Source organism: Mus musculus, chromosome 15 (genome assembly GCF_000001635.26).
Source record: "Mus musculus strain C57BL/6J chromosome 15, GRCm38.p6 C57BL/6J".
NCBI lineage: Eukaryota > Metazoa > Chordata > Mammalia > Rodentia > Muridae > Mus > Mus musculus.
In genome coordinates this window covers 102,717,501-102,861,679 of record NC_000081.6, presented here as the reverse complement: position 1 = coordinate 102,861,679, position 144,179 = coordinate 102,717,501, and the positions used below count along the sequence as shown (strand labels likewise).

Genomic DNA, 144,179 nt, shown 5'->3' with positions numbered 1-144,179 from the left:
TATCGTGATGTAAAAGGTAAACATAAGCCTCATGTATAGTTTCACATGAGTAGATTCAAGCTGGGCATGGTGGGATGTGCCTTTAACCTCAGCACTCAAGAGGCAGAAGCAGGAGGGTCTCTGCAAGCTAGAGGCCAGCCTGGTCTACAGAGATAGTTCCAGTGGGCTACATAGAGAAACCTTGTCTTGAAAAGAAACAAACAAAAACACTGTATAGGTTCAAAAATGTAATTTATGCAATGAAGGAAAAATGTGAAATAATATGCATTTACTTTACCTTTGGACAACAGCAAAAAGTCTCTCTCTCTCTCTCTCTCTCTCTCTCTCTCTCTCTCTCACCAGCTATGTCTATCCTCAATGCTTTCTGACTCTGTATTTCTTATAGCATAAAATATATTTAACTTATTTTGTGTGCATTTATGTGTGTGTATGCATATGGGTGCATATGTGGAGGTCAGAGAACAACCTTTGGGAGTCAGCTCTATTTTTCTACCATTTGAGTCTCAAGGATTGAGCTCAGGCTTTGTGGCAAGCACCTTTATCGTCTGAGCCATCTCACTGGCACTGATGCCTTTTTTTTTTTTTTTTTTTTTTTTTGAGACAGGGTAGACTAGGCTAGCCTCAAGCTTACAGAGCTCTGCCTGCCTCTATCGCCTGAGTATTGGTATTAAAGGCATACACACATTACTCGAGAAGCCATTCTTCTTAGCTATGAAATAATATTTATCATCATCATCAGTGTGTATGTGTGTGTGCATGAAGTGCATGTATGGAAGTCTCTTTCCATTTTTATGCAAGTGCTAGGGTCTAAATTCAGGTTGCCAGTCTTACACATCAAGGGTTTTATGCACTAAGCCATCTGTCTACCTCCTTGGGTTTTGAGAAAAAAGAGATTTAAGGTTTGGAGGGACTTTGGTTATTTCCTGACTAAGTTGCTCCACTAATGTGAAGTAGGAACAAAGACTATTCACAATATGAGCTAATATAAAAGGAATGATGACTACGGGGAGGAGCTATCTGAAGAGATGGGCTGAACTTATTCTATTTTTCTTTTTCTATGTCCCATTCTGAAATGATTGAGCCCTGAGCTTGAAGTCAGACATATGAGAATCTACTCATGCACCATACTATCTCCAAAATAATAAAGACAATGGCAACCGCCTCACCCCTCTAGCTTCAGAGGAGGGGAGGAACCACACAGTTCCCTTTAATTGTCTCAATAATCTCTCCAAGAGTTCTGTGAGGATCCTATTCCTTCTCTTACTACAGTAGAAAAATTCTTTCTTAGAAATCTGTCTTTTATATCTAAATATGACAAAGGAAAGAGCCAGGCACACTATAACATTTCCTCATTTTAGGAAAATTTCCTTCTGCTTCAGAACTTCCAATAAATGTCCAAGGTGGAAATATAATTAAAGGGAGATAAGAAAGAACCTTTCTTTCCTGTAGTCAGAGACTACTCAGGGGCATGCTGGGAAACTCCAGAGGCAGTTCCTAGGTGGCTCTTCCTTCTCAACACTCACTCCAGGGATGCAAACTCATTGGACAGACACCAAGAGTGAAAGAGTCTTCGTTTTTTGACATGAAATTTTATTATACAGAAAATACACCGGGGCCTAGCAAACACAGAAGTGGATGATCACAGTCAGCTATTAGATGGGTCACACGGCCCCTAATGGAGGAGCTAGAGAAAGTACCCAAGGAGCTAAAGGGAACTGCAACCCTATAGGTGGAACAACAATATGAACTAACCAGTACCTGGGAGCTCTTGTCTTTAGCTGCATATGTATCAAAAGATGGCCTAGTCGGCCATCACTACAAAGAGAGGCCCATTGGACTTGCAAACTTTATATGCCCCAGTACAGGGGAATGCCAGGGCCAAAAAGGGGGAGTGGGTGGGTAGGGGATTGGGGGGGTGGGTATGGGGGACCTTTGGGATAGCATTGAAAATGTAAACGAGGAAAATACCTAATTAAAAAAAAAGAAAAAGAAAATACAGAAGGGTACCAAAAACAGGTAGCTAGGCAGATTAATATTTTTAGAAGGTCACTTTACAGCTCCTGACTAGAACCATGTGAGAGGAAGCATCGAGTCCATTAGGACAAATAATTCAATTGCCATTTAAGCAATAGTTCAGAAAAGGCTAAACCAGGCTTATTCAATTGATCTGTTTTTTACTTCAGTGTTTGTGAAGCACTTTAGTCATAGAGTCCTCAAAAATGTCAATTTTCCTCAAAAAAGAAGAGAATAAAACTTCACCGATCCTGGAATTATTTTATTTATGGCTTCGCTTCCGGCTATGAGTGGGTACCCCAGAATAGACATTAAGCTCTTCTACCAATTGAAAATAATTCTCACTGGGACCCATTTTTAAACTTTTCCTTTCAGATCTCGAGTCTCAGCTAAGATAAAAATAACTAACAGAGGGGAGAAACCCCAACTTTGTACTCCAGAAGATCTCTCTACTCTTCACATTATTATCCAGGGGAGAAATGCAGGAACTTAGGATAGGACTGAGAGACAGAGAGAGCATGAGATCAGCGGGTTCAGAATTTCTCTTTGCTATTTACTTGTTAAGGTGGGCTGACTCTCCAAGCAAGAGAAAGCCATTGGAAGCCAGAGGGAGATGGGAGAAACATCTAAGAAAACTGGTATCCATATGAGGAAGTCCCCATGTGATAGGAAGCAAGACAGACAAACACAAAGAATCAGAGCTAGGCAGGATGCAGGTTTGGGTCATTTCTAGATGCCATCAAGGAAGACTTCCTGGAGGTAGAAGAGGACATACTACCTCAGAGTCTGGCATGTTGAAACCCACAGGATTGAGAGCAGAGAAGTGGAACTGTATATGTCAACCATCAGGAACAGACTCAAATAATTATGGACAGAGGGGACAACCTGATAGCTTATCTCAGAATAAAAGGCTTTGTTGGAGGTCCGAACTGATATGGTGGAGGCAAGCAGTTGTCAGGAAGAACTAACAGGACGCCCAGGAGGGTTGAGTTTGTCTTTTCTTGTGTACACAGGACATGCATAACAGAAACCGCTTTCCTACTGACAACCAGAAGGAAGTATAGCAGTCAGCTTTTCCTTAAGTACTCCAGCAGGAAAACTGCTGCCAATGACATTATTGAAGCATCCAGAAACAAGATCTGTGCCAAGAGTGAAATGGGCGCATTTAAGCAGGTACGTGGCTCTTTCTGCTGACATATAAAACCCTGTTCTGAGCTATTAGCCTTTCCATCCTCGGCTGCCTCTGCTCGTCCTGCTTTCTCTCCATGTGGACCCCTGCACATATTCCTCCAATTCCTTTGCCAATTAGGAACATATCAACCTAGTTCAGAAACTTTCCAAGGAGAGTTCTATTAGAATCTGTTCTCAGAACTCATGAAGTCACGGTCTGCCAAACATATTGTTTTAGAGTCTCTTGTCTTATCATATACAAAAATGGAGACTACTCAGGCCTGACTTGGACAGAGCAAAACCATGAGGAAAACCAAGTGTAGACAGAGTGAACAGTTTGGTTCTCTTTTCCTAGTTCATCTATGTATTTTGGATACCTACTATGTAGGGTAGCATGCTGAGCATAGGAATACACAGTTCAGAAAGAAGAGCATAATCTTCACCCCCTCCAAATCTCACAAACTAGTAAAAAATACAAACACAAATAAAAGTACTTCAATAAAAAAGTGTTGTAATCAGAAGTTCAAATAATACAGCACTGAAGTTAGAGGAAGGGCAAAAAAAAAAATTCTCATCAGAGGTCTGGGATGCAGTTTGGGGTAAGATTTCCAACCAGACTAAAGTAATCAAACTTTAATACATTGATATAGAGGATCAGCATCCCAGACAGAAAAAATACCATTGCCAAGGTCTTGAGGCAAAAGAGGATAGCAGTTTAACCTCAAAGTAAAACTCATAAGGTCATAGTCTAGGTTGTATAAAGATTTGTAGGTGTAAATAAAGATCCTGTCAGCATAGAGGGTCCTGGGTATTTGAATTTTATTCTTTTTGTACTGGAGAACTAGATAGTTGAAATAGATGCCTTTTATTTCTTGGAAATTCCCAGATAACTGATTTTAGAAAGTTTGAGGACCTGTAGTCTTGCAGTTGTCCCAAGGAAAATTATATTTCATGTTAAATTGATCATGGAAGCTGCTCTTTTTAGAAAGTCCATCTGTACATCTACAACTTTTATTGCCATGGTTATAAAAATGAGGGATCAAAGAAACTACAAAGTATCTCTTGAGAAGGCAATTAGCAAAGGAGATTTTTAAAAGTCATCCATAGGTAGTAGTGCAAGCTTTATACTCACTCTAAAGGTTCATGGCTGTGCAAAGTCTCTTCAGAGACATTAGGAAAGGTGATGAGACTCAGAGACAAGCACATGAGCTCTGGAAGGATAGAGTTCTGCACGTCAGTTAAGACTTGTCTGGTTGAAGTTTGTGGACCATGAACACCAGGAAGAAATGGACAAGGATAACAGGGAGGACCTAGAAGCCATAGCTGGACTTGGGGAGGAGGAAGGCAGCAGCCTGAATGAATGTGTGGAGACAAGTATGAGCAGGCACATGTGATGAGTGTGGGAGACGGGACCGATGAGCACAAATGGAGAGTCTGCAACAAGAGCTAGCAAGGACTGGTCCATGGATAGTCTGGACCGCAGCAGAAGGCCAGCTCTAACACCAGACCCTCTCTTGCTTCCTCACAAAGAGGCAAGGATTCGTGTCAGCCTCCATTTCCCCCTTATATTTTCATGAGACACGGCTTACATTTCTAGTTGTTCTGGAACCTTGACTCATCCTTCCGTAATGATTATGAGTCTCCTGGAGTATGATGCTGTCTGTCATACGAGGGACAAGGGAGGTAGAGCGAAGGAGGCTATTAGGCCCAAAGTGAAATTATAGTTGAGACTAAACTCTGTTTGTATTCTCTGGGCTCTACTCCTTGTCTTCCTCTTCCTCTGTTGCCCCCTGGACACTCTACAGGGTTGTTGAAACCAGCTTAAGCCAGGGGAGGGAGTGGTCAGCTGTGGAAGTGGCAGCTGTTATAGAATGACTTAAGATGTATAACTCACTTTGGGTGAGCTGCCAGACTCCCTAGGCGAGTGCCCAACAGTTTCTTTTGTGATGCCAGCTAGATTCATCCATACAGGTGACCACAGTGGAAATGTCCTCCAAAGCTATCAACCAACCACTCTGAGCAACCGGTAAAGCTGTGTTGATCCCATGAAGAATGAAGTTTGTTTCTGCTGAGTATAGCAAAACCTTCATACTGCCCAACTGCAATTAGAAGCTGGGGACCAAGGCGTCCCTGAAACCCAGCTGGAGAATCTCTCCCTCCTGTTCTCTCTAATCTCCACATTCCACGGCAGAAGGCAATAACACAAAGGGATGGCCCCACACCCTTCTGTAGGAAAAAGGTACATTTTGGGATGGTTTGGAGGCACCAAAATGGTAAGCAATTTTAGGGTACAATTAAGACCTGGCTGCTCAACCCTACAATAAATTACCATCAAAGGCACTCACACGTCAATAGGGGAAAAACACATGTGCTTGCAAGACGATGTGTGTTTGATGCTCATAAAAAAGATAAAAATATAGGTCATCATCATGTAACGAGCTTGTAGGTGTCAGAACGTGTGCTGCTGGGGGAGGCAGGGGAGGGAAACTGGAGGGGATCAGCAAACCCAGGGCTGGGAGTTAGACTCCTACCCCCAAGCCTGTCCTTCTGCTTGATGGTGATGGATGGGCAGTGAGCGAGGGGCTGCAGAAGGAAGCTTCCTTGTGCTCCATTTCCTAACACATCCCTTTCCCTATTCCCTGCCCCCCACTGGATTTCTTACATATTAATCACCTCTGCCATTTTGAAATCAGCCGGTCCAGCTATTATTCAAGCATTGTTAATGACACCATTGGCCAAGGTATCAATTAGGCAAGTTGGGATAAGAAGGGCAGAAAGTAGAGCTGGCCAGAGAGCAGAATGTGGGTCTGCTCTGGTACAGGCAACCCACAAGGCAGCAAAGGCTCCCAACTCACTCTTACACTGATTCTCCATGAGCACATGGAATTCTCCAGATGTGCCAGAAGGACACAGAGTATGCCTTTCTTCGTATTCTGCATGCTTGCTTCTTCAGCTGGCCCTGAGATGGGCTTCAGCCAGTCACACAAAATCGCTCTAAATGTGCAGGCAAAGGCCACATGACCAGCACAGGGTAGAGTATGCTCCCGCAACTAAAGTAGGACGACCTTCTCAGCCACGTCTGTGCACCCCCATCGTGGTTGGAATTTCTTCTCCCTGCAACAAGCATTCAGGACTTACTTTAGAATCCAGCTCTGTAATTCTCAGCTGAGAACATTTCTTGAAATGAGAGAACTTTTTTTTTTTTTAAATAAGAGTCTTTCTACCACAAGTCAGCCCCTTAGCTCCCACTCCAGTGTGTTGCTTGCTCATCAGGCTAAGAGTTTCCAAATGACCAGAGCTAAGCCATTCTTTAAAAATTAAACATATTGTACATCTATGGGTACCTATGTTATGGTGCATGTGTGTGGTGGTCAGTTCTCTCCTTCTACCATATGGGTTCTGGGGATTTGAACTTGGGGTGTCAGGCTGAGTAGCAGGCACCGTTACTTACTGAGCCATCTCAGGAACCCCAGAGATAACTCTTCTATCACATTATTTCATTTGCTTTGGAGAGCTCGCCACTTCTTGCATATCTGTTCTGTCAAGAAAGGATCCTGTCAGCCTGGCTGTTCAGAATAAAAGGATGCAACAGGCCAAGATTCTGGAGGAAGAAAAGAAGCCAGGATTAGAATCAAAATCAGCATAGGAGGGGTGAAATTCCTTCCCCGTGTATATGGAGGAAGGTTTTGATTCTAGAGTCCATCCCGACTTCTGGAAACTCTCCCCAGCTCTTGGGCTCCTTTCCATCATCCAGACGGTAGCAGGTTCTCTACAGCATTCCTTCCACCTTGAGCCTACCAAAACCTTCAGGTAGAAGGTCAGACTTTCACCCATCTAATGTCAGTGGATTCAGAGAAGAAATATTCAATCCCAGACACCACCACAACCAGAAATCAATGAGAGCATTTGCATTTGGATCCTTGAAGATTCACTACCCAGGAATGAGGGTCCTTGAAGATCCACCATCCAGGAATGAGGGTACTTCCCAGAGCCCATCTCAAGACCTGCTTCAGTTTCCCTCTGCCACATTCTGTCTTGTTTTATCTGCTCTTATGTTCTTCCTGCAACTTTCACCCCAAGCCAACAAAGTCCAGTACTATGGTGACTGATGGAAAAATAAATACATTTTCAAAATGGAACAGCCATTAAAAATGAAGAACAATAACTATAAAATTCCAGTTCCTGAGGAGGGCCCCTGAGGGCAGGAACTGTATCATAAGGATTTAAAATGCTTTATTGAGATGTATTTCACATACTGCATGATTCACCCATTTAAAGTATACACAGAATTCAGTGGTTTCTAGTATATTCACAGACCTGTGTCTGTTAGCAGTCACTTCCCATTTCCCCTCAGCATCACTCATCCTCAGCAGCCACTGAGGTGGTCTTTCATTAGATGTTTCTCTACTCGAAACAATTCATATAAACAGAATCATATGGCACATGGAATTTGCATGTTTTCAGAAGTCCATATTGTGATACGTGTCAACACTTCACTTTTTTTTATTGCCAAATAATATTTTATTTCAATGTCTCTAACCGGCTGACGTAAGTTGCCTCCACTTTCAGCTGTTGTAAATATTCAGACCGAGCTTTTAGGTAGGCTCAGGGCTTCTTTCCTCCTGGGTGGAAAGTAGAACCTCTGGATCATGTGGTAAGCTGAATGGCTGAGGAGCTATGAGACTGATTTTCCAAAGAGCTACATGGCTTAATGTTCACATCAGCAATGTACACTAACCACTCCAAGTCCTCATCAGCATTTGCTATCAGCTCACTTTTGTTATTGTTACCACAACCTCCCTACCAGGTGTGAAATAGTATTCTACTGTGCCATTTGTGTCTGTACATGTCCATGTGTATATATGTTCTTGTGTGTGGACGCATGTGGAGGCCAGAGGTCAATGCCAGGTGTCTTCCTTGGCTATTCTCTATCTTACTTTTAAAACAGGTTAATCTCATTGAGTTTCTTGTCTAGACTGTGTGGCCAGAAAGTCTAAGGGATCCCTCTGTTTCTGCTAATCCAGCTCTGGGGTTATCGTGTGTACCACCACATCTGAGTGTTACATGAATGATGGGGATTTGAACTCAGGTTCTCATGCTTGCATGATAGGTACTTTCCTGGCTGAGCCATCTCCCCAGCCCCTTGTAGTCTTGGTTTACAGACCCTTGAAAGCTAGTGATGAAAATTTTTGTGACTTCATTGCTATTTGAATGTATTGCTTGGGTGTGTGTGGGGGAGTCTATTCTACATTTCCAATTACTAAGTTTTTAATCCTTTGTCATTTTTAATGGGGGCATTTGTCTTCGAACCATTTGAGTTAATTTTTGCATGAAATGTGAAGTAGAACTCTGGCTTAATCCTCTTATATGCATCTATCCAATGATCCAAGGACTACTTCAAAAGACTATTAAATTCCCCATTAGAGTGTCATGACACTTGTGTCAGAAATCGATGAATGGGAAATGTGAGCGCTTACTTTTATACTCTCTATTCTTTCCTTGAGTAAAGATTTTCTGTCCTAATGCCTCTCCCATGATTATTTTTATTACTAAGTTTTAATATCAAGAAATATAAAATTGTTTTTTTATAAGTTGACAAAATTTACCTCCAATACTGACACAGCCTTCCAAGCCAGACCTCTCTACTAAACAAGCTCTGTTAGCTCCTAATGCAACCATAAATTTAACTAGAAAACAACTTGGTTCTAGCTTTTTGAGATTGTTTTGACTATGTGGGATCCTTTAGGTTGTGGTATGAATTCTGAGTTCCAATTGCTGATTTCTGCAAAGATGCCAGAGTAGATATGAAAGGAGTATGTCCGTTCGTTTAGGAAGTACTGTGATGAACATGGGCTTTTAAAATTATTTATTTATTCATTTTTCTTTTAAAAATCTTATGTGTAGTTATTTTGCTTACATGTATGCCATGCATCATGCACATACATGCCCTCAAAGGACAGAAGAAAGCCTCAGATTGCCTGGAATTTGCAATGTTGGGAATTGAACACAGGTCCTCTGTAAGAGGAGCCACTCTTAACTACTGGGTCATCTCTCAAACCTAGCATGGGCTGTCTCACATTTATTTAGGTCTTCTCTAATTGCCTTCAACAGTATTTTATAGTTTTCAGAGCGTGAGTCTTAGATGTCCTCTGTTCTTAATTCATTATTCTTTTTTTTGATGCTAAATTAATCAGTTTTAATTATCATCACTTCATAAAAGAGAAAACAAACAAACTACATGCAGTAACAAACAGGGCCTGGAGAGCTTCCTGAAGAAACACATAGGAATAGAGACAGACAGGGCTCAGGAAGCCATCTGAACACAGGAAGGCAGCATCCTTTAAGAGTGTTCCCTGACCCAGGGGTGCTTCAGGACCTGGGTCAGGCTCAGCCGCTCTGAGGGAGGGTACCTAAGAAGCTTGGAGACCAAGCCCTAGGCTTCTGCAGGCACTGATGAAGAAAACTTGAAGTCCACCTGGCAGATGCATCTGTATGTCTCACTGGAGGAAGTGCTGTCAAAGCGGGGCTTCCCCACCAGCAACTCATAGCAGAACATCACAATGCACTACAGATCAACCATCTTATTGTATGTTTTCCCCTCTACCATTTTCAGGGGCAAGTAATTAATTCATTATTCTTGATGCTAATGCAAGTGCCATTGTCTTTAGTCCATTTTTTCAGATCATTTACTGCAGGTATTATAATTTTCTTTTAAACACTATGGCGCTATATTTCTCCGTTACTATAGCAGCATCTGAGACAGTCAACTACAAAGAGGAGTCGTCTCCCATTTAACTTGCAGCCCTTGATGTCTGTGGCCAATTGGTTTTCATGTTTTGGGTCTGTGTTGAGGAAGCATATCATAGCAGAAATCCTGGGGTGCAGCCAAGCTGCTCACCTCCTTCCTAAGAGGCAAAGCAGAGAAAGAACAAGAGACTGGGCTCCAGCCAACCCTTTTAAGTGCATCCTTCCCTCACTACTTAAAAAACCTCTCACTAGGTTCCACTCCTCTTCCCAACAGGGCCACACTTGGGACCAACACGTGAGCCTTTGGGAAATTTAAGAAAAGTACTTCAGCAAGTGCTAAACATACTTACCTGCAGCAAACCAAAAGTGTGCTCTGGTGGGTTAGATGAGAGTAGACAGTAAAATCTTCTTTCCCAAATGCAGGGAACTTAGAGTCTAGTTGATTGACATACAACATTTTATACTTTTACTCTTTGCAATTTACTTTTAATTATAAATTGAAAAAATAATGGTTGTATTTATAGGTACAAAGTGATGGTCTGATTTATTGACACAGTGTAAAATAAATTAAAAGCCTATTTAGCATATTTATGAACTTGAATACCTGCTTGTTTGTTTATATATATATATATATATATATATATATATATAAATTCATTTATTGTGGTGCTGGGAACTGAACCTAAGGCTTCATATCTGCTAGACAAGTACGCTACCACTGCAGCACATACCTAGCTCCCAAAAATTTTTATGGTATGAATATTTTAATTTATCTTCCTAACATTTTTGAAATGTTGAATACATTATTATTTACTATTTATACCATGCTATGCAATATTTCTTTTAAAAAGAAAACATAAAACCCTATTCCTCTGATTTATTTATATCCTTTATAACTTTACTTATATCTGGACTCTATCTCTCCCAACCATCTCCCCAGTCTCTCTACACCTGGCCTATGATAACCACCATTTTACTTTCTGCATCTTCGAGTTAGATTGTTTTATATTTCACATGTATAAGGTGGAACTATTGTTCCTCAAGTTAATTATCCCCATTGTTTTGAGATAGTTTCATGTGGCTTCGTTTGCCCTTGAACTTGTTATGTAGCTATCAATGACATTGAGCTCCTGATCTTCCTGCCTCCAACTTCTAAGTGTTAGAATAGTAGATATGCACACTCCTCCACTCAGCTAATAATATTATATGAAAGACAGCTGATGAGGTGACTGGGTAGTTAAGAGCACTGGCTATTCTTCCAGAGGACCTGGGTTAGATTCCCAGAACCCACATGGAGGCTCACAACCATCTGTAACTGCAATTCCAGAGGATCCAAAGCTTTCTTCTGGCCTCCACAGGTAGCAGGCAGCACATGGTGCACATATGTATTAAAGCAGCACATGGTACACACACACACATAAACATACACAGACACATAGAGACACATAAAGTTTTTCAGCTTTACGTGTTTCTCAAAGAATTGATTTAGTGCCACCAACAGATGTTAGCAAGCAGATAAGTTCAGAAATATGGAACTCACAAACAATGAGGATCAGCCATAATCAGCATCAAGTACGTTGATCATGTGACAAAACTGGAGATCCTCACACACCATTTATTCATTTATGTGAAAGTAGCGTGAAGTCACTAATATGCTAAAGTAGAAATAAGTGGGAAGGAAGACATGTCCTCCCTTCAGAGATAGTACTACCCGATTAGGAAACAGAATTTATAATTCTGATCATTATGGAGAATAACCATGATAAACACCATCAACAAAAAGCACACTGAGCAGTAGTAAGTAGGGCAGGCACTCTCGTGGCCATTTTTCAGAAGAGAAGGCCGTGGTAAACCAGAGTGTTAGCATCTAGAGGCAGAGAGCAAAGGCTCCTCTGGCCAGGGTCAGGCCTCCAGCTCTCACTAGGAGCTGTTTGATCAGACAGAGGAGGTCTACACCTTCTCCTTCTGCCTTTAAGGGAAAGGAAGCGAAAGCATGATCAAAGGGAGGCAGGTTCTGCTGTTCCCTCATGGGCAGGATGTTTTAGCTTATACCTAGGTTCTTGCCAGGCTCAGGTGCAGAGGCTGCCATGTAGCTCCCAGGCCCTGCCTGCTACCTACTTTTCTTGGCCCCAACACTTTCAGCTTATTTTCTAACATCAAGAGGACCAAGCCTAATGGGCTATCTCTCTACCTTCATTTGGTTTTATAGAGAAGGGCTATCACTCTATAGACCAGATTGGCCTGGAGTTCACTGTGTACAAGGCTGGCCTTGAATGTATGCTGATTCTCCTCTCAGCCTCCCAAATGTTTGATTCTAGGCCAAGTGAGTCTCTTCAGTGCCATCCAATCTGTCTTAAGTTTTACAAACAAACAAACAAACAAACAAAAACAAAAACAAAACAAGCTAAGTGCCATACCTACTCTCTTCTGAAAATTTTAAATACTTTTTAAAAAGTGTCATGGAAAATTGAAAAAGGGCAATTTTACAAAAATAAAGTTAACAAGTAATTTATGAATGGGCTTTAGAAAGAAAACCTTGATTTTATTTCTCTCACACTGAAAGGAGAAACCATATACTTTCTCAATAGGGATGTGGTGGACTGGTATTGGTCCTGAATCTTCCTCTAATTTTACCTTGACAAGTAGTGACATGGCCAAGCCACAGATTGCAAGGGCAGGGCCCAGACCAGATCCCAGACCTTCTGACTCCTATCCAATGCTTTGCCACTACATTCCTGACACTTAATAAATGCTCCATTAGTTTATTCAGCAAACACAACATTATGGTCAGACTGAGAGACTAAAATAGAATCCCAGCTCCCATCTGCATCTCTTGGAGATTCCATCCTCCACCATCCCAGGCCTCAAATAAGATTGGATTCTTCTGCCTTGCATGGTCATATCTTCTGTATTATTCCAACTGCATTTCAAACATATCATGCTTACCTGTTAATATGTGAGTTCCACCATTAGTACTATAAATATCTTGTAGATAATTCCAGCATGGTGCCTGATACATATAGGGGATCAAAACCCTTGAGCATATGAATATCAAGTCCAATACTCCTAGCCTCATGCCATTTTTCTGGAGTGGTACATGACCCTTGGTTCTCCAAGAACCATTGAGCTGGTGAGGATTAAACCAACAACAACCATGAGACTCACAGAACCATTTTGCCTGTCTTCAGGAATGGATTTAGAATAAACAACAACAACTTCTTTTCATCTGTACTTAGTACAATGGGATAACCAAGACCAAGAAATCCACAGAACTCCACTCCACTTCACTTCATTTTGTCCATGAGTAACCCAGGTGGTCCTTTTCCAAGGTTGGGTTGCTTTTGTTTCTCACGTGCCTCATTTTGACTTCACCAAGAGGTACAGCTAGAAGAATTAGATGCGTATTTAAAGCCATGGTGTTATAGAGTAGTTGGGGGGTGGGGGGAGAGGGAGAGGGAGAGAGACTGAAAAGAGGAGTCTTATTTAAACTCATCAATATTCCTGCTCATAAAAAATGTTCATAAATGGGCCTGTAAAGCAGAGAGAGACACACAGTAGTCATATCAGCCCAGATGGTCCACAGGGAAGGCAGACAGAAGTGGATGTTTCCTGGGACTCCCTGTTGTCCATAGTGGAATCTTGGACTCCAGCTCTCACAGGTAATATGGGGAGATATGGCTCTGGCTTACAGGCCCTGACACAGACTCACACGGTGCTTCTGGATAAAGGGACATTGTCAAATTCAGTAAAGACTGGCTTGGAAACAAGTTCTTAGCTGAGCTCTTTTGTGACAAATGCATGCTGGAGTGTGTCTTGTACATAGATAGCAGGTACATGTCTGTTGTCTCTGGATACTACCTCAGCTCATTTTCTTCCCCAGACTCCATGGTCCATCAAGTTGTTGTCAGTAAAGCCTAGAAAGAGTGCACATCTGCATGCCTGATGCCCATGTGAGATCAAGAGCAACACCCATATATTCCTAGCTATTTCTTGAGTATTTTCCACTCTTCTCTCTGAAAGTATGCACACATGAGATGGACTTAAGGGTCCTTGGATCTTCACCACCCACCTGTATCCTGAAAAGTAAACCGGGGTGCACTCAACTGAGTCAATTTGTTGGTCGTCACATCTATGCAGCACCAAAATGGCAAAGGTTCTAGACCTGGACAGAGTGAATGATTCAAGTCCTAATTGCTTACTCCGGCTGTCTGCACAGGTTCTGTTTCTTCCCTCTGAAAAACCTAGTATAAATAATGCCATAATAAACACCTATATATCAGTAGAAAACACATATTTCCTCAGTCAGCATACTTGAAGACATTAGGATATTGGCGAACTTTTCCAAGAAAATGGCTATAATTTTTCAAATATATGCTTCAGATATCTGCATAATAACATCCATGACCCGCAAGGTTAGGGTAGTTATATAAATAAGTTTATACCTCTCTATTTAAATCCACACGTATATTATATAAGCTTAAAATATATAAGCCTATATATGTATTTATGTGATGGAATATATAGGGATTCTTAGGCACATTTATGTTATTTATTAGTTCATTTATTAGATTTTGATTAGACATGTCTCTTTTGGTTTATTACCTGGTTAGAATTTGGCCGCACACAGCACTACCTTCCCTCTTTCTATATTCCTGGCTGCTAGGAGGGCTTATGTCCTGAAGCCTGAAGGTGTTGGAGCAGCTATTTTCTTTAAATGAAAGGAGAGGTCAACCATGGCTTAAATGCACCCATAAACACTGCCCCATCTCCAAGGATATCCCAAGAGCTTTGTGCCAGCAGCTCATACTATTACCTGGTTTATCAGAGCATCTACTGTCCTTCCTAAAGACTCTTATCCATGTAAATAAGGGCAGTCCCACATCACTGCTGCCTCTCTTAGGGGTGAGAAAAAAGGTAGTGATGGGGACAACTATGGGTGACTATAGCTTCCTGGGTTTAAATACAAACTCAGAGTCAGCATAGAAGTGGCAGGAAACCACCCCTAGCCCTATGCTTACATATTTAAAATAACTATACTATGAGCAGAGCACGGAGGCAGCCACACTGGACTTCATGTTCTTGTTTGGTTATCCTTACTAATCACCTGATTCCCCATCTCACCCATGAGATCTGACCTCAGCCATCTCTTCAGTAATTCTCAGACCAGGTTGCATGCTACCATCATTGGCGAAGCTCTTAAAAGAGACTTGTGAAGGGTCCCATGCCACATCAGCTGAACCCAGGCATTTGAGAGGCATCTTCATTGGGCCTAAGTTCCCCAGATGGATTCTGATTCATAGCGGTGATCAAGACCCAACAGTTCACCCTAAGCTAATTCAGAATAATTGTGAAGGAGCTCAGCCTCAGGAATGATAGACAACTGGAGTGATTCTCACCGAAAAAAATAAAGATCCCTTTTACACAGGGGACCAAAGAATTTGAGCTATGGTCAGGGTTGGTGGTGACAGATGTCAGGACCTATTCCCAGACTAGTTATGAGAAAATCCAAGACACACATGCATGTATACACACACACACACACACACACACACACACACACACACACAGGCACACAGGCACACACACACACCATGTGACTGCAAGCAACTTGAAACAAAAAAAATTTAATTGAATTTCGGGGCCTGGGGACGAGCTAAACCTATAATTATTTCTTAGCAAACCTGCTGAGCATAGGGCTTCCCTCCTCTGGGACGAGATGAGACGGGCCATATAATGAACCCTCTTTAATTAAAAAATAAAGTGTTTTAGGATAATCATATTCTCCAAGTTGCATTATTTATTTATTTTTTTTAAAGAAAGGAAGGGTGAATGATGAGAAAAGGTCCATTTTCAAACGCCAGTGTTGGGGGGCCTCAAAGGGCCTCTCTTCTCGTTTAATTTCAAAATTTGAAATTAGATCTGTAAGGGGGAACTGAGTCCCAGCTTTATTCCCAGTACAAAACCAGTTCTTTTAAAAACAATCTTTATACCTACTTCTCTTGAAAGCAACAGGCAGATTTGATGTCGTTAAGCAGAACAGCACGGGGAGCTGCTTGAGGTTCCTGAACAGAATCGCAGCCTCTCTCCGGCCCAGTTTTATGAGATTCTCTAATAAGGAAGTGTGTGGTTTATATTCCCAATTGGCAGCTCTTCCCAGATCCTGAGAAATGCTTGGGATGTTGGGAGACAAATAGAAGTGGAAAAATACTCTTCCATATTGTTGATGCTGGAGGGGACTTGGGAGGGCAGAGGAAAGCATACGGTCTTGTTAGTTGAAAATACCTCTCTTCAGGCAAGAGGACAATTTGAAGATGCCCATGGAGCTGGGAGCCAAGTCCCATATCTACCCTCATACGATAAAAATGAGGACTTCAGTTATATAAGTTTCTTTTTAAGTCTGTTCCTTTCTTTGGATCCTATTCCTTCTTCTATGGCTTCTGTGCCTAAGCCCCACCCCATCCTAAGACTTGGAGTCCTGATGGAGAGGCCTTTGTTTGAGGAAGCAGGAATGGATGCACTGGGAAATCCAAGCAGGCAGTGCATTATTTTCCTCCCAAGCTGTGCTCCTCTACTTCCCTAGAAGAAGGAGTGAAGGTCCAAAGCAGAAAGGCCATGACTGTGTCTGAGTTCATGCTGAAAATTACCTTTGGTGTTGCCTGCATGTCAGGATATGTCTGTGCTCCTGGTACAGGTTAGGGAGATGGCTTGCAGACAGCCCTTTAAGATGCATCTCATTCCCTAAGCTGTGCAAACTCCACAGTTCTAGAAACCCAAAGAACTTCTCCACTTGGAAAACATCTACTTCAAGTTACATTTAGACAAATGAGTGAACACACGAGTGCAGGCATGCATGTGTACACACACACACACACACACACACACACACACACACACACAGTTTGTCTGTACGAGGAATACTCACCCTCTATGGTTGAACCAAAGCTAAAGAGTCTGGAAATGGACCCGTGGGGGAGGGGCCCCACAGTCAACAACACAGTGCCCTACCCAGGTCTCCACCTGCCCAGGGAGAATTTTGGTAATTTTAATAAAACCAAATTAAATTCTAAAGTAAGACCAGTTGGTGATTCAGTAGGGATGGCCCAAGATCATTATGGTACAGCTATAAAATAAAAATTATAGAGATGGACAAGAATAGGAGCAAAGCAAATAAAATCACATAAAGGGAGAGAGAGGGTGTATGACAAGAGATGGAAAACTGTCAAGCGTGCGTGAAGTTGTCCGTTTGCAGGACTCCCCGGACAGAAGAGACTTCCTGCTCACCCTCTTCATCTATGGCTTTGGAGAGCCCAGAGGTCTGAAGAGAGAACTGGTATGCATCCTCGCTTTGCACATTTGTAAGGAAAGTGAGACACTGAAGCACGATTCAGCAAAACTGTTTCTCTACCAGCATGTAGAAGGGGGCTGAGAGACTCACGTCAGAGGAGGTGAAGAAGCAGGCTAGAGGGGGCTTGTGTCCAAGGAGCTTATCTTTAAGTTAGGTGGGCAGGCTTAGCTTCAACACACGAACTCAGCTCCTTCACATGCACGTTTCAGTTAGTCCTCTTGATGCACGGTGGTATGAAACCCATTTTATATTAGGAAACCGAAGCTCAGAGGCTTAAGCAACCTGCCTAGGGTGAAACGCTATTGTCAGGAGCCAAGATTTGAACCCCGATCTTGCTCACTCTGAAGCCCACGTGTATTCTAACACTATTAAAGAGACTAGACACAACAAAGGTATGTCTCAGTGAGATACAGATTGGGAAGGATCTGTATGCCTGTTTGTCCGGCTCAGGGTTCTTTATGCTGACTCCCTACCCTGCTTGCTGGAGCCCCTTCCCTCACCTGAGAACTCCCTGGGAGGTTCTCCTTGGCTAAGGCTGGTTTCTTTCTCCCCTACCACCCCTGCTCTAGAAGAAGACATCAAAGATTGCGCAGGGCCATAAAGAGAGGGAGGATGTTAAGGAGGAGGGAGCCACCCTGTGCTCGTAAACTGGGTGGGTGGGGGGACCCACCCATTTGTCAGGCGACGCTGCATCTCACTTTCCCCAAAAAACTGAGATCTCAGCTCTTGCTTCAGGGTAGGGCGTTTAGGCAACATGCAGGTGGCCAGGGCAGGGGGGCACAGCCAAGAAACCACAGCACCAAGTTACTCTGATATTGAAACGGCCGCTCTCCAGCCTGATCCTGAAATGCTGAGGCATTTAAGTGGGTTCCTTTGAATCCTTTGTCTGAGCTCCAGTTCAGCTCTTAGTCCTGTGGCTTAGGAGCATTTCTTCCTGTCCTCTGCCTTATTATGGATAAGCCATTGGCTGCTTCTTACTTTGTGAAGTGGCTCCCTAAAGGTCACATTGTGGAGGCACACCATACAGAGCAGCCAAATTCTGTGACACAACCAGGTCACACATCTTAAAGAGCAACAGACACACCAAAGAACCAGAGTCCCCAAGTCCCACTACGGCAAGCCACAGTCTCCAAGCTGTTGTTGAGAGCCTAACATAATATCTGTCTTAGATATGAGTGTACTCACTAGCTTGAATGTTCCCTGTGGACAGGAATCAAACCTCATCCTTATAGGATTCAGCAGGTGTAGGGGTGTGTGTGTGTGTGTGTGTGTGTGTGTGTGTGTGTGTGTGCGCGCGCGCATGTGGAAGCCAGAGGACAACACTGGGTGCCTTCCTCAATTGCCCTCCACCTAGTTTATTGAAACAGGGTCTCTGAACCTAGAACTCATTGATTCTGCTAGGCTAGCTGACCAAAAGATCTAGGAATCCACCTGTCTCTGACCTTTTCTACAAGCACTGGGACTGCAGACACAGCCTGGCCTCTTCCTCAGCCTTTCATGTGACTCCTGGGGATCTGAACCCTAGTGAGCAGGCTGGCTATTGACAGCCATCTCCCAGCCCCAGACACGAGTCAACAAAACCTATAGGACCAAGGATGTCCGAATCTCTATGACGAGCATTTGATGAGCATTACCACAGCAAGTGCTGTGTGTGGTAGTTGGGAGGATGTCTGGTTGGCTGTATGTGGGCACCAGAATGGACAGTGTGGGTACCAGGACTCAAGCACGTGCAGTAAAGTCTCAGCTCTCCCTCTTTCCCGTAGTCAGACTGATTATCTCACTATTACATGCTTCAGTTTCCTTATCTTTACATGAAAAAAAAATCAAGAGCTGATATGGCAGTAAAATTAGATAATGAGCAGAAAGCACAGAGTGCCAGCATTTGCTAGTCTTTTTGCCAACACGACACAAACTAGAGTCATCTGAGAAGGAACGTCAGTTGAGACAATGCTCCCGTCAGACTGACTGGTAGGCAAAAATGTTGGGGGCATTTTCTTGATTGATAGACGATTTAGACGGAGCTGGTCCACTTTATGGGCAGATGGTCCTGGGGGTATATCAGAAAGGAAATGGAGCAAGGCAGGAGGGATAAGCCAGTAAGCAGCATTCCTCCATCACCTCTGACTTCTGCTTCAGTTCTTGCTTCCAAGTTCCTGCCTTGAGTTCCTGACCTGACGTCTCTCAATAATGGACTGTGATGTGGATGTGCTAGACAAATAAACTCTTTCCTCCCCAAAGCTGCGTTTGGTTAACTGTGTTTTATCACAGCAGAAGAAAGAAACTGAGATGGTATATGTGGCAGGTAGGCTCTGACCAAGGCACCGAAGAAGCCAGTAAATACTTCTAAGCAGAAAGGTGGTATAACTAGAACTGTGTTTTAGGAAGACAGACCTGGCAAACATGCACAGAATGGCTGCAAGAGAACATTAAAGGAAAGGGGCCCCGGTGAGGAGGTTGTACTACAGATGAAGCAAAAACACAAGAGCAGCCTGAATCAGAGTAGAAGGACACAAGCTTTTCATACTCTTGGAGCTTTGACCTCCTGGAGAGAACCTGAATGGCCAGTATAATTTGAAAAGCTGGATGTGAGAAGAAAAGGCCAAGGGATTCTGTGTTCTTGAGGCTAAAGATTATGAATTTGTGCTCTCAACCCATGAATGGAAATTACACTGGTAGCTTCCAGACCGACATCCAAATCCTACTCCCTCTCTCCCTATGTGTGACTGCTGCATGCCTGAATCACATGTAGCATGTATAAAATAGCTCCTTCTCCTTTCTCTAGAAACAGAATTAAAGGGACAGCCATGTAACAACTCAGGCCCAAGAGAAAATCCATAATAACCAGACTGATCAGATACTGCAACGGTTCTTGCTCCTCTGATGTCTTTGAGGTCTGAGGAGCCCAACATAGACTGACTGGGCTGGGAGGGGAGAACTGGTATCATTGGGGGCTGGAGATCCCTCCTGGAACACCTAGATTGTCAGTCATAAAATGTGCTGTCTGTAGAGGACCACACCTCTTTCCCGAGTTTACTTAGTGTTTCCTTGGCCTCGATCTCCTTTATATGTTTATTTAATGTCATTTCTGTTGGTCAAGAATGTTTTACCCCATACCTGGGAGTAAGGAACAGGCCTGCAAGAGTGAAGCTTGGTTTGTTTCCCCTGAAAACGGAAAGAGCTTTAGTTCCATGGAAGTTCTCCCTGGGCTTCAGTCAAGTGCCAGTTCCGCTGTGGACTAGGTCGATGACCCTGGAGGGAAGCCCTTTACCTCTTCCTCTTCTGTAAAACAAGGGCAAGAATTGTGAGCACACGAGCTTATTGTATGATTACAAAAGAAAAACACCGTAACAACTTTAGGCTGCTATTTAAAAGTTATTGCAATGTTTTGGTATTGAGACAGCTCGTTGGGATCCTGACTCTCAACACCTTTAAAAAAAAAAAAAAAAAACTTATGTACTTAACACTCCCCAAATCCAGCTTAGCTAAGTGAATATTAGAGTCCTCTTATACACAGTGAATATGAAGTAGTACGATTGTCTCTGTTTTCGTGGCTTCACCCTCCCAACCTAGCAGAGGATGCTGGTATAGTAGCTAAATCTATAATCAGAAGGTAAATCCTGCTCCAAGCTGTGAAGATCAGGCCCAGAGGGAAGGCAGCAAGGCACCATCCTTCCCCTAAGCCCTATCTTGAGCAGTTACAGTGGGATTGGCAGATGTAAGCCGAGGATAGAGAGGGAAGGAGTTGGGTGTCCATGAGTCCAAGAACAGCAACTGTGCTGAACTATATGGTTTGGAGTCAGGCTGATGGTTGTCTCACTTAATAAATAATAATAATCCCAATCACCCCCCACCATCAGGAAACAGTCATCAGGGCCCTGCTCCCCTTCTGCCCAGGAGGAAGGTCAGGCCCGGTCCCATTTTGTAGATAGGAAACTGACACATCATGACTGAAGCCAACTGAGCCTAGATACTAGGTCTGAGGAGATGTTCCAGGTGTTTGCAACTGCTATTTCATCCACAAGCACAAGTTCACCCCTATAAAGATCCCTATCCAGCCACAGTGGATGCCTATCTGGATTTGGGCAATGACTACAGTGGGAGGGGTTGGGATAGAGTGTGATCCCTGTCATGAGAGGACACTGGGCAGAATGGGGTAACTCAGCGTCCCTGAGGGGGATGATTCCCAAGGGGCTGGACAAGGTGACCTCTCATGTTTGGAAGCTTCAAGACTCTGTATAGCAATTTAGTCTCTGCATGATTCCTTTGTAACTAAAGATGAAGAACTAAGTAGCAAGCATTTTCTTTTTCTTGCTTTGCCTGGGTCTTGTGAAATCAGGATATACAAAAGAAGGACGGACCCTCTCAAAAGAGGGTCTATAGAAGTTAGGGAGAGGGCCGAGGTATGGAGAACCTTACCCAAGGCAGCCTATTTACCAGCTGCCAGCCCAGACACACCCCCAACAAAATGCCATGGAGAACGAAGTTGTGAGTCATGGCTTGGCAAGTACCAGGATCATGCCTGGGGCTCCCAGATACCACACTGGCTCCTCCAGGTCTCTCCGGCTGGGCCTCCTCCTCCTCCTTCTTTCCCCAGAGGCATTGCTCATCTTATCCTCTCCTCCCTCATCCTCCTACCCCCAAATCATTCTGGGTAGTTGGGGGCAGGGAGGGAAGGACTAGAGTTGAGGTTGAGTTGGAATAAATTCCAGGATCGGGATGAAAGATAGATTAGGGGTAATGCTATTTTGGGATTTGGCTTAGTTGGTGGGCTTCTAGCTAATAGAGACAACATATCTCTCTACTGAGGCACCAGTATTAAAGTTCATAGCATTAACTCTTAGTAAATGTCTTGGTCATAGGCCTGCCTTCCTTGGGTTTAAATGGGAAGAGTTATAAATCTAACACAATAGGAAATATCAACACTTGAACAAAAACAGAATCAAGAATTACCTCCTTGGGATCCGAGCAGAATATTTTTAATTAACTGATTTTCTAAGGGCAGTAGATAGTAAAAAACTGCATGTTCATGCCCTGGGTTTGTGCAGCAGTATTTGACTTCACTTTGGTCTCACAGCAGTTTCTAATATGCCCATAAGATTTTCTTGTACATTTCCCCCTAACCCCATCCTGTTCTTATCAAAGGAATTATTCCTCTACCTCATCAACTTTAGAGAAGGTTGGGCAGCAGCTGAACAACTAAGGCCATGGTGTCTGGGCACCCTAGGCGATGTCTTGGCAAAGAAATACTAAGCAAAGCATGCTGGGAATTCCCAGACTGAGACATCTGTCAACAACAGTCAATCGGATTCCCTCAGGCAAAGGACACAGACACACAGAAAGTCCTGAGCTTTGCTTCTGAGGACAGAGTAAAAATAAACTGAATGACTGCAGGGTAACAGTGAAATGTAGACCAGGAAGCCTGGGGTCTTTCAAGAGAAGGTTGTAGATTGATTGAGGTGATCCTGTTAGGTTGAATTCCTAGAAACCTCTCTCTCTCTCTCTCTCTCTCTCTCTCTCTCTCTCACACACACACACACACACACACACACACACCCTTGTATTTGGAACCCAACCCAGTGAGATGAACCAGTTGCCAGCCCACCCACTACTATGCACTCAAAGTTCCTTCACTTGATAGGGGTCTCCATTTCTCTTTCTTCTTTCTTCACTCCCCTGTCCCATAATCTGGCTCCTTGAGTATTGGAAGTGAGGTCCTTTGCAGAGGTGTTGGGGGCACTTAGCTGCCATCCATCCAACTTCAGCCCTGCCCTTCCCACGAGCAACAGCAAAGACAGTGATTAGCTGCTCTCCCCAAGGCTCTAAGCGAAAGGGTTCTTTTTCTTCCAAACATGTCACATCTGGCACATCTGCTTTCCTAGCACTGATACATCCCAAGGGGTATAATCAACAGCTGGGGCGGGGCTGGGATGCAGGTCTGTACTGACAGAAGCCTGAGCTAGAGAGAGACGCCCAGAGCAAAACAAGCACATCCACTCCTCCCCACTCCCCTGCTACCCAGTGGCTAAGGTGAGCCCTATCACTGCATACCTTTCTGCACTGCAGCCAACAGTGTCCTCACAGCCCAGACCTACTTCAGGGCACAGAAGACAATGCAGCGGTACACTTCACTTTGAGAGACTGTGCTTTTTGACTCTTCAACCTTAAACTCTCCTGGAATCAGAAGGAAACTCAATTCCATTGTTCTTCCCACTGCTCCAAGCTCAGTAGCAACAGTCAGAGAGGCTTGGTAGTGAACTCACAGCTCTTTGCACTCACTCCCCTCTTTCCTGACCTCATCCAGTCCTTGCCTTTCTCATGCTTGATTCCTTGAAGCTGGTGGGAAGTCCCATGTCCCATTGAACCTGATATGTAGAAGTCACTACCTCTATGTGCCCCAAGAGTAGTCTGACAGAACACCAGTCAACACCTTTGGACATCTCTTCCCTTTCTTCCATGGTCCTATGACTTCTTCCTCCAGACAATCTTCAACTGGGCTGAACAGTTTCTTCTCAGCAATTGCTTCCTTCTTCAAGCTCATTCTCCTCTAAGAGACACTCTTCTTTTTTCCACAGCCCTATCCTCTTCCTCTAAACACTCTCCCCACAAGGTCCCTCTTTGGGGAATTTCTGTTGATAAGCCATTCACTGGACTGCCAGTGGCTTCCTTCTGTTCCCTACCACTGCCCAGATCTCTGTCCTTGCCTTGTTACTTCTGTGTTTGTCATTGTCCTGGGTGAATATCATAAAATTCCCATCTTGTAGCCTCCTAGGGGTGAAGACTGTGCCTTCACTCCAGTGCTTTGTAAAATTTAATATCTCCTAAATTCAATCAAATAAGGTGCCTGAATGGGACACAGACATAGGACCTACAACCTACTCTGTACTTCATAAAGATAACCAACACATACACACATGCACTCATGCACACAAGCACCCCAAGTCATCCCAAAGATGACTGAGCTTGTCAGAAATAAATCATGTTTGGCTTTCAAATGCAACTGTAATTACACGGTATCTTAACTATCTGTGCAAACTGTCAGAGAAAATATATTGGCAATTCAGAGAAAGAGGTGGGGGAGGCTGGAGCATCTACTGAACGCCACCCTCACCTTCTCTGAAGTCATCCAGAGATAGGACAACACAGAATGGCAAAGGCGTGCTGGGGCCAGTCCCAAACTTTCTGTGCCTAATGGTTTTTCAGGTGTGATGTGCTGTCACAAGCTCCCAGGGAGGAGGGGACACTGTATGCATCACTAGACTTGTAAGGTTCTGCAAGCAGCAGCAGGAGAGATTTAGACTGAAGACTCCCTGACCAGGTAGAGTCTGGAGACAGGCATCAGAGAGATTAATTCTCACCTCTGCTTTGAAAATTTTAGTCTAAATCTGCCTTCAGATAAAGCTAAACCATTCCAGATCAGTCCAGAAGGACAGGGGGCAGCGCTGTTTCAAATACCCCCATCTCAATTTTATAACATATTAATTTATGCAAGTCCATATGTCTGAAATTAGGATTCTATTATTTCTTCTTAGTTATGGTTAATATTTTAGCTTAACATCCTTTATCAGTATGCTTGGTAATATCCTTCCCAAACCCACATATGGTTCGAGTGTGGAATGCCCCCACAGTCACATGTGTTTGAGCATTTGGACCTGGGATGGTGGTACTGTTTTTGATAGCTTCTGGAATCTTTGGGACATAAGGTCCAGCCTGTGGAATGGTATAGCCTGAGTCTGTGTCTGGCATAGTTCTGCTTCTTCTGATGTGAGGGGTCCTAGAAGCATGTTCTGCCACCGTGCCTTCTCTGCCATGATGAACAGAAAAGTCCTCTGAAGTCATGGGCCAGAGCACATTCTTCCTTCCTTAGGTTGCTTTTGTCAAGTACTTAGTCACAGAGATGCAAAGGTGACCAATGAGCCATGGACCATGGACCTATCCTGCCTCACATATGCAAAAGAGACTGATTCATGAGCCAACCCTTCCTCAGTTGCTCTCCCCTTTCCTGGGTTGGTCACAGTTTCTCACCATTTCAGGCCACCTTACACATAGATCTTTCTCTCTTCTGTGATTTTAGAGAAAATGGCTTAATGGATTTCAGAACGACTTCAAAGATTGTGTTGACCATACTTCCATTTAAAGAAAGAATGGTGCAAACCAGAATGATATGGGAGAGAACAGATGGTGGCAGGGGGAGAGGGTCAAGCCTGAGAGCCAAGGCCTACAGTCTTACCCTGAGAGAGCAAAGGGGTCAGAAAAGGAGAGAGGGAAAAGAAAGAAGCAATGATTTCCTCTGGCTCTTTGAGCCACCCATGTCAGTCTGTATTTCATATTCATCATCTGAGTTACTCATAAACCACAAGTCAAAGAAATATGTTGTCAAAAGCTGAGGGGGAAAATCACACCAGGAATGTAACTAAGTCGGTGGAGTTGGACCCCCCCAGTACCACACAAACAAAATACACTAGTGTAGGTCTATAATCCTAGTACTCAGGGTTAGAGGCTGGAGGATCACGAAAGGTTACCATCCTTAGCTACATATTAAGTTCAAGATCAGGTTGAAATGCATAAGATCCAATCTCAACAAACAAACAAGCAAAGAAAATATCTTGCCAAGAATCATTCATTTATCAAGAAGTAGTTTACAGAGGCTAGAGATGTGGCTCAGGGCTTAAAAACACCCACAGGAGGAGGACTTGAATTCAGTTCCCCACACCTATATCGGGCTCACCTGTGATTCTAGCTCCTCTGGGAGAATCTAACACCTCTGGCTTCCATGGATAATGGAACCCCTGTGCACAAACCTAAATGCAAACATATTCACAAAATAGACATAATTTTAAATATAAAAATTTAAAAGCAGATTTTGTTAGTTTGTGTGTACCTGTGTGTAGGGGACACCAGTGACTTTGTGGACAAGAGAAGATGGAAAGCTGTTTTGGAAATAAGGAGTGTCATGCGTGGCAGCAGAAGGCACAGTCCTTCACTGAAGATACTAGAACAGTCTTTACTCACTCTCTAGGATGCTTTTGGACAGCTTGCTTTTACATTTCCCCAGAGCTTCCTGACCTAGCCTACTAATAAGACAATAACAACAACCTACATTCTCAGAAAAAAAAAACCCGCAAATACACACACACACACACACACACACACACACACACACGTTCCTAATGTAAACAGGACTTCTTAAATATAAATGGTTGCCTCCATTTCTCTACTAACACCTGGACACATACTATTTGCTTCAATACTCCAGATGTCTCTCATGATCCACAAATCAAGCGTATCTGATTCTTTTTACCTTTTCTCACAAGCCCTATTTTATTATGATTTAACGATTCCTGTTGGCGTGTATCTATGTTCAAGAATGGGTGCCACATCACAGTGTGACAATCAGAGGAGAACTTCCTGGGGTTGGTTCTCTCCTTTCATAGATGGGAACCAAGAGTCTATCCACTGAGCCATCTTGTCAACCCATAAGTTCTATTTTAATGATTCTCTTCAAAAAGCAAGTATCACATTCTCTTAGAGTTGAGGTTCAGGAGGCTAACTACCCTCTGAGTGGCCACCCTGCCTATGGGCTGAAGTAGCGTGACAGTCACATGACTGACAAAGATCGAAGAGGCAAGAGAAATGATTTTCCTCTCATCCCTAAGGTTGACACAGTCTGCCAATTTTCCTAGGTGGTTTATTCGTATGTTGCATGAAGCAGAACAGGAGAGGTGACTCTTTCCCAATTTATCAAAGGTAGACCTAACTCTGTGTCAGCTGATATCAAACTCCCAGCTTCCCAGTCACTCATCATTCCTGAGCTCCAAACATGGCTGGGCTGGGATTTTTCTGACCCATCCCCACAGAGTCATGAAATCCAGTTATAAGGCAAACAAGGCCGTGTTTGTCCCATAAAACCACCGTGTGTGAGCTAATTAAATGACATCATAAAACAGGGAGATAAACGCAGGCAGCAGGAAGCCCGCCTAGGGATAGAGATGGGATCAGATGGGTGACTGAAACAAAGGCATACTGGGAAAATTGGGAGCGAACGTTCATTCCAAATCCAATATACTCCAGAAGTTTCCGGCTGAAAACAAGAGAGGGGTGAGGGGAAAGGAAGGTCTGGAGATGGAGAAGAGCTGCACCAGACCCAGGACAAGCAAATGGGAATCTTCCCACTCCTAGCGCATCCACTCGCGAAGCTTCAGGTAGAACAGCTAAGCGCATCAGGGTTAGGGTTAGGGATGAGCACAGCCTTATACAGGAATACGCATGACAAGTCCCACACGATCATCTTCTAACCCACCCCACTACTGAGTTAGACTTCTGAAAACTAACCTAGGGGAAATTTCTCTACCTTAAGCCACGCCTGTGCTCCGGTGACCTCTGTGCACCCTGAGAAGGGTGCACACTCATTGCTTCCCCTACATGGAACCCATTAAGGATGTCACAAGGTGACGGATACTTGGAGACACCGATCGCATTATAATCCGGTTACACAATCCAGAGCTCTGCCAGTCCAGTGGAAGGAGAAGGCATAGCTGCCCAAACAATAGAAACTCACAGAATTCCCAGCTTTAGCTGAAATTTTGGTTTCATTTGTAAATTCCATTGAGCAAGAGATATGGGTCTCTGGGGCGCCTTCTACCTGGGCCTTCTTCCCTTCCTGGGAAATCCACATTAGGCATGTCTTCTCTCTGCTGCATTCACACTCACACCATACCCAGAGAAGTTTGACTTCTCCTTCCTATACCCCATTCCAAAGGTCTTGATTGATATTATGAAAAGGTGGGGCTGAGGAGGAGGCCAGGGTTAGTAAGACAAATTTAAGCAACCTGTCATTCGTTCACTGAGACATTGACTCACTCCTTCCGTCAGTCAGTCACTCATTCATTCAGCAGACAGTTACTAAGGGTCTGCAATGTGTAAAGTGCAGTCTAGGAACTGGAGACATGAATGTGAGCCAGCCTGGCCCTGACCTTGAGGAGTGCACAGCTCCTTGGGCAAGGCAATCAAACCAAGGACCATGGTATCCTAAACTGCCACCAGCCTCAACTTTCTCCGTTTTCCAGTGAGTTCTCTTTTCTGCTGAATGTGCAGGGAGCTGGAGCCCTGAATTGCTGGCAATAGAGGAGCTGGTCTCCCTGGACACCCAGGATCCTTGCCTGGCTCCACCCTGACTCCATGGGCAGTTCTGGACAAGTCATGGACTCAGTTTCTCTACCTGGGAAGCGGAGGAGGCACCCACTGACTAGCTCTCAACTTCACAGAGCAGCTTGGTGATTAATAGGTTAATGTCCGTGGGAGGCTTTGAGCTCTTGGGATGAAAGACACCCTAAAGCCCTGACTCTATTGGAAACTCTGCCCAACCAACAAGATACCCCGAAACCAGAAAGGGGCCTTTGATCATTTATTAAGGGTTGCCTTTGGAAGAATGAAGGAGAGGGATTGAATTAAAACAGCAGCAGGAGTTAAGGTGGCGGGGGTGGGGTGGGGGTGAAAAAAAAAAGACTTTCTGGCTCCTGGGTGGAGCCTCTTTCCTGGACTTGTTTTCCGATCCTTTACCTATCTATACAGAGGGGTTTTCTGGACCATTCCAGAAGCTTCTTTTGGATGCCTTACAGTCAACTCTATATTACAAAGCCACCAGCCAATGCATAAGTACACAGTTAAGCACCGTGGGAGCAAAATGAACGGAATACATAACAGCAAAAATTTTAATGTTTAACAAACTTAAGTGTGCTTTACAAGTTAGATCATTTATCCCCCCCACCCAAAAAAAAATCTATCAGGCATTTATTATGAAGAGAAAGTATAAATATTAAGATTAAAGTTTGGATTTACAGACTCGGGCTTAAATTCAAGCGCTACTGCTGCTATATTTCAGTTACAGAATATCGAGGAAGTAGTTTAAATTTAAATACCCCGAGCCTCAGTGTGATCATCTGAAAATGACAACAATAATAATTCTAACACCGTAGAACATTACAGAGATTAAATTAGAAAATGTCGACACTACCAAGAGTTGGTAAAGATGCTCAACAGGGGTGCTCACATGTCCTGGCCAGAGTGAGTGGTACAAACTACTTTGGCAGACATTGTGAAAGGCAAGTCCTGAATAAACTTGATTTTTGTTTTACATACTCTATAATGTGGAGTATCCACCACTATGTTCCTATCCTGCAAAGCACAGGCACATGATGCTAAGATGTATGCTTCAAGTATCCAGTCAGCATGTCTTCCAACTGATAAAAACCGGGAAGCAGGCAAGTGCCTTCTCCCGTAGGAAGTCCCACGATTTGCGGCAGTGAAATACACCCTGCCGTGAAAACAAGCAGATCCCAGCTGCATGCGTGTGTAGATGAATCTCATAACAAGACCTTGAGTAAGACATGGAAGACACAAGAGAACAGTTTGAATGAATTCATATAAAATTCACAAGACAGGCAAGACGGCATTGTGCATGGTACTAACCATGAGGAGAAGCCAGGCAAGCAGTCACGAAGGACAGGATACTGACCTCAGGGGAAAGGAAAGGATTGCGATCAGAAGAGAGATTCAGGCTGCTTTACAGGTATTTTCATTTATTGACTTTCATCATCCTGGCACTTATGTTCCCATCTGTCACATTATTTGTTAACGGTGCGCGCATATTCTTTGTGTGCTCGTCTGGATACGTGTCACACCACAGCCTAAAACATGTGAAGGATTTAATTAGGTATCTTAGTACCCACTAAATTCTCAATAAATTGTTAGCTAGAATAGTCATTATTTACCTAAGTTATCTATACCATCCCTTCCCTCTACGAACCATACTACACATGTGAGCACGTACTTAATGATATTTTTTGGGGGGGAGGGGTTGGCCATTTGTTTGTTTGTTTGTTTGTTTGAAAGATAGGGTGTCTCATATATCTCAGGCTGGCCTTGAACTCATATGTCACTATGTAGCCAAGGGTAGTCTTGAACTCCTGATCTTCCTGTCTCCACCTCCCAACTGCTGATTAAAGATGTGTGCCACCGCACCTTGGTTTTATTCATGACTGGGGATGGAACCCGGGGTTTTATGCATTGTAGGCAAGCTTTTTTATTTTATTTTTTTAACTGAGCCACATCTCCAGCCTGTGTTTAATAGTTATAATAAATATTTGCAGATCGCCTATTATGGGCTGCACACTGTACAGGAGCTCTATCAAAGGAGCTCATTGGATGACCTAAACATACTCGGGATCACTCCAGCTTCTCTTCAGATTCAAGAAGCCATCAAATCTTCCGAGCTGTTACTTCCTCAACAGTGACAGAATTGCACACACAGGGATTTGTGTCCTGCAGGAACTACCAACCACATGGCTGACCTGGTCCACAGCTTGATACAATTCACTCAGCTACACATCCACACCATGCAACACCATATCACACCTGCCACACCTTCAATTAGGGCAGAGAAAAGGGGACCGATGAAGAACCACCCACACCCACGTCTGTACCACCCCTGCTCACCCTACCCCAACCCACCATCTCAGCTTAAGGGCACAAAATACATTATGACCCTGGGCCTTCGTTTACATGTAACAAACAGAGGTCAATTTATTTCTAAATCACATTTTTTACAGCTCTATTGAACTATTTGCCACATTATTTATACGTTAATGGGCCAGGCCCCTCTGGGAAGCTCCCCGTCTAATAAATAACGTACCAAATCATTAAGCAAGGTGATAAAATCAAAGCCATTTAAAAATACATCAACCTGCGTTCCCTTCCAGTGAAATAAGCTCCAGGGGACCAAGGAGGGAAGGGGGAAAAACATCTTCTATTACCGAGTTTGATCAGGTGTGAGGTTTTCTTTTTTTCCAGGGCTTGAGATAAAAATCAGAGCCGGGAGATCGACGTAACCTGTCTGCTTAGCCATATCCTCATCAGCTGGGCTAAAGGACATAGATAAACAGTTACAGCAGGGATGGTTGGGAGTAAGCTTCAGGCTAGAGGAAGCAGGAGCACCTGACTCTCCTGCACACCTGCCACTTAGGGCTATCTAGGACAAGCACAGAAGCCAAACTGGGCAAATCAAATTATGTCCCATGGCCGGGAGTTGAAACGTTAATCGTCTGAAGGCTTCCTCTTGCTACCTGCATTGTCCCCGAGATCTCAGTATTTATAATTAATCTGAGTCACAGGGAAGAATGATAATGATGATTACTCTGGTTCCCCCCCCACACACATTTCCCACCCCTCACTCAAAGGCTTGACAAATACGTCCTTGCCATCAACCTACTCAGAAAACCTATGCAAAGCCAGCACAGCAGAGGGAGAGAATGTGGGCTGGGAGACTCACCCCAGAAATCCCTAAGGAACCCCTTCCAAGTGATTCAGAGTGTCCTATTCAAGGAGGCCTCTGTGGGTAGATACTAGCTCTAAATGTTGTAAGAAATGATCTGGATAGGTCATCCCTTGGTGACAAAGGCAAGACTCAATCCCCATGGCTCTGACCCTGACTTAAACCTATGCAGCAATACAACTGAAGGGCAGAGCAAGCGTGCGAGCCGAGGGCATGCAGTGTACGGAACCACCTGCTGGATGAGGAGTTGCATTAAAAGATGCAAACATAGCAAGCATTACATTTAGTCCTGATCAGAGCCTTGAGAGGTAATTTATGAATCTGGAGAAACTAAACAATCCAAAAGAGTCTCAGGTCATAGAATACACAAAGAGAAGATCTCCACTGGAACCAGGGCTTGTAGACAAAACAGTTTTAAATCACAATATGAAGGAGGGGCGGCGACATTTCAGATGCATTCAGAAGACTTACAAATGGACAAAGAAAGAACGAGAGAAAAGCAGAATTGCCAGGTAAAATACAAAATATTCATGGGGAAATATTGAATGAGGCATACACTGAAAATATTTGTTGTTATCTAATTGAGTTTCACTGGTTGCCTGTATTTTTGTTGGCCAAATCAGCCAAACTCTAAAGCACACAACTCTTACATCTTTGTTTTGTTTTTTTAACAAATTAATTTTTCTTCATTAATGCATTTATTTATTAATGTTACATCCTCCCTCCTCCCCTCCCACCTTCACAAGCCCCTCCCCTTCTCAGAAACACACCTCAGTGACAAAGATGGACATTACCTCAGAGTAAAGGGCTGGAAAAGGGTTTTCCAAGCAAACAGACCCAAGAAGCAAGCTGGAGTAGCCATTCTAACATCCATTAAATAGACTTTCAACAACAACAACAACAACAAAAAATCGAAAGAGATGGGGAAAGACACTTCATTTTCATCAAAGGAAAAATCCGCCATGATGACCTCTCAATTCTGAACATCTATGCCCCAAATGCAAGGGCATCCACATCTGTAAAAGAAGCATTACTAAAACTCAAATCACACATCTAACCCTACATGTTAATAGTAGAAGACTTTAACACCCAACTCTCACCAATGGACAGGTCATTGAGGCAGAAACTAAACAGAGAAATAATAAAACTAACTGGTTATGAATCAAATGGACCTTACAGATATCTACAGAGCATTTCTCCCAAACACAAAGCAACATACCTTCTTTTCAGCACCTCACAGAACCTTCTCCAAAACTGACCATATAGTTGGTCACAAAACAAGCCTCAACAGATACAACAAAACTGAAATAACCTCTGCATCTTATCAGATCACCATGGATTAAAGCTGGACTTCCACAACAACAGAAACAACAGAAAGCCTACACACTCAGGGAAACTGAACAACTCTGTACTCGATGACCACTGGGTCAAAGAAGAAATAAAGAAATTAAAGACTTTCTAGAATTCAATGAAAATGAAGGCACAACATACCCAAATCTATGGAACAAAATGAAAGCAGTGCTAAGAGGAAAGTTCATAGCTCTAAGTGCCTTTATAAAGAAATAGGAGTGATCTCATACTAGCATCTTAACAAGCACACCTAAAAGCTCTAAAACAAAAAGAAGCAAGCACATTCAAGAGGAGTAGATGGCAGGAAATAATCAAATTCAGCTGAAATCAATAAATTAGAAATTGATTTTTTGAGAAAATCAGCAAGAGAGACAAACCCTTAGCCAAACTAAAAGACACAGAGAGAGTGTGTCCAAATCAATAAAATCAGAAATAAAAAGGGGGACATAACAGACACCGAGGAAATCCTTCTTTGGATTAGATCTTACTTCAAAACCTGTATTTGATAAACTGAAAAATCTAAACAAAGTGGTGGATTTCCTTGATAGACCGCTTACCAAAGTTAAACAAGATCAAGTAAGCAATTCAAATAGACCTACAACCCCCAAGGAAATAGAAGCAGTTATTAAAAGTCTCCCAACCAAAAGAAGTCTAGGGCCAGGTGGTTTTAGTGCAGAATTCTACCAGACATTCAAAGAAAAACGAATGCCAATACTCCTCAAACTATTCCAAAGAATAGAAATAGAAACAGAAGGAACATTGACAAACTCATTCTATGAGGCTATAACTCATGACCTGAATAAAGATATAGATAGGCCGGGGGGCGGGGGGGCAGAGCGGGAGGGGAGGGGAGGGAACAGGTCTCCAGGAAGATGAAAAATAAATAAATTCATTTCATTGGTGCAGATAGTTCAATACTGGGGAGTAAAAAAACAAAAAACAAACAAACAAAAAAGCAAAAACAAAAACAGGCACTCTCAGCTGTAAGGAGGGTCCTAAAGAATAGAAAGCTTAGACTTGGTGCAGTGGAACAGAAGCACTTTTAAACAAAACAAAACAAACAAACAAAAAAACTAGTTTTTTGAAACCAGAGAGTTTAGTTCACAGCACATGATGCCCACGTTCTCCTGCCCGGGATGCACAGTGCACGGTGCCCACTTCTACCGACTGCCACCCTTGTGCTACCATCTCCTCCCACCCTTCAATTTGTCCCACCCACAACTCTACAAAGTGCTCTTGTCCTCTTTCCTAACTTTACTCGTTAGCATTTAACATCACTTTGCAACCTGCTCCATGTGTAGTTTAATAAATGAACAAAACTTCATTTCCTATCCTCTCAGATGACTTTTCAATCTTCTTCAATCTTTTGTTTTCTCTCATTTTTCCCTGTAAGGTAAGTAAGTGGTCCTAGGTTTACACCTTTGGCCTTCTCTCTGGGTGCTTTCCTCCTTTTAATTTTCTGAGACAGTCTTAGTACATTCCACACTAGCCTAGAACTCTTGATCTTTCTGTCTCAGCCTCTCAAGTGTGGGAACTGCAGGCATGTACCACCAAATCTGGCCTATTCAATTTCCTGCTTTTGAATGTAATACGTATTAATCATCATTGCCTGATGCTCATGTTCCATCCTAACCATCTCCATGTACTATCCCCATTCCAGTTCATCCTCCTGAGAGCTTATTCCCTGGCTGGTCCCATTACTTTCAGGACAAAGTCTATAGTCACATAATTATTGCAAAGTTTGGCTCAGATCAGGGTCTGGCAGACCTTCTCCACCAAAGACCAGATAGTGAATATTCCAGATTTACAAGCTGCACATGTTCACAGTTGGGCACTGCTGTCTGCTGTCCTTCAATATATTTAAAAAATGTTAAAACCATTCTTAGCTTAAGGTTTATTTAAAAAAAAAAAGCTTGAACTATAATTGGTCAACTCTTGGGGTCATGCCTCTTCATCGCCCTTTCCTTTCTTGAACAAGTTAAAATTTTGCATTTACCCTATACTTACAGGGTTTAAAGAAATTCCTTCATGTACATCATTTAAATTGTCCTCCCTTCTTCGAGCTGCCAACTTTTTCTGCACTTTTTTCATGGACCATATCCCCTAACTTACTACTCTACTGAGTTAGTGGGTTTTATTCCTTTCATATGTCAATATCCTTATTGGTTTGCATGAGTTACTATATCAAAATAACATAAACTAGATAGAAATGTATTCTTTTCCAATTCTGGAGAATAGAGAAGTCCAAGGTCAAGGTCCCTTCCAAACCCCACCAGGGACATCTACTGTGTGAACTTCCCCAGAAACTGCTGCATAACTAAAGTCTTAAGCATTCCTCAGCCTCAAAATTCATCACCTAGATCTTTGCCTCTCTCTTAACATGACCGTCTCCTTGTCTTCAAGACAGTGATCATTTCTTATTCTGCAGCAAATAGCCTAATGTGTTATTTATAATGGATATTTTTTTAAAAAATGTGAGTTGAACTGGTTGTGGTGGCACGCACTTGTGGGAACTGACAAAAGTTCAAAGCTAATGAGAGCTAGCTGCATAGTGAGTGTCAGGTTTGCCAGGGCTACCAAGCAAGAAAGAGACGATTGTTGGATAAATGAAAAATCCTTTTTCCTCCCTCTAAATTTACTAGAATAAGAAAGGAAAAGCCCCTAGATTATATACTCAAGCAGTTAGTCCTGGCTAAGTGCTTGTTTTGGGGGGCTGTGTAGACAGCCATGAGGACAGGAAGAAATGGAGAAGTGCAAAAAATCTCCTTAATAACTCATCGCATCCCAGACACCCACACACCGTCACCACCTACCCTTGCTCCACCGCCCCAAGAGATGACCTGCCTAAGGTTTCCCAAGAGAAAGCCCAAGCTGTTGGAGAGCTATAATTTCCTCTGAGGCTGTAACTGCTTTGCCCAGCTATAAGAAGCCTAGACCTGGTTGAAATTGAATCAGGGCTCGCAAGTGAGAAAGAACATCAGAGACTCCACCTCCTATCTAAAATGACTGTGTCAAATCTCAGTTATCTGGGTTAAGAACGATGTCTCATCAATATACTTTGCTAAGAAAGCAGTGAGACTGGAAGGCATTGAATGTCTTCTCCGTTACTCCTGCAGTCACTCTGAGATCAGAAGTTGGGATAAAATGACTGGATCTTAGAATTCTTGCTAATAAACGTATTAGTTGACTCTTGTCATGAAACTTTCCTCTCCTGTGCTGTTCTGTGTGCTGTTACTTGCTCAACCTTTGGAAGGTGCTGACAAAAAGAATCCCAGACATCTGTGCTTGGGAATTCCAGAACCACGTTAATCGATAGTCTATGGCAGAAGCCCTGGGGCTGAGCACTTTCACCTAAATACCTAGGTCTGATTTAACTTCTGACATCTTCAGGGGAATAGGGGTAGAGGAGCCTCCTCTAGCAGCCATCATCCAGTTGATGTGACACCTGTAAGTAAGCAGGACCCATGACCAGTAAGTCTAGAACTGCTTTCTCTTCATTTGGGCTCAGATCTTCACACAGGTCAGAACATCTAACCGATTGGAAGTCCCCTTCATCTTCTAAAAGATGACTGACGGTTAACAAAACTATTTTAAACAGATTCAGGAAATGATTCTTACAGCTTATGACAAAGGAAGTCCGAAAGAGGTTGCTGGAAAGAGGTGAGAAGCATGATATGGTGCCTGCAGCATTGTGAGCAGACAGACAGACAGACAGACAGACAGACAGACAGACAGCAGCTGTGAACTTACTGCAAACGCTGAATTGAAGCCTGGGTATGAAGATCAGTGGTAGCATGCTTGTCCAGCAAGAGCAAGTGCCTGGGTTTTAGTCCCAGTAAACACACACACACACACACACACACACACACACACACACAGTAGAGTGCTGGAGACCACATAGAGTAGCAATGTGCATTTTAACAAAACTCGAGGTGACTTATGTGCTCATGGAGCTTTCAGAAGCACTGGTAGGAAGATTAAGGCTGTGTTTAACAGTTGTGTGACCTTGGACAAGGTCTTTGGCTACTTTATAGCTTAGTTTCCTCACCTGTAAAGTGAGGGTGGCAGTGGAATCTCTTCATAGATCTTAGTCACCATATGTGAAGCTCTGAGAATGGGTATGAAGTAGGTGTGCAGTGCGTGGGAGCCATGGTTATTGTTGTGTTGGCTGCACTACTCTATGGTAAAATGGCTGAGCTCACATGGTAAGAGAAGAAAGGAATAGAGATACCCACATGCTTGTGCCCATAATTGACAGAGAAAAGATTCTTGATAGCTAGGTGATAGCTCTTTTGATTGTTAATGAAATCTTCAGCTGTGGGAGCACCAGCCAAGGTGGAACTCCAGGGCTAGTGATGGGCATTTACATGGTGAATTTATTAATGCATACTATTGCCTGGCACTAGAAATATAAATGTGACCAAGGCAGACAGTATCCCCACCAATGCTATAGCAGGGATGGGGTGTCTAGACCATAAATAAGTAAAGGCCTCTTGGTATATTATCATGTTGACAACCCAGTTATGGAACCTTGCAGATTTTGTTTGACTCCATGGAGTTTATTAAGCTGAGGGTTGTTCTGACTCTCCTTCCTTAACGTTTCCCAACCAGTGGGTCAGGGCAGCTGCAGTTGGCTGAGCCTACTGTGGGGCAGATGGTAGCCATCTTTGGAACTAAACCTTCACTTTCCTTTAGGGTAGGGAGATCTAGTAGGTCAGCTGGCTATTCATCCTATCTTCCTGGAATTGACTTTCTGAAGTGCCAATCTTATTTGACCTCTGGTAAAATTCCCTTTTGGTTCACAAGGCCATTCATATTCTAGCCCCAAACGACTTAGCAATCTCACTACAAATTACTACCCACTTTCACTATGTACCTGGAGTCCAATTACACAAATGGCTGAAAACCGGATCTCTCTTCAGAACTGTTACATTCCCTACCCAACTTCTGGCTCTTTTTTTTAAAAAATGTAGTATTTTCATTATTATACTTTAGAAATTATGAAATTTTGGATTGTATTCTCACTGTTAAGGTGTAAGAGAGAATGTCAGCACCATATGAAACATTTTATACTTTTTTGTTATGTTATGTTATGTTATGTTATGTTATGTTATGTTATGTTATGTGAGACAGGGTTTCTCTGTGTGGTCCCAGCTATCCTGGATCTCTCTCTCTGTAGAATAGGCAGGCCCCAGACAGAGATCTGCCTGCTTCTGCCTACAGAGTGATGGATGAGGTTTTAGGCATGTGTGCCACCAAACCTGGTTTTTGTATCTTTAAACATTGTTTTTAATCCTTGTTTCATTGAACTCTGATCAGAGAAAATTAGTTACAATGTTTCTCCACCCCGTTGCTATCTTCTCTGTTACCTAGTGTTTGATCAGATGCTGGAGAGGAAAATTCGTCCCAGCACTCGGGAGGCAGAGGCAGGTAGATTTCTGAGTTTGAGGCCAGCCTGGTCTACAAAGTGAGTTCCAGGACAGCCAGAGCTATACAGAGAAACCCTGTCTCGAAAAACCAAAAAAAAAAAAAAAAAAAAAAAAAAAAAAAGGACTAGGACAGCCTACTGGGGAGGTTTTTAGGCTATGCACTGACAGTGTATGCTGAAGCTCACTCCCTATGTACAACTGTCTCTGTCTACCTGCTAAGCTCTGTTTCTTATTGTCTATGTGTGGAGGTTAGAGGAATCTTGAAAATGTCAGTATTCTTCAACCATGTGGGTCCCAGGAGCCAACCTCAGGTTGCCAGTCTTGGAGACAAATACTTTCATGTGCTGAGCCATCTTGTCATCTCACTAGCCAACATTTTTTTTTTTGGTCTGATAAAAAAGTAATATAGTAGTAGTAGTCGTAGTAGTAGTAGCAATATAACAACAACAATAACAACATAGTAATAACCATTCATATTCAAACCAGATATTTTGCTTTTCCCTCTCTGGGGATTGAACAGAGTCCTATACTTTCTGGCTCTGTATCATCAGCCATCTTTTTGCTCTCTAATTTTGAGATAAAGTCTCCCTAAGTGGCTCAGGCTGTCCTTGAACTTGCTACCCTCCTGCCTCAGCCTCCACAGGGGCTAAGATTCCATTGTCACCAGGCTTGGCTGATCTAAGCACTCTACATTTACTGATTCATCAGTCCCTGACAGCCCTACAGCATAGCACTGCTGTGAGGATTAAATGAATTAACATGTAGTTCCTCAAGCAGTGTCTGCTAGTAATACAAACTGCTTTCAATGTTTTTTAGTACTAATGTTAACAACAGCAAAACAGCTTTTCCATGGATCAACATATTGGATCAATAATACAATCCCTCTCCATGGAATGTCTGTCTCCCCTTCTCTGTGTGGCATATTCCTGTGTGGTCTCCCCCAAAGACCAACTCTGTAAGTTTCCATGCTTGGAATAAGTCACCTCTGCTATGCATGTTGTCATAACTCTCAGGCCCACTAAGTTCCATACTTCCTCTAAGGCATGGAAAACAGTGCTTGAATGCTTATCAATCCTGCCAGGCCGCAAGCCTTTCCAGGTCAAGAGCCTATCTGGTTTATTTTATCTCACTAAAGTTGGCTCTACCATATGAAACACAGTAGGTTCTAAATAAATGTTTTCTGAATGAATAATTGAAGGTTTGGCTGAATGATGAGCAATCTTCAGGAGAGACCTTAAAACAAAAAGTTCCAGGGGCCAACAAGTTTAGATTGTCAAATAATCCAGTTATCTTCTATCCTGAATCTCCTACCCCTAGGCAGCTGCAGGGGCTTCCCATCTGCACTGAGCCTAGACTACACCTCCTGCCCCAATCCTACTCCCCAATCCCCCCTCTCCTTATAGACACACCACTCACTTCTGGCGGCGACAGAAATAAAGAGGATTACATCATTTGTTACAACAAAATGCTTATTATAGTAATAAGTATAATTAGCATTAGACAATTACAATAATAACACATTTCCTTGATGCAAAGGTACTTTTTTAAAAACAGGTTTATTTAATGTACCCCTACCCCCTTAAGGAAAAATAAAAAACAGCTCTTTGGGGGAAGAGCAGAGGCCTCTCTCATTCTGCTGAGATGCTATCTTAACGAAGGAACATTATTCTCCAAGCCCATAAAATAGAAGATTCCCTTCAAGCAAGATCTCTCTTGCACTCCCTCTGGTTTCCCTGGGGAAAAGAAAACCTTGTCTCTATCTTTCGAGGGATTGGGAGACCTATGTGAAGGATAGAAAAGAGCAGCCCAGGGAGAGGCAAAAGAAAAGAGAATCTTCTCAAATGCCTGGACTCAAAATCAGTAGGACTTTGTCCTACCCTTGTTTCCTGGGTGGGAGAGGGCAGGAAGGGAAAAGTAGAGGTATTTGAGGTGTTTTCTTAGTTCTCTTAGGAGAAAAAGAAAAAGATGGAACAGAGGCCTGGGAGCAAGTTGTATTTCAATATGATGAACAAGATCATGGCATGCATGGATTTTATCTACTCCAATGTAACCACACTAGGCAGGTGTACATAAATTAAATATGGCTAGTTATCTCCTGCTTTGTTCAAGAGGTACTTGGGAGCAGCTGACAATGATATGCAGTATAAAGTTTAAAGTATTTAAGTAATCAGGAAACTGGGATATACATATATTTTTTAAAATCCTGTTGCTGATAAAACACAGATGCGGATACACTCCACAGATAGACAGATTATACAGACACATGTTCAACTCATAGTAAGCTCCCAGTAAACACTTGTTGATCTAATGAAACAATCCCACCCACCCACCCCAAAGACAAGGAAATGGGAACATAAGTAGCTCAGAGAGATACAGCCTGTGATACAGGTGTGTAAATATATACAAACATCTGTGTAAAAACTATACAGGTGAGAATAAGCCTGGCCTCCACATATAAAGCAAAAACGTTATCTACACACATACATAGTATATGCACCATTTTAAACAACACACAAAATGCAACTTTATGTAATGCTCTATAGGTACATAATCACATTGCAAACACAGATTACATATAAGGCCTGGCCATGTGACCTCTGTGTGTGCAAGTGCACACTCTTCATACACTAAGCAGGTGCATGTACACACACACACACACACACACACACACACACACACACACACGGAACATATAAATCAAACCAGAAAAGCTATAAAGATAAGAGTCTATGCTCATCACTCTTATCTTCCCTAAGTGACAGTGCCCAGAGGCTCATACTGAATCCAAGACTCTACCCCACCACACCTGCTGCAAGAAGAGGCAAACGGTTTAAGCCACCCACTAAGGAATCTACCCCTCTTCCAAGGGGACCAGCAGATGTGAGCATCTTGTCTAAACACCCTGGGGCTGACTCAGAGTGAAATGTGTACTGACCCCCTATCCCAAGAGCTCCAGACAGAGCATACTAGAGTGCCAGAATCTGGCCCATCCCATCACTTTCCCAAGATATCTTTCATTCTCTGCCATTCATTTTCTGCCAAGCAGGAGTCCCTGAAAACCCAAGACATCCCCTCCCAGCCAGGCCTGTTATCGGAGACCACGTTCTTGTCTCCTGTCTTCCAAGGAGGCTTCCTAGCTTCAACTTTTTACCCTTAACTATGTCGGAAACACTGACATTTTATTTCTGTGTCTTTCCCTTCCTGAAAAGTGTGTGTACCCAGGTTCTTCAGCCACATGCCAGCAAAATGTTTTGTTCTACTATTTGTGTGTCTTTTATGGGGTACCCAGACATCGATTTTAGATTTTATTTCTGGTGCTTAGGATCCCGGGTCTACCTGTGGACATAACCAGAAGAGGCTTAAAGGATTGTTTACTCCACATCATTTCATTTCCCAGAGACGGGGAGGTAGAGTGACTTTCTTAACCACAAAAATGAGAAGCAGAGAGGATAAAGCTCCAGGTCTTCTAATTCCCGATATTCATTCCACGTCAGCATTCCCTACCTTGAATTTTAGGGAACACTAATGTAACACTATTTGCTTGTGTCAAGACAGGGTCTTTCTGTGAGCATCTCATCTGGGTGGCCTGGAACGTGCTCTGGAGACCAGGCTGGATGTCACTGAGATCCCAGTATCAGTGCCGCCTGAGTACTGAGATTAAAGGCACGTACCACCGTGCCCAGCTGCGTAAGAGGAACTAATGAGTGTTGCAGGGCCTGATAATTTGAACAATATTACACGCTGTGCTCCCTTCTCAAGATTCAAATGTTTATTAACGCGTTGAAGCCTCTGAGATGCCCCACGAGGTAAGACTGCAATTTCGAGTAGACTGTTGTTTCCTTCACAAGCCTGGTCGCGCAATACATTTTCAGTGAGCTCCTGTGCACATCCCATGAAACGTGGGTGCTTCGAGGATGACGTCATCCACCTCCTCCAACCTGGGGAGATACTGGAGGGAAGGGAAGGGAATAAGCTGAGCTCCAAGAGGAGCATGAGCTGCTTTCCCCCGTGTAGAAGATGTGAGACAAGGCTAGGTAAAAGCAGCGTGGGGTATCCCAAGAGGTAAGTTTCATAAAAGAGCTGGTTAGGGCTCAGGAAGAAAGTCCTTTCTGGGTACTAAGGGAGAAAAGGGGCACTATTATAATAAGGGTCCTAGGAAATTGAGGCTTCAATCTGTTTGGCTGAAGGAGGCATCAGCATTCTGCCTGGCAAGAGCCAGCAAGCCTAGTCAGGAGAGGGGAAGGCCTCACATACAGTAGGCTTTCAATCAGAACTTGTTGAATGAATGAATCAGTGAAGCAAGCTGATTTGCCTCAAGCAACACACAGAGCCCGAGCCAAGCAATGGGAAGTCACTGCTGGGCTCTGTCCCTCTTCCCGCCCCTCCCCTAAAGCAGGGCCAGTACTCCTTGGGAAGGAGTGCAAATATATGAACAGAACCCCATAAATTTTGGCTCTTTTTATTTCCATAGGGTCTAAGGGATTTTCCTGGCAAACCCCAGACACGAAACAGGGTAAGGTTGGTGGAGGGGATGAGTCAAGCTGAGTTGTTTGTTTGTTCTCCAGGGCAGGGACATGCAAGAGTCAATAAACACACTGGAGCCTCTGTGACTGCTGCTTGGAGCAAGAGATCAGCTTGTTTGTTCTAGGGAATTTGAACTTGGGTCAAAATGGCTCTCAGGGCCTCCCATCCCTGAGGTAGAGACCTCTAGGCAGCAGCCGGGTCATCTACTGGGCAGCCAGGTGCTCTGCCTAACAATACAGTCTACACATGAAGCTCCTGCCACCAAGCCATTTTAAAATTCATACATGCCAATCTGCCACCTACTGCTCGTGTGATGTCTTTTTGTTTAACAGGTCACAACATTAGCAACAGCACCAGGTAAAGGCTATGGTTGGTCCCTAGGCTTACAGAATCCCAGCTCTGGAATAACCATAAGAAGTAATTTCAAGTTTCTGCCGCATCTGTGCAAGGTAACCATTCCCATTCACTGTAAGTCACACTGTCCTGTTTTCTTTCCTTTTTCAGATTTTGAGATGGGAACTCACATAGCTCAGGCTAGTCTCAAACTTGCTCTGAAGTAGAGAATGGCCTTGAAGTCCTGACCTTTCTTCCTTCCCTTCTGTGTGTTGGGGTTACAGACATGTGCCACAGCACCTGACTTGATTTTTCTTCTTTTTTTTTCCCCCAATACACAGGCAACTTTAACTTTCTCAGACTATGCAACCCCAGACCCATCTCTAATCAGGTAACATGAGATCAGATCCTGAGTGAAGTTTTCCCCCTTAAGAATTTCATAATCAGGAGCTGAAGAGTTGGCTCAGCAGTTAAGAGCACTGACTGCTCTTCCAGAGGTCCTGAGTTCAATTTCAAGCAACCACATGGTGGCTCACAACCATCTGTAATGGGATCTGAAGCCCTCTTCTGGTATGTCTGAAAAGAACAATAGTGTACTCATACATAAAATAAGTAAATATATCTTTAAAAATGTATAAAAAGAATCCCATAATCAGGGACTAGAGAGATGGTTCAATGGTTAAGAACATTTGCTGCTCTTGCAAAGAGTCAAGGTTTGGTTCCTAGCACTCACATGACACCTCAAAACCATCTGTACCTCTAGTCCCAGGACACCTGACAACATCTTCTAGCATCTGTAAGCTCCAGGTATATACATGGTACACATGCATACATGCGATCAAAATACTCATAAAAATAAACAAATCTTACAATAAAGAAGCCAATCTGGATAAATTAATAAAATATAAAAACCTACAAAAATGACTTTAGGAGCCTGAAGAAATGGCTCAATAAGTGAAATGCTTGCTGTGTAGGCTCAGGGACCTCAGTTTGGATCCCCAGCTCCCATGTAAAAAGTCAAGTACAGAATTATACATCGGTCATCCCAGCACTGGGGAGGTAGAGACAGATTCCCAGGACTTGCTGGCCAGCCAGTATAGCCAGAAGTGAGCTAGAGGTTAAAAAACCTTGTCTCAAAAAATAAGGTAGAGAGACACCCAATGTGAACTTCTAGCCTCCACACACTTGCTTGTACATATGTGTTCACACCTGCACATGCACACATACATGAGCATTTATATACATACATATATGTGCACACACAAATAGCTTCCGGTTGGTTATTAAGCATAAGCAGCTGGTATAGCCATGGCTGGCCTGTGTAATGCAGAGACAAGAAGCACCCAAACAGAAGGTGCTCTGGGAAGGCCTCCTAGAATAGGGTTTCTAGAGCTGATTGGAAGGAAAGAAAGAGACTGAATCATGAAGAAAGAGAAGAAGCTCTGCAGCCAGGGGAGGAGAAAGCCTGAGGAAAGTACTGAGGGGAGGAACACATACCTAAATGAGGGGCCTGAAGAGAGGCATGGACCACAGAGAAAAACAGGAAGGAAATAATAGAAGGAAATTAATGGAGAAGCTTTGCAAGCAAGACTAGGGTTTGCATCTCGGAGTAAAGGCACACCCTCTAATCCTTGAACTCAGGAGCCAGAGGCAGGAGGATCTCTGTGAATTCAAAGCCAGAGTTCTTCGTTTCAAGTTCCAGGCCACATGGTAAGACCCTGTCTCAAAAACAAAACAAAACAAATTAAAAAAAAAAAAAAAACAACAGACAAGTTTGCTAACCACACATGGTAGTGTGGTGTGCTATCAAGTCCTGAAACATGTATGAACACTTAAAGCATAGCAAGGTAAGGGCTGAGATTGAGTCATGGGGAAGCTGACATCCCTACAAGAACATGTTGAACTTTTAGGCTACTTAGTATGTGGAAGGAAAGAAGGGGTAAGCTCATGAATTGAAGCAAATGATGCTATTCCAGTCCTGAGCCTGCCATTTTCTCTCACATCTGTAAAATAATGGCACTATCTGCCTTGCCGTTCAAAACTCTGCGATGCCAAGAGGCAAGAGACACTAAGGACCATTGTGGTGGATCCTCCACAAATCCATTCAATATTTCCCCTTATACAAGACAAGTCTAAGTTCCCGTTATCCCCGTGGCTGAATTACAGCTTGAACATATTTACTACGTCAAAGATTAATCCTCTAAACCCAGCAAGCTCACCAGTTGAGCTGCAAGGAAATATCTCTATAAAAAGAATAGACTCTATAAATTATTGGTCACTTACCTAAGGTTGTTACTAAATTATTTTAAAAGGATATATATATTCTGCTCCCACACTCTCACTTCTGTCTTTCTCAGACTAATTGCTTCCTGAACTAGGACGGGTGTCCAGACAGAGACCTAGGAAGTTTGATATATTCCGGATCCTTCAACTGCTAAGATTCCAGATGATAAATAAACTGCACAGTGGAATTTGAAGTAACCTATTCAGACACTTGAAAGGAATAAGAGGAAAGTCATGGGATTACTCCTTCTTCCCTTTCACATTCTAAACAGTGCAACAGTTTCCCCCGCCCCTGCCCCCACTCCCCACACCTCCCTTGCTTCCACCTCAGCCCTTATCCTGGTTTAAGTGTTCATTTATCTGTCTATCACTCCAGAGTGAAACATCTTTGACAGCAGGGATTGAATTTTATCCCTCTCTAAGTCTGAGCTGGCATAGTGATTGACACATAATTGCACTTAGTAAATGATTGCTCCTTGTGGAACTGTGTCGATGAAGACATTGTAATCAAAGTGGGAAGGTCATTCTAAAGTCTTGGATTGGCTTTAACAATGCTTCTCCACTCTGATGGCTCTTCTCAGCTACACTAGATGCCCACCCTTCACTCCAATACTCTCTACATCCTTATCAGAGCTTTCTAGCTCTCCTGTGATGTCTGGTTTACTTGCCTATCTTCTCCCCAACTTGTGTCAAAAAGGTAGAAACCTTGTTGCCTTTTACAACCTTTGTCCTGAGTTGTAACTATCATAATTTATTGCATGAATCAGTGCAACACAGTAACTCATCCTTTCTGTATTATGACCAAAGAAAGAAAACTCTCAAGAGAATATCAAAGGTCAATTTCTGCAATGTATGAACTATAAACACAACATAATTTACTGATCCAAAAAAAAAAAGAGGTTGACAGAGGCAAACATATGGTGTTTTAACTCTCCAATGATTCGTCTGAAAAGTCGGAGAAGGAGGAGGAGGAAGAGGAGGAGGAGGGAGAGGAGGAGGAGGAGGAGGAAGAGGAGGAGGAGGAGGAGGAGGAGGAGGAGGAGGAGGAGGAGGAGGAGGAGGAGAAAAGAGCCCTAGACAAGGTAGGTTCTGGGGCACTTGGATTGAGAAATGAGCAGAGGTGTGGCTCATTCCCATTTTGGCACATTTTCTTCTTACTGGCTCATGAGAATTGTTTAGATATAATAAGGAAAGCACAGATTGAAAGGATGAGTAAAAACCACAGCTGCAAACAACCTGAAGTATAATTTGGAAGAGTGCTCAGCATTACAAAGGAAGGAGGAACCAAAAATATCTGGCAAGACTATAGAGACAGTGCAACAATATCTTGGACCTGATTTGTAAGGGATTCCTCTAACAGCTAGGAGTTTACTGTAGGGGATCACTGGGAGAAAGTAATAGGAATATTAGCCAGTTATTCAACTGAAAGACTAAGACAACAAACGCTCAATATCCATAGTTGGATCTGTTCTCCTAAAGTGGTCCATATCTCAGACACACCCATCTCTACACCAAGACCATGTCCTCTGTCTACAAATGGGCCCTCCTGCTTAGATCCAGGAAGCCTCCTACAATTAATGATTCCTTGGTGACTGTCCTCCACTCTTAGGCATTGAGAGACCAGCCAGACTGTGTGCTGAATTTTAATCCCTGACTTTCTGCCATTTACTGTCTGCTTTTGAAACATACAGTCTATATCAGCTCAGTAGAAGGGCTCACAGAATAGAAGCCATCTTGTCTTTACTTGTGAATCTTGCTGGCAGAAGGTATTCATAGTAGGAACACAGAGAGTGCCTGCAGACAGCCATCAGCTGGCTCCATTGCCCGCATCGCAGAACCTGCCATGGCCTCTTCTCACACTGGAGTTATGGCTCTCCCTGTAAAAAGTCATTGTAATTATGAAAAATGTGGAGGGCTCTTTCCACCGTTTAGGCAAAGCCTCTGGCTGTCCGGATGAGCTGAGATTTAAGATCTTGTTCTCCATAAAGATGGCGAGATAGCTAAAGAGATAGATGTGTTAACGCCTAATTGGCCATTGTTGAGTCATCAAATCTGTTTTAGAGAGCAGGATTGGACAGTCCTGACAGTAAGGGACACAGCCCAGGGAGCTGGGGGTAGTAAGGGACTATGGTAATCAGTTCCCTCTCCTATACTGGCTCCCTCTGGAACTTTCACTCCTCCGGTGAACAGAATTTCCAAGAATGGCAGATCTGAACCTTTCTCAGGAGCCTCATTCAACTGAAGACAATGCCAAGTCTCTGTAGTTCAAGGTTGTTTCTGCTCCATAACTCCAGCAGCCTTAGACAGGCCAGCCACCTCGTGTTCTTTGGCTTGCAACACTTTAAAACCACTGAGCAGCATTCTCACATTACTTTTTCCCTTTAAAATATTTATTTTGTTTCATGTGTAGATGGGAGACGTGTGCACATAAATGCCCCTGAAGGACAGAGGAGGAGGAGGAGGGAGTCAGATCCTCTGGAACTGGAGTTTCAGGTAGTTGTGAGCCACCTGATGTGGGAGCTAGGAATTGAACTCAGATCTGCTATAAGAGCAGTACCCACTCTTAACCACCGAGCCATCTTTCTAGTCTCTTGGTTCTCCGTGTCTGGCCTTTCTTTTCTCTGTTCCAATCACAACTTTCTTCTTCTTTTTCCGTGTGTGTGTGTGTGTGTGTGTGTGTGTGTGTGTGTATGCATGTGTGTATGTGTATTTATAAATGCATGAGCTCCCATGTGTGTGTGTGTGTGTATGCATGTGTGTATGTGTATTTATAAATGCATGAGCTCACGTGTGTGTGTGTGCGCGCGCGCGCGCGTGCTCGCGTGTGCATGCGCCCACACGCACGCAGGTCAGAGGCTGATGTCAAGAGTTGTCTTCCTCCATCTCTTTCAGCTTTATATACTGAGGAAGTCTCTCACAGTGAACCCAGAACTCACCAATTTGTCTACTCCAGCTAGCCACCTTGTCCTAGAGATCCCCTGCCTCTGCCTCCCAAGAGCTGGGATTACAGGCAAGCCATCATACCTGTCCAAAATTTACGTGGGTCCTAAGGATTTAATTTGGGTTCTCAAACTTGCACAGCAAGCGCTTTGCCCACCTAGACATCTCTCTAGACCCTCAACCTTCTTATTTATACCCCCTTTTCAAAGCCATATGACTTGTAAGAATACCTCTCTAGGTATCTCATAATGGTCATAAACATCATATAAGTCAACATGATAAACTAGGTAATCTGGGTAATAATTAATCGTAGGCAGAGAACACTACAGAGATATTAGCCTACCCCAAAGCCCTGCAGATGGGGGAGATAACTGACCCAGTGGTATGAATGTGAATAAAGAATACAGTGCTACCCTCTCTTGTGGCTTTGAAAGCTGGAGAAAGAGGACAATAGGTATGGATGTTAAATCCAGAGTGTGTGGATCTGCTAGCATCTCTCCTCAGATTTTTCAAGAAACTAAAACAACTGCCCTGAAGAACAAGACAACTGCCTTCTCAAGAGAAATCTGTGAATTGCCTTCCTTCTTAGAAAAATGATTGGGTCTGTGGAAATGATACGGGACTGACCCCTGACTTCTAGAGCAGTTGTGGGAGGCCAAGATGGAACTCTGATCCTTTCTGATCCTGCCAACCCAAAGTCTGAGTAAGGAGCAGAAAGTCCACATTACTACCTCTCAGTAGAGCACTGCCATTGCCTGTTATTGGGAACTGAAGCCTGTGATGTAAATCCTACCGCTAAGGCAGCAAAGCAGAATGTGGTTGTGCCCACGGACTCAAAAACATGGGTTCCCGAAGTCAACTCCAGCCACTCTTCCACCTTTGTATGCTCCACCATAGCTACCCAAGACTGAGGTAAGAATACTTCATTTAAAACCCTTCTTGGCAACGGGCACACACTCAGGAGACAGAGGTAGATTGATTTCTGTGAGTTCAAGGTCAGCCTGGTCTACCTAGCAAATTTCAAGCCAGCCAGAGGTATGTAGTAAGTCCCTGTCTCAAAAATAAAACAAGCAAACAAACCAAAAAAACCCCTCTTCATCTAAAGCTGCTATGGGGTGACATGTATTATCATAACTCTTCCACAGACTTAGCTTACCCCTGAGTAACTTTGGTAGAACCCTTCCTCTTCTTCCCGTGACTCTTACATCCCTTCAGGTTTCTGTCATTCCATAACCTTTGGGATCAGTTGACCCTGCTGCATGAGCACTCTTGAATACACCTAACCTCTGCAGAGCTACCTGGGGAGGCAGGATGGCAGATGTTAAAAGGAATTTTACTGATACAACATCAGAATTCAAGGCAGACAAAGCAAGGCAACTGATCATCCCTGCAAGAGCCAGGAGCTCCCTTGGGGTACAGAGGGTGCTAGATGCCCTGATCATTTAGAGTAATTGCTGTCGCCACTACCCTGATGGTAATAACCCCAGAACCACTGACAGCCCTTTTCATCTGAAAGATCTCAAAGCACTCAGCCGCCAAGTGCTTATTAAGCCCTCTTGGATGAGGTTGGCTCAACGAGTGTAGGCCCTTCCTACAGACGGTCAAGGTCAGAGGGTGACTCAGAGATCCCAAGGAGCCAAATGTTGCAGGGGTGGGGGGCATAAGCTTCCTACACGTGGGAAAATGAGCCTCCTTGGCCCAGGACTGGGTCTGGACTCTGAGGGAGTGGAAAGGAGGCAAACCCCTCCCTGTACTGTCTACAAGCAGGGTCATGTAGAATTAATCCAACATGAAGCTCATTTCCCCCAAATACCAGACAGGACTGTTTACAGCCCAAGAACTGGCAGAAGACATGGGGAACTGGGCATGGGCAGTGTGATTTTGGAAGGCAGGAGCAGACATAAGGAAAACATCTCCTCTTAAAGGGGGTGAGCGATGGCTGAGGGAACACCACTTGATTCAAGCCTGGGCCTGAGGAAGGTGGTTCTAGGATAGGCAAGACATAGGAACAACACTGTAGAGAGAGCAGTTCTCGGGCAGCAAAACCACTTTCTTTGTAGAGGTGTACTGCAGAGGAAGCTCTGCTCTTCATACAGTGGGTAGACCAGAGGATGACTTCTATTCACCACCTCTCCATACTCTCACACCCTAGCTTAGAGGCTCCCCAGTTCTCCAATGAGAACTAAGTGAACCCCTGTAAGAAAGCAGCCTGTTCCAGCCAGTTCCAGCCAGTTCCACATGGCCATGAATCCACAATCATTGTTTTTTGTTTGTGTTTGTTTGTTTGTTTGTTTTGTATTTTCAAGACAGGGTTTCTCTGTATAGCCCTGGCTGTCTGGAACTCACTTTGTAGACCAGGCTGGCCTCGAACTCAGAAATCCGCCTGCCTCTGCCTCCCAAGTGCTGGGATTAAAGGTGTGCGCCACCATGCCCGGCTCCACAATCATTGTTGAACAACTCTCTCTGATATAAACATGAAACCTGCCTGTAGGAAGAGAACAAAACCCATAGACCATTTGGATGGAGAACCATACAGGTCTCAGAGAAACTCAGCCTCTGCTTGCCTCTTCATTACTACCACTCTGACAAACAAAGGCTGAAGTCTGCCTGCTGGCATGTGCACCTTTCAACAGAGATGAACCTACATCAGAAGACATACTTTGGGGTGCTGAGTCTGGGTGGTGACTTGAACAAATATAAGGGGACACAGTGGCACACCTGTTCTAATTTTTTTTTTTTTTTTGAGAACTCGAAGCCAAATCAATGCTGTGGCATCTGCTACATTTCAATCCCAATTGCCTGCAAGAAAACTGTGTTTGATGTTTTAACCTGAACTCACTGAACATAGAAGAAGGCGGGAGAGTCATTCTGTAGGCTAACCTGTGTATTAGAAGGAAGTCTACATGAGTATCCAATTTGGAGAACTGCTGTCAGGAAACCATTTTGCAAAGAAAGAGTTAGGTGATAGCTTTCCACTAGCTTCTGGAACCCAAAGCCCAGGAAACCAAGTCTCAGACCTAGGATCCATCGTTCCAAAGCTCCAAAGGCAAAAGGTACAGTAGAAGTTAACTCTGACACTTTTGTTGTGTTCATCAAGATCGTCACTGTGTCTCTGCAAAGGACCTATTGTTTACTCCCCACCCTGCCCGGCACCCAGTGTCAATAGTTCTAGACAGAAAATCGGAAGAGACCCATTTGCCTAGAAATGGGGGTACACCACCCCCAACCTCCAAAAGAGGAGGAGGCAGGGGAAAGACTCTCATTAGCAAGATGCAGGTGGTGTTACCAGGGTGTTATTTATTATTTGTTGGCTGCCAAGGCTTTCCTGAGCCTGAGCCTGCAAAGGCAGAGCCATTGCCTCAGGGGCTGCAAAGTCTGAGACAGACAAACAACACACAACTCAACCTTGAAATCCACCTCACTGGGAGCTGGGGGCAACCTCAGGGACAGGACTCACATCCTTTCTACTGAGTCCTGTAATCCCTGAAAGTCTTAAGGAAGGCACAAATGTTTCAGTGATGACCTAGATTAAACGGAGTAGGCTCTGTCAAGGAACGAGGGGCTCCAAAGAAAGAGCCCCAGCACAGGTTGGGGCAAGAGGTCTCAGAATGGTGTGCGAGGTAGGCGAAAATGAGATCAGGGTTACAGGCTGGGACAGCAGGCAGAGGAGGCGGGTTTGGGGGAGAGGCGTTGCTGAATGGATGGGGGAGGCCAAGAGATGTCATCAGCTGTTGCGTGGGGGAGCACTGATGCCAGAACACAAGTTGTGGCAAGAAATGAACTGCCAGTGGTACCAAATGATTGAATGGGCATTTAACCAGAGACAAGAGGGGCTGGTCATCAGCAAAGCCCTATGTGGAGATGCTACTGCTCCAAGATAGTTGGCTCATCCTACATGAAACAAACGCAAAGGCTCACATATGGCCTGGCAGGGTTCACCAAGACAACACTGGCTGGGTATCCATCAGTGCATCATGTCTTCTGTGACCTCTGTGCCTGAGACAGTCATCTGAGGTTCTTGGAGTTCCAGCTCCTGGGACACCTTTGCCATAGTCCAACTTCTGGGCCTGGCTTCCTTCTCTGTGCCAACCCCACTAACTCAAGAGCACACTTGAAGCAGAAAAGATAAGAGCTCATCACCAACCAAAGAAAAGTGCTTCATTGCATTTGTTTCTTTAGAAGTCATTGTGTGTGTGTGTGTGTGTGTGTGTGTGTGTGTGTTTGCATGTGTGCTTGTATAAGTTTATGTGTGCTACATACCTATAGGTGCCTGTTAAGTCCAGAGAGCATTGGATCCCTTAGAACTGGAATTATAGGAGGCTGTAAGCCATGCAATGTAGGTTCTGGAAACCAACCCAGGTTCTCTGGAAGGGCAGTAAATGCTTTTAACCACTGAGCCATCCTTCTCACCCTCTGTGTTTGTGCTTGTATGCTTTAAGAAAGGCAGACAGGCAAGGGAGAAGAAAGAAGGCACTCCAGGCTAGTCAAGCATAGTCCACCTGGGAACTGATGAGCTGGGAGATGCCTGAATCACACTTGGCCCTTGCACATGGCACTGATCAGCCTAAAACAAGGTCTGAGAGGATGGCAGAATGTCCCCTTCACTAAAGGAGTCATCCACATGCCAGTTGTCTTAAATTCATCCCTTTGTTGGATGCTACCTGGGTACCTCCACCAAGGTACCTCCACTAGTCACCTGTCTCTTTTCCTCTTATTTGGAAAAGGGAGAAGTACCATTCTCCTTAATTTAGAAATTCAGAAAGTGAACATAAAAGTCTGGGTCAGGTCACCAGTGACTCCAGTCTCGAAGCTCAGAACTCCCAGGCACCCTCCCTGCTTTCCTCCTAAGGCCATCAAACTGGACCAAATAAGGACGTCGAAGGAGAAACCACTGAAGAGATTCTAATCTCTCTTTCAGAAGCATACGTCCATGCCCAGTACCTTTGGAGGGCTCTCCTCGATGAATCAGTCTTATACCAAAATACTTCGACTGCTCCAGCTTATGATGTATCCCCAAGAAGAGAAGCCATACTTTGGGCGCTTGCTTTCAGTTCAGTCTATCTTCAACAGAGTGGACTGAAGTGACACTTTACAGAGATTCTGTCTAAAATGGCTCCAGTACAGTTAGATCAAAAAAATCTCTCACATAGGGATGGTTACAGGATAACTACTGACTGGGGATCCAACTTATTTCAGGATATTTCCAAACAGGGTTGCAGATAGTCCCACCCCCAGCACCCTCAACCTAAATGGGATAAGAGATGGGCATGACTACAATGCAGAATAAATGCCTGTCCCCTCACACTTCCCAGATTGCTAATTCCTAAGTTCTCCGTGAACATGGGGCCTGAAAACAACATACACCGTGCATACTTGTCACATAAATTTTCTAAAAATCTATTTGGCTCTGAAATGGATCACACAAAGCCTTATGCAACGCTTCCCTGCCGCGTTCACGCATCTAAACATCTGATCGAATCTTCTTAGCATGTGCTTGCTTGGAGTTATGTAGGGGAAGTAAGAATGAGGCTACACATTCCCAGCAAAGATATCACTACATGGAAAATAAATCAATGACTGCATTCAAATATCCCATTTATTATCAAACTCTCAGTTACTCTGCACAGAGAAACTCAGAATTGCCATCCATCCACCAGGGGGCCAGGCAGCTGCAGTATTTTCCTATAGCAAACACAGGGCAGAGAGAAGCGAATGAGGCACTATTTCCTACCACCACAGGCTTTCAGGGCACAGGAGGGTCTGTTCTCATAATGTTAATGGCAGAATAAATTCTATCCTTCAATTGGTTTTCAATTTGACTAATTTATTGAAGGAGGAGGCAATCAGGCTGGGCATCGTAGAAGAGCTCCTAATAGGAAGGAATGTGTGCCTAATGATCTCTAAGCCACTTGGCTTTAATAAAAGCATCGGATCCCTTCTCTTTTTCAAGCCAGACGTGCTGAGGCGGTGGGATGGGCGAGATGACTCTTTGCTTCCTCAGAGCCTTGAATCTTCTTGCCTGGGGGAAGCCAGATCCAATATCCAGCAGGCAAGAGCTGCAGTGTTATTTTACAAACAAGCCCTCCCTATATCAACGCCACTTACTGTACTGGAAGCCGGTATTAAGTGAGCCGCTAGTGTAGTGCATCAAGGGCTTATTGAATATTGATTCCCATTTACGTGACAGCAAAATGGCCTAAGAAATCTTCTCTGGATGCCTCAGCCCTTTGATAAAGAGGGTGTTAGTTTTGTTTTATGAAGCCGGGATCCAGGCCAGTCACATCTTATAACTCCACTTACTCTTATTTAATAAAAACAAGGGGTGGTATGGGCGAAGAGGGGGGAGGACGTAGTTACCACATTGTTTTTCAAGAGGATTTGACCTGTTAGCAAGGGATAGGAATGAAAGTTAGACCCCGGGAAGGGTTTTGATCAAGCCACGAGCCAGGAAATAGAGAAGTCCCAAATGAACAAACCCCAGAGGCACATATGGGTGCCTCACCCAAGAAAAAAAGTTTCCTACCTAGTTGAGATAGGGAGGGGATTTAGAAGCCCAGAAAATATCATCAGAGAACAATGGCACACACTGCTTCTGGCAAGAGAACAATCTCTCTTCAGAGAAGCAGAGATCCTACTACCCTTTCCCATAATTCCAGGTTAGGGAGCCAATCACAGCCCTTAATCTACAGCATACAATTCCTCCAATTCTCCAAAATTTCCTAAAAACTAATTACACTGGTTGTCCTATGCCAGTCCCCTCTCATCTTCCTAGCAGAGAAAAAAAATCCCTGAAGTTAAACCTTAGTTCTCTTCATCCATATCTTCAGAATAAAGTGGAGTTGGAGTGAATTCTGTCCTAACCCCCTGTCTGTCCTCTACATTTAAAGTTAGACACCTGTCTCCTCAGAGTGAAGGGCAAGAACCTGCCTGCCCCACCCCCAGAAGGTCATGGCCTCTGTCCTTAACAGCTTTAACACAAAATCTGTTTTCTTGCAGCCTTACTAGGTGTGGTGCAGAGGCAGGGGGATGGCAAGATTGGAGACACGGAAGACAGGAGGGTGAACTGGGGAGTGACCACAATCGGTCAGCCTGCCAACAGCCCCTGACCCCGTTTTAATATCCCAGAGGTTGGGAAGCGAGAGCAGAAATCACAGGCTCCAGAAAAAACAATCTTTGAAAGAAAATTGCCTGTCTCAGCCAGAGATATATGAAAGCGCGGTTACAGTCGGGGGTTGGGGGGGTGACTGTAAAACTACACCTGGTTATTGCACTGGCTGGCTGACACCATGATGCCTTTGCACTCCAAACAGTTTTGCTTGAGATGAAAAATTCTGTGGACTCTAGTAACCAAGATGGTGTGGATGAGGTGAGAGGAGAGGGCCGACGACGGGCTACCTAGTACGGGGGCAGAGGTGTGTCTCCAACAGTTGGTTGGCAGTGGGATAAATGGGCAATCAAGATGGCTGGGGATGGGGACTTGGGACTCATGACAGCGGGGCCAAAAGAAGGCAGGAGTTCCTATGCCAAGTTCCATCGATGAACTCTCCATCCCTGCCCTCTGCCAGGCTTGTCTGACTTTCCCTCGTGTCGTTCTCAATGACCTCACATCTTTCCTTACTTCTCCTCCACCCCTTGTCTATCACAGTATCTTTCATTTCCTCTCCGCTTCTGCCTCGCGTCCCCTGTTGTCCTTCTGTCACTGTATTTATGATTCTGTCACCGTGGTATCCGTCCTCCTGTCCTCCCACTTACCTTACAGTTAAACTTGTATGTCTGTCTGTCCATTTGGACATCAATCTTTGCTCTCTGATTCCATGTACTCTAACGAAAAGTGGATGGGAAGTGGAGAGAGGGAATTCAAAGTAAAACTGTTAACTGCCTTTTATGAAGGAAGCACTTGCTATGTGCCAAGCCCTCGCTTACACATCCTCCTAGTTAATTCTTACAACTAGGTTTGAGAGGTAGGGCTTTATTATCCCCATTTTACAGATGGGAAAAGAACATCAAAGAGTCTAAGTAATGTAATACTAAGTGGGACTCAAACCGAGGCCTGCCTGACTTCAAATACCTCACGCTGAACAATTAGTAGACAAGAAAAACCAGACGGAAATGTGGTAAAAGGGCAAGTTGATGGGAAAGACCTTGGAGGAGATCCTGGAAGCAGGACTAGGCCAGTCACTGGCGGCAGCTAGAAGCCAATCACTAACCTGCCTGCTTCGGACCTGAGCAACTGACCACCAGGTCTGTCTGGGCAGTGCAGAACAATCTCCTGACAGGAACACTATGTGTGATGGAAGAGCAGGGGATGGGGAGAGAGTTCAGCCAGGAACATATTTGCTGCAAGTACTAGGGTCTGAGTCCAATCCCAGAATCCATTTTAAAAAACAAAATCTAGGTATGGATATGTAATTACAGGGGCTGGGTAGGCAGAGACAGATTCTGGAAGCACATTAGCCAGCAGCCTAACCTACTTGTTGAGCTCCAGGCCAATGAGAGACCCTAGCTTAAAAAAAAAATAATAATGAGGCTCTTGTTCCTCTCTTTCGCTTCCTTTCTTGCTCCCACTCTGTCCCCTCGCCCCTTCCCCATTCCCTTCCCCCCTCTCTCCACATGCTCATGGCCGGGGCCTCTATTCCTCTACTTCTCTACTCTTTCTCTCTGCCTTTTTCTGCCTCTACTGCCCTCTTCACTCTCCTCCCCATGAATAAACTCTATTCTATACTAAAAAAAAAAAAGTGAAAATAAATGAATGAATATATATATATATATATATATATATATATATATATATATATATATGAACCAGGCCAATGAGAGACCCTAGCTCAAAAATAAAATAAAAATGAATGGCACCTAAACAATGAGACCTGAGGTTTCTTCTGACTTTTACAAACACACACACACAACACACACACACACACACACACACGAAAGAAGCCTACCAGCCCCAAAGGTGAGCTCCCTTTAGAGCCTCACCTGGGGATTGTCTTTTTCTAAACCTCCCCAAGCCAAACTTTTCCATCTGAGCCTCCAAATCCTTAGCAAAAATGCTGGCTCCTTGAAGCTTAGGATGGCTCCAGCACTTATGGCTGAAGACACCTGTGCACTTGTGAAGTGTAAGGAAAGCCCACTGGAAAGCCATATTGGATCACAAAATTCTTGTGCCAAAAGATTGATCTTTTGACTTATTCTCCAGTCAATTTTTCCTTCACTTTAAAGCCCGGAATACCCAATGCCCCCCTCCCATCTAGCTCATTCTCCCCTTTGCTATTTATAAAAGGCTCACATCTTCCTCCCCACCCTACCCCCTTGCTAGTATTCAGTTTGGTGGAAACACTCTAGCTGTCCAATTCTTGAAGAAGGGACAGTGTCCCTGAGCTCCCATGAGTGCCTGGCGTGTGCCGTGGAGCGTGAGATGGGATCTCTGTTATCTCAGCGTCGTTACAAATGGAATAATTGGTCATAAAAATTATGCAGCCTGTTGGAAAAGAAATAACACACGTGCTCATTATAGATTCCTGAGATAGCTTCTCCTCACTAAAATTTTATGTTTTTCCCATTTACCAGCTATCACCAATATACACCCCCAATCTCCAAGTTCCCCAAATCGGGACAACCTTAGAAAAGAAGCCTAATAAACAATACGGGCTTAAAGTCACAACCTTACCACAAATTTTGCTCAACCAAAGCAACCCAATGTGACCTAAAAGTGAGTTCAGAAAAATGCATATTCTTTCTCTCACCAAGGAACTGCAAATGAGTTAACTTATCATACTCTCTGAACCAGAAGGGTATGATTCCTTCACATTCCCCCCTCCTCAGCCTCTACTGCACTTCCATGAAGTGGACACAGAGGAGGGGGCCACCTCTCCTGGCTTGCAAGGAGCCCTCCACCAGGTGAGAAGAGTGGACATGTTGAGGGCACAGAGACACTGAGTGTTCTAGCAGTAGTTTAGGGTCAGCATTGGTATGACCTACGGGAGCAAGACATCTGACTACAGATGATGTAAGCAATCTCATGCCAGCCCTAGATAAGACACCCAGGACCAGATCACAGCATGCGGCAGACTTCAAAGGATTGCTCCTAAGGGTGATAACCTTGGACATGACAAGGGACACTCGTGGGATCTTTTGCTCAGACTGTGGTATCTCGGGTCTCTGCTCTAGAGACCACTGTTATTAGAACAAGAAACACATCGCCTCACCAATAGAGCCTCCACGCAGAGACCCAAGGACCAAGAAAAACAAAGCATGACTCTAGGCAAAGAGACATTTTGTGTACATTATTTTCCCACACAACAGTCCACAGCCCTCTCAAGGTTGTCCTAAAACACCTTGTTCTTCAGTTACTGCATAGCCCCTAAAAACAAAACCTACACAAGTAGATCTTGGATCCTGGCATCCTCTTTTGAAGATGAGAGAGGAGGGCCAGGCAAAAGCCCAAGAATTCAAACTCGCAGCACTAGCTAACCTTTGCCTCCATGGGACACAGCTCTCTAATACCTGAGACTAGAGGAAGATGCTCCCACTCCTGTGGATCCCCAGAAAGAGAAAGAACAAAAAAAAAAAAAAAAAACAGGAAGGCTGGCTCCGAGCCAAGCAGACTCAGACTGGCTCCAGTTTTTCCCAGCTGTGGACTCAACTTCTTGGAGTGAGACTGGATGATTGCTATGCGAAGAACAGGTTTGACTCCCACACCCTGTCTCCGCTCTCCATGCCCCTCCTCGATCCCTTTCAGTGGAGTGAGGAAGAAGGAGAGAATTACACTGGCTCCTCAGCCTTTCCCAGCTACAGTCAGCCCTCCTACAAAGGATGAGTCAGCACCAGCCATGGAGACAGAAACCAACCGCTGAGAGCCCGGCTGGGTTTTGAGACAAGCACCACTGACTGACTAGACATGGTCAGCCAACTTCCAAGTGAATTTTAGGGACCTGAATCTCCGTTCTGCCTCAGTAAGAAGCAGACAGTTGGGGACCTTCTCCTTATGTGAGCCTCCTGCCTTGCTCATGAGAATGGAGGCTCCTGGGCCTTCTCAGCTTCTCTCTAGGCCTTTCTAGGCCATTCTCTCAGAACCCCAGGAAGTCCAAGCATACAAAATACTGTTCTTTCCCTCCTCAACAATATCCATGCCATCTGAATCTAGGCTACAGGTGTTGATTTTTTTTTTTTTTTTTACTTATAAACACCTGCAAAATAAATTACTTATCACTCTCTTGTGGCCGTGTTTCTTAGGCTTCAACATGCACACTATAATCTGGAGGTCTTGTTAAAATGAGAATTACTGTTCAGTAAGTCAGGGGTGGAGCCTGGGACTCTGCACTTCTGACAAACTCCTCAGTGATGTTAATGTTGCCAGGACATGGACCACAGTTTGAGCACTGAGGATCTAGAAAAAGAGAGCACTGAACTGGGGACTCTTCTTGGCTGAGAAGGAAATAAGATAAATAAGAACAGCCTGACAAGCAATCCAGCTGAATATGTGTGTATGCGGGGAGACAACAAGGTCATCACATAGCAGTTGGGGCATTTGAGGATGCCGATAAGAGGGTCTCTTAAAGCAGGACAAATTAGGAATGGGATATGAAAATGAGGACCAACCGAACCAAGAGGAAAGTGGGGTGGACCATACCTAAGGATCAGATGGGAAAAGATGACTTACATGAGGGCCAGGCCCCAGAACTGCCTCTCAGAGAGGAACTCCAAACCAAGAAGTGACAGGAGCCCATCAGAACAAGTCTACAGAGGCCAAGTGGAGAGGATTCTCAGGATTTATCAGAACTACATAATGTGGTCAGATGATGCTAAGGAGCTGAGTGAGTTAGAGGAAGGGTGCCAAGGACGGCAGCAAGGGGGAGCCAGGAGGTAGTGTAGTAAGTACGGACTTTGATCTTGGGAAGATGAGACCATTCAAGAGACCGCTGTGAGTGTGCTTGATGCACTTCTAAACACTGGTTAAGATGGCACGTTTCACACTGTGTCTGTCTTACCACAAAAATGCTACAGCGAAGGCAGGAGCCCTAGGAAGACGGCACCACCATATAAAAGGATGAAAATCCAAGCCCATTTTAATGCTGAGGACATGGTTTTTAAAGATGATCCTCCTGAGGCAAAAACAAACCCCGGAGCCTCCTCTTAATCCCTGCTGATGCTGCTCAGCCTCTTAAGGATGGGGGGACATTACAAATGGGTTTCTGTTGTGCCTCTGAGCTCCACCAGTTCATACTGAGTCATTAGCCCAGCTCTGCAAGTATCAGGCATGAGTCTCCTCGCTCAACAGCCTGTACATGAAAGAACTGGCCACCGACAGAGAAAGCCAAGCTCTTAAAACGCCAGGCTCCAAGTTCTTGGGAACATGGCTTCCATAAGGATATCGGGGAGATGCAGGGTTGAGCTGAAATAGTCAAAAATAAAATAAACTATGCACCTAGCCAACACAGGGAATGAATGGGGAGAAAATTGAGAAGATGCATGATTGGGCAAGAAAAGGGGGTGAAAACAATGGAAAACCTGGGGCTGGAACTATAACTTGGTTGGTAGAGTACTTGCCTAGCATGCACAAAGCCCTGGGTTCAATCACTAACACCATATCAAACCATGATGACACATACCTGTAACCTCAGCCCTGCCTCAAAAAAAAAAAAAAATCTATAGCAGTATAATGCATAAAAGTTTCTACCAAGCCCCAACTGTGACAAAATAGGCTTGCTTTAAAGGATGAGCCTCAAACTAGATGCTTGGGGGGGGGGGGAAGCCCTGACAATATTTCAAGGCACTCAGAAAGAATTCGGGAAAGAAACTACTTCAGGCAGCCAGGAGGCAGGGATAGGAGAGAGGACACTCCCGGACAGTCAACCAGCATCCTGACACCCGTTGTGTGGATACATCCAATGGAAAAACAGGAGTGTCTGAGACCCTTCTGCAGCCCAGCCATCAGGGTTAGCTCAGCCATGATCCCAAACAGCTGGGAGGAGGCTAGCCTTTCATCATTGGATCCGGGAATGTTCCTGGTCCTTGGGCAGCATCTGCCCCTACTCTCTGCCTCCACCCTCTGTAGCTAATGGAGTGAATCCAGCCAGCTGCTCTCAAGTTGTTAGTAGGAACAGGGCTTGATGACATTTTCTGACTCAGGGAGCCTTGTTAGACTTAATTTCAATTGGAAATCCATCATGCAGGATCAAGCACCACTACCGCTCTCCCATGTAATCCCCAGACTCCTCCCGGATCATCACGGCAATGTCTGACTCCAAGGACGATGCTCTGAAATAGAGGACGTTCTCCTATGGCTTGTATTCTCATACCTAGGTGGGTAAATGATTCGTTCTCTGTTCTCATTCTACTACCACAGTGAAGGCCACTTATCTGTGCCAAGAAGAATGTGTTAAAGGGATGTGGGTCCATGGGCTATGGCAACCAACAAATCATTTTACATGTATAATAGGTGAGGCGAGACTGAGGTTGAGGCAATTCAGAATTGTCTAAAATTGCCTTTTGAATTTTTTTGTTTGTAGAAGGAAATTAATCTCTTCATTTCTCTTTTAAAATGTTTCACACTTTCTATATATGTAAATATCTTCATACATGTGTATATATGCACACATATATACATGGTTGAATGTATGCAGGTGGCACACTTGTGGCTTGAAGTGCATATGAAGGTCAGAGGACAACTTATAGGAGTCAGTTCTCTCTTCCACCATGTGGGTACAGGGACTGGACTAGGGTCATCAGGCTAGGCTGCAAGCAGTTTTACACACAGAGATATCGTGTCACCTCTGTCCATCATTTCTACAGTGAAAAGTGGAGAAGGGAATCTTATCTAACATTCACAACGTTTTTATATGTCTATTTTACCAACGCTTTCAACTACTTTTCACAAGCAACCGAGAAAATGAGGGAAATGGCCATTAAAGTGAGGCTTATTGAGGGAGGGAGGAAGGAAGGAAGGAAGGAAGGAAGGAAGGAAGGAAGGAAGGAAGGGGTCTGACTAAGGTTAGGCATTGATAAGAACCTAGCTTTAGGCAGGCATCATAGAACACTAGAATTCACTAAAGGACAGAGTCAGCTTAGCCTATTACAGCTAAGAGGCTTTGGGAAAAGGTCAAGGGGTTTCAAGAGTCATATTGCATATGAACTCCTCTGTTACTTTCATACTTCCACTACAAGATTCTCAACTTCTTCAAAGGGCTGGCTCTCGACCTGAGAGCCATCCAGAGAACCTGACATTAAATATGCACTCCATAAATATATTACCAAAAGGCAGAAGCAAGGAAAGGGAAGGTTGGAAGAACTGAGGAATTGTAGGGAATAGCAAAGGCTGGGAAGAAACTAGGAGGACCCTCAAAAGGACATACAGGCTATATTCAACAGAAGGAGGAAGGACAGGCACTGTCAGGGAGGGATACTAGAAAGAACCAGGGGCTACCTAATGGACCCAGGAGAGAGGTAGGGTCTCAGAGAAGAAAAGAGGGCTACTGGGAAATTTCTGTGCTAGAGGCACCTGTTTAGTTTCAACACTCAGGGCTGCCTGTCAGAAAAGGTAACTCCTCCAGGCCTTACAGATAAGTCAGGGTCTTTGTCAGGTGCTGAGGCTACAAGGCTGAGGAGAGCTTAGCACAACGCAGACAAAAGGGAGACAGGTATTTATTCAAAAAACATCCTGCAGCCAATCCCCGTGGATGGAGGAGCCAGCTTTGGCAGGTGCTGTTCTCTGAAGTCACTAGACAAGCCAGGCCAGTGGAAGGAATTCGGGGAGCACATAGGAGCCACTGTGCCCAAGACATGATCTCATTGTGCTAAGCATCTGGGTACCCACCTCAACCTGGAGCCAGTTACAAAAGGGGTATGACTGGGACAAGCGTCAGGGTACTCTGGGACAGGAGACAGGTTAAATCCTTCATGTGCAGTGTGGGTTGGTTTGTTCTAGAATCATCCAAGCACTGTGGCCCTCATAGGGAAAGTCGGTAGAATTGGACAGCCAGGGTTTTTGTAACGTTCCATGTTCATGTGAGACACTTGAGCTCTGGGAGCAGTGGCTCCTCACTGACCTTTCTAAGAACTCACCACCGTCAGCCTCTCCTGCCCTGACTTGGCACCCTATGCCCAACAGCAAGCAGGCAGCTTAGCACCCTGAGAGGGCCAGAAAGGAGTTGCAGGTACTTACCTAACATGCATGAGACCCTGAGTTTGATCCCAAGCACTAACCAGACATACACCTGTAAACCTAACTCGTGGGAGGTGGAAGCAAGGATGATCAAGGTCATCCTGAGCTTCAGAAAGCATTCCAGCCAGCCTGGGCTTACATGAAACCCTGTTTCAAGGGAGGAAAAAAAAAAAAAAGCTGGAAAGATTCCATACGGGATCATTCATTCTTATGTCTGCATAAGAAATTTTAAGGACGGTCACTGAACCGTGAGAACCCAAACTTGGTCTCTGGTTTTTAGAGGCCCATCTGCCCCTTCTTGGATGAGGATGACACAGATGGAGATATTTCCTAGAGCCCCTCTGTGAGAAGAGTCTCTGATTTCTGCTGCAGCTGTACACCCCAAACCTTCTTAAATATACACCCAAAGACACCAAAGGAGAAAACCTAATTAACCTGGAAGCCTAGAGACCACGGCCTGTTAAAGACCCCTACCCTTACCAACCTTCTACTCCATCCAATATTGACTCAGTAGAAGAGATGACAAAGTAGCATTTCTCCATTACAGCTTCCCCTTCCATGCTGTAGAAACCAGGAGAATAGAAATGAAGATTTCGGCTGTCACCATGGAAACCAGCAGTTTCTATGGCTCCCCTGCAAACACACTCCCCCCCCACCATCGACTCTTTCCCTCCCGCCTCTAAGTCATTTCAGCTCATAAGATTTCTCTTTCTGACCATTCCAACAATTTATTCAGAACAAAAGACAGAAGAATAGCTAGACTCAGGGTGCTTCTCCCTCAGGGCTACCTCCCAGATTGCTACAGCACTTCTCCTCTTGTACAGGTGCATCTGATCTCCCACTCCCCAACCTCACCATCCCTCTGACACACACTCTCCCTGTCTTCACCCACCTTCCCAGCCAGAACTCCTTGTTGGTTGCAGATTCTTTTTAGACATCGCCAGTTCAAGCCCCCAAAACTCCAGACCACCATCCTCTCAGTCCAGGTACCTGTTTTTCATCTAGATCCACTATTCAAAACATCTGTGAACAAACCCACTAGCCCTAAGTGCTGGGTTCTTGCTCTCTCTCTCTCTCTCTCTCTCTCTTTTCACCATTCCTAATGGTCTCCAGTTCAAGTTCCTCCTCACCTAGCTTTCCCTCATGTTCCATTTACCAAAAGAGGTCTCAGAAAATGTCAGTAATTTTCTACTTAGTCCCTTTTCCTCCTCAGTCTTACTTCAAATTCTGAACTGGATGTTTGACCACCTGGGCCCCTTGAGTGAACAAAGAGAAAAGGGACCTCTCTCTAAGTGCTCTCTGTTCTTAATGTTGGTCCCATCCTGGTCCCCACTGGGGGCCTCGAGACTTAATTAGCCTTTCCAGATCATTCTGAGATTCTTGAGAAAGGCTCCAAAGACTGTTCTGTGCTGGGAGGAATTTTATCGGCGTCTTTTACAGCTTTGTTTGTTCTTCAATTTCTCTAGCTCGGACTCTTTAGCAGAGTCTCTTCAGTCATAAAACAACCTCAAAAGGACAAGCTGAAACTGAGCTAGAACCACCTTGATGCCTGCTCTTTACCCCACCCGCCATCAGGAAGGTGCCTTGAGTCCCTCTGTTTGCTCCTTCAACCTCCCCCACCCATCCACCTACCAAACACCCACCCCCAAACATGGAACTCTCCTGTCCCCACATCTGGGAAAATAGAAGCAGAAGATGACTCAGGGGGTCAGGGAGGATCAAGGTTGTTTAGGGCTTTGAGATTGCTGGATGAAAAGTAAGAAGGGCGGGGACTTATGAAAAAGTCAGGTGAAGCGTCTGGGGCTCAGGAACAAATCACTGTCCACTCCACCCACCCACTTCCCAGACGGAGGCTCTTAAGTCTTTCACAAATGGGCGCAAAACAGATTTGCACTGAGGCATGAGCCCTTCAGACTCACCCGAGCAAATCTGCCCAAACATTTCCTTCTTCTCAAAAGGAGCTGAAAATTCAAAACACAAACATGCATCTAAAATGGCCTCCATCTGTCTCAGCCAGATGACCTAAAATTTTCCATGAAAACACAGCCTATTATTTTTCTGGTCAAAATCTGGGCTTCAGTAAGACAGAGGAACGAATACAAGGGAGAACTCTGGCCATTTGTTTCTGCAGAGTTGTTTAATCTTCCAGGTCAAGAACAGGGCAAGTAAAGGGTCCATGATACCATCCAAAGCTGTGAAACATGGCCTCTCATGTGCCCTCTCCATTCCAAAGGTTATCTTCACTCTTTACTTCTCTGTTCTTTCTGGATAATCTCATTTGCTTTCACAGCACTGGATGTATTCTGGATCATCCAGACAGTATGACGTCCTCGCCTGTCTGCCATCTCCAAGTATGATGAACTTTTCTAGTGTAAATTCCTCCAGCCCTTTGAACCAACTAACTCTAAAATATAAATCATATTCCCTGGGCTGGACATGGTCCCACACACCTTTAACCCCAGTACATGGGAGGCAGAAGCAAGTGGATCTTTATGAGTTCGAGGCCAGCCAGTTCTGAACAGTGAGTTCCTGGCATGCCAGGGCTACACAGTGGAAACCTTGTCTCAAAAGACAAAAACAAGGAGCAGTGTAAAGAAGCGGCAGTGAGGGACAAACACCCACCCCCGACGAACCAAACCCACTGCCATTACATCCCCAGGTTCAGCACCAATGTCCCCTACCGCTGCCATGCCCAAAAGAAAGGCTGAAGGGGGCACTAAGGGAGATAAAGCCAAAGTGAAGAACAAGCCACAGGGATCTTTTCTGCTAAACCTGTTCTTCCAAAGCCAGAGCCCATGCCTAAAAAGACCCCTGCGAAGAAAGAGAAGGAACCCAAGGGGCAGAAGGAGAAAGATAAGGATGCAAATAATCCTACAGAAAACGGAGTCGCCAAAAAACTACACCAGGCACAGAAAGCTGAAGATGTCAGAGATGCCAAGTGACTCCTGTGCATTTCTGATAACTGTACTTCTGGTGACTGTACAGTTTGGAATACTATTTTTTTATATCCAGTCTTATAAAAATGTAGATTTTTTTTTTTTTGGCCTTGTTGTTAGCACACAGAACACATCATTGTTTTGGGAGGGAAGGATCATATGTCACTAATAAAATGTCTGCCAAGCTGGGTTGATGACAGAAAATATCTTTTTCTGATAGTTTTGAAAGGCTCCTGTTGGCTCTCTGGAGAGACATCTTGATGTTAACCTAGGTGGCCACCATGGCACAAAATGCCTTGTGGTGTGGGATAACTCTAAATTCATTTTCATACCCTCTTCCCCATGTACCATCAACATAGACTTAATTCCCTTAAAGCTAGAGACCTGTTGGACCCTGACCCCCAAAACTGGTTTTCAGTTTATTGGGTGGTGATATGGACTTGTAGTGACTTTATCGAAGGTTCTCAGAAAAGTGCCGGATCCTTTTATGTAAGATGGTGAGTCTTCAGATTGATAATTCTGCCATTTTCATTTCATTTCTTGAAAGTCAGGGTCTGCTTGTGAAAAGCTATTAAACAACACCCTTTAATGTGAAATGTCAACCCTCACTCTAAGCTACTCCCCCTTTTCAAAGCACTGAATGAAGGTTTCATAGCGGCTCTCTAATTTCGGTGGTCTATACAAGAAGGGAGTTTGGAAGTTCTTGTATACTATTAAAGACTATCTGCCCACGTCCTGCCTGAAACACCATGACTGTTCACGAAAAGTATCTTTAATAAAGCTGGATATAGTTAGGCTTGGGAAGAAAAAAAAACAAACACAAACAAAAAGCCAAATGAACAACAACAACAACAAAACAAACCCATATTCCCTTCCAAGCCAGGCTCCTAACTTCCCCATTCTTTACTACAGACCACCTCTGTTCTCTACAGTGATGCTGATTCGCCTTTATCTTCGGTTCTTTCTCCATCTTTAATCACACTCAACACCACCACCCTGTCAGAGTCACACTCTGCTCATACTGTGGTGAAGCTGGCTCCCCCACCAAATCACTTCCATCCCAGTGCTATCCGTGCCATCAGCCCTCTGTCTCCAGAAGAATCTCGTTTGAACAGTTGTGGTTGACATGTCATCTTCTCCCATGGTGCCTATGGTTTGTTTTTAAAGCCTATCTTGCTTTGTTCCTTGCTTAGTCTGTGTGCGTGGTATGTCTCACTCTGTAGCCTAACCTGGAACTTCCTATTATAGACCAGGATGGCACTGAACCTGCAACCGTTCTCCTGCCTTTACCTCCCAAGAGCTGGTGTTTTACATGTGTACCTCCACAGAGAGCCTACTTTTCATTTTTAAAGAGAGAGTGTTACTCTGCAGCTCAGAGTGGCCTCAGACTCACAGCAACCCTCCTGCATCAGTTTCTCAAGACTAAATATCTCATTTTCTGCCATATATCTGACATGCTGAGAAGTCCAATGGGAATATGTATCATCCTTGACCGGAAAATGCTCTGTTTAGAATAAACAAAATGTCTTATGCTTACTTGATGCCATAGTTATGTTCTGTCCTAGTTTGCTATTAAACACCGATAAACACTATGACCAAAAGCAACTTAGGAGGGAAGGGTTCATTCCACTTACACTTCCACATCACAGTCTGTCATGGAGAGAAGCCAGGGAAGGACCTCAAGGAAGAAACTTGGAGGCAGGCACTAAAGCAGAAGCCATGGGTGAATGCTGCTTACTAGCTTGCTCCCCATGGCTTGCTCAGCCCACGTTCTTACATTACTCAAAACCACCTGCCCATACTGAGCTAGGCCCTCCCACACCAATCACCACCAATAATAATAATAACAACAACACCCCATCGACTTTCCTACAGGACAGTCTTACAGAGGCAGTTTCTCAATTGCAGTTTCCTCTTCCCAAATGGCCCTAGCTTGTGTCAAACTGAGAAAACAAAAACAAAACAAAACAACAACAAAATACAACCAGCATGGATGCCATTCCATTCATACAGAATGTTCTAGCCTTACATTTTTTTCCCTTAAAATTGTGTCACTCCTCAGACGATGTGGCTCTGATTACAGTTTCACAATGCTGTGCGTGTGTGTGTGTGTGTGTGTGTGTGTGTGTGTACACGTGTGCATGTGCATGCACATGCGTGTTTGTGCGTGTTAATGTGTGCCTTAACACATGGCCATGTATGCACTGTGATTGCAGTCAGCATTTTTGCCCATGGATATAAGGAATTTCTGGAATGGGAGCACAGTGTACAGTGTACTGCCCTGGAAAATGCCAGAATTCTGAAGTCAGAAGTGAGTTTATCTCTAACTCCATCTGCCGTTAACAGAGATGTTAGATTTTTAAGTCTAGTATACAGATTTTTATGAGGGTTTAACTTAGTGAGTAGATGTATGGGAAGAGTAGACCAGGGGCTAGGGACATAACTTAGCAGGTAAAGATGCTTGCCACTAACCCTGATGACCAGAGTTCAGGAGAGAACAGACTCCTGAAAGTTGTCATCTGAACTCCTCATGAACCTGTGGCATACACATACGCTCAATAAATGCATAAATATTAACTAAAAGTTAGAGCAGCGCTTAGCACCTAGTAAGCACCACTTTCCTTCGCTTCCATTTGGCTCTGGTAAGAAGGCAGATTAGATGGAATATCTTGCCTTGGGGCCTTCAGCTTGAGAGTCTGTGGGCCACAGCTGATAGAAAAGCACTTGCTACTTTAGCCTCTGCCGACTTTCTCTTCTTAGTCTGCTGTCATTATTACAACACTGACTCTGATCACAGTGCAAACATGGCCATGCGTTAAGGCACACATAAACAAGGGCACACACACACACACACACATGCATACACACACATACCACAGAGCATTGTGTATATACTAACCCCCTTTCTCAGGAAACTTGCCATTCCAGTCTTCCCAGCATTCCCAAGATAGGAAAATTGCCCCAGAACTATGACCTCCTAAGCTTGAGATCTCATGAATCTTCTCTGAAGATGTAGTATGAGTCTCAGGACCTCAGCATCCCCAAAGAATCCATTCTCCTACTCCACCACAGCTACCACCTGCCCCTAACCCACAGATACTGTGGAAAAGACTGGGGACAGAGATTTGGACAGCAAAAGAGCCTGTGAGTATCCAGGAAAACCTACCACTTTTACATGCATTAAGAAAGAGTCAAGGGTCATCCATCCAACCTGAAAGGAAGGGAATTCGAAAGGCTCCTTTCCAGATCCCATTGTTTGACTTTAGATCTGGGAAGGGTGTGGAAAACAGGCAAGGAAACATGAAGGAAAGAAACCAGGAGTCCTTGCCTAGTGGAGTTATGCTTGCTTGTAACTGCAGTCACTAGCAGCAGAGAGGTCTGTCTGGGATGCGGGTGCTCCAAAGGTGAAGAAGGGGGATGGGGAGAGATGAATCAGCCCAGTTGAAAACAGAGGGTTTTGTTCAAAGAAGAGAAGTCTGTGATGCAAGCTCTGAGGAACAATGTGCTCCCTGTATGCTCACCCCCTCCCCACCCAGGTGTCCTCCACCTCCAACTTCTCCCCACACCCCAGTCATGTCATTGACCAGGTCTCTGGTCATATTCAGGACAGAAGTCAGTCCTGGGAGCCTCTGTTTTCCACCTGGACATCTTCCACACAACAACCTTAACCTTCACCGTGACCCCTGACTTTCTTCCCCTTTCTGGAGGGCCAACGGTGGATCATTATTATCCTAGAGGCAAATCCTGATTCCTCAGCACAAGTGGTGGAGCTCAGGCTTCATGCTGTGACTCTACAGTGCTCACTGTCCTGGGAGCAAAGCAAACCTGCTCCTGCTGTACCTGCAGGCACACAGAAGTCTACTCAGCACGCACTTTCCCATCTAGGTTTCCTTTCTGCCCCTTCATTTTTTTTTTCTTTTTTCCAAGCCCAGCCCAGTTGTTTCCTCCTTCAGGAAGGCTTCTCTGATCAAGGAGCATTCCCTGTTCCAAGCCCTCTTGTCTACTATGTCTACTACAGCTCATTTGTATGCATTTCTCAAGCTCTGACTTGTGCAGCCTGCTGCCTCCTTAAACCAAGGGCTCCTCCTCCCCCTTAATAATATTTTGAGTGTTTTATGTTTGGAATTAAGCATAAAGATAGTCTGAGTTACAGAATTATGAAAAATGGAGAGGATCGTAAAAATAGCCCGTTACAGAATTATGAAAAATGGAGTGGGTAAGCCACGGAGGGGAGAGCCGGGCAGCGTTGGGAGAAGATCACAAAGAGGGGACTGTGGGATGTGGCTTTGACAGAAGAGGCACCTGGTTGTAAGGGCGCAACCATAAGCTTTTCTTCCCTTGTCTGTCTGGGTGTCATACAGAGAAATTACACAGACAGTCTTCCTATACTTTAAAGTCTCATAATGTCATCACAATGATATAATAAATAGAGACAAAGGAACATGCAGGGGAAATCAAATTATGGGTTGAGATATTAAATAATAACATCCCACAGAAATCAGTATTATTAAGAATGGAGACCAAGATAAGTTCAAAACGAAAGGAAAGCTGGGACCTAACGTAAGAGAGTAGGGAAGGGATGGCAATGAAGGGGGTGGGGTTGATTGAAGCCCCGTCAGGATGAGACCTGGGAAGACACTGGTTCTCTATACTTCAGGAATGCATGCTTTAAACAAAGGGACTTCTGGTATGCTGTAGATGACAGGAAAGAGATGCCTTGCCAAACAGCATGTGCTCTGCTTGAGAAAAGATATCAGGTAAAAGGTAGATGGGCCTTGAGCACATGAGCCAGAGCCAATGACAGAAAAGCTCACCCCTCAAACCCTCATCACTCGGCTCTGTAATCCTAGGCTCACCCAGTTCTCCGGAATAGCATTGTTCCCAACAGGCTGGGACTGTCATGAGTTCAACACCACATCATACCTCAAGGTCCTTCCTCTCCCTACTAGAGGGCAGAACTTCAAACCCTAAAGCAACCACCCACTTATGAAAACCCTTTACATCTGCACCAGTGAAACTGTGAAAGGTTACACAGCATAATGGTGTAACTTATGTGTCTGACCTCTCTGGGGTGTCTATTTCACTGACTGTGTATAAAAGCTAAATCCTGCATCACAGATAGGCAGGGTGCCTGGCTAACTGGCACTCCAGAACACCAAGGAATGATGGTTGGTCAGTTGCTTACGTGTCTTAATTTCAGCAAAATGGGGTTAAGTTTGAGAGCAGAAATGCCTTCCTGCCTGTGTGAATGGGGAAGACACCAAATATCAAAAACATGAACAGTCATAGAATTGGTCCACGGATTCTCAGGCCAGCAAAGACCTCCAAAATATCCTTTGCACCATTGCTTCTAAGAGAGCAAGAGAAGTACTATTTACTCTATCCCTACTATGTGTCAGTAGAAGGTAATTGCACGCATAGTGTCTTATTTATCAAGCTATACTCCAGACTCCCATCCCCACAACCCCTGCTTTCAGGAGGGTTGCTTATGTATGCTTTTATTTTTTTTAACGCTGCAGAGAAGATAACTCACACATTTTATATCATGCCTTCCTATAGCCATTGTTAGGCTTTTGTTTGTTTTTATTAAAGATACTACTTTGTGATGCAATTTAACCCCCTGTTCAAAGTGCCTTTAATAATCCCTACCTTACCCACGCTCCCCTCCTTCATGCTAGTACCCCTGCAAGCATCTCATATGTTTTCCTGTCCAGACGTTCCTTCCTTTTCCATTCCAAAGGCAAATACCATTATACACACACACACACACACACTATAAAAAGCAGGTGGAGGGAAAAAAAGAGGATGGTGGTTAAGGCAGAAGCCTGAACCTGGGGAGACTTAAGGAGGGCAGAAAGAGAGAGCTACCGGCCCTGTGTCAAGGTGGCTTTGCCTGCAGCTTTTATTATGCATCGATTTTCTTATCCATCTTCTTTAGAGCCTCTTAGATCTTCAGGCTGCGGCTGTTTCTCCAAATTGTCATTCACTTCAAGCTCTCTAGCTTCTTGCAGCAGCTAAGGGAGGGAGACTAGGGGTGGGAGGAAAAAGAGAGGGAGAAGGCAGTCAAGAGAGGTGAATGCAGGTTGCTAAGTAACCGTTGCCAAGGAGCCCATACCAAGAAGCATCCCAAGCTGCCTGCTTATTCCAACCTCCCCCCTTCCACACCCTCCCCTCACTTAAGTTCTCTCAGGTCTATAAAGCAGCTTGATTCTGTCACCTTCACCAGCTGCAAACCTTCTTCTTCCACAGCTCTTCAGGTGGAGGGCCGAAAATCCTAGAGCTTGCGGGTCTCAGATTCCTAGACCCAGGCTAGCTGCCATAGGTAGCTGTGAGCACAATGTATCAGTTAAAAAGAATGCCCCAAATTAATTTAATTAGCAATAAAAAATACCCCACCTGCATTTTGCAGGTTTATTTGGTTGGTTGGTAATAATATGCTCAGAAGAGGGTCCAGGGAGACCAGACAGAATCTTTTCTCATTACCTTGAGACAATTCAAACCTCCTTCAAAAAAACTTCACTATTTGGTCTGAAAGGTGGTGAAGTCCAAGAACACAAGTTATCTCCTAGATCTCTCCGAGATCTGCTGCAAGATGAAATGACACTTGGGCTCTCTAAAATTTGGGTAATTAATTGTGATCACACAAGACTGCCTTCTCAATTACTGCAGACTCCAGAAAGTAACACATGACATGTCATAACAAATTTAACTTATCCTTTCTGTTTAGTTCAAATAACTTTTAGAAGATTCCATCCCTTCAGGGTGGTAGAGCAAGGATCAAGCCAGAAAAAAAAAATCAGTCTGGGTAGGAAGTCGCTGAGCTAAGCCAATCTAAAATCCAAATTCTGCCACAAATAATCCAGAAAGCATATTATAAGTCTTCTGTCAACTCTGCCCAGTCATCACCTCTGTGGGGCTGGATTAAGGGGGGTCAGGTAGTGATGGTGGGCTACCCTGGGATCTCACAGACACCAGATCCTAAATGACCAAGGATATCTACTTCAATAAACTCATGGCTCCCACAATAAGCCACATATTGCTCTCAGCCTAGAAAAAGAGCCTTTGCTTTGTTTGAAAGGTTCTAGCCATTCCCCTACCACTGCTGAGAAAAACAAATGTGCTCTCTGCCCTAGTTTGCCTTTCAGTGTTGTGATATATATATGTGTGTGTGTATATATGTGTGTGTGTGTGTGTGTGTGTGTGTGTGTGTGTGTGTATTGTGTGTGTGTTTATAATACGATAGATAGATAGATAGATAGATAGATAGATAGATAGATAGATAGGATAGATAGATGCAGAGTGTGTTGGCACAAGCCTGTAATCCTAGCACTCAGGAGGCAGAGGCAGGTGGAACACTCTGAGTTTAAGGCTATCCTGGTCCATATAACAAGTTCCAGGACAGCTGGGGCTACATACAGAGACTCTGTCCTGGGGGTGGGAGGTGGATTATACTTGCCCAAATAAAACCCAAATGTGGCTGTTCATGGAAGTGCTGAGAAGGCAGATTTAAAACCTATCCCTCTAAGCTTCAGCCCCTCTTCTGTAAGGGAATAGAATTCCTTTTCAAAAACCTCTTGTGGAATTGTATAAGATAGAAAAGCCTATAATAAATAGCTGGTGCCATTATTTTCAACAATGCGGTTATCCTTGGTCTATCAGAACTGGGTAAACAGGAACTTGGGAAATGGCTTAGTTTGTGCAGTGCTTTTCATAAAAACATAAGAATTCAGATCTTCAGCACCTGAGTGAAATGTTAGATGCGTTGGTGTGCACCTTCAGTGCCAGCATTCAGGAAGCCAAGACAGAGGCTCCCTAAGGCTTACTGAACTGGTGAGGAACCCTGTCTCATATAAGGCAGAGAGTGACTGGGAAGATACCCAAGGTCGATTTCTGACCTCTACCCTCTACACACATACACACATATTCTCTCTCTCTCTCTCTCTCTCTCTAGCCATTCAACTTCCAATTATCAATTAAGTGAAGCCAAAAGTCTATGTCTAAGAAATAATGTGAACCCAAGAAGGTGACTGTCACTGGGTCTAGGAAAGAGCCACAATCCAAGCATTACCTTGACCCCTCGACTTCCTTAAGGATTATCAACTTATATTACAAACCCACAAAAGAAGAAAAGAAGGAAGAGTGGGCTTAAAAAGTCAAAACACTGTTCTATAAACCCAAGGAATTCCTTTTGCCCTGGCCCCTTAATTTAACCACATCTTATTTAAGCTTCGGGCTTCTTCATCGCAACATCTCAGATCACTGTGAAAGTCCTTCCTGAAAACTAACCACCAGGACCTCTGCAGTGCCTAATTCCCTGTTGCTTGTGTTGTCTCTAAAACCTTCTTCATATTTCTTCAAAATCACTGATGAAGGCTGAGAAAAGAAATGTAAATGAGGATAAAAGAAAGCCAAAAGGGTTTTTAATAGGTAGCAGTGGGTGGGCTTAAAGGACAAGCAGGTTGGGATGGGAACATTTGTAGGATAATAATTACAAGACCAAATCAGCCAAAGTTGTTGGAGTGAATAAACTTTCTCCACTTCCTCAGAAAGAAATAAACCTGATGAAGAGAGAGACAGAGACAGAGAAGAGAGAGAGACAGACAGAGAAACAGAGAGAGACAGAGCAGAGAGAGAAGGCAGAGTAGACCAGCAGGCCTCTTACAGAAAATCCCTGTGGACTATCAAGATGCCCCTAACTGAGACACACCACGGAGGTTATTTTCTATTGTATCCTTTAACTTACACCCACAGCATAAAGCTCCTTACACAGGTTCAAAGCCAGCTTCAGGTCCTACTCCCTGCTTCTGACTCAAGTGCCCAAAGAAGGAATGCAACTACTCCTGTGTGCTTCTGATTTTAGGTACAACATGTGGCTTGACTTAGACAAGAATTTGTTTGATTTAAAGATTCCATATGTACCACTCAGGTGTCTGTCCCATCTATGGTAATCAGATGTCTATCGTGTGTAAACCCCTGTCAGTTCAAAACAAGTACATCTGTCTCCTGCAACAAACACCTCTTCAAAACTATATGAGTCCTTTGTGTCTGTACCTTGGTATAAAGAGATAACCTGCAAGCAGAGGCTCAGCCTCTTTCCTCATTAAGGTCAATTCTTACATAGAAGCTGATTTCAATTGAAGGAGATGGTTAGGAGCAGTGAGGAGTACAGCTTTGACTAGAGAACCTTGCATTAACTGAAGTCAGACCGGCTCAGTGACAGAAAGATTCCTTCACAGTGACTAAGAAGATACATCCCCTATAAGAAGAGAAAACATGAGCCTAAGTTACAGACCAAAGTGGGAAACAGGGTTAGGACCCGCACCTGTCCTCCAGAAAAGACATGAGCTAATGCTCCCAACTCCTGTACCAAGAGGATAGATGCATTATCAGTGGCAGGCCCCAAAAATGGGAAAACCGCATGTGGCTGCTAAAGAATTGGCCCATTGGGTGCTTCTCACAACCCTGAGTGTCTCTAGCTGCAGCAGAAATCTAGGAATGTCCAGGGGGGGTCGCTAAAGCCATGCAGGAGACATCTTTCCCCCTCTAAAGCCAGAAGGCCCTGCCCTTCACTCTGAACCTATTGAATGAAGAATGAATGAAATCCGTTCGCCTTTCTGTCTACCTCCATCTCAATTTCACCCGTTTCTCACATCCGTGGCATTATTTCAGAAGCATCTGCCTTGATCTGTCTCCAGGTCTCTAACAAGATCAAAGCTCTTAACACCTGTTTTGCTTGCTAACTCCTAGGCTAAAGAAAAGGGGCAGGGTCCATCCCGAGGCAAGGGGAGGGCCCTGACTTACACTCTTCCCAAGCAGAAAACAGTTTGGGAGGCTGGACCAAGGAATACGCCAAACCAAGGTTGGGTTGGCAAACGCCCCCTGGTGGAGAGGCTGTTATGCTCATCCTGCTATTGGATTTCATGTTGTTATCCAAGTAACAAATAGAATTAACCCAAAACCACAGTAGGATAAGTGTATGACAGTGACCAGAAAAGTCTTTTCCCCACACCTTTATCTTAAAACAGCTTTCTATTGCTCTCTTGTACAAAATTTATCTATTATGGTTAGATATTTATCACAATTGGTAATTATTTGGTTATGTGTTCCTGGTTTATTTTCTATCTCCCACCAGGAAAAGCTCCATATTTGAATAAAAAGAAACACCAATGATGAAAACAGTATAACGGAATAAATCTACCAAAATAAAAAAAAATCCTGAACTCCTGCCCAGATTTTATTAGCAGAGTCACAACACCCCTACCTCCCTCTGCACCTTCCCTTCCCTACAACCAACTGTGCACCACTCAGTAAACTTACTTAATAATTCTCCAGCTCTCTGTAAGCACTATGTAGAGAGCATAAAAATAAACAAGGGCCCGAGCTCCAGCTCAGAGCAGAGTGCTTGCCCAGCACGCACAGATTCCCAGAACTGCAAAAATAAATAAATAAATAAATAAATAAATAAATAAATAAATAGGCTGCCACAGACAAGGACTTCAGAAATTCAAAAGGGGGGAGGGGGCACTTCTCTGGCTGAGTTTGACCAAGGCAGCCATGATGATGTGGTTCCAGGAGCAAGCGGATACTGCAGGGGAGAGACACAGCTAAGGAGAAGGAGCCACCGTTTGACATTGAGCTTATGAAATGTAAACCCCATAAGGCTCAAACTAACACTGCAAGAACACGTGTGGGGCTTTGGAGAGAGGAGACAGGGCAAAAGCCCTAGTCCAGGTTCTGTCCCACTTGTCCCTACCTGTCCTGATCAGGTCTCATGTCTGGGATATGCAGGATTCAGACAGGGCAGGGTGCCCATTAAGCCCCCATCCACATGTCTCTTGCCCTCCCCCCCCCCACTGAGTTCTTTATTAACAATGAAATGATTTCTTAATCTCATTACTGAGAAAAAACACTGAGCACAGAAAGCATATGCTACACAAATTAAGTTGGGTAATTTGCATACCTGAGCAAAGAGATAAAACCCTCTCCCTTCCTTCTCCAGAGTCAATTTTCCTTGATCTTCTGACATCCTATGTCAATAAATATCTATATTTCCTCACGCCCAGGACAGAAGATGCTGTTAAATGTCAAATGTAAAGTAAAGTTTGTCATAAAAATCCCTCATAAAGAAAAAAAAAAATCTCCCAGCTACCTTCACTGGAAGATGGAGGGAGGGTGCTCTGTTAGGTCTGATAATGTCTGGGCTGACCGACACCCTGCTTCCAGGAGTACCCCAGACCACCTTTGTGTGAAGCTCTTAGGAAAATATGTGACATTCAGCTCTTCCTACCACCCTGTTTCTGCTGAAGCCCAGGCTGGGTTTTTTGTTTTTTTAAATGAAACACACCCAGTGTATAAACAACCAATTTCTCAGTCTGAAGTCTAGATTTCTTAGTTAATATGTTTTCAAGTTCTCCTTTCCTGGGATTACCATATGCAGCCTCCCACCTGGACAGGGCACAGGTCAGGAAATAAAGTGGTTGCTCTGAGCACCCTCCTGAGGGCCTCAGGAGAGCGAGTGGTGTGCACAGACAAGGGTGACTGTGTAGTGGGCTAGCAAGTAAAGGACAAGCCAGCACTGCCTCTCGGCTGCTGTTTCTCTTTCTCTGCAGACCTCCTCTGATTATAGCAGATTTATAGGGGCCCCAAAGCAGCCCAGCATCTTAGCCATAAACTTCCCAGAAAGAAAACTCGTTGAGGTTCCCTTGAGAGGCGATGAAAAAATAAATATCAGGGTTTGGTACAAACACATCAGCCAAGACCAGAGGTGGAAGAGAGCCAGTTCCCTATAGCTGGTTTAACTCATTCAGGATTTGTACACACACCGTACACAAGAAGTCTAGCAAACAGACTCCTGTTTACAGACCTACTCAGATAAGCACACCCCTCTCCTGGGAGCACAGTTCCAGTCGAGTACAAACACATACGTGTATACTGCACTCATACATGCATTCAGACGTCCAGGGAGTAGCCTTATCCCCAGCCCCTCCCCCCTCCTCAGTTACTGACTGCAGGGTGGGGCACAGTGGAGGTGAATGAGGGAATGTCTGAGAGCAAATGTCTTGCATGTGTCAGTGTATCTTTGACTACGTTCCAGGAAACAAGACAAAAAAAATTGTTTTGTTTTTTTCATTATTCAACATTTGTAATGTGGTCCACAGTCTTTTAGTACACCAGTGCACTTTGGGGATCATCTATCTGGTGTGGGGAGGCTCCTCTGTGCAGTTCTTAGCTCAGGGGCCTGGCTCACAAGGAGTACAGTGATGGCTTCCATTCTTCCTTTGCACAAATTGCCTGTGCTCTCAGAGCTTCAGTCTCAACCTATGTAAAGTAGGTTAACCTATGTAAACTCTATTTAACTCACGAACAGTTGCATTTGTTCATGCTCATTGTGCAAAGCATCTAGAATGACATATAAGGCACAATATCCAGTAAACCACAGTGATTACCGTCATCGTTGTACTGGGCACCAGGGTTATAAAGAAGTCATGTGGAAAAGAGCTGGGCTTTTCTCTTACAGGTTCTAGAAAGCATGATGAGGCTGGGCAGATAAAAGGAAAGCAAAAGAATGTAGAAACCGAGAGCTTATTTCAGCCCAAAACACAATTTAGTCTCCTAAAGTCAGGGCCTGCTGTGAAATTTTAAGCAAAATGCTTAGATCAATTATTTTCCTTTCATTGTATCATCTGTATGCCCTTAAAACACTTCACATCTCAGAGGGGAGTTCTGGAGGCAGAAAGGACTGGTTTGGTTTTGTCTGGAGACAGGATGTTACTATGCAACCCAGCTTGGTTTCATACCTGTGGTCCTTCTGCCCTAGCCTCCAAACACTGGAAGTACAAGAGCCAACATGCCTGGGGTCAAATAACGTTTTGAGTTGTTTTGTTTTGTTTTTTTCTTTTTTCTTTTATGGGGCTGGAGAGATGGCTCAGTGGTTAAGAGCACTGACTGCTCTTCCAGAGAACCTGAGTTCAATTCCCAGCAACCACATGGTGGCTCACAACTATCTGCAATGCGGTCTGATGCCCTCTTCTGGTGTGTCTGAAGAGAGCAATACTAAATACATAAAATAAATAAATAAATCTTTTAAAAAAAACTTTTATGTTATATGTATCTGCACATGTTCATATATGTGCTCACGCATGTGAAGACCAAAGATCAATGCTCCAGGTATCTTGCTTAGTCACTGTCTACCTTATGTTTTGAGATAGAGTCTCTCACTGACCCTGGAGCTTACTGACTGGACTAGACTGACCAGCCATCAAGCCGCAGGACCTTCCTGTCTCTGCGGTTACAGGTGCACAGTGCGATGCTGGGCTTTTGATGTGTGTTCCTGAAATCTAAGCGCAAGTCTAAGCCACCATCCTAGGCAGCAAGTGCTTGACTCACTGCAACTTATAATTCACTTTGCACATTTTCATTTCAGAGTAGGGCCCCTTCTGAGGCCTTCAGACCAAACTAGAACACCCACAATGTGTTTGGCCAGCTAGAGTCTTCACCTTCCCACTTTCCTTAATTGTCCCTATTAACCCAGAAAAATATTCTTTGTGTTTGACTTCAACACATTTCCCCTAACATTGACCTTCCCTTGTCCTTCATTCTTACTGTAAATAAAGTATATAAAATTCAAGACCTTAAGGAGAGTTCTTAAAGGCCCGCCCGGTAACGTTTTTCCCATCAACTGTGCCTCCAGGTCTCTGGAATTCTGTGCCTTCTATATTTTGCTTGTCATTATCCCATTAGAAATCATCACAAGAGATTTTTAAAAGCATTAATTTAGCCCCTGCCACTGTATTCTTAACCAAGCAGGCATCTGGTCCCTCCTTAAAGCCTTTGAAAGTTGAAAATATTCGAGTTCCCATTACAGATAGTTAAAAACTCCTACCTCCATCCCTCCACCCCCATAGCTGCCTCAATTAGCATCATTACTATCGTCAAATTGTCACCCACTTGATTAAGGGACAGTACAACCCCGGGGCGGGGGCATGACTTCTATGACCTCTCTAGTTCCTTTCAGTCCATCCATCTGAAACAGGGGAAACAAAGTTGGCCACAGTCCCAAACTATGCAATGCCTGCTGCAGGGAGGCCCCTGAGGACCAGGCAGACTCCAGCGTGGGCACAGCAGGCATTTTCTCAAAGTAGGTAGAGTGCCAAACCATAGTGACTGGTGTGGGAGGCCTGGAGACAAGGAGGTGAGCCAGTACTCCTCCCTTCCTCCCCAATTCAACTTTCCCAGCCTGAGCCCCTCCTCTTGGGCTCTCAAGTCCAAAGTTCCCAGATCCTTCCTGCCTCTTACCCTAAGTCCATACCCCAGGCCACGTGACCCAGCCTGGGGCTTCTTGGAGGTTCAAGAGTAGGCAGGTCACTTGGTGAGCTTGTTTAAAATGCAGATTTAGTTTCAGTAGCATGAATTATGGCCCGTGATTCTACACGCTTAACGAGTTCCCAGGTGAGGCCTGTGCTACTGGACCACGAATCATACCTGGAAGGGTGAGGAGCTAAATGATTACAGCAGTTTCTCTAACAGTCTCCCAGGAAGAGTCCATCTATCCAACTCCATCTGTCTATCTATCCTCTAGACAGCAATGAGAATCATACCTCATACCTTCCTGATTCAGAAATCTCCCTCCGTGGCACAATACACAACACAAACCTGGCTCATAAATTCCACAGCAAATGTGGAAAAGGATATCCTTCATAGGAGCCTCACTTCCATGGCTCAGAAGGTCCATGGAGCCTAGAATTACTGTCCCATATCTTCTCCAATCTGCCTAGCCCTCTTTTATTTCCCAAATTGCTCCACAAGCATCCTCCTCAAGGAAGCACCTCTTGACAAACAGCTCTCTGGGTTTCTGCTCACACCTTCCCCTTCCAAAGAAAGGATGTCTCAATCCCTTCGTAGTTACAAGCTCTTCATACTTCAGTACCAGGCTCACTCTCTCTACTGGGTATAAATTCTCCCCCACGAAGAATGGTATATGTTCTCACAAGGTTTTGGCACTCAGAAAAGCATCTAAAGGGTCTGGCAGGAATTTGGAGAATCCTGGTAGAGTTACACGGCTGTCACCTACCCCTTATTGGGAATGTTTCAGAAACCCCATGAGTAAGAAAGTAGCTTCCCATCTCTTCTTGCCCAGAGCAAACCTTGTATTTAAATACAAAAGAAAAATATTGGCTCTTCTATGACAATGCATAAAACCCTGACAGCTCCAGGAAAGATGCCCACTGTGCCCACGCTGGAGTCTGTCTGGTCTTCAGAGATTCCAAGGAGGCAACTACAGAGGTCTCTGGACCTCACTACCTCTTGCCCCTCCCAGAATTCTATGGGAATGCAGACTGAAACCCAAGGAGGTTGCTCCTGGCATTCTCTTGCTGCAGGGGGGGTTATTATCCCTTGTTCTTTGAGTGAGCAACACTGTTCTCAAGACTGAGGGAGGCAGTCAGAAGGAAGGATTACAGTTAGCACTTGCTCTGAGCAAGACAGGAGAATTCTCAGGACCCAGACAAGACTGAAGAGAAGCAAAATTGGGATCAGCAGCTGACCAGTTCTAGATGCTAGAAGGTTGGGGAGTAGCTATTTGTCAAAGAAACCTTCTAAAGGATGAATTTAGGGAGCAAGACAGTGCTGGTCTTACAATGAGGGGACTCTTGTACTGTGAAAATGAGTAAACCTCGGTTCAATGCAACTGGGTATTAAGACTCCTTATGTGCCTCGCACTTGGCTGGGTGCTGAAGGCAGTAAATAAGATACACACTCCTTACCAGGAATAGACAGTCAGGTGTGTGTATTGGTGGATGAGGGGGAGAGGGGGGCTATAAAGACACAGAAGGCCATGTTCTTAATCCTGCAGTAGTTGGCTAAGGGTAGTATAGAAGCGAGTTGTTTTCCCTCACTTCATTTCCACATGTGCACACATACAGGCTTCAGCTGTTCAGTCTCTGTGTCACCTGGGATGTTTAAAAAGTGCAAATTCTGCCGTCCGCTCAGATCTGCTGAATTTGGCAGTGTTGGCAGTAGTAATGCAGCCATCTGTGTTTTATTTTGTTGGAGTTTTTTGTTTGTCTGTTTTTTGTTTTGTTTGTTTGTTTGTTTGTTTGTTTTAAGATAAGGTCTGTGTGTGGTGGCCCAGGCTAGTCTTGAACTTGCTATGTAACCAGGGATGGCCTTGAACTCTTGACCATCCTGCCTTCCCTCCCAAGTGTTGTGATCTGGTGAGCTAATTTAAGACCCACTCCTGTGCCATCTCCTTTGCCATGACTTCTGAGATTTGTGAAACTCAAAGAGCATTGAGCATGCTCAGTCTGTTTCTTCTGGTTTGGAGGCTTTTGCTGCTTCCAGTGTTTGGAGAGCCAGTGAGCTCGTGGAACAGGAGCATGCTGACCTACTCAGACATGGCAGAAGGCGATCAACAAAAGCAGAGTCTGGCTCTGTGGAGTGAGGCAGGTTGTGTTCAGCATTACCGGTGACTGGGAGCAGGACCGGCAAGCCAAAAGCTGCAGCTCAAACATTGTCTCCTGTTATCAGTTGGTTCCAAAATTAGAAGGAAGCATTATTTATTGTATCTTTAAAATTCCAACAATGGGTTTTTGTGAAGAGTTGGCAGGCTGCAGGACCAGCATGCCTACAGTAGAGAGACCTAGTTAAGAGGAGAGAAAACAAAGCAAACTAAGAAAACAAAAACAAAATACAAAGAAAAGCCAGAGAAAGTGCCAGAACTTTTTTTTTTTAACTAAGTAACAACACAAAAACAAAATACAAAGAAAAGTCAAAGAAAGTGCTGGAACGTTTTAACTAAGTAACTAAACAAAAACAAAATACAAAGAAAAGTGGAAGAAAGTGCCCGAAGAAGGTTTTTTTTAACTAAGTAGGATTTTAAAAACCATTCAGTCTGCCTTCTCATGTCAAAAACTAAGACACAACCCACTGAAGGACCTCAGGGCTTTGGTAAAGTCATGTTGCCAGTTGGCAGCAGAGACAAGACTAGAACTCAGGACACCTGGCTCTCAATTATGCATCTTCTAAGGAGATAGACCAAAGAAAACAGTAGAACCATCTTCAAGTTCATGATACAGTCACAGTAGTAAAAGAACCAACTACAAGAACCATAGGATGGTAGAGGGTTTAAAGCCAAATGCTTTATGTTCATAAGAAAGCTCTGGCTCCAAGTCACCATCCCTACCACCCCTTACCGAAGGCTGAAGCCACAGTCTGCTCAGTGTGCTCCAAACGCTGTTAATTTTCTTGGGCTATTCCCATTATTATTTGTTCCGCCTAGAGTTCACTGGCCAGCTCCAGCACCCTATTTATGGCTTATCAATCCTCTAAGACAAACAACTCAAATGTCATCCCTACAGTCTCCCCTGAGTCCACCAACCCACTCGCACCACTGCACCCAGAAATGACCACTCCCTGCTACTCTGATTTCCCAAGATGCTTTGCACTTTTCTCTGTCTACTTTGCATTGTGTTCTGACGTAGAATGCAAGTTCTTCAAAGGCAGGGGCCACCTTTCATGGTTTGTGTGCTTTTCCTCAATAATGCTTAGTATGCAGTCATTATTCAACCAGCCAACCAGAGCTCAGAGTCACATGTTAAAGAATGTCACCTGTTGCAGCCCAAACATCACATTCACTGATGCCCAAAGACGTCACCAACCATGCTTACCCCCAGAAAAAGCTCAAATACCTCCCAACATTCTGCTTTTCTACGCACCACATGACATAATCCCATTTGGGTTTGTCTAACTCATGTAGCTTCATGTACTAATTAAGCTGTAAGACACAACAGGGCATGAATTTATTGTGCAATAATTCACACGCGGGATGTTTGCGCAGTGCTTGGGCGTGAGTTATGACACATTAATTCACGGCCTAGAGGGCCTCATTGCAATTACAGAACCATTTTTTAAATATCATCTGGATTTTAAAGTACAAATATTGGTTCCCCCCACTCCAAGTCTTGGGACCCTTTGCTTCCAAATGCAGCTGACTCCCTTTCTTCTCGTTCTCTGCTCTCCTTACCTATTCAGCTGTACTGATGGCAAAGAGTGGTCAATGCAACCTTCCACTGGACTCACAGAGGAGGACCACAGGGGTCCTGTGAAGAGGGAGGAAGAGGAAGATGGGCAGAGACATTCTAACAACCTGCAAGACAAGAGAGCCAGCCCATGGGTCAGGAGACACTGGAGAAGCAGATGCAACAGCCAGCCAGCTAAGGACTATTACTCAGAACAAAGGGGAGCCAGAAAAGACTTTTATGAATCCTGACATTCAATAAACCTCACCGCACAGAACCAAGCAAAATTCACTGTGGTTTTTATGCCCACTATTAGGAGAGGATGATGGGAAAGAAAGAAAGAAATGTCATCTGGCTCAGAAACTCACAACAAAAAAACCAGTTCCTTGCTCTTCTCTCTGCCTGTGGCTCTGAGGGAGAGAGGTGAGCTCATCTCTGTGGCCAACTCTCCTGCTGGCCCCATGGCGCTCTGTACACACCCTACACCACCTGTGATGTCACTCACCAACCGCCTGCAGAATCTGCCCTGCTTGCTCTCTGAGCTTGTATTAAAACACTCACTTATAACTCCCTATTAATTTTTCACGAGGAGTTATTTTTAACTCGCTCAAACCATTGTCTGAATATGCCAAATATATTTTCTTAATGAACGATCTCGGCGTGTGGTTCCTCCTTCTCTGACTCCCCCGCTGCTATTCAAATGGTCCCCTCCTCACAGGGAGCACAGTTTGGATGAGCAACTCACAGCAATGTCCCGGAAATGAGTAGCAGAGAACAGAGAAGAAAAAAAAAATGTCACATATTCCTCTTTCTCACTCAGGCTTTGGATGTGAGAGGATTTCGTGAAACATGGGTTTTTGAAAATAGAAAGATCAAGTCAAAATTGAAATATTTTGGAGACTGGAGCTGTAGCTCAATTTGTAGTGTGTGCTTAGCCTGTGCAAAGCTCTGAGCATTTTCTCTAGGAAGAAAACAAAAACCAGGAGAAGGAGGGAGGGAGGGGAGGGGAGGAGGGAGGGAGGGGAGGGGGGAGGGGAGGGGAGGAATGAGGGAAGTAGGACTTCTCTATATATTATCCAAAGGAACCCAATGGGGTTATTGGAACAGGCCTTCTAGACTCCTTTACTGGCTATTCAATAATCCTATTTTTATTATTATCATTATTATTATTATTATTTCACAACCAAAGAAGATAAAGAGCATCGTCAAGCATGGTGGCACTCACCCAATGTCCCAGCACTTGAGTGGCTGAGGCCACAGGATCACAAGTTCAAGGCTGGAACCTGGGCTACATACCAAGTTTGAAGTCAACCTCAGATGTATAATGAGGCCATGTCTCAAATAAAAAGAGGAGGAAGAACAGGAAGAGAACGGAAAGGCAGGAGGGAAAATACTAAAATAAAAGACTAGGGGCCAGAGAGATGGTTAAGAGCAGTTGCTGTTCTTTCAGAGAACCAGAGTTTGATTCCCAGCACCCACACATAGGGTGATTCACAACTGCCTGTAACTCCATCTCCAGGAAATCCAATGTCCTCTTGTAGCTTCTGTGGGTGGCCGCATATAAATACATATGCATGAAAATAAAGTAAAATAAAATGTAATAAAGAAGGAAACATTAAAGCAAGGAGTCTTTTTAAAGGGTTTTTGAAGTGTGGCCTTGCCATGTAGCCCTAGCTGGCCTGAAGCTTACTACGTAGGCCAGGCTAACCTTATACTCAGAGATCTGCCTGCTGCTGCCTCTCAAATGCCGGGATTAGAGATGTGTTCCACCACACCTAGCCACAAAGTCTATTTTTACCTCACCAAGTCCTTCCCAATCCATAAACCTGAATGGTTTCTCTGTCTAACCACTTTCAGTAATTCATCAGGATTAAAAAATAAATCTCTTAGCATGATCTTTCCAAATGTTTTCACAACTGACCAGAACTTATTCCTCTAACTTCACCCCCTGCCCGTGCCACATTCCCAGCATGAACCTCTGATTCCTGCCTCTAATGGTCTCCCAGGGCCCATGGCTGATCAAACACCAGCTTACCTTTCCATTCCCAGTTCAGACACTGCTTCCCCAAGAAGCTTTGTGGGGTGCCCTTTGTATACACCCCCAGAGCACTGTCATTACGTCTCCCCTTGGCTGTAAAGTAACAGGATTCCAGCTCAGCTGACTGTCTCCTCCACTGGACTGTGAGTTTAGGGCTCAATAAATATTTGTTGAACAAGTGTGCAGACAGGGGAGAGAAGACCTGAAGACGCAGACGATCCAGCATTCCTATCGACTTGACTTTGAGATATGTACTCCGTAACCAAGCAACCTTTATAAATCTGACTCAGGTAAATATATAAATGGTATTATGTTCCTTGTAGAAGGTGATCAAAATGAAAAGTGTGAATGGAAAACCAACTGTGATAAAACCTTGACCGCAGATAATTCATGACCTGTGTAAGCTGCACACAGGTGATAAAGAATAGCTTGCCTTCGTGGGTTCTTGTTTTAGAAATATCAGGCTGCCTTGGGTTGCAGAAACCATCTCACTCCCAGTATTGAAACCCCACTTCTTTTTTTACCACATTATACTTAGCCCTATAACTTAGGTAGGGTGTCCCCTAAAACAAGCTGTCACCTTGGTTGGAAGCATACATTAAGGAACCCGGGGAACATTTTCAAATGTCATAGTCTCACCCTCTGGAGATTCTTTTCTTTTTTAATTTTTTTACTCTCTGTGTATGGGTGTTTATCCTGAAGGTATGTTTGTGTACCTTGTGTATGCTCGGTGCCCAAGGAAGTAAGAAGAGGGTATCAGAGCCCCTGGAACTGGAGCTACAGGTGCTTGTAAGCCATCACATGGATGCTGGAAAGCACAATTAGCTTAGAGTCTACCAAGACAGATGTATTAACACAACCTACAGGGTTGATAAGATAGCTCAGTGGGTAAAGTTACTTAAACCAAGCCCAACAACCTGAGTTCGATCCCCAGGTCTTCCATGATGGAAGGAGAGAATCAACTTCGTGTGTGTGTGTGTGTGTGTGTGTGTGTGCACATGCACGCTCAATCTATAAACCAAGCTGGCCTTGAACTCATAGAGATATACCTGCCTCTTCCCTCTGCCCTCTGCCCTCTGCCCTCTGCCTCTGTCTCTCAAGTGCTGGGATTAAAGGTGTGTCACCACCATGCCCAGCAAAAATAAATACATTTAACAAAGATAGATAGATAGATAGATAGATAGATAGATAGATAGATAGATAGATAATGCAACCTATCAAATGGCTAATATTAAAACTTATTTGGGCTGGAAAGATGGCTCAGCAGCAAAGAGCACTGACTGCTCTTCCAGGGGTCCTGAGTTCAATTCCCAGCAACCACACGGTGGCTCACAACCATCTGTAATGGGATCTTTCTTCTGGTGTGTCTGAAGACAGCTACAGTGTGCTCATATAAAAAATAAATTAAATTAAAAAAAAACTGATGCAAAGTCTCCCAATTTGGAAAAACTCAGTTCATATTTATAAATGTCTACTATCAAAGTCTGGAGACTGTAAGCCACCCTTCTGTGAGAAAAAGAAAACCCTTTATCTCTCAAAGCTCTAAGGACTCTAGATACCCTTAAGCACACTAGAGTAAACACATTGGAAATCCTAGGCCCACTGAGGTCAGCCTCCTTGGAAAGTGGACTGACAATACTTGCTTTAATGTGTCAATACCAGAACTAACTGGGTGAATATAAACCATCACTTTTGCTTGGGGTGGGGGCTGGGTATCATCCTGAAGCAGCATCAAGGAAAGCATTCCTACCCCAAGGAACTTCTGAGCACACAAAGAGAGCCATGCAAGGGTGTCCATCAACGCTCTGTTATGGGCAGTAAGAAGTTGGATGCAGGCGTAAAATTTGCCACACAGACATGTGTAGAGGTCAGAGGACAACTTTATTTTTCAAACTCACCTCTCACCTTGTTTGAGGCAGGGTCTCTCTTGTTCACTTAGGCAAACACCAGGCTAGCTAGCCCAACAGCTCCTGGAAATTCTTCTGTCTGTACATCCCATCTCCCTGTAGAAACTCCCTGGGATTACTGGTGAGTACTCTACTGCATCTGTTTGATAGGGTTCTGACAAGATGAACCCAGGTTGTCAGCCTTTATTTTTATTATTTGTAATTGTGTGTGTGCGTGCATATGTGTGTGCGTGCATGTGTGTGTGCGTGTGTATGTGTGTGTTGTATGCACTTGAGTGTAGGTGTCTCCAGAGGCCAGAGATGGGTTAGATTCCCTGGAATTGGGGTTATAGACAGTTGTGAAACACCTAACATAAATGTTGGGAACCAGACTTGGGTCCTCTATAAGAGCACTATACCCTCCTAACTACTGAGCTATCTCTCTAGCCCCAGGTCATCTCATACCTGTGGCAAGCATTTGACCTCTGACCTATCTGCCCAGCACACCCATCCATCCGTGTGTGTGTGTGTGTGTGTGTGTGTGTGTGTACACAGAGAGAGAGAGTCCCTGTAAAAAATGTAAACCAGTTGTGTTATAGTATTTCCATCTTACTCAGGGTATAAGCCAAATTCTATATTTCTAACTATCCAATGGGCATGCCTTTAATCCCAGAACTCCAGAGGCAAAGGCAAGTGGATCTCCTGTAAGTTTAAGGCCACTCTGACCTATATAGTGAGTTCCAGACCAGCTGGGACTAAAAATACCCTGTCTCAAGAACAAAGAGAGAAAGAAAAAAGATAATCTGTATGATCTGTGTCCCTTTGCCTGACACAAGGCAGGTGCCTTAGATTTATTGAATGGATTTATCATGGCTAACTGAATACACAGAGCACGGATTTGATATGTTCTTACCAAATACACTAAAGCAGTTGTGTCTAGTAAGGAGGAGAAGTAAGGATGTATGCAAGAGGCAACACAGGAAAAACTAATTTCTTTAAGTGGGCCTTGCATGAACTGAGCTTGGCAATACACCTGGTTCTCTGCCTTTAAGCTTCAAACACAGACTGCTGTCTCCTTCGGCTCCATAATTTAGGGTAGTTCTTAGACCCTTCCCACTTTCTCTAGAGAATAGTGAAAGTGAACCTATAAAGTATGATATCGGAGAAGAGCCAAACACACAGGAATTGAATATCATCTTTATGACTCAGGCAAAGGGGGGCAAACAACAACCACACCTACAGGGGGAAAGCCGCCATGTGACAGCAAGCTCCAGAAAGCTTCGCTGCTGCCTAGCATGTAACTGTAAACAGGCAAGCCAGCCTCAAAGGCAGTTATTAGATCATTCTTCCCTTGTCCTCATGTTCATCATCAGTCCAGAGGTCAGAGGTCAACTCTGCTATCCCCACCCCTGAACCTCTGCCCCCCACATTCAGACTCACTCCCGTGGAAAGAGGAATCCTTTGACCTGTACAAGTTCCTTGACCTACAAAGAAGGCCCTTCTCTCTCCTCTCTATCTAGTCTTGACCCTCAGCATTTCTCAGCCTTTCTCCCCTACTTCTAGAAGCATGTCCTAAGCCTCATAGATTGATGCTCCAACCTTCCTCTCCATCCCATCAGCACTTACAGCTCCCATGCTCAGATAGAACTGGTTTCCCTTTACGCCTTGTGAGATCTAGGCGGGTCCCTTAAATTCCTTCAGTCTAAAAGCTTCTAGAGGGCAGGGCCAGGATCCGTGTATCTCCTGCTTCTGGATGTGACACTCCTCTGCCAACCCTGACTACCCACAAGGGCTAAGCAGCCAAAAGAGACATTTAAGACAGAGAAAATAAATATACAGATTTATGGGGTGATGACTACCTTAGGATTCCTAGAAGCAAGTTTTTCTTTTCAGAGAAAGGGACAGAGGTGGGAACAAGAGACTTAAACATGCACAATCTTCTATTTAAAGATCACTTCCTGAGGACTTTTTCTAATGAGAGCCCTGGGTCTGCGAATCTCAGTTTAATTAGGAAACAGTCTTTCCCCCAGGAGGCGCTTGGAGCAGAGGAGGTGCTTAAAGCAACACCACAAAAAGGCTGGAGAACCCTTGTGTGAATTCCATAATGCTGCCGGCTCTTCCCTCCCGCCTTCTCCTGGTGTTTCTTCTGCCTCTGAGCTCTTTCCAAACTCTAAAACAGAAGTTCCATCCCAAGGAGCCAAGAAGAGCTCATGTTAAATCCAACGATCCACCCACTAAACTGCAGGCTGGCCTGCTTTACCAGCCAAATCCCACCCAGTCTCCTTGATCCTGGAGGTCACCGTTCGTCTGTCCCTTTGTCTTTAAGTGGAGTTCTGCTCTCATCCTAGACCTTTCCAAAACATTTTTCCATGAAGTGAGCCCCACTGATTTCTCAAGTCTGACCTCATGGATCCTGCAGAACAACTTCAAACACAGCAAGTGACTTTGCTGGAATTGTGGTGAGGACTTGACAGAAGCCTGGTGGGGCTATTAAATTGTTTTCAGCTCTCAAAGCTTTGCAGAAATGGACTCAGCGCAGCATCTCTAGAGATGCATTCCTTTGTGTGAAGTACAGCTTCTGTCCCTGCCCAAATGGTATAAGCTCTTCCCTCCTTGTGATTTCCAGAAAATGAAAACCCTGGAGCCAGTCAAACCAGGGTCTCCCAAGAAAACAAGAAGAAAATATCTCTGGGTGTCCAACATTCTGGTTTGAACTCCTTTGTAACAGTGGAAGAGGACAATCAGAAATACAAGAGCAGAGGCTCTGACATGGAAGAGCTAATAATGTCTGAACAGGTGTAGGGGGAGTACCTGCACTCTCAGCACTGAGGAGGCTGCAGCAGGTACTCAGGTGTGTGGGAGGCACTGAGGAGGCTGCAGCAGGAAGGTCACAATCCAAGCTCAGACTGGACCACTCAGTGAGTCCACAATCAGCTTGGGTTGAAGAATATCTCAGTGGTAATACTAATTATGGTCTAGAGAGATGGCTCAGCAGATTAAGAGCACATAATGCTCTTACAGAAGAGTGAAGTCCAATTCCCAGCTCACACGTCAGGTATCTCACAACCATCTCTAACTCTATCTCCTGGAGATCCAATGCCTGTGGCCTCTGTGAGTATTGGTACTCACATACACATGCATGTAATTGGAAATAAAGTAAAATCTTTTTTTAAAGTATTATTCTCAAAATAACTGTGCTATATCCAGAATTTTGAAATAAGAAAGAATAAGGAAGAAAGGAGGAAAGAAAGAAGGAGAGAGAGAGGAAAGAAGGAGGGAGGAGGAAGGGAGGAAGGAAGAAAGATAGAGAGGAAGGAAGGAAGGAAGGAAGGAAGGAAGGAAGGAAGGAAGGAAGGAAGGAAGGAAGAGAAAAATGGCTGAGGTGTATCCTAGGTCTAAAAGCCACAGATGAAAAACCAGCAAACCTTTAGGTGTTGCTCTGTGTGCCTTTTCTAGAACCTGTGTCTAGTCACAGCCCTCCATTCATTCACTCATCCAATAAATATTTACTGGTCCCCAACTACTCAGCACTGGGACTCAGTAATGAGAACATACACAGAGAGAATCCTCCACCCCAGTGACTTAAGTCTCAGCAACGGAAGCATACTATAAACAAATGAGACTGTAACCTGTGTTAGACTGATCTGTGAGGCCAAGCAAACGGAAGTTCAAAGAGGTTAGTGTGTGCTGTGGCTAAGAGTTACAGGTCCGAATGGGTAGGCCAGGGCCAGGAGCTGGGAAGACAGCATAATAAAAGTGCTTGCTGCATAAGCAGCCAATGTTCCCCCAACATACACACACCCACACACACACCCACACACACACACACACACACACACACACACACACAAAGATTGAAATTAAAATGAATAGCCCAATCTGGTGTGGTGCCACATACCTGAATCCTATTACTCAAGAGGCTAAGGCAGAAGGCTTACAAATTCAAGGACAAATGGGCTACATTGCAAGCTAGGCAGAGTAGCACACACCTTTAATCCCAGCACTCAGGAGGCAGAAGCAGGTGGATCTCTCTAAGTTTGAGGCCAGCCTGGTCTACATTGGCAGTTGTAGCCACACTGTGGGCTATATAGAGTAGGTTGGATAGAGACCCTATCTCAGAAAAACAAACAAAAAGATCTAAGACAAAAAAATGTACTAATATTAGATGTTCAAAGAAGGCTCAGAGAAGATGGTATTTCACCAATGTTGGAACAGACAAGGGAGTCACCTCTGAGGAGAACAAGGACAAAGATCCTGGTTATCTTTGTGCATTCTTGGGGCAAATGTCCCTAACATTTCATTTTGACTGTTTGTAAAACAAGCATGGTATTAAGTATAGTTACACGGTCGTTCAACCGGTACCAGCACCAGCATCAGCACTACCACCAGCCCAGCACCAACACCAGCACCCCTAGCCATAATATTTTTACTTTTTCCAACTTGGTACCCACTAAACACTAATTTCCAGTTCCTTTCTTCTCCAGCCCTCAAAAAAAAATCATTACTGTTTTCTGCCTTTGTGAATTTGACTTCTCCATGAACATCAGATAAACAGAACCAAACAGTGTTTGTTGTTTGGTACTAGCTTCTTTTCCGTTAGAATAATCCACATTGTATACTCTACTGTATAGAGAGGCCACATTTTGTTTATACACTGTTGGGCAGGTGCATTCCTTCTGCCTCTGGGCTACTGTGGGTGACTTTTAGGAATACTGGATACACATAACTTTTCCAACCCTGCTTTCTTTTCTTCTGATTATCTGCCTAGAATGGAAATCCACATGGTAATCTTATGCTTAACTTTTTTTTTTCTCTGTATAGCCCTGGCTGTCCTGGAACTCACTCTGTAGACCAGGCTGGCCTTGAACTCAGAAATCCACCTGCCTCTGCCTCCCGAGTGCTGGGATTAAAGGCGTGTGCCACCACTGCCTGGCTTTAACTTTTTTGCTGTTTGTTTTGCTTTCCAAGACAGGATTTCTCTGTGTAACCCTGGCTGTCCTGGAACTCACTCTGTAGACCAGGCCGGCCTGGAACTCAGAGCTCTGCCTTCCTTGGCCTCCCAAGTGCTGGGAGTAAAGGTGTGAGGCCTACACTCGGCATTATGTTTAACTTTTTAAGGAGCCATCATAGTGCTTCCACCAAGGCTATCCCATTTTGCATTTCACCAACAGCACAATGGTTTCAATTTATCCACACTCTCACAGATACTTCCTATTTTCTGTTGTTTTTTTAATAACAGACCTTTTCATGAGCACGAAGTAGAACATAGTCGCTCAGGGCTGGTACAGAATGAAAAGACGGGTGGGAAAGAGTGTTACAACAGAGAGGAAGCAGGAGGGTGAATCATTCAAATGGGGCATTGGAGTCATGTGAGGACTGGGACCTATAGTCTAGATAGCAGAGGATGTGGGAGCTGGGACCTTTATTCTAGATAGCAGAGGATGTGAGGACTGGGGCCTTTATTCTGGATAGCAGAGGAACCTTCACAGAGTGGTAGATTCTTATGATGGCCTTATGTGCTCTTTTAACTAAGTATCTAGCTCTCAGAATGAACGATTTGAAACCCCAGTACTCTGGTGTTCTCTCAAATATTGAGGGTACTGACAACACACTGAGAACAAAATGAACTGAGACGGTCTCCTACCTGTCCCCCTCTTTAGATACCAAAGCAGAGATGCCACACACCCCATCACAAGGACTTGCTGTTGGATGGGTTTCATACAGGTTGTTCATTTATTATGTCGAGCCACAGTCTAGTCACTTAAAAGGCAAAGAAAACAAAAGTCACCTTTGAATCATCCCCTGGTTTTGGGTTGGTTTTGGATGACCATGTGCTAGTATAAGAGACAAAGGAGGCTCCCCTGCCCCTGTGGTGAAATTAAGGCCGACACAAATGTGGGTGGGCAGACTCTCAGGAAAAGGGCCGAAGCACTGTGAATCACGCACTCACAAACCTTGCAAAATTAAATAGATGAATTCGGTCCCAAGCCCCAGATGCTTCAGGAAGGACTGTCAGAGATGTCTGAGATGATCAGAGCCAGAGAGAGAAAGGGCCCCAACGGGAAGCCTGAAAACAAATTTTTGTGCGGCAGAGAGTACCTCTCATAACCTCACTTCCCCCAGGCGACAGGGATGAAAGCTTCTACAGCTTCTACATCAAAATGAGAAGCCCAAGGAGTTATAGATTTTCTCAACAATAAATAATCTGAAGAGAATGGGCCGCCCAACCGCCGTTTATAAACGTTAGAAAATACACACTTGTGTGTGGTGGTAGGAGGGGATGGAGAGGGGAGAGGGGAGAGTTATGGAGTTGTCCCCTCTGGGAAAGGAGGAGGGACAGAAATCAATTTTCACTATGGCATTCTTAAGATTCAAATAGGGGAGTGTGGGGAAAAAAAAATCTAGAAACCTAAATAACTAATTTCTCTCAGCAAGAAAATAGGTACTCCCAAGACCTCTGTACTGTTTTTCCTTTCCATCAGAGGTCCACCATATTCATCCTTCTGTCTCTACAGGGTATGAACACCACCACCCAGGATGAAATGAGACCCTACAACACTCACAGCCACCCAGGGTGAAGGGAGACCCTACTGCACCCCCAGCCAAGTCATCACCCTGGTCATTAACTCACTCTCCTACTGCAGTCTTGTTGAAGGATTAGAACCTTTCAGTCCAAAGATTTATAGTAAAAACCGAAGCAGGATAAAAGAGAAAGCTGTTCTTCTCTTGTAGGAAATTAATACACCTAAAGTTTTGGATCATTCACTCATTCGTCCATTATCAATCAATATTAACTGCCTGCAGATAGGCACAGAATAAAACAAGAAGAAACAAGTCCTCCTGCCTTTAAAAATGTTCTCATGAATATCCCTAAATGTATAACTTGAATTTAATGGTGTAAAAAAAAATAATAATCAGTCAAACCCAAACTAGCTTTCTGTGAAGTAACCACTCGTACTCTTCCAAGCTGTGCATGTTGTGAACAGCAGACTACAAAGCCAGTTTGGACTGAAGGCAGATGCCGAGACAGGACAATTAAAAAATACACACTCGTGTGAGAGAGGCCGGAGGCTGGGGGTAAGGGGGTGGGGAGAGCATGCATCTAAACATTAGTCAATAATCCTGGTGACAGATAAATGGGTGTTATTATAAATACTATTCCAGCAACTTTTCTGTTTTGTGGGATTGGTATTTTTTAAACTAAACTTAGGTTGAAAAGAAAACAAGAATACTCCAATATGAAAAGTGATAGAAAAGTTCCTCCCTGCAGATGACTGTTATAAACAAGTCTGCCTTTGCTGGGGTCGGGGGTGGGGGTTAGGGTGGGGATGGGGGTGTGAGATGGACCCAGAATGATCAAGTTCCAAATTAAGAACTTTAGATTAGAGAAGTGGGTGGCCTGAGAAACTCCCTTTGTCTTTGATTTACAACCCCAATTGTCAGCAGGTAAAAAATGCCTGGAAAGAAACCACAACCTTGGCTCACGTTAATATGGTTATAAAAATACATGCTGTTATTGTCATTTTGTAGGACTAACACAAATTAATAAATCAGGGCCCCAAGCTTGAACACTGAGCAGTATGGGGGATGAAGGTAGAAAAAGCTACCTTACAAACTGAGGTACTAAGCATGTCTTCAAGAAGTAGGGATGCTTGAAAGGCAGTGAACAGGAAGCAGTATTTTTTTGAGCTGCAGATAATGTCCACATATCATTTTATTAAGCCACCATAACAGCTGTGTTAGTCTGTTGTGAGGAAATGCCTGAGGTGAGATAACTGTATAACGAAGGAGGTGTGTTCAGCTCACAGTTCTCTAAGTCTGAACAGTGCACTACTGGCTCTCCTGATGCTCCTCTTGTTGGCAGAGTCCCAATGTGGTGTGGGACAGCACATAACAGGAGACAGGGAACGTGTGTGCTGCTGCTGCTGCTGCTGCTGCTGCTGCTTCTTCTTCTTCTTCTTCTTCTTCTTCTTCTTCTTCTTCTTCTTCTTCTTCTTCTTCTTCTTCTTCTTCTTCTCTCCTCCTCCTCCTACTCCTTCTTCTCTTCCTCCTCCTTCTTATTCCTACTCCCTCCTTCCCTCCCCTCCCACTCTCTCTCAGAAAGCTATCAGTACTCAAGCATGACAGTCTACCATGACAACCTTTTCCTGTCACCTTCCAGAAGCCCCATTTCTGAACACCTGAATTCACGTCTTCTTCTTCTTCTTCTTCTTCTTCTTCTTCTTCTTCTTCTTCTTCTTCTTCTTCTTCTTCTTCTTCTTCTCCTCCTCCTCCTCCTCCTCCTCCTCCTCCTCCTCTTCCTCCTCCCCCTCCTCCTCCTCCTCCTCCTCCCCCTCCTCCTCCTCCTCACTGTGTTTAGAACAGTCTTTCTATATTTCATTCATTGACCTCAAATTCATAATCTTCCTGTCTTGGAGTCCTGAGTACTGGGATTACAGTTGTGTGCCATCATGCCTGTCTTTCAACCTTCCTCCTCCTTCTCATGTGTGTATGAGGTACACAACTCTGTATGCAAGCAAGGGCCAGAAGAAGGTACTCTGCTCTATCACTATATTATTCCTTTGAAACATGATCTCTCACTGAACCAACAGGTATGCTGGCAGACAGTGAGCTCCCTGTCTCTGTCCCCTACAGCTCTGAGGTTGTGGGCATACACTGTACCTGAAATTTTTACATGATGCTGGGGACTTAAACTTGGGCCCTCACGCTCATGCAACAAGCACTCTTTCCTGCCACACCCTCTCCAGTTCCATTTTCTATCGTCTTCATAGTGGAGTGGAGATTAAATTTCAGCACATGAACCAAGTGTGGTAGGTACATCTGTAACCCAAAACTGAAGAGGTAGAGGCAGAAGGATCAGGAGTTCAGGGCCAGATGTGGCTACGTCAAATTTAAGGCCAATCTAGGCTGCATGAGACCCTGTTTCAAAAAGCACAAAAACTAAATCAATAAATTTCAATACATGGGCTGGTGAGATGGCTCAGTGGGTAAGAGCACCCGACTGCTCTTCCAAAGGTCCGGAGTTCAAATCCCAGCAACCATATGGTGGCTCACAACCATCTGTAACGAAATCTGACTCCCTCTTCTGGTGTGTCTGAAGACAGCTACAGTGTACTTACATATAATAAATAAATAAATCTTTAAAAAAAAATTCAATACACAAACCCTTGGGGGGAAGCACACTCAAATCATATCCAATTCATAGCAATGACTCAGTAAGTGTTACTGTTATTTTTACTATTGTATTTGGTGGAGCAAGAGGGCTTAAATCATTTCCCTGGTTAAAAAAAAAAATCAAAAACAATAGTTGGAATTTGGAACTGGCTCTTTGTGACTTTGAAGCCTATAATATCCTTTCTGTATCAGCACCTTGCCTCTATGGAGAATACAGAAGTTCCAAACAGGGCAGAGTGGTGTACACCTGTAGTTCTAGCAGGGAGATCGAGAGTTGAGGATCATCCTCAACTACATAGTAAATTCCAGGCCAGCCTGGGCTACATGAGACCCTCTCAAAAACAAAAACAAAAAAACAAAAAACAAAAAACAAAAAAAAGGACAAAAAGGAAGGGAAAAGGAAGGGCTGAAGGACAAGGCACAGCTTCTGTCAACATCTTTCCTTTCCTTTCAAATAGCTAGATAGGTCAGAGACAGAAAGTCCCACCTAAACCATCTTCTGCTAAATCCTAAACCAATCCAAAACCAAAAAGTCTTCAGACAGTGATAAGAAAGGAGATTCCAAAGACCACCCACCTCCCACCGTGGCTTCTCCAGGAGCCCCCACAGGAGATTTTAACTCTAATGCCTTTCCCCACAACTTCATCATCTCCCTCTGCTTGCAGGTTAGTGGCAGTCTAGTAAAACATGTCTAGACACCAATTATAAGTAACCCTCCTGAGACTTCACCAATCTATTCCAAAAACTCACTATCACCTTCCTAAGGAGGGGGAAACTCTCCTGTCCAGATAAGGACATGCTAGGGGAACAAGTGGGACTTTGATTTTTCATCTGCCAAAGGATGAAACCAAGAGGAAGGCATTCTGGAAAGATGGTGGCCCAGTGGCAGGAAGGTGGTTGTGATTTCCCTGACAAATCAAACACCTCTGGATTTGGCTTTCCCAAAGCTCAGCAGCCACCCAAGGCTTCCAGATGCCGCTGGCACACACTGTTAAGAAACATCTGCCACAAAGAACGGCCCCAACTGGGACAAAGGCAAGGAAGAAGGCAGACGGTGCCAGTTTAATGAGGATGGTTTAACAAAACACCCTTTAAGCTTCCTAATTCACTTGGCCATTTGCTCCTCAGAATTAGCTGCCAATCAGGAGCAGACGGGAGAGAGGGATGTTTACTAGAGAAACACAGACTCTCCCCATCCCCAACCCCAACCCAGAAGAGCATAGTACCAGTCACCCCATTCCAGAGCTAAGGATGCACAGGGATGCGGGGAATGAGGGCTGAGCCTATAGGTGCTACAGCACCCTGGTTTGATTGTTCTTGACCAACAGAGGCCAAATTAGAAGGATCAACCACAGACCCTCTATGGCTCAATCCTGTGTTCAGCCCTGAGCTCACCACACCTACGGCATTCTTAGAATTTCTCAATCTTTCTTGGAAATGTCAGGCATCAACACTGACCTGTCTCAGGCGTCTCTGAATGTCAGATAGGAATATGGACTTTGAGATTAAGGGATAATGGGTATTTTGAACATATGACCGGAACAATTTGAATTTCAAAAAGAAGAAAGTCCCAGATTCCCCCCCCTCTGCCCCCCACATACACACACACACACACAGAGAGAGAGAGAGAGAGAGAGAGAGAGAGTAGGAGGTTGACAAAGCAACCGGTAAGGATTCTGGTTGTATTCGGAGATATGGCATGACAATTTAGAATAAACCAAAGAAACCTCAAAAAAAAAAAAAAAAAAAAAAAAAAAAAAAAAAAAAAAAAAAGCACTGATTGCAGACCCTGGGGGATCACTCAGACCAGCCCACATGCCTTGGCATCACCATTCCTCAGCCAGAGTCTTTCTAGAAGGGTCCTACAGTTTGTAGATGCAGTATATCTAGGGACAGTCCCTGGTCTACCATCCCAGCCTCCAAAACAACAAAATCCACTCAGATTCACCCCAACAGCCTTCAGAGTGCCGCCCTTCCCAGCCAGAGGCAGCCTGCAGCCCTGAGTCACACTCTCTTGCTTGCTGCTCCGTGCCTCGCAGCAGATAATTGAAGTGTGAGCGCCCTCTACCCTCTTTCTGGAAAATGGCAGTTTCCTCAAAGCTGGCAAAATCTCACAAACTCACACACACACACACACACACACACACACACACACACACTTTACCCAGACATACAACTTCAATTTCTTGCACGGTTTTACTTAATTTAAAAGACAAGTTAGTAACAAGGCCTTGGTATTATTCCATACAATGTGAATGTGTGTGTTAGAGAAAGGAGGGAGCAAGAGGCTGGAATACAGCTCGCCTTCTTCACAAGGCTCTGGGATTGATGAAAACGGGGAAATGGAAAGGAAGAGATAGGAGGGGGATGGAGGGAGAGAGGGAAAACATAAAAGAATAGTCCATAATCAAATGAATATATGGTCCACAATGAATGTTGGTTAGAATACTCGTTACTTGGAAGGATGGGGAAGTACAAAGGGAATTTTCAGCACTTGCTACAAGTTTCCCAATATCACGTGTAAATAAGCTCACAGATGGATTCCCATTAATGTGGGTTGAATGGAAAGACAGGAAGTGGACGATTCCTACACAGTTTCAACCCCCTTCAAGTGGACTGCACCAAAAGTTTCTAAGTGATAAGACCTGGATTCAAACGACTAAAATCATATGTTAAATGAATGAGTTTTGGGTTTGATCTCTGGCACTGAACAAAAATCAGATTCCAACTGAGTATTAGACAGGCAAACTCCAAGTTAGACAATTTAAGCACCAAAAACAATTATTTTTTTCAAAGGAATTAAATCAAATCAACATCCCTCCCTTACCTTCACCCCCCCCCCAAAGTTAACACCGACACCATCACTACCAAATTGCCGTATATCTATTTATATATAAGGCAAAGAATAGACTTTCTTTCCTGTAGGACCTTACGAATAAAGCATTCCATGGGTGTTCCACTGCCCTCAAAATAAGTGGCAGATGTATAAACCACAGATTGGAAAGGTTCATTATAAATTAAAAGTTAACAGCAAGGTAGTTGGTGTCATCACCATTGATAGAAGACTCAGCGAATGCTTTGTTTACCTGAGTTGGCCAATTAAAGAGTGCATTCCACCTCAGGTCAGTCAGGGAACCAGCAAAGTGGCATCTTGATGGTGGTGTAAGGCTGGAGCTGTGACACTCTTGCCTCCCAATCAACCAGACCTCATGGCTCTCCTTCCACCTTGATGGCCATCCAACCCAAAAGAAAGCAAATTAAACAAAAGCAAATAGATAAATAAATATTTTTTAAAAAAACTCTACACACATTCTAAACCAGTTCACCAGCACTCTCAATCACATTTAAATGTTTAAGATCCACTTAAACATTTGCTACACCTACTAACATGACCAGGCTGTGGTGGCACACACCTTTAATCCCGGCACTCAGGAGGCAGAGGCAGGTGGATCTCTGTGAGTTCCCATACAGCCAGAGTTGTGTAGAGAAACCCTGTCTCAAAAAAGACAAAAATAAACCAAACTACACAAACAAACAGATACCGATGCAGATCTAGGCTCTAAAATATGGTAAATCTGAGTCTAGTACTACGTGAAGAAGAAAGAAAACGTCTCAGTAGTGACTGTTACCTGTCTCTGGGGAAAGAGATGTGAGACCCAGGTGGCCTCCCTGAAGTGTTGGGAAGAAAGCTGAGTGGCTGAGTTCAGCTCATACAGAAGGAGACAAATATTCAAGCTTTCCTCCTAGGAGTCCTCAGGAATGACCCCACCAAACTGTTTACCAGGCAACTTTCCCCGACCTGTAGACTTCATCTCACTGCATTCTTCCGGAATGTTCCTTCAGAGAGTACTTGCTCTCCTTATCTAAAATAAAACTCCTCTGGGTGGAAGCTGACTTGTGTTCCTGTAGTGAAGCTGGAAATCGTAATTCTGCAAGTAAACACTTCTGGCTGTAACCAAGTCCTTGACTGGATGCTGTGCCAGTCCCCCAAGCAGAAGTATAAGCTTTTCCTTAACTCACGCGCTGGCCACCATTACAGCACCATCCTAACCCACAGACGCTGGATTCCGAGGCCACAAAACCCTCACCAAATATCTACCCACACCATATAGAGTCTATCGGATGTCAACCAAGATCCATATAAATACACCAAAACAGGTTTGCTTCTTTCCCTCCCTACTTACAGAGTCCCTGCTCCGTGCCAACAATACAGGGATTTCCACTGTGGGTAAAGAGCCAGATGTCCATAACTTCACAGAAGGATACAGGTTCTCCATACTACCTACAGTATTTTTTTTTTTTGGTATGGTTGTGAGCAACCTGGTGTTTCTGAGACCCTTGAGAACAACTTCAGGATAGTTTCTTTATTCGTGATCTGACACATTAAGAGATTCGGTTACAGCCGAATCTCTTAATGTGTCAGATTACACAGAATCCGATTGTGGAAGGAAGAGATCATTACTAGGGACTGGGCCTTGCACCAGGTGAGCACTCTACTACTGAGTTATCTCCCCCATGATTATCTCATTTAGTTGCCCAGGCTGGCCTTGAACTCACTGTGTCTCTCAAGATAGCTTTAATTTGTGGTCTTCTTGATTCAATGCCCTGAAAAGCTGAGATTACAGACCTATTAACAACAACAACAACAACAACAACAACAACAAAAAGACAGTCAACTTGAGAAATCAAAAGAGACAAATCTGAAAAGCAAGCATCCCTACCTTAGTTCACAACAGACCAGACAGGCAAAGTGGGATAAAGCGAAACAGGGTGTAATGGACCAAGGGGTTGGAAAGGGGATGCTGACCGGACAAATGGATTTTCTTTCTTTTTGTCCATGGTCTCTCCTCCCATTTCTCAGTGCAGCTTTTTATCAGTCCAGATCTCCTCAGGAAAAAAAATCTGGAGGAAGACAGGGGGAAGACAACCATCTGGTTTACGTTCCAATCTAAAGCTTAGTCTAACATAGGGAGCGTTTGTAGACAAAGAGCTCTGAGCCACACTCGTTTTTCCCAAGAAGCCCTGCTAGGTAAGTCCTGATTATTCCCACCAATTCCCTATTTCCTTCTAAGCATATGTGATGTTTTGTATATGCTTGGGCCAGGGAGGGGCACTATTAGGAGGTGTGGCCTTGTTGGACTAGCTGTGTCACCTAGGCTGGGGGGGCGGGGGGGCTGCGGATTAATACCCTAGCCCTAGCTGCCTGGGAGTATTCTGCTAGCAGCCTTCAGATGAAGATGTAGAACTTTCAGCTCCTCCTGCACCATGCCTGCCTGAATGCTGCCATGTTCCCACCTTGATGATAATGCACTGAACCTCTGCACCTGTAAGCCAGCCCCAATTAAATGTTGTCCTTACAAAAGTTGTCTTGGTCATGGTATCTGTTCGCAGCAGTAAACCCTACCTAAGACAGCATATAATGTAGACATTCATCCAAGAGTCCTGTCTGTCATAACCTGTGTCTGTTTCTAGACTAGTAGTTCTAAGTGGTCAGAGCCTGCAGCCTCCTCTCACGTGAACCTCCTCCCTAATGCCATGACAACACCCTGCATATAGATGGTTGAGAAAATGTCAGCTTTCTCTCTGGGTATCTTCCTTCACACCTTACCATGTTGTTGGGTGTTTCCGTGTCAGGGGCAGGCTGCTTTCTCTCTCTTTTCTCTCTTTGCTCCTAGACTCTGCTTAGTTCCTCTCATAGCCCCATATAACTTCTCTACACCCCACCATCTTCACAGGAAAGCTGTTTTGTGGTGGGGGGGGAACACAAGATCACATGAATCAAATGAAGGTTGCATTGTACCTCAAATTTCTGAGTTCTTATCAAATATAATCAGTATGACTCCAGTCAAGACCCAATTACCTTCTCATAGTTCGTGTTTCACCATCTACAACAAAGGGCCTCTAGTGCTGTGCTTCCTGGGGGACACTCCTTATCTTCATTCTCTAGCTCTATCTAACCCCTGATCTATCTTGTGATTTCTGTGTTAAGAAAAAAGTCCAACTCTGCGGTTTGGGGTAAACAGAAAGAATGGAATTGAGGGGCTGGAGAAAGATGGCTTCTGTTAACAGTGCTTGCTGATCTCATCAGTTCCTAACTCTCACATGGGTGCCTCACAACCACCTGAAACTCCAGTCTAGAGATCTGATGCCCCCTTCTGGCCACCATATGCACATACACACAGATGTGCACAAACACAGAGATGCACAGAGAGACATGTTTAAAAACTTAAAAGAAAATAACTTTCAAAGATCCTTTTTATTAACTTATACTTCTTAGTATATACTAGGAAATATATATATATATATATATATATATATATATATATATATATATAACATATAATTTATATATACATGTAACATATATTTATATATATAAATTAGGATTGCCACATGATTTTGCTAAAGTTAGGGATTAAAAGTCATCTTCCAAGACACACACCATGTGTTCACTGGCAATGGTGAAAACTTTCCCAAGAGCTGATGGAAAGTGAGAGACAGTCAGCCTGGAGTAGGCATTATGTTTTTTCTGAAAAGGGTGTGGTTATTTTTTTCTGATTTTCTGGTGTTGAGATGTTATCCAAAGGGTACATGTATAAATTCATCCATTTGAAGTAGAGAAAAAGTTAAAACTTCAAGGGCCTCAGAAATTAAAGAGTCTCAAGTATATCCTATTGTAACATCAAACTCCTCTTGGAGATGCAGGTTCTTCTCCAAGCCTTCGTCAATCAATAGATATACTTGCTATATATGTAAAACTGATAGTGCCGAGAGAACGGAGCCAGCAGTTTCCAAGGCTTACTTGGTGCTGGCTCATTTGAGACATACTTAGAACCTAAGGCAAGCCTTCATAGTGCATTTCATTTTATTAGGTTTAGTTCACGTGTATGAATGTTTTGCCTTCATGTATATATATATGCCCACATGAATGCCTGGTGCCCATGAAAATCAACAGAGAGAACTGGATCTCCTGAAACTGGAGCTACCAATGACTGCCCCTCATGTGCGTGCTGGAAATCAAACCCAGGTCCTCTGCAAGAGCAAAGAGTGTTCCGGGCCAATGAGCCATCTCTCTAGAAACTACCAGGCAGCCGTGTGCTGGTAAAACTTGACAATTTTTCTTCCATAAACCTTACTGGATAGACCTAGCCTCCTCACTAAGCAGAAGAAACAAGAAGACTTCTTCAGCAGCTCTCAAGACCTGTTGAAGATAAGCTTCAAGATCATCTGTTCTATGAACAGCAGCCTTGTCAAACTGGAGCTGGTCTTTTGCGAAGCCCACATCAGTTCAATGTTCCCCGAAACAAGATGAGACCGAGAGTTTGAGACTTTGAAGTCAGGAGGGACAGGACAGCCAAAGATGAAGTAGCAAGAAGACTCAAGGAGGAAGAGCATTCATTCAAAGAACATTTCTAATCATGCCACATGCTGGTCCCTGTATGAAAGACAAGACGAAAATAGGAAATTTACACAAGAAATCAAGAAGAGACCAAGATTAAGGGCATGAAAGATAAAGATGCTGGAGGAAAAGGATGAAAGAGCTGAAGAGGAAAGTGCTAGGCTGAGTTTGTAGACAGAGGCGGGTCTTTTGAGGCATGCATTTGGGGAAGGGAGGTGGTGGGCCTGGCATCCAGGAGGAAAGCTTGGGTAGGTGTTGAAGGCAGGGCTTGGACCCAGTTTGAGTGTGAAGGTGGAAGAGAGGCTTACCTGCTGGAGACTGGTCAGCACAGAGTTTAGAAACAGGACATTTCCAGGGGTCCCAGGAAAACCTGATTGGCTGGAAGAGAAAATGGAAGTGGGGGTGGAGCTTTGCCTGTGGCAATTTGCCAGCCAGTCCCAAATCCAAGCTAAGACCTCCACTCCAGGGTTCTCTTAACAAGGAGAGAAGCACCTAGCTTCTTAACTGCTCCCACAAATCCTCCCACTAGCTTGATCTTCACCTACATCCTCATCACCCCAGCTACAAAACTCAGGGAAGCTGATTCAGGTTTCCTCACCAAGGACTTCCAAAGTCATCGGGCACTCAGAGGATCCATCAGCAGAATCTCACCTGAGCACCATGGAGCAGCAGATAAGGAAGTCCCTGCTTGGACAGCTTCCTGTTTTCTCTGCTCTGGAGACTTTCAAAGCATAGGTCTGAATCCCTGAAATGTGGGACTGTAGAAAGGGACTGCCTCCATCAAACACTGGTGAGGCCATGACCTGACAGGAGCTGACTCAGAGACTGGGGGCCCAGCAGACAAGCAATCAGGAAGCCATGGGTCCCAAGGCACCACTGCCTTTACACGATGGTCCTGTGGAGACCTTTAAACGCTAAATTAGATGCAGGTAAGCTGAAGAGGAGGGGGAGAAGGCTGGCAATGGACCTGGAGGTACAGAGCATATATTAATTCTAAGACCAAATACTGGACTAAGAGCAAATTGAAATTCCCCCATGGCTCAGCACCTCCAAGTCTGATAAACCACACTGACCCTACCCTAAGCTTCTTAGTTAGCTATGGATCAAGGACATTAGCTAAGAACTCCTCATCCTGGACATGATGGTAAGCCAGCCCAGTTCAGGCTGCCGAGACCAAATTCTGAGAAGCAAAGGAAATAGGCAGCATTGGAAGATGGCTGTAAGGATAGGGTGGTAGGGGAGAGGCATCTGGGTACTTGATTTATATCTGTTCCAACAACCCTAGGTTGCCTTCCCCTGCCTCGAGCTGGGATTTTCCCAGATGTGCACTGCTGGAGGGGAAGGAGGGCGGCACAGGGGGAGGGTCTCTGTGTCCTTGTGTCTGGGCCCAAGAGCAATCCTTTCTCCCTGTGCTGCGCTGTAAGCCTGCTGGGTAAGGGTGGGAGGCTGGGGAAATGCCAGGGCCCCCAGATAATCACCAGGTAATGAAAAGAACTGGCCCAGGGCTGAGGGGAATGCAGAGGAGGCCGAGTTGAAGCCATAAATCTCTCAGGAAGAAAGGGGGTACAGGACTGGGGGGGTGGGGGGACCTGACAGCTGGAGTCCATCCAGGTGATTTCACATGAAGTATCTGAACCTGCAGGGGTGGGTGGGGGAAGATGAGAGGAGGGCAGGGGTGTGTACAGGCATCAGGGGGAAGAAGCTAAAAGAGACAAGCGACAGAAGCAGAAGGAAGGATGGAGGGGAGGGTAAGGAACAAGATGGTGATGGGGGACATGAAAGAGGACAAATAGGAGGGGACCTGTATTCAGAGTCTGGAAGGAAAGTCAGGACAATGTGACAGCGAGAGAGACCCTTGGGGAGCTGCCTGGGAAGCAGCTCATGACAGGCGTCATCCCAGAAAACTCAGAGAGACAGACAGACAGACCTGCCTGACAGAGATGAAGGTGAGGGAAGAAGCAAAGACGGAACAAAGAAAACAGGGCTGCGGTAAAGAGGGGGAGGGAACAGACAAAGAGGAGGCAAGTGTGCGGCAGGAGGAGGGAGCGAGGCCAGGGAGGGGGATATATATTTTCTTTATGATCCTCTTCAATCTCACTCGGCTCACTGCGGAGTCTGTTCCCTCTCAGGTGCTGCCTGGTGGTGGATGTGCCCAGAAAGCTGATAGGGTGAAGCTGCTGCCACAGCCACCCCCAGGCTCACTGCCAGCACCAACCTGGGGGGAAGTCTGAGACCTGTGCCTAGATATGACCTCTTATCCTGTCCCTTGGAGTCAACCACTTATGCACCTTGTGAGAAGCCATAACCAATGCCTTCAAGCAACTGTCCAGGCATGGGCCCCCAAAAGTATATATATATATATATATATATATATATATATATATATATATATCCCAAAAGTATACACACACACACACACATATATATACACACACACACATATATATATATGAAACCCACCAAAGGAAGAAGTAAGGCTAGCACAGGGATCCAGAGCCCCCGAGCACATGCATGAATCTAGCCCAAGAGCACTAGGAACAGGTCTTTAATCCCAGCACTCAGGAGTCACAGCAGAAAGATCTCTGTGAGTTCAAGGCCAGCCTGGGTCTACATATCCTGTGCCAGGAGAGCCAGGCCTACATAGACGCTGTCTCAAAAAACCAAATAACCAGCCAAGAACAGAACTAAGACTTAATAAAGTCCTGTGAATACTGTCTTTGCTCTGGGTTGTCTCCAGACTGAGGAAATAGGTGAGCTCTGCAAAGGCTAGATCACCCTGCCCTTGTCAGGGCTAGGGAAAACTACCAGCATTAATAGGGCAACATAAGAGGAACAATCCCCTTTCCCTTGCTGGCTATGTTAAAGAAGAGAAAGGCTGAATACTGGGTGGTGGCTAATTGTCCAAGAAGTCTCCTAGCAACAGAAATAATTTCCTCCCTGCCGATTTGGGGCCCCAGAGCAAATTTAGAGGCTGCAGTGAGCAGTGATTAAAAAGTCCCTACTTCTCAATCCCTAACTCCAAAGACGCATCAGTGGAAAGCCACCAGGGGGCAGAATCAAGGAATCCAGAGGGAAGAAGAACCTGACCCCCAGTGTCTCTAGCACATGCAATGCAACACATCTGCCTAGGGAACCATAGTTGCCCAGCCCAGCCTGCCGACAGGCTGAAAGACCTCCAGGCTTATTCCTAAGCCAGCCAGCAAGGAGGAAAACTACAATACCAGAAATGACCGCTAGGGGGTTGCCCGCCAACAGCCAGGCTTGGGAGATGAAGAAGGTGGTGACGCCAAGGAGACCGGAAGGCAATCGATCAGAGTCGCCCTGGCAACCGGGCTGAGCCGAGACAGACAGCACGTCGATAATGAAATCATCGTTAAATGACTTCAAGCCCTAATTAATAATCCAGGCCAACCGAGGCCATGCCTGACTGGGGTCAGAGGAGGGGATGTCATTGGTGGGGGAGCACTGGAAGCTTCTAGACAATTAATCAATTAATCCACTCACTCAATAATTGGCTCCTTTGTCCTCCGCCATGACCCCCTCCCCCACCTCATCCAACTCTGATTGTAAAGTGGCTAGCTAACACTGAACTAACAGTCCAAGGGCCATTGTACCTACCTATTCCTCTCATCCTGACCCAACACACAAAAGACTGTGCTTTCTAAGGCTTTCCTGCTCTTCCACAAAGGCTGCTAAAGAATGGCTATTTCAGGACCTGGATGGACCATTTCTGTACTGTTCCTACTCCTTACCTCACTTCCTTGTATCTCACCATTTCCCTTCAAACACACACTCACACCTTCACCCTTACCCATAGGCACCATGCCTGAAAAAAGACACTAAACCACAAATCTTGAGAGACAGGTACATGCCAACCACAACACCTTTATCTCTATGATACCTTAGGCAGGTTGACCTTGGGCCTGTCTCAGGCCTCAGTTTCCATCTCTGAAACTGTAGGATATTCAACCAGGTTCTAAGGTTCCTTCCTACCCATCTTCTATTCTTTAATACTTTCTCGAGCATCATCTGCCATTTCTTCCACGGGGTTTCCTTACCTCAGGGAGGGAAGAGGGACATTGAAAAAAGTACCAGGTTCTGTGTGTCAAGTGTCCCTTTCTCCAAAGACGAAGCTTGAGCCAGGGAGAAGGAAAGATGGCATGTGTGTATGAAGGGAAGAAGACTCCCACCCATCCCCCACTTGCCCAGACCTTCTGGCCCTTACCACCCACCTTGCTTATTGCTCTCCACAACCCCCAGCAGGAAATGAAAAAGGTACAGGAAATTGCACTTTAAATCCCCCAGCTTCTGACTCCCTCCACCAAACCAAGGAACACCACCTTCACAGACAGGCTTTCTGTTTGTAATTAGTAAGATACTTAGAAGGAGGGTCTTCCTATAAAAAGGGCCCCTTTCTTGAACAGCTAAGTGGTCCTGGGAAACCTATTGGGTTTGGAGAGAAAGAATCAGAGGAGTTGTGGAAGGGTAGAGAGAGCCGGTGAGATGCTAGGCTGGTTAGGTGGATGAAAGCATCCCTTCTGGGAAAGCTGATTGTGGTGTTATTTGTAGCTGGGTGCAGTCCAGTGCACCAATGGCTTGGAAGAGGAGGAGGTGTGTAAGGCAGCATTCTGAGAAGCCCTGAGAGAACCAGAGAGCAAAGCCCGCTAGTCCATCCTGTCCACCCCACAAACACTCCTGAGGTTAGGGTTGCCTTCAAGGCTTACTTCTCATCAAAGCCAGGAGCTGCCGTTACACCTTTCCAAGTTCCTCCTTTCCCTTTCCCTTTCCCTTTCCCTTTCCCTTCCTCTGTATACACACACATTTTTTACAAAAGACACTGAGCTAAATCCAGGACTTTACTTAATACCTCCACTAAAGAGATGGGCTTAATTTCAGCAAGAGAAATTTAGAGTCAACTTCACAGAGGATTTCCTTCCTCAGAGTTAGGGTCGATAAATATTCCATCATCACCAGCAACACACACACACAAACATGCACACATACATACACATACCCTACACACATATACACACATACATACACACAACACCATACACACACACACACATACACACAAATGCACACATACACACATGCACACACACATACACATACCACACATACATACACATACCACACACACATATACACACAATGCCATACACACACATACACACATACCATACACACACACTACATATACACATACCACACACACACACACACACACACACACACACACACACACTTTTCTCTCAGCTGGGTACCATGTGATTGATGAGGCAAAACACAATTTGTTAAACAATTCCCTTTAACCTTACCTCCAAGAGGAATTGACTGTCCTTGTGTGCCACTTCCCCATCCCAACCCAACCAGGTCATGGAAAACACTGCAGAAGAGCCAGGGATAGAAGAACCCACTGGAAGATAAGGCAGGAGGGTTGCCTCAAGTTCAAGACTAGCCTCTGCTACATGGTGAGTTCCAGGCCAGGCTAGGCTACTGATAGAGACTGTGTCTCAAAGAACAAAAACAAACAAACAAACAAACAAACAAAAAAAAAACAGAAACAAAAGAATGTTGAGTCACACACCCTGTGAGTAAGAAGAGCTCTGAGGCAATCAACTTGGTGTCTTCCCTAAGCGCAGTCTTGTGGAGATGGAAAAAGTCCAAAGGCAGCAGATAGGACTTGGCTCTCAAGGGTGTGTGAAGCAGGGAACTGGACCAGAAGAGGGGAGCATAGTGAAGCCTGTGAGTTAACTGACTATAATAAAACTGCCAAGGGGACATAGGGCAAGGGGTGTGGAACTAGACATGAAAAATAGGGAATAGGACCAGAGGGCAGCAAGTGGGCTTAGATGCTTGTCAGGGTATACATGCAGGGCTTGGAAGGAGAGCTGATGTCATGTCTGCAGCACATTTGAAGAAAACCAGCTCGGAAGATCTCAGAGCCCACAGAGACAGTTTAAATGCCTGTTAACATTTGGATCTCCAAGCCCGTTCTGTTGTACATTTTTCTTTCCACGTACCTTATCTTATCCTCAGAAGCAAGGCATAGAGGTGGATTCTAATTCTGCTGTTTTGCCAATAACGGAACTAACGCTGAGACGGGCTGAATATTTTGCCTCAGGACCCAGAGCTGGTATATTGCCAGGAGTGATGTTGCCTGTTCTGGTTCCAACTGTGGAACATTCTGCTCTGGGGAGCAGCCAGGCTTGGAATCCAGCAGGGCAGGGAGAGATTGTCTCCTCACCAACCCACACCCACCCCTGCAGGAAGCAATCTGAGTTTCCATGTGCTTTTCAGTATGTGACATCCAGACCTCTGTTCAAGCTAGTTAACTTGTTTAGGCCTCTGTGAGATAGGAAAGTAGTATCTTACCCTCTGAAAGCAGGAGGCTAGACTAGATAATTAAATGAAGAATGGTTGGCTTCAAATGTGTAATTTAAGCTGCTGATGCAGTTCCACTGGTAGAGTGCTCACTTAGCATACTGGAGGCTCTTGGTTCAGGCTCTAGTACCATATAACCAGTCACAGTGGTGCAAGCCCATAACCTCAAGACTCAGGGTTGGCATTTTGTCTAGGCTCACACACACACACACACACACACACACACACACACACACACACACACAGAGTTACCTGGCAACAGCCAGGTGTGCCTGACTCACTATAGAAGGGACTGCTTGCCCCCTCCTCTCTCTCTTGCTCTCCTGCTCTTCCTCCCTTACCCTCTTCCCCCCTCTTTCCCCATTTCCCTCCCCCTCCCCCATCTCTCACCAAGTGCTCATGGCTGGCCCCTCCCCTCTCCTCCCCTCCCCTCCCACCTCTCCCTCTCCCCCCCCCCCTGCATTTCTCTCAACTCCCCTTCCCATGCCCTGAATAAACTCTTTTCTATACTATACCTCAGGGGGAAGGGATGCCTCAGCATGTGCCTGCTGAGGCACCCCTTCCCAACACCTTATCGCACCGCCACCAAACATATTCTCTCTCTCTCTCTCTCTCTCTCTCTCTCTCATCTTTTTTATAAAACACAACACTCAGGAGGTGCAGATAGAGATGGGAGGGCCAAAGGGTCAAGGTTATCCTCAACTACATACTGAATGTGACACCAATATGGGCTACATGAGATCCTGTTTCAGAAAAACTAAAATGAAATAAAATGTATAATTCAACCCACAGAAAGAGTAGATAGTCAAACATGTCTCAAAACCTTGGTTCTTTCTATAACCCTTCCCCATTCCCATCTCTGTCTGCCTCTCCTTGTTTCTGTCTCCTGACCCCAGAGGCCTCTTTCTCACATTTCACAGCCTGAACAGCTGTCTCTACCCAGCCATGGTTCACTAACCCATGAAATCCAGACTCATTCATCCTTGCACTGAGGACATATCAGGGCCAGGGAAGTCAGCCTGGCTACCTAGCATCTTGCCCATTCAGCCCAGGGTCACTTTGGAGTTTCAACATTGGAACATCTTATGTCGTTGTCTCCTAGGCCTGCCACCACTGCCACCCTATCCCAGAGCCCTTCCACGACACGCCACCGAACACATTCTACCTTGGCATGAAAAACATGACCTCTCAACCATGCCCACACAGCCCCACTGCTTTATAACATACATACATACATACATACATACATACATACATACACACACATACATACATGCCACTCTCCATTTCTTCCTCACTTCTGCTTTGAGTTTCCCACTGGCCTTTGTTTACCCAACAAGATACACTTTACTGAGAGTTAAACTGCTCTGCTCCCTGCCCACTACATGAGCACCATGATCCTTTCCAAGAGGAAGCCCCCTTACACTTCTTACATGGCTTCCAACATCTTTCCTGCCTGGCCATTCTCAAGTATCCCCAACACCAAGTTACAATGCTTGATCCAACTGCTCCAGACAAACTTATAAACCTTTGCTGTGGAAACCCCAGATCTCTGCCTCTCTGCATCTCCCCTCAGGAACCACAGTGGGTGGTACACAGAGAGAGGTACCTGTGCGCTCAGATCCTGCCTCTTAGGAATGAAAAGGCACCAGGGTAAAGGACCACATTCGGAAAGAGAATTTAGGGCCCATCTTAGCCCTGCAATGTTTAAATGGCAGGGAGACAGCTAGTCAAAGAGAAATATCTCCAGTTCAAAGCTGCATGGAAGGCTTGAGGTTCTGAGATTCTAGGAAATAGGTCCCTATCGGGGAGTAAAAATCTTAGCAACCCACTGCAGCCTCCAAGAGTGCGTAGCCCCACTACTTCAGGCTAGGCATACTAGATTGGGTCCTGTCCTGTGGTATCTGGGGTTTTTGTTTTGTTTTGTTTTGTTTTATTATTGTTGTTTGGTTTGGTTTTTTGTTTTGTTTTGTTTTGTTTTGAGACAGGGTCTTACTATGTAGCTTTGGCTAGCCTGTGTGTAACTCCCTGCCCTAGAAACCATAGAGTGTTGCGTGCCTCTGCCTCCGGAGTCCTGGGATTAAAAGTATGTGCCACAGTACCTCTCGTTGGCCTCTGGGTTTTAATTTGCTCAGTCCTGTGTACTGATCTGCGTTGTGTCCTTTGTTCTGTGAGTCCGTCCAATCGGAGCTTTGGTGCAGGTGTTCAGTTGCTCATGTGAAATTCCCTTGAGGCCTATTACATCTGAGTTTACCAGTCCTTTGCTCAGAATTTTAGGTTACAGAGACAGGAGCAGACTGAGGAGGAACACGGAGACTAAAGAGGGCTAATATTGATTGAGTGAATACTAGGTGCCAAGGTCGCTACCTTCATCATCCCCCGCGCTATTTCTCACAACTGTCTCACAAAGCACTAAAATTACTTCCCACCCTTCACAGGGTATCAAGGCCAGGTAAGAGGCCACACGTGAGGGACAAGGCAAGACCTAAGGTCATCAATAGCCAGCCTGAGGAATCTTGGCTAAGACTTACGCGCCTGCAAAATATGCTTGCAGTTTAGCTAAAAGGTGGGGAAGAGAAAGAAAGCTAAACCACTCGGTCGGTTCTTAAGTCCAGAACAGCCTTGTTAATGGCTAAGGACAAAGCCGCACCTAAACCTTCGGGTCTAAGTGCCTTGGGAGGAACCCTGGCAGGAGACGAGGGCGGGAGGGAGGCTGGCAGGCTGCTACATCAGCGGGCAGAGAAATGGCGAATACCCGGAGCGAGACCGAGGCATCAGGCCACAGGGCCCACTAAGGGCGGATGACTGCGTCCAACAGTCCTCGTCGATGTATGAAAAGGGACCCGCGGGGAAGAGAGATCCTGTAGAGAAGATGGGGAGACTGCGGCAGACAGGGTGTGGGTTCGAGGCAAGGGGAGGGCGAGAGCAGAACCCCTCCTCTGAGCTGTGGGACGAGGCCCGCGCGCAGAGGAGGGCAGACCCTAAAGAGCAGGCGGGTGCGGGCGGAGACCTTCAGCTCAAGGACACCGAGCCAGGCGGGGTGGAGTGAGCAGCGGCCCTGAGAAGCCGACAAGCGCCCAGCGCTCAGCTCCAGGGCAGAGTGTCTCGGCCGCCCCCGCGCGCCCTCCCAGCCCGGGCCGCGCGCGCCCGGCGCTGGCATGAAATTGGCTGCAGCCGTAATGAGTCCGCGCGGCGCGGAGGAGGCTGAGGGCCCGCCAGGGAGCCCTGTGCGCCTCGTTTAGCTTGTTTATTGTTCAGGCCTAATTAAAACGTTCCACCGCTCTGCGTTTACATCCGCCCCCCGCTAATGAATTCGCGGCCGCCGGGCGATTTCGGAAACTGCCGCGGGCCGGAAGGGGGTGGGTAGGAGGCGGCCGAGCTGGGGAGGGAGCGAGGGTGAGGACGCCCCCGCACGCATCTCTTCCACCACCCCAGGAGGCTGCAGACGTCCCGCGATTGGCTCCGAAGTCGATGTCTGCTTCCCCAGCCGCAGCGCCCCAAACTGGGACAGGCATTTGGAGGCGATGGAGATCTGGTCATAGCCAGGGGAAGGAAAGCCAGGAGCCAGAGTAGGACCGGTGCGCCCAAGGCCCTGATGCTAGTGAAGGCCTACGCGCATGAGCGCACCTGCCCCGGGAAGCGCGTCCACGCAGCATCTGTGCGCGCTATTGTCATGTCGGTCTCCCTCTGGCTATTTCTCCCCAGCAGTGATAGTCTGAGCCGGGCTTGCAATACTTCTGGTCTTCCTAGCTGTAACTGTTTGCCAGTTTTGCTGTCTGCCTCCTTGTCACGACCTCAGAGAGGGCAGATGGAGCCAGTGGAGAGAGAGAGAAAGAAGGCTCCATTCCAGCCCCGCTGCTCCTGCAGACACCAGCACGCACACTCAGGCACACATCGCCTGTGAATTCACTTCTCACGATGCCTTCCGCCGCATGTAGCCAAATGAAATACTCAGAAAGCAATGGAAATATTACTCACACACGACCACGTGGAAATACACAAATGAACAAACACGCTCAGACATAGCTGAATGCCAGTCGCACACAGATGGAAAGACAGGAGCCTGGGGCATAAAGCCACATGGCACAAAGCTACTTGGATATGTATGCCCCTACACACACACACACACACACACACACACAACTGCACACCTATCCAGAAAATTGTGCACAAGTGCCATCTAACACATGTCAGTGTGCCTTCCAGAAGGCCCCAGTTCCTCTTAGAAATGGGATCACCCAGCCTGCCTCTTGAACCTGCCTCCATTCTATCTATTCCAGTTCTTTGTACCCAGCCAAAAAGAAAAAAAGCTGTTCGCTGCGCTCACAATTTGTCCACCCTCCTCAGAATGGCCATAGAGAAGTACTTGTCATTCTGTTTCATGCACTATTGGGTTTCTTCTTCCACACCCCACTCCTAACTCTGCTCTTCCAGACAGCTTTCTCACATGAACTCGCTAGCTCTCCTTATACATTTACCCTAGTCATTTACCATTTTCAGTCTGATATATCTAGGGGATCACCAAGTTACTTGCACTTGAGTGTGCTCTACACCAACATGGACGGGGTTATGAGCCACCCTTGGTGGGGATGGATAATCAGGACAGGGCAGTTCTTGACTATCTGATGCCACACTGGGGTGTGAGCGCTCTATGTTTAACAGGCAGAAGACTGGAATCTCCAGCGGCAGCTGCAAGGTCTCCTGTCACATCCGACAAGGTTCTTCAAAATGGCTTTTCAGAGCTATGTGGAAGGAGGGGGCACATGCACACACATACACACACATGGTGTCTTTCCACATTCACCTTGTACTTAACTGGAAATATTATTCCCTGGCTGGGCCTTCACCTTATTCTCCAGCCGTGGTTCCTAACAACACTTGACTGTTTTCAGAATTTAGATCCACCCCTAAAGGATACAAATTTGCCTCTGGTGAGAGACTGCTCAGAGCTACACTGCAGGCTTTAAGGCGATCCCCAAAGAGGAATTGCCAGGAATGACCCAGCGACCGCAGCAGTGTAAGTGCTACTTAGAATGAGATGGCACGGCCCGGAATAGATGGGCTCTCTGAACAAAAAAGAAAAGCAAGGTCACCCTAAAATAATAGTAAATAAATAAATCTTTACCTCCCCAACACACTGCTGGTTGATTCATTCCATCCCACTCCCAGTGGCGTGTGGCCCGTGCCAGCTCCCAAATCTGTCCCCTTTACAACTCCAGCCTTTAGAAGCCTCCCTCCCTCACACAAGCGGTTAGCTGCTCGTTCCCTATCTCCTCTCTTTCTGTTTCCTATCAATTACTCTTTTTTCAATACCCTCTCCCCTGCACTCTCTTGGGGGTTTTCTTGGTCCTCCACTGGCATCTTTTTCTCTTCTCTACTCCCTGCCCCTTCGTAATTATCCTGAGCCCGCTACTCACTAGGACTGAGTGGGAGTGGAGGTCTGTTTCAACACCAGGTGGTCTGGCATTTTGAGTGGTGTTCTGGATTGCTGGGCTGCCGCTTCCCGCCCCAGGCTTAGGTTCTTCTCCTCCACCTGAGTTCCAGGTCCTGGGAGTCCAGGGAAGCTCTTGGCCAGAAGGCTGCATCACCTTAGGCAACCTCATCGCCTCCCTCCTTCCTCCGCTCCCATCTTTCCCCTCTTCCCTTCTCTATAGGCCTTTGCCTCCCAGTGCACTGCTCAGCCGGCCAGGTCCCTATGTCTTGTGCTTTAGGTCTGTGGCTCTCAGTTCTTCCCAGAACCTGGGTTCCTCTCAGGTCACTGAGTCTATGTTTGTCACCGCGATCTCAGATGTGGGGATGCACCTAGCTTTGTGTCAGTCTTAGTTCCCGCTATTTCTGGCCTCTCTCCTCCATTTCTCCCCTTCCACGTCTGTCCCTTTGTCTCTCTCTTTCTCTCTTCAGCCTCCAGGGTGCTAGGACCCACCCAGCTTGGTAATGGCCCCACTCTGTGAGTTTCTGCTTGAATTTACTGGGTGTATCGTGGGTCCCTCCTGTTGGCGGGTCTGCTCCCCCCAACCCCAGCCTCTTAGCACTGCCCAGACGTTCTGAGGATGGAGTGGGAAGGCTGGTGCGCAGGCCTGAGAGGGGGAAGGGGGCGGGCGGCCCTTTGTGTGGATGATTGACGGCCGCTGCGCAGCCTCCGCAGCGCTGATTAGAATGCAGCACCGGCTCTGACTGCAGCACACGGCTCCTCCCCAAACCTTCTCTACCATTCCAAATGTCTGTCCTCTCCCTGCCTGCTCCATGGGCCTTTATGGTAATGTGACTTGCCCCCATAACCTCAGTTCCTCTATGGGAGAGACACTAGGAGCACCCAAGCCCCGTGCTCCATACACACACACCCGGCACCCAGGCAGAGAGGTGAGAAGCCCAGTAAAGGTGCTTACTCTTGGGGATGGGAGTGAAGAACAGAAAAGTACCTGAGGATCAAAACTCTGCACCCCAGCTATCTGGCAAGGAGATGAAACAGAAAAGGAGCAGGAGTTAAACCTGCTACCCCAACATTCTGAGAGTGGAGGCAAAAGGATCAGAAATCCAAGAGCATCCTCAGTTTTGAGGCTAGCTTGGTGTCTTAAAAAGCATACAAGAAAAGAAGCAGTAAATGTGGGGTCTGCCCCCTTTTTGCCCCCCCCCTTCAAGAAACATATGAACTGCTCCTGTACACAGTAGGCACTCAAACTAGTGCCTGGTTCAGTGAATTCACTTTCTTTCCACCCCCAGTATCTCAGGATTGGTCTGGGGAGATTTTCCCCTTCAAACATCGCAGTCATTATGAAACCCCAGCTTCAACCGCAGTCAGCCAGGCACTGCTCAGCAGCAGCCACTGCGCCTCCAGAGTTGCCTGCCCACAGGGCTCTCTCCAGTCTGTAATGAGCACTGAGTCTGAGGGGGAGACCAAGGGCAGCGTTGTGGGTGGGAGAGATCCAGAGCTAGCAAATAACGAGCCCTGTCAGCATCTGTCAAAGACGCCATCTCCCTCCATCATCCCTGTCTCTTGCCTTCCAGCGCCTGCCAATCCGTCTCTCTGTGGATGGTGACAGACTGAACTCAGGTGCCCCTTGGAGAAAGCTGTAACAGGCTCCATGCTTCAGATCCATGTTCTTTGAAAATGTCACCAGACCCTGACATCTTTGAAAATCCTCACCTAGGAAACTGACAACCAGGGAAGTGTGAACCTGAAGAAAGAAGAGATGCCTACTCCCCCTCCCCGCTCATTTTTAATCCTTTTTCTCCACGGTGCAAGTCGATGTTAGGGTAAAAGTGTGGGAGGTCATATTTGAGACAGGACTTCTAGCTTCAGAAAGGCCATGGATGCCTCCAGGATCTAGGAAAACACAAACGCAATTAGAAAGTCAAGATTGCTTCTTGTAATGTATGAAATTTCCACCAGGGGGCGATGGAGGCAGCTCTGCGGAGTTGAAGCCTCAGCAGCCACATGAGAAGATCCAAACGGCCACCGGAGGGCGGCAGAGAACAGGGCTCCCTGCATGAGGAGGCCAGGTCACCCTGCTATGTGGTCCCAGACTTGAGGCACTAAACTTGAATTTCTGAATCCGAGAAAACCTCTTTGCACCCGTGTCCACCAGCACGTCTTCTCAGATTCCCCAGACCTTGAGCTACCATCACCTCCTTCAGCAACTTCTTTTAACCACCAACCCCTCCCCAACCCCTCCTAGCCCTAGAACCACTAACATAGAAAGACCCTGTGGCTCAGGGTGCAGCAAATGACACCCCAGGTCAAAGAATGGCACGCCCTAGAGTCCAAGCAGAAACTAGAACTCAGGTTTTCTTGATTGGGGGCGGGGGGGGGGGGGACGCGGGGAGCTCAGGTTTTTCCCACGTGGTGCCAGCCACTACTCCAGAATTAAACCCATACTCTACAGTTCCTGGTGACTTTGAAAAGTCAGAACCAAAGACACTATCTTCCATTAACCTGTTTAACTCATGCTTACAGGACTATTGGCCCGGGCACAGAGATGCAAGCTGCTAACACTGGCTGGGTAAGACTTACCTCTCTGCCCTCCCTGCCTTTCTACTTTCTGCTTTGCACAGGAATCCTTTCTTTCATTGAGTGGCTTTTCATTGTCTCCAGGGCTCTTGGAAAATGCAAGGAAACCCTGTTCAAGTGCTGTACTTGGTCTTTCTCCACAAGGACCCAGCTGTCTTTCTGAGAAGGCTCTCTCCCACTCCTTGCCATGTCCCCCACTCTCTAGTCCCCTCCCTCCTTGCTGTCCCCAGGAAGGAAATCTGACAGGAGGGGAGAAAAGGCCCCTTCCTGGTGTCCATACCCTCTACTGGGAAGTTCTTCTGGCTAGCCCTCCAAGCTTCCAGTGGTAAAGAGAAAGGAGCTTGTGTGTGAATGGCTTCTGCCCATACATGCCCACAGCACCACACTTGGTACTTTTTTTTTGGTACTTGGTACTTGGTACTTTCCTTGGGGAGGGAGTACACCCGACCTTTCAAAACCCTCATTCTGCCTATCCCCGTGTGTCTCTGGGTCCACTCTAGTTTCTCAGATTCTGCCCCCACAACCCCCATCTGTCCCTATGCATCTCCCCAGAATCTAGGGTACCCCAGAGCCTCCATCCTGAGAGGGTCTGAGACACACTGATCTTGGTCACGTTGGGGCAGCTCACAATGCCCCATTCTACTATGAATTCCCAAGGTCAAAACCATTCTGGTGTTATTAAAAACATAAATGTTGCATACCAGGCAGCCACAGAAAGAAATTATAAGGCGGCCAGACAAGAGGGAGATGCAGGGGCTGGTAATTGTCTTTTTCCTAGAGTCAAGCTCCACAGGGCTGGAGCCACGCACAGAACATTGCTTTTTAATTTAGCTCAGGAAGGCCAGCAGCAGCAGCAAATGGTGCAGCAGAGAACTTCAGCTCCAAGGGAAGATTTCCCTGCCATGGAAGGAAGGATCCCCCTATATCTCATAGAGAAGACTCATATTTTGCAGAGAGGTCTGCAGAGCCAAACCACTGGACCAGGATTTCCAAGGAGTACCAGGAGAAGGAGAGTTGGTGGTTGGGAGGACTCTGGCAATCTTGGTTTTCCAGGAAGGAGACTAGGCCCTGGAGGGTTGGCACTGAAAAAAATCAAGAGTCACTGTGGGAGCTCCAGGGCCTGGGATTCTGATAGAGCAAAGGACTCTGAGATGAGAAAGAAATCAGACAAGCACCTCCCCACCCCGCTGTATAGAAGGGGTAGCAATGTGTCAAGCATAACTCAGGGGTTTCTTTTCCCTAGCACCTGTGAATCTCAAAGCCTCTAAGGAAGTGGGCCTTTTTCCTCCCCATCTGCATCATCTCCAAAGATCTATTCAGGCAGAGGAGGAAAAATGGGAATCACTGTCTTTCCACCGTGATTCTATATGGGTCCTTCTCCCTTTTCAGTCCTGACCAAAAAAAAAAAAAAAAAAAAAAAAAAAAAAAAAAAAAGAAAGAAGATTAAAAAAAAGAAAAGATTAAAGTTTGATCACAGAGAGGACTTCCCAGATCAGCCTAAGTCAAAGGAAGAAGACTATAGAACTAAGATTTCTGAAAAGACTTGTTGAGCCAAGTATGTAGAGAGAAGGGGGACTGAAGAAGATGGGACACTCGCTGACAGGGCACCATCAAAGCTTTGAAACATATGTGCAAAGTTGGGTCTTGTGGTGCAGGAGAATCACAAGTTCTAGGCCTGCCTGAGCCTCAGGAGTTCATGGTCAGCCCAAGTTGTTTAGTGAGGCTGCCTAGTCTGGAAACGTGTGCAAAAGCCCTGGATCCCATCCCCAGTAAAGAACAGAATATGCAATGGTGTCCATCGAGAGCAACCAAATGTATTTTGAGGCTACAGCGCCACTCCTGCTTCCGGTTTGGTTATTTAGGGAGATAGGATTCTTCTAGAAGTGTTTTTGCTACTTGGCTTTCCCTGCCATTCTCATTCCCCTTTCAAGTAGGAATTTAGGGATTTGCTGAGAAGCCCTCTGAGTGACAAGGAAATCTAAGCCCAAGCCCATCATTCAGGATGAAGTCACCTCCCCCCTCCTTTCCAGGAGATTCTTCTTAGCACGGGTACCCCAACTCTGCCGTGCTCGCTATTGGCCACAAGGTGGCGGCCAATCCATCTCAAGACCAGTCACCCTTAGCTCCTCACTCTTGGCATTCTGGGCAGGACCAGTCCAGGGTCTCCGAAAAGGGGCTTAGTTCTGGAACGACTCTCTGGGGTGGTGAGATTTCGTAGGAGAAAGATGGGAGAGTAAAAGCAAACAAAGGCTCCGACCAGGTGCGTAGGTGCCGATCCAATCTGAGCAATCCGGGTAAGGCTGTCACTCCCTTCACGCCTTTATGGGGCAGATAGCCAGCAAAGACCTGTGTCTACGGTCTGAGCAAAGCAGGCACCCCCAGGGCCTAGGGCAGAGTCCTAACCCCAAGAAAACTCAGGATGAAGAAAGGACCTCACCACCACCTTCATGCACCAGACTAACCAGGCCAGTGGGTGTAGCTCATACCACCAATCCCGGAAGCCAGGAAAAGGGGTGTGTGTGGTGTGGTTTCCCCTGCAGTTCTAAGAGCCAGAGGTCCTGGGAGAGGCAGACCCACTGTATGATGAAATCAGCTATGACCAGGGGTGTGCAAATACACAATTGGAAAAGAAGGGAATAACAAAAAACATCGTGGGCATCTTGACAGTACTTTGGGACTTCAACACAACACTGGAGGATATATCTAGGAGGGCTTTCCAGAGGAGGAGGTTATGGGACATTGTATTACAAGGGGCGGGAGGAGGGTGCTGTTTGGAGGAAGAGTCTAAGAGTAGAAGAAAGGAGAGGGGCATCTGACTACTAGGATGTAAAGCCAAGACACCACACAAGCATTCAGCCAGGAAGATGTGGCATTGAAGCAAAAAGTATGGTGGGTACCAGGCCCCCAGGATTCACTGAGAGCAACTCCAAAAGTTCTAGACCAGGAAGCAGGAGACCTGAGTTTTTGGTGACAGCCCCATGCATCAAGGACACTGTGAGGACACCAGCCTTTGTCTATTGAGAGTGGACCACTGCTGACCATTTCCCTCTTCTTAGATGAATCTGCGAAATCTGCGATCCACCAGGCTTTCTCACACACACACACACACACACACACACACACACACACACACACACTGGGTTTAATTATGTAGAGAAGACAATCTAAATAATTCAGTCAGTCAGTATGGGAACTTGTGGCCAAGTCTGATGACCCGAGAAACCAGGAGGTGGAAGAAGAGAACCAGCTCCCAGAAAGATGACCTGTATTTACATATGCACACACATACACACACACACACACACACACTGGCATATGAACCCACCAATCCTCACACACACACATAGTAAATAATAAATGCAATTTTTTAACAACCGAGATCATTACTGGCACCTTTAAAGGTAATAATCACTATTAGCTCCTATACTCTGGACTCCTCCCACCTCCCCACCCCCAGAAACTATCCTCATGCCAGAAACAGGAAGAGGGTGATTGCAAAGCTCCCGTTTCAAACAACTTGCTTGGGTCTGTTGAACATCCAAGAATAACAAGAGGATTTGAGGTTAGACTCAAGGAAGAACTACTTAGCACAAGTGGCCTGGAAAACCTCCACCCATGTGCAGTTCAGTGAGAATGTACACATGGCCTTTAGCAGAATTTCCAGGAAGCAAACAAATGGCTTTGAACCACTTAGTGAAGCCGGTGAAAGAAGTTTACAAAGGCATGGTGCTCAAGTCTATTAATATCACAAATAAAAAATAAAAATAAAAAATGTGGGGACTCTGTTGCTCTAAGACAGAGTAAGGTAAGCCAAAAGCTGGGAGGGGCAGACTACTTAGAAGCTGATATTTCCTCATGTGGCACATGTGTTCTCACACACGTGCAAAGGCACACCTACTCATAACTTATACCTTGGCTGACATGTGCACACACAAACTTGAACTCTGATGCCCATTAGCACAGTGTGCATGCCTGTACCCCTTCCTACAGACTGCGGACCAGAATCCTCTCAAGAGGCTGAGAACTGCCAGGGAAGCTGTAGGAAGCCATGCTTCCAGGCCCCCCGATGGCAACCTGTACCATTTCATGCCACCAGGGTCTTCAGGTGTTTGGTCCAGACCAGAGTGGAGCATTCGTGGGTTAATTCATGCACTAGTCCGCCATTTTGAACACTTAGCTACCATCCATTGTGCAGGAAGTTGGGAGGAGACACTTACTAAGGCTTTCCCCGACCCTCCGTGGTGTGGCGGGAAGTGTAAGATCTCAGGAATAAAGGCTCTGAGTTCAAATTCAGCCTTGGTGTCTTCATAAGCTGTGCTACCTTGGACACATGACACAACCTCTCTGAGTCTCAGTTACATTGGCTGTTAATGAAACTCACCTAATGATGCTGTGAGAGCTAAAGACAAGGAAAGCCTCTATGAGCAGTGCATCCCCCATGAAGAATGACTCCACTCTTCCTCAGCTCTGGGGTGAGTTGGGGCCTAGTAGCTCCCCAATGCCCTCCTGGTCCTTCATAGTCTAAAACAGAAACCCATTCTCCCTCCGCATCAGACCCTTCAGGTGCACACACCTCAGGAAACTTGATCTCGGACTTGGCCGGTTAGGATGCGCACCCCGTCCTCCCTCCCCCGCCCCTGGTCCATCATGCCTCTTGCCCGTTTGCAGGTCGCGTTTTCCGTAATAACCTTTAATGCGGCTGGCCAAGGCCCAAATGTTCGCGATGGAGCGCTGGGCCCCGCGCATCAGATGGACGATGAAGTGTTAATCATCCCCCAGGGAGCCGTCCCGCAGAAAGTCGTCATTAATTTCTCTGAATTACACCAATTCCGAGACATTCTTTATGGACAGACAGTGCGGGAGACAGTTATATGACAGGACTTGCTGTGCTAAGCAGATGTGGGAGAGATTGCGTCGCCCCATGAATACTAAACAATCGCGCCGCACAAACCCCACTCTGTCCTGCGTGGAGCTGGGAGTTGCCCGCCCGCCCCCACCCGGTGGGCACACCCTGCAGGTGCCTTGGAGCTCGGGTGGGACCCCTGACTCCTCAGCTCCAGAGAGCCAGGCCTTAGCCTCAGAGCAGCAGATGGTTCTGGAGATGGCACCTTCCAGGGACCTTCCAAGGCGCCCTTGTTTTCCCTGGCGCAGTCTTGAGCTCCCCAAATTCCTTCAGGCCTGGGGTCCATACTGTGTGCTCTCTTTGCCTTCGACTCTCCTTAGGCCCTCCATGTTCACAGGGCTCACTCTGCTATCCCTGAGTGCCTGTCTTGTTTCTGCTGCTCACTCCACCTGCACCTGCCTCATCTTCCAGAGACCCGCTTTCCCTTCCTTCCAGCTCTGAACCTCTGCAACCTGCGGCCTTTTATCCATTGCCTGACATTTCTACATCCCTCTCCTGCCCCACTCTTGGAAACCAAGGTCCTGCTCATGCCCTCGGCCTGTGCCACTCTCTCCTACCCTGCTCCAGAGACAGCTATCAGAGAGCTGAAGCTACATCAGGGGCCAAGGCCTGAAAGTTGGGTAGAGAAGAATGGTACCCCCAAACCACCATGCTCTGTGGGCCCACCTGTGAGAAGCCCCGCCCACCACAAGGTCCCGCCTCCTCCAGGGAGCCATGAGGAATACCTCATCCACTGAGAGACCTACCCACATCAGGCCCCGCCTACCGAGAGGCGGTCCACGTGAGGTCCCGCCCATCGCGCCTCGCGCCCCCCCTCGCCCCCCCCGCCCCCCCCCCCCGCCCCAGGGGCCTCCTAGTGCCCTTGGACTGCAGCCCCTTCTGCAGGACTGAGGCCTCGGCTGCCTGAGCCCACCCTAAGCTCCTCTCGCGAGTTTGGGAGGGCGGGAGGAAAGTACACCGCCTCTGTGGCTTTTCTCCTCGCAGATAATTTATGTCTGAGAGCCGAGCAGATGGCTGGTAATTTAGCAATTACCGGGCGCGAGAACGGGGTTCGTGCCGCCACATGGAAGGCAGAGCGCCTGCCGCAGCCTCATCTCCAATTCTGCGGATTTTCGCTAGTTTCCCTCCCCACTCTCCCCGCCCCACACACCTTGCTTGATTTCAGCGCTAAAGGAAAAGCTCTGTGAGGGGGATGGGAAGGGGTGCTTGGTCACCCCTAGATCTCCTCGAGGGGTCGGGCAGGCATAGATTTCTGCCTCAGCAGACAAATAGAGCCTTTCTGCTTTCTGGAAGTTCTTTCTCACTTCTCGACTTAATTTTTCTTGCTGCTATAATAATCATAATCATACTGTAAGAGTAAGACCGTGGGGAGGAGGACGCTCCCCGAACCTTCTCCCTGCTCTCTGCTTGAAGTTTCTGTTGTATTCCTTCCAGGTGCCAGGTTTCAAAAGAGACTAGCCAGACATGGTGGTGCAGTTGGGAGACTCAAGCAGGAGAATGTAGAGCTCAAAGCCTGGCTGGGCCGCATGGTGAGAACTTGTCCTATAATCTACAGGCTGCTGCTGTAGACCAGTTATGGTCGCCTAGCATGAGCAAGCTCTGGAGGCAATCCACACCAGGGCTGAGGGAAAGGCTTCTGGACTAGAAAGCTACTCCAAAAGCAGAGAGTCCACATGTGCAGGGACAGGCAGTGCCCAGAAGGTGAGGGTCCTTGAGTGTGAGGCAGTTGTCAATGGCTGGTGGAGAACCATCTTGCAGAATGGAGGCAGCTGTGAACGGACAAGAATGAGGCTGAAGGGACAGGAAGCCTTGGTCCTCCACATATTTCTGGGTTTCCCGAGAAAGATTTGTAGCAAAGGCTTGAGTCTGGGATTTAGCTGAGGGTAGACACTTGCGCCAAGCATGGGCCACCAGCGCATGGCCAGTCTGTACCCAGTTCATTCCCACCGAATCCCTCACTCTGGGGTGGATGCTTGCGGTCCCTCAGACCTCAGGGACCTCAGAGCTCTGAAGAGCTGGGCTCTCACTTTGAGGCGCCCCCACGTGGCCTCCCTCAGCCTCTTCTCATTCCTCCACACCAGAGGAGCACTAATTAATTAGAGTGTGCAACCAGCCATGGGCCCAGATCTCGTTACTCACCACAGGGACCCGCTGTTAACACACCAGACCCCGGGGACGCAGGCACACGCCAATTACACAGCCAGCAGCTCGGCTAATCACGGCTCCTGGTGACACTGGGCTCACTGTGGACACCCCAGAGCCCCCAGCGCCCCCCAGCTCTTTCTTGTGCTGCCTTCTGGAACAGGAAGCTGGAAAGAGGGTGAAGACTGGGTTCAGAAAGTTGAATCTTGGGAGGCCGACCAAGTACATGATGATGGAGAAAGAGTGAAAATTTTTAAAAATTTCCTATTAGTGACTTTAGTTAGAAACAGCCACTATAAAATAGTAACTGTATAAAGACAGGGTACTGGTTAGATTACAAGATGGACTTCCGCTGGTGAGGTGGTGCATGTCTTTAATCCTAGCACTCGGGAGGCAGAGGCAGGCAGATCTCTGTGAGTTCCAGGCCAAAGTCTATAGTGTTAGTTCCAGGACAGCCAGGGCTACACGGAGAACCCCTGTCTCGAGGAAAAAAAAAAAAAAGGAAGCTGGTGCCAGAGTAGAAGTGAACTTGGGGAAAGGTAGTTTCTCTTCAGGAACCACATAGGCTGGCAGGATTAAAGACATGCGCCACCACACCCAGCGGAAGTCCTTCTTGTAATCTAACCAGTACCCTGTCTTTATACAGTTACTATTTTATAATGGCTGTTTCTAACTAACGTCACTAATAGGAACATTTTTGGCAGGGCACTTCCAAGAACTTAGGTATCTGGTACCATCGTGTCCCCCAGCTTCAAGGGTATTGAGAGGAGGCAGCCGGGTGCAAACGCGGGCAGACGGCTTCCCTCCTACGCACGTCCCATTGACTTTGCCATTCCGCTGTCACTCCTCAGCTTCTCCGAGATTTAACATATTGACTCTCCGAGCTGCAGAAAATTGAATTTTCTTCATTACGACTGTCTCCCGACAAAAGCGCCTCATAAATTCCCTATCTTTTTCAGGCTTCCTGCTCCCCCCACCACCACCCCATACCCAGCATCCCTTCAGGGGATTCACACATTTGAACATACGGTGCACATGGATGTAAGAACAATGTATGGCCCACGCTCCACACAGCACCGGCACACCGGCAGAGGATGGGCTGCCAGCAGAAGGGAGAGGCGTTGTTCTGCGTAACCAGGATGTGTGAGGTGCCGGTGTAGCAGATATAGTAGTGGGTCTGTGCCGGGACAGACCAGAGCCATGCTCAGCGCATGCCCGCCAGAGTGAGGTGTGCTTAGGCCCATGTGTTTTGCACCGGCCCTGATGTAAGAGAAGGGACAAGTAGGTTCAGTGGGGACCACCACCGTCCCTCTAGCCCCCAGCCTTGCTCGGCAGCTCACCAGCTGCTTCTCCTCCGAGGCTTGCAGCTCAGCAATGCAGCAGCAGCATTGTGAACATGGCAGTGTCATCTACAAAATTCATGCTTGGAAACCTCATGTCAAGTTCTTTTAAGAAAAAAAAAATCCCCCATAATGTTTTAAGTTTACAGTTTTGTGCTGGGCTACATCCGTCGCTGTCAGCAGCCACATGTGGGTCGTAGGTTGGACACACCTGCTCAGAACATAACGAGTCCTTCTCCACCCTAAGTTCTCACTAACCACCACCTCCCATCCCTGCCCAGCATGGTCTCATCAAAATGCCGCTTCTGCCCTAGGAACGGGATTGAGGGAGGGCAGGGCTGGCCCCTTTGGTCAGTGTGCCAGCCCAGCAGCTGAAGCCATAATAGATGGGCAGGAGGCCAGGCTGATGGCCAGCGCCATGTGGCCTGTGCCCAGAGCCAGATTGGGATGGGAAGTGGTGGGCTAGGTGCCCAGGCACTCCACCCTCCAAAATGCCACACAATCTGTGAGGAGAGAGAGTCAGAAAGAGGGATACAGAGTGTTACTATTTGAACATGCCCTTCCCACCGTGGGCTCCCATGTTGAGTTCTTGGTCCATAGTGGGTGGTACTCCTTGGGGAAGGTGGTAGAGACATGGAGGCCTAGCTGAAGGATGGGAGTCACTAGTGACTTCTTTGAAGGTTACATCTGGTCCCCAGGGCTCTCCCAGTCCTCCACCACACACTTCTATCACTGTGATGTTATGCCCAAATCCCACGGGGCCAAGCAACCATGAGTTGAACCCTCTGAAGCTGTGAGGTAGATGTTTCCCCTTTTCCATCATTTTCTCAGGTACGTTGTTCAGAGCAATGCAGAAATAACCCAGGAAGATAAAGATGAGCGCCTGCCGAAAGCAGACCATGCCAGTCTAGGCCCCTGGGTGGACAGCCTGGACCGGGCAGAGCTCCCATCCCCAACTCTGCCTCAGGCATGAAAGGAATAGCCCAGAACAGACAACAAGAGACAAGCAGACCGATCCTTCCTTTACAGTGTGGCCTGTTCAACCCAGAAATTGTTGAGTGCAGCCAGAGTGTAAAGTAAAGATGATTCCTTTGTGCAGGCAGAGGCAGAAAGCAGAAGGATGTCCAGTCAGTTCTGAACAGCACAAATGTTGTACACAATACAGAGACACAGCTATTTTCTGCAGCCCTCACCGCTCTTGGCACTAACACCGGCAAATCCCACACAGCTCTTCCCCATGGCGCTTCTCCCAGCACCAATCCCACCCCTCATTTCAGTCTCATTTTGTCTCTGCGTGTGCTGTGCGCATGTGTGTGCAAAGAAGCCAGAAGAAAATGCTGTGTATCGCTCTCTGCCATATTTCCTTTAGGCAGACCTTGTTGGTTTCTGACTAGACTGGTGGTCATTGAGCCCCAGTACTTCTCCTGTCTGTGATTCAGGCAGAGATACAGGATCACGAAAGAATAGAAATTCTTGGCATGCATTTTCATACAAGCTACGTGACTTTGATTAAATTATCCATGTTCCCAAGTATTGGTTTCTTCAATGTTAAAACTCACACCATGAGCTGCTGATATAACACCTGCCTTGCCTGTATGAGCCTGAGGTTTCAGTATCTAGAACAACAACAAAAAAAATCATATTATTGTAATAATATGACCTACTTCAATCTATTGGTTCTGAAAATCAAGCAAGTCCAAGGATGTAAAAGGTTGAGACTAGAAAGTTCCAAACATCGCCAGCTATTCTTCTATAGCTAGTCCACAGTGCTTATTTTAAAATGTATTCAAGGGATCCGGTGAGATGGCTCAGCAGGTAAAGCACCTCCCTGATTCCCAGTACTTGGGAAACAGGGACAGGGAATCCCAGGAATGAGCTGACTAGCTAGACTAGATGAGCTACACACATACACACACACACACACACTCACTCGAACACACTCTCTCTCTCACACACACACAGGCACATGCACACACACACACTCTCACTCGCACTCGAACACACTCACGCACACACACACGCACATGCACACACACACACACACACGCACATACTCTCACTCGCACTCAAACACACACACGGACACACACACATGCACACACACACACTCTCTCACTCGCACTCGAACACAATCACACACACACACACATGCACATGCACACACGCACACACGCACACACACTCACTCGAACACACTCTCTCTCTCACACACACACAGGCACATGCACACACACACACTCTCACTCGCACTCGAACACACTCACGCACACACACACGCACATGCACACACACACACACACACACACACGCACATACTCTCACTCGCACTCAAACACACACACGGACACACACACATGCACACACACACACTCTCTCACTCGCACTCGAACACACTCACGCACACACACACATGCACATGCACACACGCACACACGCACACACGCACACACTCTCTCACTCGCACTCGAACACACACGCACACACACACACACACATGCACACACACACGCGCACTAAATGAATTCAATAAATACAAATGAATTGTGTGAATGAACAGATGACTTGATTATCAAAGAGCTACATCTTACTCCCTGTTGCTAAAAGCTGGCTGAGGTGATTGCTATTATTTGTTTCATGGGGTCTCTTGCTCAATAGCTGAGGCTGGCCTTGAACTCCTGGTATTCCTGCCTCCTGAGACTACAGGTGTGCATCACCACAACTAGCAACGTCTAACATTTGAGTGGAAGTTGTCCCCAAAGTGCTCACAGTAGGCAGCCAGGCCCCCAGGAGGAGGCCATGTGTAAACTCTAGAAGGTGGGACCACTAGCAGGTCCTTAGGTCCTGGGGTTCCTGCCTTGGGAAGGGATTAAGGTAGTTCTCATGGGACTCAGGTCAGTCTGGCAGCCCAAGGATGCTTATTCCATGGCGTCCTGTTTTATGCGGTGACTTCTCTCTCTCCCTCCAGCTTTGACTGTCGCTCAGTGCCATCTGAGATCTACCAGTAGGCCTTTAAGAGGAGGAACCAAAGGGGCTACCCAATCTTCTGCCTCTGAAACTGTAAGCCAAGTAAACCCATTCCTTCCTGAGAACTCACCTTTGGGTTAGATGAGGACAGAGATGGGAGAACCGATGTTAATAGCAGTCCTGGTCTGTGGAGGGAGGCAGAGCTGTGGACCCAGTCAAGCCAATGGTGAAGAGAGCTGTGATGACCAATCACCTGGGCAGGGTCTAGATTAGCTTAGCCTCTGGGCACGCCTGTGAAGGACAACCTGCATTAGGTTAATTGAAGTGGAAAGAGTCTCAGTACCTACGGGTAGTACAATTCTACAGGCTGGAGCGCCTGGGCTGAATAAAAAGGAGAAAGCTGGACTGGAGTGTAGCTAATTAGGTATGAGCCCTTGGGCTTGATTCCCAGTATGAGAAAGAGAGAGAGAGAGAGAGAGAGAGAGAGAGAGAGAGAGAGAGCAAGAGCTCTCAAGCATTCACCACCCCTCTCTGGTTCCTGATTTCAGAATAGCCTTACCTACCCCCTACCTACCAACCCACTCCATGATGAACATCCCCTAGAATTATAAACCAAAAAATGTTGTTCCTTAAGTCACTTTTGTAGGGGCATTTTAATCACAACAATAAGAAAAGTAAATAATACTAGGACCAATGAATGAAAGCATTGGATAACAGTCCGAAGTTGTCCAAGCAGTACATGCCTATAACACTCAACACTCAGGAAGTGGAGGCAAAAGGCGCGCCAGGTCATCGTTAACTACACAGTGAGTTCAAGGCTAACCTAAACTTTGTGTCTGTATCCCCCAGGGACTTGGAAGTCTGAGACAGGAGAGTAACTTGAGCCCAGAAGTTGGAGATCAAACCTGAGCAGCATCATAAGACCCTGTCTCAAAGCACTATGCTAATGCCTTTCTTACCCCAAGAGTCTGCAGCTGAGAAATATTAATAGTGTCTGCAATATCTGAGAGAATTGCTTCCCTGTGTTTTCCTTACCTTTTTTCTTTCCTCTCCTCTTCTCTCTTCCAGACTGTCTCATTCTGTAGTCTAAGACTGCCTTTGAATTCACTATGTCACTATGTAGCCCAGACCAACCTTCAACATCCAATAATTGTCCAGGAGCTTTAGAGACTATCAGGCTGTTGGGACAATGACTCCCAGGCCCCAATAAACTGGAGTTTCCCCTGGAGTCTCCTGCTAGGAAAGACATTCTGGCATCAGCCCGAGGGAGATATTTTGCTCAGTTTTGATCCATTGTCTGATTGCCTTGTAGGACAGACAGGAGCCAAACAATGGTGATGGGCAGAGTCACAGCTCTGACCAGGACTTAATGATGGATACTGTACTGGCCGGTTTTGTGTGTCAAATTGACACAGGCTCGAGTTATCACAGAGAAAGGAGCTTCAGTTGGGGAAGTACCTCCATAAGATCCAGCTGGGGCATTTTCTCAATTAGTGATCAAGGGGGAAAGGCCCCTTGTGGGTGGGACCATCTCTGTGCTGGTAGTCTTGGGTTCTATAAGAGAGCAAGCTGAGCAAGCCAGGGGAAGCAAGCCAGTAAAGAACATCCCTCCATGGCTTCTGTATCAGCTCCTGCTTCCTGACCTGCTTGAGTTCCAGTCCTGACTTCCTTTTGTGATGAACAGCAACATGGAAGTGTAAGCTGAATAAACCCTTTCATCCCCAACTTGCTTCTTTTTTTTTTTTTTAAAGATTTATTTATTTATTTATTTATTTATTTATTTATTTATTATATGTAAGTACACTGTAGCTGTCTTCAGATGCACCAGAAGAGGGCATCAGATCTCATTACAGATGGTTGTGAGCCACCATGTGGTTGCTGGGATTTGAACTTCGGACCTTCGGAAGAGCAGTCGGGTGCTCTTACCCACTGAGCCATCTCACCAGCCCCCCAACTTGCTTCTTGATCATGATGTTTGTGTAGGAATAGAAACCCTGACTAAGACAGATACCTTTTGCCATGTATTTATACTTCATGTCAGGACTCCAATATAGGGTTGGGCTCACTAAATTATCTTCCCTGTTTCTCTTCCCAGTGTGATTACACTGGATAAATCTTTGGTTGGCTGCCTCTCTTGTTTCTTTAGTTGACTTATTGAGCACAGGTGTCAAAGCCCAGGTTCTACCTCTACAGGTCTGATACTAATCCCCCTATCTCAGGCTTCCAAGAGCTGGAGAAAAAGACAGTCTTACTCTGTAGCCTAGGCTGGCCCTGAACTGACAGCAATCCTTCTGTCTTGGCCTCTAGAGTGCTGGGATTTCAGGTGTACGCTACCACACCCAGCCCAGAAACACTCACAGTGTTTCTTCCATCTTTGTGGAACTCAGACTGGCATGAAATTGGGATGCTTCACTGAAGGAGACAGCTCCTGTCACACAGCAGGCACTCAGATAATGATGGCTCCTCACAGCTAAGAGGCTAGAGCCAACTTCCATTCAGCACACATCCTGTTCATACAGGCACTGAGCTAGATGAGGGAAACACCAAAGTTGGAATTTGTCAAGAGACCTAAAACTTCAGGAAAGGGCTTAGGGTATGGCTCAGTCACAGAATACTGGCTCAGTCACAGAATACTGGCTCAGTCACAGAATACTTGGCCTAGCACCACCAGTACCTTGTTCCATTCCAGCACAGGAGAAGCTGGGGAGGAGCCTACCTCAGGAGAATGTGATTTGCTTCTCAGCCTCCTCCTTCACAGCCTCTCGAGAGCACTCTGAGAGCACACCTTTTCCTCTACCTCTGTCAGGAGTTCATCAGACTGCTCCCCCAAGAAAATAAAAACCCCTAGTCTTCAGTCCTCACTCAGTATTCTTTTCCTTTTCAAAAATTCCTTTTGTCCTCGAAGTCTCTCCCTGCTCAAAAAGTCCAGTGCTGGGCTTGGTAGCACACACTTCCAATCCCACCACTGAGAAGGCAGGAGGCTCTCTGTGAGTTCAAGACTAGCCTGATCTACATATTGATTTCCAGGACACTCAGAGCTATATAGAGAGACTCTGTTTCAAACAGATTTTTTTTTTTTCCTGTGAGATGGTTTATTCTAACTCAGTGGATAAAGGTACTTGCCACCAAGCCTGATGCCCTGAGTGTCATTCCTGGGAGACAACCCACTCTTGAAAGTTGCCCTCTGACCTCCACATGTTGAGAGGGACACACATTAAATATAATATAAAGACATCAACTGAGCAAAAACTGAATAAAGGTGCAAATCTTTATTCCAAGTATCGGAAGGAAAAGGCAGGCAGATTTCTGTGAGTTCTAAGCCGGCCTGGTCTACATAGTGAGTTCCAGGACAGCCATGGCTGCATAGTGAGGCCCTATCTTGACAAACAAAACAATCATTATTAACTATCTTCCTAACCAAATGAGTCCAAGCTTTTGATGAATTAAGAAAATATTTACTACTAAAAAAATAGGTCCCGGGGCTGGCGAGATAGCTCAGCAGTTAAGAGCACTGACTGCTTTTCTGAAGGTCCTGAGTTCATATCCCAGCAACCACATGGTGCTCACAACCACCCGTAATGAGATCTCATGCCCTCTTCTGGTGCATCTGAAGACAGCTACAGTGTACTTATAATAATAAATAAAATCTTTAAAAAAAATAGGTCCCAAATCTTTGATCTTGTAACTGAATAGGAATCAATGTCAGGTGAAGTCTCAAAACACAGCCCTGATTAATAGTGACACAGGCAACCAGATCCCTTCTGTCCTAAGACTCCACTGTCTTCAACGTGTGAGTTTTTTTCATGATGTTGGGGCTAGAACATGTAACCTTGCCCATGCTTGGCAAGTACTTTACCACTGAGCTACATCCCTAGCATTCTTTGGATACAGTGTTTCACTCAGTTGTCCAGGCTGGACCTGACTCGCTATGCAGCACAGTGAGGCTCTGAATTGTTTAGCTCTCTGCCTTAGTCTCTCAGTATCTGGAATTATAAACCTGGCTAATATATGGTTTCAAAGGTCACTGAGCTTACGGTCATCTGTAGCAAAGACTATGAAAATATGTCCCTCAAAATGTTTTTGGTTGGGCTGAAGAGATGGCTCAGGGGTTAAGAGAGCACGACTGCTCTTCCTCCAGAGATCTTGAGCTCAATTTCCCAGCAACCACATGGTGGCTCACAGCCATCCGTAACGGGATCTGAAGCTCTCTTCTGGTGTGTCTGAAGACAGCAACCGTGTACTCACATACATAAAATAAATAAATTAAAAAATGTTTTTTGGGGCTGGTGAGATGGCTCAGTGGTTAAGAGCACTGACTGCTCTTCGGAAGGTCCTGAGTTCAAGTCCCAGCAACCACATGGTGGCTCACAACCATCCGTAAAAAGATATGACTCCCTCTTCTGGTGTGTCTGAAGACAGCTACAGTGTACTTACATATAATAAATAAATAAATCTTTAAAAAAAAATGTTTTTTGCTTTTAATTTTTTGGGATTTTTTTTGTTTGTTTTTTCTTTTGTTTTTAGAGACAGGGTTTATCTGTGTAGCCCTTGTTGTCCTGGAACTCATTCTGTAGACCAGGATGGCCTCGAACTCAGAAATCAGCTTGCCTCTGCCTCCCTAGTGCTGGGATTAAAGGTGTGTGCCACCACTGCCCAGCTTGCTTTTAATTTTTAAAAGTAATTTCATCTAGGGTTGGAGAGGTGGCTCAGTGGTTAAAAGCACCAACTGCTCTTCCAGAGGTCCTGAGTTCAATTGCCAACAACCACATGGTAGCTCACAACTATCTGTAATGGGATCCGTTGCCCTCTTCTGGTGTGTTTGAAGAGAGCAATGGTGGTGTACTCATATGCATAAAATAAATGAATCAATCTTAAAAAAATAAATAATTTTATCTATCATTTATGTGTATGGGTATTTTCTCTGCATGTATGTTTGTATACCACATCAGTGCCTGGCACCCTGGGAAGCCAGAAGAGAGGAGCAAATCCCCTGGAACTGGAGTTGCAGACAGTTGTTAGCTACTATGTTAGCTACTGTGTGGGTATCAAACCTGGGTCCTCTGGAAAAGCGGTCAGTGCTCATAATCCTTGAGTCATCTCACCAGCCCCTTGTTTTTTCACTTAAAAATGATAATTTTATGCATATGACTGTTTTGCCTGCATTTATGCATGCACACCACGTGTGTGTGGGAACTTGCAGAGGTCAAAAGATGGTATCAATATCCTAGAACTGTAGTTACAGAGAATTGTGAGCAGTCATGTGGTTGTTAGAAATAGAACCTGGGTCCTCTGGAAGAATAGCAAGAACTCTTAACCACTGAGCCATTTTCTAAGCCATATTTGAATAATTTTTGTTTGTATTTTTTAGTGTGTGCATGTGGGGTGTGTGTGTGTGTGTGTATGTGTGTGTGTGTGTGTGTGTGTGTGTGTGTGTGTGTGAATTCAGGTGGCATGGGTACCACTATTACATGTGGAGGTCAGAAGATGACTTTCAACATTTCTCTCTATCTCTATCTTTAAGAATTATTTATTATACTGTAGCTATCTTCAGACACATCAGAAGAGGGCACCAGATCCCATTACAGATGGTTGTGAGCCGCCATGTGGGTGCTGGCAATTGAACTCAGGACCTCTGGAGGAGCAGTCAGCGCTCTTAACCACTACTGAGCCATCTCTCCAGCCCTCAGCATCTCTCTTGATGTCTCTGCTATGCTAGCTGGCCTGTGAGGGTCAGGGCAATTGACCATCTTGACACAGAAATGCTGCATGTCAGGCTATAGAGATGGCTCAGCGGTTAAGGTGCACTGACTGCTCTTCCAGAGGTCCTGAGTTCAATTCCCAGTCAACCACATGGTGGCTCACAACCATCTGTGATAGGGATCGGATGCCCTCTTCTGGTGCGTCTGAAGACAGCGACAGTGGACTCACATGCATGAAATAAATAAATAAACCTTGAAAAAGAAGAAAAAGAAAAGAAACGCTGCACACCATCTCATCCTCCTTCTCCAAACGGCGCTGGGGATTGCGCTCAGATTACTAGGTTTCTTTAACAAGTGCTTTAACTTGATGGGGCATCTCGCCAGCCTCTTCTGTTGTGATAAGGTCTCCTACAGCTAAAACTGACTCCTAAACTGGGTATGTAGCTAAGGATGATCCTGCACACCTGATAGTTCTGCCTCTGGCTCCAAGTTGATTATGAGTATATGCTACCATGCTCCACTTTATGCCATGCGGGGTATCAAACCCAGCACCTCTGCAGTTTTGTTTTCATTTTGCTATGATGCATGTGTTAAGTTCAAGGGAATGTGCCATTTTGAATTCCTCTCTAGGCTCCGGTGAGCATCACTGAGTCCCATTTCTGAATCTTGGCTTCAACCTAGAATAAGTTTCCTTTTTCTACCTGGTCCCCATCCTTTTATTATTTATTTATTATATGTAAGTACACTGTAGCTGTCTTCAGAGACACCAGAAGAGAACATCATATCTCATTACAGATGGTTGTGAGCCACCATGGGGTTGCTGGGATTTGAACTCAGGACCTCTGGAAAAGTAGTCAGTGCTCTTAACTGCTGAGCCATGCTGGGCAGTGGTGGTGCACACCTTTAATCCCAGCACTCTGGAGGCAGAGGCAGGCAGATTTCTGAGTTCGAGGCCAGCCTGGTCTACAGCCAGGGCGATACAGAGAAACCCTGTCTTGAACCCACCCCACCCCCCCAAAAAAACCTGCTGAGCCATCTCTCCAGCCCCCACCCCATCCCCATCTTGACAAACTAACCCAATCAAATATATCCTTCAGTATCTGTATTTACCCTTTTAGTGAGACATATGGAACATCCGGCATAACACTAACACATACTTGTTGAATGATGGGGCTTCCCGTTGCCACGTGCCTTCACTGAGCACATAAGAGCTCAGTGAATATTTATCCCCTGACTAACACTGCTTCTTACAACAACAGAATTTAAAGCCACATTAATACAGTGCTGACTACTGGAACTTGAACCCTGATTCTGCCACTTAGCTGGATTAACCTCACGAATTACTCAGCTGTCTGAGTGTTGCTCTCATTACACGTAAAATGGGGATGATAATAGGGCATACGTTATGGCTGTTTAAAAACGCTGTAAGCATCCCAAACATGGAAGTTGTTATTACCTTAGCTCTATTTGAGACTGAGATTTTTACAAGCTTTCATTCTGAATGCAGACAAAATAAACATTTGAGACTTGAGTCTTTGGACAGGCTTCACTCGTAGCTAACCCAGGACCTTGAACTATCTCCCCATCCAGCAGCTTGTGCCCTAACTCATAAATCCTGACTAATGACACAGACATGTCATCTTAATGTTTGTGCAGCCCAGTGACTTAATGCTTGGAGATCTTCAAATGAAAGGCACCCAAGGACAGCATCAAATACCCTATTCAATCTTAAAAGGAAAAAAAAAAAAAAAACTACCAAAAAAAAAAAAAAAGTAAAAGAAGAGGCGCCGCCAGAACCTACTGCCACAGATAATTAGAATGGACCCAACCAGGAGAGGACAGCTGTCTTTCCGGCATAACTATTTATTTGTGAGACAGGGTCTCCTGTGTAGCCTGAGTCAGAATCGAAATCTCCAGGATCTCCCTGCCTCTGCCTCTTCAATTGCTAGGGTTATAGGTGTGTAGCATTACATCTCACTTAATCCTTTAATATTGAGAAAGGGGGGGGGGGTTGAACTCTTCCAGGGTTGGAGGCCACCCACAACGATGAGGACGGTTCAAGTCCTTAAGTGACTGCGGTGTGGGAACAGTGTGACTCTTTCGCCTATCAAAACAAAACAAAACAAACAAACAAACAAAAAACAACCCTATAGCAACAATTGTATTGTTGCTCTAATTAATTTAAGCCAGTTAAAAGGCTTGGGCAAACAAGCCTCTCTAAGTAGCTTGTTGTGAGCTGTGGCAGTCCTGCCAAGCTCTCTCTTCAACCGCATGCTTTTCATTCCACAGCCTAGCCACCATTTCAAGCTATGTCCCCTAATCCTAGCCCCAGAAGCCACTCCAGGGGGAGCACGTGCAGGTGTGGTATGTGTGTGTGTGTGTGTGTGTGTGTGTGTGTGTGTGTGTGTGTGTTATCGGACCCCTTGGCATGGAAATCTTCTCAAGCTGGAACCAAACAGTAAGCTTTGAGACTTTTACAAGCTCTGTCAACCCTGAAGTCAGAACAAGCTAAAAATAAATAACCACTACCACCCCTGTGAGTTTCCCCACCCACAACATGGTGGCTGTAGCTCGTAGCTTGGGAGAGGCCTGGCAGAGTTCTACAGTTTCATAGCCCTGACCCTAGAGGATTCCTTAGACAAGTTTTTTCTTTTGTAAGTAGATATAACACTACAGCCTATCTTGTAAAAGCGAACAAGAAGGCTGTGCTGGAAGCGTTCCGCCCCACCGAAAAGAGCTGTGCAGAACGCGTTAAAGCCGTCAACTCTCCCACTAAGCATGCTACGAACCAGCAGCCTCCACTAGATCAGCCTGCCCTTTCTTAAGGAATCATGGGCCGTGAAGTCCTTTGGAAGACACACCCTCCTGAACTGCCTCGGGAGTAAGAACTACATCTCCCGGGATGCCACGCTGAGTCCATCACCGCCCCGCCCTCTTCCCCGCCCCTCGCGCGCAGCCTCCTGGGACATGTAGTTCCACAGGTAGAAAAGTAGACAGTGTCGAGTCATAGAAGAACCACAAGCCCCAGAAGCTCTCGCGTCACTCTTCCCCTCCCCTCCTATAGTCGGAGTGCTGTTTTTGTTGTTGGTGAAAGGTGAGGGGAACAGCTGATCCGTCCGTGGGGTAAGAAACTTGGCCTAACTGAGGGTGGGCTTACGCGGGGGTGGTCAGCCCGCTTCTCAGCCTGCGAAAGGCTAATCCGAGAGAACTGTAGAAGAGGACGGTAGGAGCGTTTAGGTTTTAATACTTTACGCACTAAGGAAGCCTCCCCCACGTTTCGGTTTTGTTGGTTTCAAGGGGGGCCTTGAGGAGTAGCCCGCATTGTCCTCACTTTCTTGCGGGGCCTCCTCAGTAAAGCTCGATCCGATTATGGAAGCTTGAAGGGACTGAAATATTTGCTTAATCTTTTCCAGGCAAGTCTTTGCCCTCACAGACCTTCTCTCTCTTACCCAAATCCAAAGATCCAAAGGCCTTTACTACGCTGAATCCCTGAGGGGAAAACTTCCAACTTGTGGAACGCCAAAACGCTGAGAGCCCTACAGTGGAGAGGGGACACACACACACACGCACACACAGAGAGGGAGAGAGAGAGAGAATGCATTTGAACATCAGCATCTGACCACATACACTTTCAGTTCTGAAGAATATCTGCAGCTGTTACAGATTGTCTTTGTGGGAAAGGAGGGGTTTGGGGTTCTCAACGGGTAGAACTTTAGAGACAGATCTCACTCTAACCTAAGAAGACTTATATTGAAGAAAACACGGAGTAGCTGTAATGAGAGATTTTTCATAGATGAAAAAAAAAAAGCCGACAAAGAAACTGTTTCCTATTGCATTGCTGGCCCACCTTTCCTTCTCCATGGAGTGTTTAATTTCTTTTAAAGTTCCTCCCCCACTGTCTCAGCCTGGTGTGGGTTTGTGATGTTTGGGGGTGTGCATATGACTAGTGGTGATGTCTGATTGGACACATCAGCTGCACCTGACACAGGAAGCAGATGTGTGGGCTAGAGAAAAGGGCTGCCTCCCCGCTCTGGACTGAGGTGTATTTTTTTTTTAAGTTAATATACAGTGAGTTTCATTTCAAACATGTACACCATCCATACTTTGTTCTTATTCATCTCTGAGTACTACTCTGTTTTAACTTTTTTTTTTTTACTTCTGTGTGTGTGTGTCTGTCTGTCTGTGTCTGTGTGAAGATAGGTGTACAGAAGTCTGAGCACAGCTTGGGGATATCAGTTCTCTTCTCCCAACCTTGAGTTGGTGGCAAGCACCTCTACCCACCCAACTATTCTACCCCCTGAACTCTTGATTGTTGTTGTTGCTATTATTATTATTATTATCTATTTTCCAATTAGTTCTCCCTAGCTAACTCCATTTTATCTGCTTATCTCCTGCCATTAACCCAAACATATGTCAAGATTTGGACTCTTAGAATTGAGGCTAAGAGGAGCCAACAAGAAAATGGGTATAGGGTACTGGAGCTGGGCTAACACCCAAACAAATCATTAGCTTTCTAGCTCTGCTCCCGTCAAGATGGGGGTGGGGGGGGGGAGAATGTTTCTCGTTGATCTCTGCCTTTTCTCAACGCCGAATGTATATTTCCCCTTCTCAGGGCCCCTGACTTACCCTATTTCTAACCTGTTTCCCTGCCTAAGGGCGGGGCTTTCCTGGCTCCAGGCCCCCACATTCCATCTCTGCACACCACCACCTTCCTACTGAATATTTCACTCCACCCTTGAACTGCCACCTCCAGAAGTTTTGATTTCCTGGAATAGAAGTTGAAGGACAGAACCTGTCTTTCCTATTATCCTCCCCTTCTCTAGCCTTGGAGGAAAGCCAAAGCTCGCCTTCTTCTGCTTCCCTAGAGTTGATCGAGATAGGCAACTCACGGATCGGTGCCCCCAAGAGCAGGTGCTCCAAGAGCAGAGGACCCAGGATTAGGTTGTTGATCCCCCAAACCGTAGTCCCCTCTGAAGACCCATCATCGTGATTGGTAAAGAAGGTTGAACAAGCTTAGGCATATGTAAGCAAGACCTGCTTAAACTGAGAGAGGCCCACACTTCCATTGGATTTTGAATTTTAGAGCCAGACATTATAGGGGGTCAGTTACATCGGGAAACCAAAAGAATCTGGAATTCCCAAGGATGTTGAGAGATGAAAGGGAGAGACAGAGATGGGCAGAGACCGAGATGCTGGGTCAGTGGGGCAATGAAAAGGATTAGAAATTAGACAGGTGAGGGCCTGTAAGCCAAAGAGGATACAACATGACAGGGTAGGAAGTTGACTTGGAAGACCTATGGCCCAGGAATTAAAAGTGATACCTTAAAAAGGTCCCACAACCTTGGGGGCCTGGAAACCTGTTTAGTGACAGGGACTGTGGGTTAGGCACACAGGGGTCAAAGGAAAGAAGCAATGGAAAAACAAGTCTATCAACCCTTTCTTTCATAGGACATCAGCCATCTTGAGGACAGCATGGAAGAGTCATCACTAAGCCGGGCACCATCCCGGGGTGGAGTCAACTTCCTGAATGTGGCCCGCACCTACATCCCCAACACCAAGGTGGAATGTCACTACACTTTGCCTCCGGGTACCATGCCCAGTGCCAGTGACTGGATTGGCATTTTTAAGGTATCCCTAGACCCTCTTCTAGCTCAAGATTATGGGACACAGGTTGGTTAGACTATGAGGAGTGGCTAAGTCCTTACATTCTCAGGTTGATAGGGGGAAAGATGACACAGAGGCAGTCAGTATAAAGTTCATCTTTGCCCATCTCTCTCCTGGTAGTATAATGTCCTCCAACCTTACCTGACTCTATTATTATTATTATTTATTTATAATAAGTACACTGTAGCTGACTTCAGACGTACCAGAAGAGAATATCAGGTCTCATTACGGGTGGTTGTGAACCACCATGTGGTTGCTGGGATTTGAACTCAGGACCTTTGGAAGAGCAGTCAGTGCTCTTACCTGCTGAGCCATCTCGCCAGCCCCTTACCTGAGTCTTAGCATCCTTGGTACCATTTGTTCAGTCCTGCCCTTGCCCACCCTTCTATTTCTCACCGATAACTCTGTCATCCTGCCTTTCTCTTCTAGGTGGAAGCTGCCTGCGTTCGAGATTATCACACGTTCGTGTGGTCCTCAGTGCCAGAAAGTACAACTGATGGCTCCCCCACCCATGCCAGTGTCCAATTCCAAGGTATAAAGAAAGATGGAATGCCGGGTAGTGGTGGCACACACCTTTAATCCCAGCACTTGGGAGGCAGAGGCAGGTGGATCTCTGAGTTCGAGGCCAGCCTGGTCTACAGAGTGAGTTCCAGGACAGTCAGGGCTACACAGAGAAATCCTGTCTCAAAAAGCCAAAAAATAAAAATAAATAAATAAAAAATAAAAAAAATAAAGATGGAGAAGCCAAAAAAGTGGTGGTTTGGGGGAAGGCGGAGGGCTAACAGCCATAAAAAGCACAGAGGATAAGGAATATGAGAGCACATAACTCCTAATTGCCACGCCTAATGGTACTCCAATGTCATCCCAGCTACCAAGGAGGCTAGGGCTGGAAGATAACGTGAACCCAGGATATCAATGCTGGCTTAGGCAACATGGCTGACCCCGTCTCCAAAAGGGGGAAAAAAAAAAGACTTTGTGAGACTGTGTCCAACAGAGTTCAGCAAGTTATCGTAGGGTCGGCACCGGTAACTTAGAGGATACTGTAGAAAGATAGAGGATGTTAATCCCATTCATTTACACAACGAAAGAGGAACTCCCAGTATAGGACAAGGGAAAGTGTGTGCTAATAGCAGTCTGAGCGACCTGGATTCAAATCTCAGCTCCCTGCTTTACAAGCTGTTTGGCATTGAGCAGGTAAGTTAGAATAGGGTCCCAGCTTGTAGGATCCCTACAGAGATTTTTACATGACCTGGGGAATGCTGAATGTGTGGTGTGTGGTGCATGCCAGCAGACAGTCAGTGCCAGCTAGAGTCAATGTGATGAAGAGGAAGACCGGGTATGAATAAAGCAGGTGTCTAGACAGGAAGGAGGAAGGACCGTATCCCAAGGACCGCCACAAGGGAGTGGACAGTAGGTAGCATGGGGATACTCGTCCTCCTCAATAGGAACAGGAACCTGTTAGCACTTGAGAGCCAGAGATCATACTGGGTTTCTGGGCTATTCTTCCCACAGCCAGCTACCTGCCCAAACCAGGAGCCCAACTCTACCAGTTCCGGTATGTGAACCGCCAGGGCCGGGTGTGTGGGCAGAGCCCCCCCTTCCAGTTCCGAGAGCCAAGGCCCATGGATGAGCTGGTGACCCTGGAGGAGGCTGATGGAGGCTCTGACATCCTGTTGGTTGTCCCTAAGGCCACCGTGCTTCAGGTAAGAAAAAAAAAAATTGCAGACTTGTTCCAGGGCCAGGGACACCAAGGACAGCATTGCGAGAGCCAGCCTTTTCAAAGGGTGGCTGCCTGCCCTAAATCCTACAGGAGAGCCACAAGGTGGAGGAAAACTGCCTCAAGCAACCCAGGGAGGAAAGAGTGTGGGCACAGCAGGGCTCGAAACTGTCCCATTCAGTACCAAAGGTGCTGACCACATAGGGCTCTTTGGCACTTCAGGTATGACTAATCCAGTTTGAGGTATAATCACAGGAAAGATAGCATACTGGATTTCAAACACTTTGT

The 144,179-nt window shown here is 45.5% G+C and overlaps 1 protein-coding gene and 3 long non-coding RNA genes across 19 annotated transcripts in view; 2 read left to right on the top strand and 2 right to left on the bottom strand.

The window, feature by feature from the left end:
• Positions 1–42,134: 42,134 nt before the first annotated feature.
• Positions 42,135–117,515, bottom strand: Gm36560. 16 transcript variants are annotated; one of them, XR_001781775.2, is made up of 7 exons: positions 105,719–107,397; positions 105,376–105,445; positions 102,476–102,570; positions 100,755–100,893; positions 72,774–72,882; positions 72,425–72,584; positions 42,135–42,329 (listed from the first exon to the last, which is right to left on the bottom strand). It is a non-coding gene; the product is annotated as a predicted gene, 36560 (long non-coding RNA). The 16 variants fall into 16 exon arrangements; XR_875691.2 differs by lacking the exon at positions 42,135–42,329 and adding an exon at positions 94,139–94,254 and having other exon boundaries at positions 72,428–72,584; XR_001781774.2 differs by lacking the exon at positions 42,135–42,329 and adding an exon at positions 84,576–84,698 and having other exon boundaries at positions 72,428–72,584.
• Cistr (chondrogenesis associated transcript) lies at positions 114,771–115,239 on the top strand. Its single transcript, NR_104334.1, has one exon. It is a non-coding gene; the product is annotated as a chondrogenesis associated transcript (long non-coding RNA).
• An 8,034-nt stretch (positions 117,516–125,549) lies between the features above and the next one.
• Positions 125,550–131,180, bottom strand: Gm36510. Its single transcript, XR_384473.2, has 3 exons — positions 130,942–131,180; positions 126,505–126,674; positions 125,550–126,134 (listed from the first exon to the last, which is right to left on the bottom strand). It is a non-coding gene; the product is annotated as a predicted gene, 36510 (long non-coding RNA).
• Positions 131,181–139,501: 8,321 nt separating this feature from the next.
• Positions 139,502–144,179, top strand: part of Calcoco1 (calcium binding and coiled coil domain 1) — a 15,402-nt gene continuing 10,724 nt past the window's right edge. The window contains exons 1-4 of the mRNA NM_026192.3: positions 139,502–139,633; positions 141,959–142,138; positions 142,604–142,706; positions 143,687–143,877. Of these exons, the coding sequence (NP_080468.1) occupies positions 141,983–142,138; positions 142,604–142,706; positions 143,687–143,877 (450 nt within the window). The 5' untranslated portion in view covers positions 139,502–139,633; positions 141,959–141,982. The remainder of the gene's footprint in view (positions 139,634–141,958; positions 142,139–142,603; positions 142,707–143,686; positions 143,878–144,179) is intronic.